This window comes from Heloderma suspectum, chromosome 4, assembly GCF_057233095.1.
Source record: "Heloderma suspectum isolate Gila_16-S chromosome 4, 16-S_ref, whole genome shotgun sequence".
In the NCBI taxonomy this organism is placed as follows: Eukaryota; Metazoa; Chordata; class Lepidosauria; order Squamata; family Helodermatidae; genus Heloderma; species Heloderma suspectum.
The window spans coordinates 131,318,054-131,462,232 of record NC_139461.1 but is presented as its reverse complement, the minus strand read 5'-3'; the positions used below and the strand labels follow the sequence as shown (position 1 = coordinate 131,462,232).

Here is a 144,179-nt window from a genome sequence, read left to right as displayed (position 1 = left end):
TTTTGATTGTCAGCTCTAGGTGCCCTCTGTCTGGAAGCATATCTCTCCCTCTCACCTCCATCCTTTTATTACAGAAACTGGCTCCTGTCGGGCGGATTCTGCCGACTTGCAGACCATTTTTCTAACTTTCCCAGTTTTGTGAAAATTTTGTCGTCAAAAAATATGCATTTTTAAAAAATAAATACACAAGCAACCACCGGCCAAAAAATGTGCATTTCCTCATAGGCTAAAGCATGAAAATGCACATTTTGGAGGATGTCATGTGTTTTGTTTTGGGGGAATTTACACATCTTTCTCATGGGCGGATTTGTGCAAATGTGCATTTGTGCAAATTCAGGAATAAAAAAAAAATCCAATTTTGTTGATGGGCAGACTGCAGAAGGAAAGGTATTTGACAATCTGCAAAACACAGATGGAATGGACTATACACAATCTGTACATCCCTACATGTGAAGGGGCATCATTCATAGAACAGATCTGTGGGGCTATACCTCTGGCTCCTCTCATGAAGTCGCACAGTACTGCTGTCGCAGCCTCCAAAGTCCACACCTTAGTGTGGATGTGCAAAGATTCTGGAACCCTGCATGGTCAGTGTTCCAGAACACATGGAAAGCTTATGTAGCAACAACAACAACAACAACAACAACAACATTATTTATATCCCGCTTTTCCCCCTCTTGCAAGGAACTCAAGGCAGTTTACATGGTCTTCCTCCTCTACATTTTTATCTTCACAACAACGTTGTGAGGTAGGTTAAGCTTAGAGTCACCCAGTGACCCAAAGTCACCCAGTGAGTTTCATGGATGAATGGGACTAGAACCTGGATTCTGAACTCCCAGTCCAACACTCTAACCACTATACCACACTGGCTATCAAAAAGAGAGCTACATGCATAGGTTTTCCTTTGTTGAAGTGCCAGTGATGGCACACAACCTTGGGGGCAGGCCCAGAAGTGCAGCCCCATTCTAGATGTGCTGTCCCTTCACATGACAGGGGTCTAGTTGCTGTCATATGCAAGAGCCTGCTATTTTTGTCAAACTTGTGATTCACCTAGTGGAATGCAGCATGCCAGCTCTTCAGGTGCTTGACACCCACCCTGCTTTGTAGACCCATGGAGGAAGCAAAATAGGAGGTTTATTGAACCACTGGTGGGCTACTGAGCATAACTGATGAGTGTGTTTGGCTCGATTGGTCACACGTTGTGCAGGCCAAAAGTAGGCAGTTGCTTATAAAGTTCATGGAAGGGGTGTTCGTGGAGTGGGCAAGGGAGGCTCCTTTTCTCTTGCATTTCTCTTGCTCTTTCCGCTTCCCTTCCCTACCCCATCACCTCCCCTCTCTCACCCATTGCATCCCCTTGCCTGTTCTAGCTCATTCCATTTTCCCTCTCCCACAGTGCTCTGGGATGAACAGGAGTCACCATGGAGGTGCCCCTGCAACAACCCATTAGCAGGTGGGGAGGGGGCATTGTCTCCTTCATCCCCTGAAGCCAGTTTTCTGAATTCTAACGCTCTGTCATGCACAAGTACAGCACCTGGTGCCCTCCCGATGTGGCACAACTCCCATAATTCCCAGCTAGCATGGCAAGTCTAGAGCATGACAAAGAGAATGTTGGGAACTGGCTGCGATAGATAGATGTTGTGCCAAAGAGTTAAACAAAAAACTTCAGCAAATGCCATAATGTTTGTAACATTCTACATGCACATTTTAAAAAAATTCTGCCTGTGTATCAGCCAGCATCTTTAAAATGAGACAATGATTTGTCAGGTGCCCATTCAAAACCAAAATCTTAAGGTGCAAAAATAGAAGAAACAAAACAAAACCCATCGTTGGGCCTGAAGAAATGCAAATTACAGATGCAAGTGCATTGCCAAAAAAATAAACAGAAAATAAAATACTTTCTTGATTGTTTCACTTCCTTGAAACTGATCCTTGTCACATATTTATGATGTATCTCTGCTCTCTGGCCTTAGCTACGGTCAGATGACTGAACTTAGCTAGTTATCAGGTGATCGGCTGCTAAACCTCTGAGAGGGCTAAATTTGTTTACAATCTAGGTAAACATTAGTGTGGAAAACATTTACAGTGTCAATTGCAAAACTGTCCCGCACTTGCAAAATACACATTCTTGTGGGCTGCTGGTCAAGTGCATTTTCTGTCACAAAGCCAGCAACTCTCTCCAGAAAATCTGGTCCTTGCAAAAAGGTTAACATGTTCATCTTTTGTAAGAACACATTTATTTGCAATCTCAGATTTGGCAGTTTGAGAATACAATCAATACTGACTTGCGGTTTAGTGAGTGGATGCATGCTGGGGTAGATTGGCAGCCCAGAAAGCCATGCTTAATGGATTCTTCTCAATCCAAAGCAGCCAATAGAGTCTTCTTGTACTACTTGTACCACTTTATTGGCATTCCCCCTCTCCTACATACTTTACATTCACCCCAATGTGATCAGAATTGTGTAAACGAGATGAGAATTCTGTGAATTGCCGGCCCCACAGCCTCCGTCATATCTCCATCACCCCCTATGCATTGCAGGGCAAAGGACTAATGGGTAGCATGTTGTACTGTATGTGGTAGTGCAGGATCCCAAATTGCGCAGGGACCCTACTTGTGTAGAGTGAGCGACTCACCTTAGGCTGTCCCCTTCCAACATGTGGATGGTGGCAGAGCTGAGCAATGGGGATGTGATAGATGGGCTATGGTGGCCACGTAACCATTAAACCAGGTAATACCAATTAAAAAACCTAAAACAGTTTAAAAAGTGTGCAACTTTAGGGAATTCAATTAGCCCTCGAAGGCTTTGGTGAAAAGCCATGTTTCAACTTGGGGACAAGTGAAACCAATGTCTGTGCCAATTGGGCCTCCAAGGGGAGGGCATTCCACAACCAGGCGGGAAGTAAAATAGAAGTGTGTTGTTGTTTTTTTTAACTATGCATTTAAGTGGGGAGTTGCCCCTTTTTGCATGAACATTTGGGAGCTGCTTGTTTTTATTTAATTTATATGTGTCACTTGGAACTCATGTGTTCTGTAGCGATCGTTTACAGTTTAGGCACGCCCTTATGTGGGACACTAATCAACTCTTTCTTAAAAGGTGGTAATTTGTGGACATGCCCTAAGGCCACAGTGGGGCTGATGGAACAGAGGAAGGCCTGAGCATTGTATAAAGTGTTGATTGACTCTACAGATGAGATTTGTGTTTTATGCCATTCCTCATTCTGTGGTGTATATTCATGAACCCCAAACCATTACATGTGTGACAAGAGTGAACAAAGGAAATGTCAGAAGAGAAAAGGACTCCAAGCCCAACTCTCATTCTTCCTCTAGTGTGAGGAGGCGTAGCTATTTAGGTTGAGGCGATAATGTGTTGGCCGTGGGGCACAGCCCAGGTCAGGCCACGGATATTCAATACCTCCTGGGAAAATTATTATAACAAATGAAGTGCATCCAGCAGAATTCTCTCATGAAACATGTATCCCACAGCCCCAACACCTTTCAACTGGTTCTGATCTGCTTTACAGCAACATGCGTAAAATAGCATAACTGAACTTTCCCCTGAATTTGCGACCAAACTAAACTAACATTTTTTAAACAAAAAAACCTTGCAGAATCTAGTGTAAGAACATCTGTATGTAAATATTGAACAATGATGTCCGCCACCACCCCTTGCTCCTCTCCAGTCCTGTGTTTTTATTTCTTTCCATCTCTGTTTATTGGAAAAAAGCAGAAATCAAGAACTGGCAACTGCTGCTTGTCTGCAAATATACACCAGCTAGTTTTACTTCTGCTTTTGAGCTTTATTTGTAGGGTTTTTAAAAAAAATTCTGCTGCATTGAAGGAACTTGCATTTAAGAACTTTGGAAGCATGTTTTGCTCAGTTATCTGGGCAGTTCCTCTTGGTATGTGGATGAAGGTTTTTTGTTTTGTTTTTTAGAAGGTCCCCACACACCCTAAAAAAGTGAAAAGTTCATTCTATTTTTGACTCAATGAAAAGTAGTCTCTTCCTTCTGTAATTTTGAACCTTCAGCAATGCTTTTAATTTTAGAGACCAAGGAGCAAGTAGTGATTATATTCTTGCATTATTATACGTGCTGTGGTTGAATGGGAAAAGTTGCCTCCAAATATGGAGATTAATATCATAAAGTTGCTGCCAATGGAATGTGTGGTGATGGCACAATACAGCTGTCAGCAAGAATCAGCCTGCTTCACTTGAATATGTTCCTAAAGCCTGAAATAACAAGGCTCCCCTGCAAAGGAAACCATCTTGCTCGCATGTCAATTTTTAGATCAAGGGTGGGACACCTGTGGCCCTCGGCCTAGTTCCATGCGGCCCTCAGCCTAATTTCAAAAACCCGCTGCAAGTGATTAGTTCGGGCCTCTGGCAAGAATGTCCTTCCTCCAGCAGCCCACTGAGTGAGGAGGATGAAGAAGGGGGAGTAGAGAGGGTGGCAGAAAGGGAGTGAAAGGGGGTGGGCCTGTTCACTCTTTGCTCTGGTCCTGCCCACCATCAGAATGTGTCCCCCTCCCAGCAGATTACTCCCCAGGCGATATGGCACTTGACGAAAAGGTTTAGAGAAATGAATAAAAAGGTTTAGAGAAATGAACTTATGTGAGCATTACTGTACAGAATGCTTGGAATGAACCTCCTTGTGGTCCAATCTATATTACAAACTTGTATAGGTTTTACATCACTTTAGCTTTTTATGGCTTCCCTCAAAGAATCCTAGGAATAGTAGCTTGGCAGAAGGTCTGATAATTCGTCTGGAGATCTTTAGTCCCCCTCACAGAATTATGATTCCCAGGACCCCCTTTAAACCAGTTTAGGTCTTGATATGCCCTTTGAGTAGCTTTATATTGAGAAAAAGGGTTACTAGCCAAGCAGAAAAAAATGGCCTGGTTGATCCCCCCCAATCCCCCCCCCATGCCTCTGATGGTGGTGGGACTGAAAGAAAGGCCTGCCCAGAAGATCTTAAAACCTGAGCAGTCTCATATTGGAGAATGCAGTCTTTCTGGTAGCCTGGTCCCAAGTCCTATGGGCTTTATAGTTGATGAATTTTGTCCTGGGCTCCAACCGGTACCCATCAAACTATGCCGGGCTCCACTCTTGCTGCTGTGCTTAGACTCTACCTCGAGGCTCTGGTATCAGAATGGTAGATTTCTAGAACCAACAACATCATTGAATGCTGGTTCTGATATACTCGGTGGTTGACGTGCATGGAATTGTTTGTGTGAGTGGTTTATTCAGATGGAGAGAGTCATGTCAGAACCACAAACTCACACAGGATCATCACCCCACTTCCATGAAAAAGAAAAAGGAAGTCAACTGGCATCTTTGGATACCTGTGAGCTGGATGTTGTAAGAGAGAGTCCTGTGAGCTGCTCCCTGACTGGCAGTACAGACCAACAGTGTAGAGTATTAACTTTCTTTGAAAATACTGTAATGTCTTGAAAAGTATTGTAATTGTTATTTACCATTTCCTTGGTAAATACATCTGTAAGTTTAAATCTATGAGTTTAAATAAATCTCTTGAGTTTAAATTGACGTACGCCTAGGCTAGAAATTCTTTTACGTCTCATAAATGTTACCTACATTTATGTCCTATTCATACTGTGCTTTGATTAAGAATCTTGTACAGTTTTGCTGTGGGGATTCAGAAGTTCTGGCCTTGGTACCTACAAAACCCAACTAATTTCTTTCTTTCTTTTTTTCTACTTGGACAGTATCTGTCAGAGGGTGTGTGGTGGGCTTCAAAAGTACTTTATATTAATGAGGAAAGGTGTGCATAGACGTCATGATAGTCTGGCCATGTGAGTTTTAAGTATTGCTGTGCACAAATGGCCTCTTCAAATTCTCTCCACTATATGCGGGCAAAGAAAAGGGGTGGGAACTTTATACTTTGGCAATGTCACCAAAATTCTCCAGGGGCAGGAGAAATTCTCCAACAGTTTCTCACAGGTAGGGCTCAGCATTGGCAGGGGTTGTAGCACAGCTTCTTTTTTTTCCCTAAGGGCTTTGTTTTTATGTACTACCACTGCAAGTGGCAACAGCAGCAGCTACGTTGGCAGCCTGGCTCCCATTTTGCATCCTCCACAGTACCCTGTACTTAGTAGTGTTCCAGGATATTGAGAGGACAGCAGGAAGGGAAGGCTTTGTTGTTGTTCAGTCGTTCAGTCGTGTCCGACTCTTCGTGACCCCATGGACCATAGCACGCCAGGCCTTCCTGTCCTGCGCTCTCTCCCAGAGTCCATATTCATTGCATCAGTGATGCTATCTAGCCATCTCACCTTCTGCCGTCCCCTTCTCCTTTTGCCTTCAGTCTTTCCCAGCATCAGGGTCTTTTCCAGAAAATAATGGCAAAGAAAAACGCGAGAAAATTCTACGAAGTGGCCTTTTATTTCTAGGAGGATGAGAAAAGAAAAATCTCAGACGTTTTCTGAGAAAAAAATGTCTTCCGAGAAATGTTGGCTTAGCTCTAGTTGTCCTTCAGGGTTCAGCACCTTCCCCAGGGTCTTCCAGATGTTAAATAGTTGAGGGGTATCTGTGAATACATCTTATCACTAATGTAGATGCTTAGAATATTGCTACTTCCCTGAAAGCTCCTGTAGCAGGTGTGAGGGGGGCAGTGCTGTGTCCAGCTCCAGGAAAGAGGTGGATCAAATGCTGTGCTAGAATCTGTCTTCCAGTTTCCTGAAAATTTTCTTCCTTCATGAAGGAGGTTTCCATTTTTCTGCCTCATTCTCAGGGCATTTTATAATTTATTTATTTTTTTAAATGGTGGTATTTCTGAGTTCACCTAATCACTGCAAAGTGACCAAGGGTGCTGTTTTTTTAAACATTATTTATTTCAACTATGCATCTTTCTATTGCTGTGTAGCCTCCCAGGCTGCCTGTGCTTCCTGATCTGAAAAATCCCCACAGGAAGAATTACCTCATGATGTAGCTGAGGAAGCTACAGGCTGCCAGAGAGATGATCTTACAAAGAAATACATGACACTCTAGCATTAGGGATGCTGGAGAAATCCTCAATAGATTTAAATAAGGTCATAAGAATCTGACCTCCAAAATCTACAGCGGACTGGCTCTCCCGGCCAGTGTTAACACCGACAGGAAGAGTGGAAGGGCTGTGCACTGCTTGGGGATTTTATCTAAACATTTCCCTTTAAAAATGGCAACTTAGGAGACTTCCAGTTGGAACCAATGTCGCTCTGGTAGCATCCCACGGGCTCTCCATGGGAGCTTTCTCAAACAATTGAAAAACCTTTTCATTCCCCCTGGAATTAAAAGGGGGGGCAAGGCAACATCTGGAAAACATCTTGGAGAAAAGTACCCCCCTCAAGATAGTGGGGGGGGGGGCTGGATTCCAGGATTATCCCTCCAGAGCTTTACCAATGCAAAAAGCTGTTCTCCTATTTCATAGGAGAAAACAGGGCTGATGTGTTCCATAATAATATATGCTTTAAGAAATAACAACAACTCCTGAGGGATGATTTAAGAAATATTAACAATATTTGAGAACATCTGAGGACCTGCAAGATCTGTTTGAGAGAAACATGACTGCACTGAGAAGAAAGGAGCTGGCATCAACTCCCCCCGCATCCCCCATGTCAAAAGTTTTGAAAACATAAGATATAGGGGAATTAACTACTCTGATACATACTTTATCTTCACAATTTATGGAGCAAGCCAAAAGGTTGGATTTAATCCAAAATTCCATCACCGCCTTGCAAGGAGCCGTCGATTAATGCGTCATGGCAAAAATGGAGACGAGAATTAACGAGCTAGAAGGTCGAGTGGCAGGAAATTAAACTATGACACAAATTTGTTTTAAAAATGCCTCTGATAGAATTTCTGAACTGGAGGCCTTCACGAGAAGATCCAATGTACGTATTATTGGGATTAAAAATCTGTCTAATGATGTAAAATTGCCTATTTTTGTGGATAAACTTTTGCATGAAATACTCCCTATCCCATCTGATTATTTACTTAATATTGAGCAGGCATTTCGTGTGCCAAATGCTAAAGGGACTGACTATACCATCAGTCCAATTTGCAAAAGTCTCCACAAAGAATTATGTCCTGCATTTGGTAAGAGAGGGTGGCAGCCTTTCCAGGAAACAAGATAAAGTTATGTTATTTCCAGATTACATCAAAGAGGTGGCAAATAAATGAAGGCAATTTATCAAAGCAAAAAATATGGCAAAACAAATTAACTTACAATATTACTTAAAATATCCTGCTACACTTTGTATTGTGTCTGAAGATCAGATGAAGAAGTTTCTAAATCATTAAATGGCGAAGGCATGGCAGAACGTGAAAATGCATGAGATTTCTGTTACAACCCCATGAGCTGGAATCATTAAACAAGCTCTGTTAACTATTTGTGTTTAGTCTACATGATCCAGGCTAGGTCAGAAGATAAATGATTATACATATATTCATTTATTCTCTTTCATCTTTTGTTTTTTCTTGCTTTTCTTTATATTTTTTATTTCAAAATAGATATGGTATGCTGTATTTAAATTTATTGTTTGAGGGTATATTGTGTACTTATATATCTAGTATAAAATATATTACTGACTGTTGAAGGTTTGTTTTAAGTTTTATTATTATATAACACTATTTTAGTATTAATAATAATAATAATAATATTGGCTTCTGGGAATGAATTGTAGACCTGTTTCTTTGGTATAAGTTTGATCATATGATATTGAAATGTAAGGTTGTTTATTAAACTGTAAGATTGTTAAGGTTATAGATATAGTTTTTAAAATAGAATGGCATTGGAGGCCGGGGGGTATTGGAGTTTAAACTTAATTCTTTAAAGGGGAGGGAGAGGGAGAGGGGGAGGGAAGGGGAAAGAATCTTCTTCTTTCTTCACTTCATTTCCTCCTCCCTTTTCCTTTCCCCCCCCCCTCTTTTTGTTACTGTGGTGTCCTCATCAGAATATTGTATTGTTGGGAAATTGTAGTATTGATCAGGTTGCTGGTATTTTTGGTATTGTTTATTTCATTTATAAAGATAAAATAAGTAAAATATATATTCAAAAAATGGCAACTTATGTAAATTGCATAACAATTTGTGTATCTTGGGCAAATTGCAGCTGTAATTGCTATATTTTACCTAAATTATGGTCGTAAAGTGCTGAGTTATGTACAAATTGCTGCTACAATTTATGCATGACTGAGCACTTTATGGCCACGAGGGAAAAATTTACAAGAAATTTACAAGAATTTAGAAGAAACCTGCAAGCCGGGCCCTGGGGCTCCGGGAAGATCTGTCGAGCCCCAGGAGGGACGGATTTCCCCGTGACGGACATCCTCTGGACCAGACCCATGCAAATTCATATATCCTTGCTCTTTCACACTTCTAAGCCACCTCATAAATAAGGAAAGCACAAGAACTGTGAACACAACCCATTAGAATTTCTCTGAAATTTTCTTTTCCTTTGAGTTTCTTTTTGAAAGCAATTTGACCATGAGAATAATTGGAAAAAAATGTGAAAGAAATTTTTGGCACAGCACTAGTTTTAAGCAGACACTTTTACTTACTGGGGAGGGATGGGGGATATTGTAATGTAGCCCCAGCTTTCCTCAGTGAGGTGTCAGTATAAAATCTTGGTGAACCTACCCCCTGTTCTTGTGTGTTTAAAATCACCATAGGGGACTGGTTCTAAGTGGGAAAAACATGGTCGTTCAACTAGATCAGCCCCTAGATTCATGACAGTGTTCCTCAGCAATTCAATAAATCATTTTCTGTCCCCTTTAGACATTTCTTTCCAAGGTAGTGTTATCATGAAAGGTTATTGGCAAAGGGCAAGTTATCCCAAAGGGAGTGTGTATTGCTCCTTAATCAAATCACTCATATGTTTCCTGTGTCAACCTGACCTAAGACAGCAATTGGCAAATTGTGATATAATAAATAGCTCTTAAATTATTGCAACATTAACAAGCACTTAAAAAAACCCTGATCTTCAGAACTCATTCAGATTTAATACATTTGGGCTAGTTCTACACTAGCACTTTTTCTCAGTATTGAAGTGCACTGATAACTGTTGGGGCACATTACGTATTTTGTATATTTCTTTTCTAGTGTTATTTCCTGATTTTTATTCTGTATTATCCAAAATACCACAACAGATGTCACCGTGTATGCTATGAGGTATAAATGCACAAGAGGGATATAGTGTTACTGTGATGGGGTCGTGAGGTGTAGATCAGGCTTTGGTTTGACAAAGAGCTACTTCACTAATGACATGATTTCTTCTGCTGTTTTACACAAAGGGTGCTTGACAAGATTTTATATTTGGATTTCACAATGCATCTACACAAAAGGAAAGTCTAGCGCAGAAAATAGGTTACCTTAGAGTTGTGCTCACATCTTCTTTTCAAGCCAGATAACTGTTTCCCTTGATCATACCTCATGTAAACACTAATTATCATGTTAGTGGCAACAGCTGCTAGGCATTGAGACACAACATGCCCTTGTCCCTATGAGTTTATTCTAAAACAAACTGGAGAAGCAAGCAGGACATTAAAAAAGGCTCAGGAAAAAGGTAGTTTTTCTTGTTTGGTTATAAAACCAAAGTATAAGGTTACTCCAGAACTGGATAGGAAGGAACATCCTTTCTGTGAATTCAGAAAGGCCCAAAGTAGATTTTGAAACTTGAGCTGTAATACTGCTGCATTTCAGAAGAGGCAGTAAAATGAGATATGACATAGGAAATCTCTCCCAAAACTTGATGGGGGAGCAGCAAGAACTAAGGCAGGGAAGAGTTTGGCATTCTGTTGCCTTAGCAGCCCTTTTTACAGTGAAGAAGAAAGAAGCTCTTATGCAGCTGTGTCATCTCAGAGGTGAAACAAGGATATCCCTTGAGCAGCTCCCCAAACACTAACATTTCTTGTGATTATAATGTTCTAGGATTTTGCCCACATCTTAATGAACCCACATTTTTCTCTTGGAATTTAATCTTGCTAGATGAGTTTCCAAGTAGCCATAGAATGGAATTCCATGTTCTGCCTCAACCACGTCTTGTCAATACCCAGTGCTGCTTCTCCTCTGTTAAATAAGGATCTGGTGTTAAAGGTGCTTAACCCTTCCTTGCCTGTTGACTTTTCCCACCATTCTCACCACCAGCTACTTTTCCCCCAGGCTAGTTCTCCCTAGCACAGCTCCAGACCCATGTTTACAGTGGTGGTCGTGGTCTGGAAAGTAGCTGGATTTGTATGTGTTTTAAGCACTTTCCTCCCAAGAGCTGCTTCTGTGGTGGAACTAATTGTATGTTTGGTATAAGCAACAGCTGGGCTTTGAAGATTAAGGATGGCTGAACACTACCCTGCTCACCTCAAAAACTGATCTGGGTTTTGTGAGCATTCCTTATGATAAATATGTAATAAATAGAACAAATGTAAAACAAACAAACACCATACACCTATTTCAGAAAAACACATCAATGTTTGCAAATCTCAGCTAGAAACCTCAAAGGCCATCTATACAGAATCACAGAGTTGTAAAGGACCTCAAAGCCCATCTATTCCAAAGCCCTGATGCAGGGAATCAGTGATTATGTACACAGTACTGATTATATACATATGTATATAAACTTATCTCATTTAATGCCAAACTTATACTTTGGAATGACCATCTCAGAACAGTGCCGCTAATTTTTTTAATGCTGTAATGCTGTAATCCCAGAGATACAGGGAATTATTAAATCTTGAAAAATTAACGAATCATCTGGTCCTGATGCTTTTCTGGTTAAATTCTCAAAAAGTTTGTCACAGCCTCTACTATTGCTAAGATCTGTAAAGAATCAACGAGAATAAATAATGGAATCAAGGAATGAAGGTAATTTGATTTAAAAGACCATGTAAACACACAGGGGAAAATCTCTATTGAACTGTGATGGTTTGAGGCCTGCAAAGGAAAGGGGGAAAGGTCAGACTTAGAGGCCTGGGTTTTTTTTGTTGGGAGGGGATATCCCTAAGAGGAGTAGTTTCATTTCCCCAGTTAAGTTGCATTTTCATTCCCCCAGTTAAGTTTTATTTCTTCAGGTTTGAAATCGTACTTTCAGTTTTGGGGGAGGAGAGTATAAAAAGAGCGAGTCAGAAAGACTAGAGCAATGAGAGCAGACCCAGAAGACCAGAGCAGGAAGAAGCAGCCTAGAGGAGTCTAAGGACAGCTAGGGTAAAGGAACTTGAGTTTTGCAACTTTTATCTTCTCTTAATGCCTTTTGTATCACTCAGCTCTATTGTGTAAATACCTTTAGTTGTGATTTGCTTGTTTTAAATTTACCAGTAAACTGTTGTGCTAAACCCCAGGTGTCTGAAGTGTCAATCACTCTACGTCTACAGCCTAAACCCCATGTTATTAGGAAGAGGAACTTCAAAAGAAGGAAGGTGGGACTCTTAGGGAGGAAAGAGATCCTTAAGGAGTTGCTCAGGGGGTCCAGGTCATAAGGGGAACCCTGACATGAACATACTGAGACTTATTTCTGAATTGTGTGTGTGTACACACATACAATAAAACTCTACTTTTGTTAGATCTGGAAGTATTAGATTTCTTAATGTTAAATGGGTATTTTGCTATACACATGCATCACAAAAAAAAAAAATGACTGTTATACACATGTGGCAAAATCCAGCCAAAGTTAAGCATTGGTACCTTAGTCTACTTACTCATCTTTAGTTGGGTCATACCCATGATATATACTTATTTTAAAATAAATTGTGTCAGATTTTTGTGTCCTTTCTGTTGGTCAGATTAACAGTGCCTGGAAATTTGCTTATATGTATATATGATTTTGATAAGATTTTATTTATTTATTTATTCATTCATTTCATTTCTATATGGCCCAATAGCCAAAGTTCTCTGGGCGGTTCACAAATAATGTGGTACATCTTTTAAAATCTTTGCACTGTAGTTATGCGGTTTTATACCATCTTCCACCAGCTTGTCCCTAGTTAGTGTTGTGGTTTTCCAAAGCAGAATTATTTTTTAGTTTTTTTTAATATTTTATCTATTACGATTGGACCAAGGACATCCAGTGAGTTCCATAGCTGAGTGAGGATTGGAATCTGCGTCTGACACTCCAAGAGTGATTAGTGATGAGATGCAAACAGAGCTGCTATGCAGAAAAATAAATCTTGCTTCAAGGAAAGATTCAGTGTACTCCCACTAGACTTAATTTATCATGATATTTCCTGCATGTTGGTATTTTACGTGCATTATATCAGAGCTCACCTAACAAAGGTGAAACTACATATTACATGTGATATAGGCCTGGTACAAAAACTGCAACCCCACATGAAGGACTTCCCAGTAACATGTAGGACACTTAATCCTGTGCTGTGATATTATCCCTTGTGTGTTTCCCAGCTCCTGTTCCACATCACTGGTAAGAAACTGCACAATGCAATGTTGTCACAGCTAGGGATGTCAGAAGAATCTAGTTGGGGGGATGGAGCTCAATGAGCATTCATTGGCTCGTCCCCCTGGACTTCAGTTTGTCTTCTGCTAGCTGGCCTGACTTGCTCTGCAGCAAGCCGGGCCAGCTCTCATATTTTTGGGGGGGTTGAATTTGTGCAAATTACAACTGTAATTTGCACAAACTGTGCAAAGTATGGCTGCAACTTGCTGAAATTACACAAAGTATGGTTCTAATTTGTGCAAATTATGCAAATTAGCATACATTTTAGCCATAATTTGCACAAATCTCTATCTGTACAAATTATGGCCAACACACAAAAACATACGTAAAAAATCCCTGGAGTCTGGGGAAAACCCATGGCTCAGCTCATAAATGCTGAGTCAGGCACACCGCAGAACTCCGGTGAGTCCAAAAAGGGGCAGACATCCCTAGTCACAACACAGGGTAACAAAGCAATCCTAAGTGGGGTGGGCAGAAGAGTTACGTGGTGGACAATCTGCCACTTTCAAAGCTCTGTTTGGTCACAGTAGCTGGGGCAGGAAGTGGGGGTGGCTTTTTAAAAATAATAATAATTCCCACCCATTGTAACCGATGAGAGGAAGATTGCTATGCTAGCCTCAGGCTGACACAGTTTGTGGGCCTGATCTGAGGCTGTGATGAGGGCGAGAGGGGGCTTTATGTCTGGCAGATCCAAGACTCCCCCTACCCTGGAATGTTCCCAGAATGCCCTGTTTGGGCCCCTTCTGCCAGAAGGAACACTGCTGGTGATAGAACTATTCCTGTGGAGCTTTCCATGGGCGTACTGGGGACTTCCAGGCTGCATGTGGCATCCCACTGCCGGAGCTCTGATCTGCTGGCAGAGGGGCACTTCTGCCCCATCCTAAACCCCCTCAGCCAACTTCCATTAGGAGTTAAGATTGCTCCACCCATGATCCACATTACAGAAGAGAGGGGGAGAATTTAAAACAGGATGTCATTTCCAGTGTTATCCCCATGTCACCCATCAAGTGTGGCTTTGCTCTACGTTGGGACTATTTAGTGACTGCAACATTAGCAGTTCTTCCTGGAAAATCTAAAGTAGATCTTTGGATCTCAGTCTTTGTATGATGTGCCTGCACTGCTATTGGATGATAAGAATGTGTATAGGTATGAGATAAAAATGTGAAAATGAGTTTTACGGCTTGTAGGGGAAATGTGTATTTTGAAGTGACTGTTTCTGTTATACGCTAGTATATGGCTCCAGGCATCATGAAAACAGATTGGTCAGAAGGCTTTTCTTTATTTTACAGGTAATGTTTATCAAAGCTGTATACATAAAATAAATATACTGGACTGATTGCTCAGTAAAGGCCACATTTTACATCAACAGACTTCGACATATAAACATGTTGCTTCAGTTATAAAGGGCAGCTGAGTGTATAAATCTGGGCTGCAACTTTAGTTAGTGGGCAGAGCTATACTATTGTGGCAGATGTGAGGTATCCTATGGCAGAGTGACTGCCATATCAAAAGCCCTGCCCACTTGCTGCAGCTAGGGCAGGAGACAGAGGGCCAATTTTTCTATTTCCTTTTCTTCTGTGTCTTCTCCCAACCCCACAGTTGACTACTTTAATTTAAGGAAGTTATGTCCCTTGGAGCTGACATAGTTTGTGGCCTGCTTGGGGCATGTTAGGGGAACAAAGGGGGCTTCGGGTACTGTGGATTCACAGCCTCCCCATTTTGCCCCCGATCCTCCCCCCCCCAGAATGCCCAATTTCAGTCTCCAGTGCCAGTAGAACACAGCATGTGGGACTGTAACAGCAGAAGAACTTTGCCCCACTGTATCAGGTTGACTTCTGGTGGTGGATATCCTGTTCTGCTGGCGAGCTTCCCTCCTTCAGGGGAGTGGAACATCCATCGCAACCAATGGCCTCTCAGCTGCCCTCTCATAGAGCATAGGATTGCTCCCCCTAGCTAGAACTAATTTGATTAAAAATCTTTTCATGGAAAAAAGGGTGCCACCAATTAACTGGGCAACTTTTTACAAAATTTAAATTATTTTAATACAACAATGTAGAAGAACATTGTGTGGTGGGTACCATCTTAAAAGAGGCATTCCCCTTCTCTCTTAAGCATGAGGGAATACCTCTTCTCAGACATTGCCTCCTGCAACATCTGTGTGTGTAGTCTAAAAACAAGTAAATAATGCTTTGTTTCTTTAGAAACATGGTTTTGTTTATATGCAAATATATGCAGGTTTAATCGATGAACTAAATCCCCATCCCTGCCAGATGATCCAGAAAGGACATGAAAACCTTATAGACTCTTTGGCTCACTTACAATGGATCAAGGTCAGGTCTGAGTCAGTGCTCAGACAAAGGAGAGAGGTACTTATGTTACTATTGCTATGGATGAATAAAGGATTTCCATTTCCTGTGCTGTCAGACTGGTTGATCTCATCAGCAATGCCTTAATTTAACAGAAGGGGCAAAGACGAAGAAGAAGAAATTAAAGGTAAATTGTATGTTCAAACTCAGTTCTGAACAAATGACATATTATCCTCATCAAAATTGCGCTTTCTGGTAGGTATTTTTTTGCATTTGGGTTTTGTTTTGGTATTTTAGATATTTTGAAAAAAAAAGACAAGTCTCTGAATTGTAAGAGAAAGAGAGAGAATTGGTGTTTTATTTCCCTTATAATAAAATATAAGATATTTCTTATTTGTAATATAGGCTAAGGAAATTTTTAATTGTGGCTGTGATCTGGAAAAGCCACACATACATTTGCCAAACACTTCATATCCTTACCCAGATTTTTGCACTGAATTTGGTCAATCTATTATTTGAAAGCAGAAGTGGGCAGAAGGTAGATCTGGATCAATGGTAGATCTCTGGGTGATTTGCAGTAGACTTGCAAGGATTTCTGTCTCCCAATTGTCTAACAATAGCAACAACAAAGTCCCCCACCCCTCGGAAAAAAACAATTATCCTGCTAGAATAGGGATGCACAAATCTGTCAGTTTTGATTTCTCTCACATTTAAATTTTTAAAATCTCATGTTCTTTCGATCCCAGATATGAACTTTGCGAATTTTGACAAATTCTTATTAAAAAATGAACTGAAACTAAATTCTCACCCATCTGCTCCAGCCAAATTCAATAGGTAAAGTTCTTCCCAGCATAGAGAGGTCCATGTTGTGCCTGCCTGCCAAGCAGATTTTAAAGATGAGGAGCCTGTTAGAAAAAAAGAGGTGGCGGCCCTAATTAAGCACTAACATGGTTGAATTCACGGAGATTCAAACCCAAGCTTTTAAGAGCAAAGCAGTCAAAGTCCTGGGCTTGGATGCACAAATCTGTCGGTTTCAGTTTCACCCACATTTGAATGTTTTTAGTCTCAAGTTCTTTTTGTCTTGAATATGGGGTACTTTGTGAATTTGGGTAAATTCTTATTAAGACCAAAGTGAAACAAAATTCTCACCCATCCGTAGCTGGAATGAAGAAAGCTTGGGGTAATCATCAGGAGTGGATTTGTGTGTGGAAGGACAGTGAACTCCACTCAGTTCTGTTACTTAGAACTAATTCCTGGGCTCAGAATTTTTTTTTTAACTCTAAGGTTATGTATTCTAGACCAGGCTCTGGTTAGTGGGGCTTGGCGTTTGAGTAAAAAAAGAAAGGTAGATCCCGCAAGCCTGAAGTCTGCCGACCCCCTGCTTTAAAGAACAGTGCGTGGTTGCATAGTAGGTGCTGAACCTTGGGGCTTAACTAGATGTTATGAGAGACCCGAAGCTGCTCCCACTGAATGTCTCTGTCCTACTCTGTGAGGCTGTTTTTATTCTTAATTTTCTTGTATGCTGACCTTTTCATTTGTTTTACACTGTGCTTCTTATTATGTGATTTTTAAAAATGTGGATGTTTGTTTTATTGCTGTATAAGATAGCCATGTGTCCTCTTTTTCCAGAGGACAGTCCTCTATTCGAAGAGCTGCCTGCTGGTTAGACTTTAAAGTGCCACAATACTCTTAATTGTTTTTACACAGCTCGTTTCTTTTTTTTTAAGGCTCTCAATAACCCATCCGGGATGTGTTGGACAAGTGGGCCAGTAAGCAATGTTGTGTGTTAGTAACATTTTTGCACTCATCTGCAAGGTTGGTTTAAAATAGTTCTGGGATGAAGTCCAGGTTTTGGAGGGGCTTTGGGCAAGGCACCCTTTAGAATGTGGTGACTGATGGTTTTTCTTTTCTTTTCTTTAACAAACAAAAACCCCTTTGCTGCTGCTCCTAGTGGCAACAAGGCTGCCTTCAGCACCCTGGTGGCTTTCCTGGGACAGAATGCTCCTGGCAATGCCGCTATGTCATAATGAAACATAGTTCCCAGGGACACACTGTCCCAAGAGCATCACTGGGAGAACTCACCCCCATCTGTGCCACTCGTCAACCTCCACCAGCCTGCTCTCCGGGTGCATTGAGCCGCTGGGCAGTCTGCGGGCAATCAGTGAGCAGCGTGTGGTATCCCACCCCTCCGCTGAGCTGCCATTCTGCACAAAATGGCAGCTTGGCCTTTTCCATGAAGCCCGATTTTACATAAATGGATGCCGTAAAGAGGACCATTTACACAACTTCACAGACCATTTATGCCTGTAGTGTTGGGTAAATGGGCCTCCTTATGACTGCCATTTACGTAAAAATAAATTAGCTTTTATGAAAAAGGCTGAGCTGACATTTTGTGCAGAATGGTGGCTTGGTGGAGCAGCGGGGCCCGCCACACTTGCCTGACTCAGCGTGCACCAAGTTGGGGAAGCGTGGCAGTCTGGGGGGGCTGAGCTGGCGATGATCTGCTAAGCTCAAGCCCCCACCTGGGCTTCACTGCCATCCCTAACTGTGATGCCACAGAAAGTTTTGCTGTTGCTTGAAATTCAAATGGCAACCTTGTATTAAAACTAAGGTAAGAGCCACTCCCACCCCTGGCAATCCTTAGAATTTCACCTGCTTCCTGAGAGTCCCTGAACATTTCCCTCCCCCCAATATTCTGTGGGGGATGAATGGTCCCATGAAATGGGGGGGGGGATATTTAGCACATCTTAAAGTAGATAATTCTGCCAACCTAGCAGTTTGAAAGCAAGAAATTGCAAGTAGATATGGCTGTGAGAGGACTATAAGGAAGGCTGAGCACCGAAGAATTGATGCTTTCGAACTGTGGTGCTGGAGAAGACTCTTACGAGTCCCCTGGACTGCAAGGAGGTCAAATCAGTCCATCCTAAAGGAAATCAACCCTGAGTGCTCATTGGAAGGACAGATACTGAAGCTGAAGCTCAAATATTTTGGCCACCTAATGCGAAGAGAAAACTCTCTGGAAAAGACCCTGATGCTGGGAAAGACTGAAGGCAAAAGGAGAAGGGGACGGCAGAGGATGAGATGGCTAGATAGCATCACCGATGCAATGAATATGAACTTGAGCACGCTCCAGGAGAGAGCGCAGGACAGGAAGGCCTGGCATGCTATGGTCCATGGGGTCACGAAGAGTCAGACATGACTGAACGACTGAACAACAAATAGGTACTGCCTCGGCGGGAAAGGTAACAGCATTCCGTGCACCTCGGTGTTCAGTCATGCCAGCCACATGACCATGGAAGCGTCTTCGGACAGCGCTGGCTCTTCGGCTTAGAAACGGGGATGAGCACCGCACCCTAGAGTTGGACACGACTGGTTGGGGACACCTTTACCTTTTTAAATTAAAGTAGATAAACGTGAGCATAATTTGTAGTATTATGATTGCAGGAGACTTATGTAAAGGCTTTTAAAAAAGAGAAAGACAATGCCTTTTTGTTGCGTGAGATCTTCTCCAAGTTCCCTCTGAGACACTGGAACAGTTTAGTCTTTCTGACAGGCCAAACTAGTCTCAGTGAGCACGGCTGGATAATGCCCTTGAGAGATGGCAGTGCTTCAGTTCAAATATGGATTCAGATAATAGCTGCAGGATGTGGCAGGGAATCTTAAAAGGTCTCCAAATAGTAGTTAGCAGACGCAGGGGTTCTCCCTTTGGCCGACGGGGAAAGGAAGAGAATTTGCATTGAAGAATGGCTTTCAAAAGTATCCCTCTGCATAGAAGCAGCTGCATGTGTTGTATGCTAAAAAACACAGTTTAAAAGGCTGGATGAAACATTTTGAAACTCAAGACAAACATTCTGCATCGGTCTCAAATTTAATGGCAAGGGAAGAGATTTACATTACCGAATTAAATGTTGATTTCTCTCTGTTTTTCATTTTTTCCCATCTTAAGTTTGTTCTGTCCCATTTCCTCATCGGTTTGCAACTTCCTTTTTAAAGCCTGCACAACACTGTTATGCATGTTTGTGCATATTCTTCATAATATACATATTTTTGTATGCAACTTTGCCTAATGTATGCATTTTTTGCTAGTGGTTTCCTTAATATAATGCTGTTTTGTGCATGTTTTCACTAGTATATGCATTTTTGTGTGCACTTATGTATACATTTTTATACACTCCTTTTCCTAATATATACATTTTTTGTTTGCAGAACTGCATCACAAAATTCTGAGAACTGAGAATACCAAAGGATAATTCCATTCTGGTTTAGGCAGGGCGAGCTTGGTAGAATCTTATTGAAATGCAAGCAGAACAAAATTATCTCCCATTCCAAGACATGTACAAAAGAAAAGAATGGCAAGAGGAAAGACATGTGAACCTAAACGAGCACTTGCTATCTGTTCAAAGTCACCTTGCCACCACAGCAAGATGCCTACAGATTACAGGTATTTATTCTACACCACTTCTCACACATTTCTCTAGGAAGCTAATGTGAAATGTTCTTGTGCCATTGGAGTCCCATTGATCCAGTGCTCAGGGGATACAGCTGAGCACAATGAGACCCTAGTTGTTCCTCCTTCTCCATCATATTAATGATCCCAGTCTAATGGATGAATCTTTCTCATCTGGTTTGAGTTTCTATTAGCTCTTACTGGCATGACTCAATGTAATATTTATTTATTTAAAAGAAACAAAAATCCATACAGCTAATAATAGCAATAAAACCATTAAAGAGATACAGACAGCAACAGCAAGTGTTACAAGCAACTTTGAAATGCAAAGACAAATCAAAAGATCTGCACTGTTACTGAGGAGCTCAGCCTCGCTGCCATTTTAAGTATGGCTTTCAACACCACGACGCTGAAACCTGCATTTTGCCTAGAAAGTCATATATTAAGTAGAGGCTTGGGAAACCAGGGCAAGGAAGTCTAGTATTTAGCTGCTTTCCTCTGTTAGCATTTGTATACTAGAGTGGCTGTCACTCATTATACAGAGCTATTCCACATGAGGCATTTATTGTGCACTTGTCATTCCCTACTCATGGTTGTTTTCAGGTTCTTTAGATGATATCGTGACCCTCCATTTTGCTTCTGTTTTTAAACCACGCTTTTGGTGAGTTTTTTAGAGCAGGGAAAATGTGGTATTATTTGTGAAAGCAAAAGAAAATGCTTTTTCCACTTGTGTAACTGCACTGTTCCATTATACCACAGTGCCACCTAGAGGTTCTGTAGCAGAAAAGCAAGAAAGGAAATGGTCTTTGTGTAGTGCTCAGATCTCAATTCTGTAATGAAACTGAAAGTAGATAAAGCAGATTAAGAACCTCATGTAGAAAAGCTTGCAGAGGCAGAGATCACAGATAAAACAACCTTTAAGCAAAACAAAAACTTGTCAGGTAAAAGCATGCTGGAACAGAAATTTCTTCACCAACTGCCAGAGAGGGGGCCTCCTGCATTTCATGGGGCAAGGTGTTCTACAGTGTTGGTGCAGCCACTGTGAAGACCCTATCTCTCATCACTATCAATCACGTCACCACTCTAGGGGAGACACAGAGATGACACTCTCCTTCTGATGTTAGGGCATGAGCAGCTTAGTACGGGAGGAGGCATCCAGGACCCAAGCCATTTAGGGTTTTAAAGGTAATCACCAACACTTTGAATTGTGCCTGGAAGCAAATGAACAACATGTGCATGCATTTCCACATCAGTTTGTGACTTAAAAAAAAGTCTGCACAGGTGTTCATCTCTATTATTTATTCAAAATATTTCTCTACCACCTGTATATAACCTATTAGGTGTATGGAGACATGCGGTAACTGCACTTCATGCCTACATTCTAATGGGGAAGTTGCCCAGCACTAGCCCAGAGCTGTAGTGCCACCACAGAGCATACCTTGCCTAGAGCCCAACGAGATTTTACTTTATGCAGAGAAGGGACCCAGAGCAAGGTCTCTCTCATGCAGATCTTAAAGAACAGGGAGATTCATATGGAAGAGGAGCCATCACTCAGCAGTGGAACACATGCTTAGCACGCAGAACGTCCTAGAGTCACTTTCCAACATGTCCAGTTAGGAAGATCTCAACATGGACAACTACGATATGTCACAGTAGACAATACTGATTTGATGGACAATACTAATTTGATGGACCAATGATCTGACTCGCTTTCAGGCAGCTTCATATATTCATATGAGTTGTCCCCACAGATATTCCTATTGGGTCGTTCCATTTATTGTTGCCATTTTCACTGCTGATTTCACCATGTGACATTGAACTCCCCCAGCCCAAGAAACAGTCACATTAGCAAAAGGGAGGTGTATTTGTGGCTCTTTGTCACTTCCATATTTAAAGGTATGGAAATGTATAAAATGATTTCATATGAGTTTGATTTCAAAGGTGCTCCATAAATCCCAGAGCCATAGGATTATTTTAACAGACCAGACAATTAAAGTGCCGTTTGCCAGTATAATTGTCTGGTGTTTTCTCTTTTCTCTCTGTAGGACTAGGCATTCTGATCTTGGACCTAGTGAAAGTAGCCTGTGCACTGAGCCTTTGAGAAGAAAGGGCCAATGGATACTTCTGTGTGAAGTGTGGAAGGGCCTCAAGTTCACACTGCATGCCTGGCTGCAGGTCCTTGGAAAGGAGATGGATCGTGCCCTCTGTTAATGATGGGCAGCATTCATTTTTCTCAAAGAAAACTATCTGGGTCCTAGGCTGAAGATATCAACATTGATGTCAAAGTATATAATTACTGATTACAACACAGATACATAGGCCACATGAAATGCACAAAGGCACAATAAACATTGTAAACTGAGCTGCAGAATGTGCTCCAAACTGGCAATGTTCCCCAGAAAAACGCTTGTTCCCTTCTGGTGAGACAGATATTCTAAGTCAGACTCTCATAGGAATAATTAATATCTCTGCTGCAATTTTACTTAAGACAAGCAGCTTGTTGGTTTTTTTAAATTCAAGGATTTGGCCTCCAAGGTTTTTGGGAAATCACTTAAGTTCATCCTGTACTTCACAAAAATGTTGTTTTGAAAGAATAGAAAGAGGCGTAGGAGTCATTTTCTGCAAAGCACTTGCACCAGTAGCAAATCAGGAGAGCTGAAAAAGAAACAAAAAAGAAAAGAAAATAGCACATCCCATTTGTATTTGTTTATAACAGGCTGTTGCTTATAATGGAGAAAAGCAGGTTGCTACCAGATATTGAGATCAAGGTTATTCCAACACACTACCCATTTCCTAAACAAGGCTAGATGGATGTTTCCCTAAGGAATACACCAAAGCACTACTTGGCAAGCTTTTTTTTATTTCTGTATTTATTTTATTTATTCAGTTTATATTCTGCCTTTCTGCTAACAATGGTAGTCAAGGTGGTTAACAATAGTAAAATTCAAATAAAAACAAATACAATAAAAACATAAAAGCACATCACAAACACAAGTGAAGCACGCTAATAAAAAGCAATAACAGCATCCAACCAGTTAAAGCCCCCTTCAGTAACAACCCAGCTTAAATGCCAAATGCCTGTCTGAATAAACATGTCAATGCCTCCTGGCAGAAGGACAACCAAGAAAGAGGCCAACCTAGCCTCCTTTGACAAGGAGTTCTAGAGTTGAGAGCAGCCACCAAGCAGGCTCTTCCTCGTGGCCCGCCGCACGTGCCTCTGATGGTGTTAGGGCTGAGAGAAGGGCCTCCTCTGAAGGTCTCAAAACCTGGGCAAGCTCATATGGGAGAAGGCAGTTTTCAGCTAGCCTGGTCTGAAGCTGTATAGGGCTTTATAGTTCGTAACAGCACTTTGGACTGTGCCCTGAGACAGACTGGTAGCCAGAGAAGTTGTTTTACCAAGGGTGCACTCCAGTGTGTGCTACAGTGCACAGGTATTATGCTTTGGTGTGTGCTTTGTATTGAGTCTCTGCAGCTGGGGAACAGCAGGGAGCAGTGCAGGGCAAAAGAGGCAGGCAAGAGTGCAGATATGATTTCCTGCCATAGCCAGGGCCACACAAATCCTTCATCTACCACTCAAGAGATGTTAAACTCCCCACCTCTCATGCCACTGATGATATCCATGCCACAGGTAGGGATGTACGGATTCCCCACCATCCGTTCCGATGGGGAATCTGCGGGGGGGGGGGGAGATGATCCGTTCCATCCCTGGAATCCTCATGGAGCGGCTCTGCTCTGTGAGGATTCTGCAGAGCCGAGGGCTTCCCCATTCCACTGTCCGCATGCCCCAGATTCCCCCGTTTTTTTCAGCTCCCTGAACTTACGTAAATAATTTCATAAGTACTGCTGAAAAATCCTTTTTGCGTGCCTGCCATCGGTCTCCGTAAGCCCATTTATTTTCGTAAAAAGGGTAACGCCCTTCACAGGGATTCCCCAAGTAACTTCTGGTCACCTGACCTCACCGGACCGGACCTGACCTGACCTCACCTCACCTCCACAGACAATAAAGAGAAAAGATGGAGGATTTCCATGGACTTCAAGACTCAGCCCCAGCGAAAGAAAGCCTCTAGTCACGGGGAAAATGCCTCGTAAAAAGGGTAAAGCCATTCGCGTTCTTCCCCCATTTCCGATTTACAGATTTCTTTTCATAATTATTTTTGTAAAATCCACCATTCGGTGGACAAGAAAAAAAGGGTCCGTGTGAGCTCCGGTCCAGGTCGACTGGGCCACCCCATTCTGAGGGGGATTCCGCAGACCAGATTTGTCAGAATTCAATCCCATTTGAAATTTGGGCCGAATTCGCTGACATCCCTAGCCACAGGTAGGTCACCCATGTACTATAGACACACTTGTATCGGAGGTTTAATTGTTTTTAATGGCTGCCAATTTTTAAAGTTTGCATTACTGATTATTTCTCATAGTTGTATTCCACCATTCCACCAAGGAGCACAGGGGACAAAAATGGGTTTATCTAGTTTTATCATCACAACAGTTAGGCTGAGAGACTGAGAGAGAGCGAGCCTCAAGGTCATTCAGTGGCCATTCATGAATCGCCAAAAAAGAGGATGAAAGGTGATATAAATTTGCATAAAATTTGCACATGCTATCTATAGATGCAAATTTAGCAATTATTATTATAATTTAAATAGAAATTCAGTACATTTCACCATAGTGTGGAAGACTGTGACCTGGTGAGCTGCGTGCCTGCCTGTTCCATCTGCTGTCCAGATACTAACTATTGATGGGTAAATTCAAGGCCCAGCTCTTCCTTCTGATGGTTCCATTATCTTTAAACCAGACTTGGCTGGATACCCATTCAAACACAGGACACTTTCAAAATAGAGGGCAGTCTTCCGACAGCCCTTAGCGAGCGCCCTACTCATTGGGTTTCATGGCTGAGCAGGGTTTTGGTTTTTTTTAGAACAAACAAACTTGGGGACATTCCTACTAATTCAGCATGCTGACCACTGCATTGCATTGACTCTCACCATTTTTCAAAGAGCTGATTCAAGTTTTCAAGGCTGAGTGTCAGGGGAACACGGCCGAGTGTGTGGGCAGCTGCACCAGCATATAGGCCTGAAGGGGCTAAGGAAGCCGGTGACTGAAATAGCACAAACAGCAGGTATTATTGCTCTGTTGACCCCTCACAGGCAGAAGGCCCCGCTCCTAGTATTTTACCAGCCTGGCTAATTCAAAATATGCATACTGCCTGCCAGTTGCTAGGCCCAGCATTGCATACCCCTTGGTCACCTAAAGAGCCTAAAGAGGGTTTCAAGACTTGAGCACATGCAGTCCAGAACTGCTCACGAAAGGAGGTACCTGAGACTGCGAGGTTCACAGCTTTAATCCATGGAGTATTGATATGAAAATAGTTGAGCCAATGTCAGCATCTGGCGAATTTTAGTACTGGCTGGGGCCCTGGCATTTCAGCAAGGCCTACCGCTTCCACCTGCTGCGGACCAAGGCAAGCCACTTAGGAATCGCTCCCAAAGAGGAAATGCATCACCAAAAAAGGGGACAAAAGATGGTAGCATTTTGCATAAAATTTGCTTAAGCTAATGGAAGAGGATCATGTATGCCACCTTGGGATCCTTGGAGGAAAGGCAGGATATAAATGTAATGTTAAAAATGCACATTTGCAAATGTAGAAATAATTATAATTTAAATAGAAATACAGTACATAGTCTTCCAGTACAGCCTGGATGACTGGGTGACCTCTGTGTCTGTCTGCTCAGTGTGCTATCCAGGTGCTAACCACTGATGGGTCACTTCAAGACCCAGCTTTTCCCTTTGATGGCTCTTTATCTTTAAACTGTACTTGGACAGGGCAGTCCTTCAAATATAGGACATTTTCAAAATAGAGGACAGTCCTCTGACATCCTTTCAAGTAGAGGATAGTCCTCTGCAAAAGAAAACACATGTCCACCCCTCCAGGACCTAAACAATGCCCCCAACTTAGTATTGCCTAGTATCTTAATTCTGGGAAGTTTAAAATGGCAGCTCCTGTTCCTCCAGTCCATGGAGGCTGGTGGCTCCGATTTTGGTGGGGCTGTGAATCCATTATGGATTTAGTTCAGAACCAGCCAGAACTCGAAAAGAGCTATCCAAGGTGCTGAACCATAACCCCAAAATGGGTTCAGCACCTTGGATAGCTCCTCCAGACTTCTGGCTGGTTCTGACTGAAACCCAGAATGGAGCCCCACCGAAACTGGAGCCACCAATTGGACTCTACTGCTTCCAATGGGCCCTGACTTGTGCTCATCAGAACGGGCAAGCCCATTAGGGCAGGGCACCAGCTTAGGAAGGGATCCACCAGCAACCACTTTGCTGGGGCTTCCCTCAAACCTCGAGCCAGCCTCAGAAATCATGTACAAATTATGCTACTTACCGGAGACCAAATAAGGGAAGGGGAAAGTACTCCCTCCTTCACCCTGCTAGGACTATGTTACTGGTCTTACACTCATAGGGTTGCTCGAAGGCCCCCCAGATGTGTTGGACTTCAGCTCCCATCATTCCAAGCCAGGGGACTACGTTGGGAAAGGCTGCTTTAAGGAGTTGCTAGTGCAGTAAACCAGGGCTACAATACATTGTACTGTTCTTGCTGTAAGAGTGAATAACTGTCTGCTAAAGATGGTGACTTTATGATGTGATGATCTCTTAAACTGGGAATGGGACAAATTCCCTTTGCAAGCGTCCTTCTCATGCTGGGAAGTGCCAGTCCTTGCAGGAAGGGTTTAGTCGTTATCGGCACGGCATTTTGAAAGCATCCCGGAATAATTCTAGCTCCCACAGAATTAATTTGTTTGTTATGACTTCTGAATTCTGGTAACAGCAAAAGGAGAGAGAAAATGTTATAGGTTGTCTAGACTCAGAAATAATTGGGTGATTTTAATAACCAAGGAAGTCTCTTTCTGCACATCGTTAAATCTGTCCAAAAACATGCACATCCTTCTGCAGAGACCTTTCTTGTTTTCATAAATCTCCAGCATCCACAATGCCTAGTGGAGCATGAGTATCAAAAAACATGTGGTGCCACAGCAGGAATATAAATTACTTTTTGAAATATTGAGATAATTAAGTGAAAGTTGTTCTCAAGAGATGGGGGGGAGGGGTTGTTGAGAAGTAGGACTTCCGTGCATGTGAATTTCCCCATGAATTGGAACTCATTACCACATCTGACTGTATTTTTCAGAGTTTGAACAGGATGAGTCTCTCCCTGTAAGTAATTTTCCAGTTCCACTTGGTTATGCACCACCTTCCTGTTTGGTGTTCTAGCAATTGTTCAGAGTTCATGCTTGATGCTTTTAGAATTTATATTACGTGCACTGGACTTCTCCAAATGGTGAGAGGTTCTAGGGCAGGCATGGGCAACTTTTGGGAGCCAAGGGGGCACCCCCCTTCCATGGGCTGCACTCCTACTGCGGTAAAAGAAGTCAAAATCAGTTTGCCACCGAATTTTGGCAGCAAACCACAATGGAAGCTTAAAAGAGACACATTTTTAAGGCTCTGTCACGGTTTGACACCACCAAATGCTGGCAGTGCTGGGGGGCAGGGCATGCTGTACTAGAGACGAGGAGGGCAGCATGCAGCCCATGAACCATGTATTGCCCACCCCTGTTTTAGGGGTATAGTGCTTACTCAGGTTTGGTTTCCTTTGGAAGAAAATCACAGGAGGCTTATTATGGCATTTTGGGATATTTGCATTTATTTACAAATACAAGGTTGCACAAAGAGGGAGGCACAGAAACACTCCAAGAGATGTCCAAAGTCAACTGCTCCAATCTCAAATCTCCAAGGAGACAGACAGTGCCCTAAGATTCTCACAGAACCCAAACTCAGCTCTTTGACTCTCAGCCTTTCACTAACCCCCTCACCACTGCAAGTCTCCCTTCACACACAGATAACTGAATCACCTAATTTGACAACACTAAATTACTGGTTATTTGCTCAGTGAGAAGACATTGCTTCCACTTCTGAAAAACACACAACTCAACCATGGAAAGCTGCTTTGAATAACACTTTTGTAAGCTGCTTTTAGTTTTTTAGGAGGGGAAAAGTGAGGTATAATTTAAATAAACAAGAGATCACCATCTCTATTGGCTCTTCTGGTATCCTTTTCATTCACAGATAGAGTAAGCAGTCCCTCTTTTCGCCTTTATTGTTGTTCAGAGAACTTTATTATTATTTTATGGCTGTACAACAATTTTTAAAGCTAACTTCTTGATTCTCTATTATTTCCAAGTATCTGCCCTTCTCTGTATTGTGCAAGCCTTTCTAAGTAGGTGTACACCATAATCTTATCTTTGCATTGCATGGTTGCATCCTGTTGCACTTCTTTCCATTAGTCTCTCATTGCTTAGAATGAGCCTGTAAGACTTAATTTCCTTTTTGTACTGTGGGTGCTTCCAGATGAGGCATTTATTGTGCAGTTGCTTTGCTTCATTCACAGAATTGTACAGGGGGTCCAGACACTATCGACTTCCATTTGTAACCCTCCCATGTTTTCCCACCTTCCATCCTTTTTCTTACCATGGAAATGGTAAAAAATGGAATAGCTAGCTGCACAACACCTTTTGATGTGGTGTTAGGAATCCTCCATCTGAAAGCACTTTGTCTCGCCCCATATCCCTCTCCAATCCTATCCAATATTCCTCTATTGATATTTCTTTTAAATCAACGTACTTTACAAACCTCTCTCCAACACCACATTCCTTTTTTCCATTTTCCCTTTTGCTTGTGCTTCACATCCATATGGAGCCTTATGTGTGAGTATACAAAGGTTTGAGGCCTACAGAGTCACAGTAAAAAGATCAGGCCTTGAGGCCTGTTTTTTTTTGTTGGGAGGGGGTAACCCTGAGAAGCGTAGTTTCATTTCCCCGGTTAAGTTTCATTTGTCTGAGTTAGGTTTCCTTTCTCCAGGTTTGAACAGTACTTTTGGTTTTGGGGGAGGAGTGTATAAAAATGGGGAGAGAGCCAGTGAGAGGGAGAGGAAGACCAGAGGGAGAGAGAGACAGAGACAGCAGGAAGACTAGAGCCCGAAGAAACATCCTGGAGAAGTCCAAGTGCAGCTAGGGTAGAGGAACTTGCTTTTTTGCAACCTTTCTCTTAATGCCTTTTGTATCACTCAGCTCTTTTGTATATACCTTTAGTTGTAATTTGCTTGCTTTAATTTACTAGTAAACTATTGTGGTTAAAACCCCAAGTGTCTGGAGTGTCAATCACCCTATACCTCCAGCCTAAACCCCACATTATTGGAAAAGGGAAGGTAAGAGAAGGAAGGTGGGACTCTTAAGGAGGCAAGAGATCCTTAAGGAGTTGCTCAGGGGGTCCAGGTCATTAGGGGAATAAAGGGCTCAGGGTGTCCAGGTCATAAGGTGAACCCTGACAGTGTGTATATGTGTATATATAACATATAAACAACCATCTAACTTTATGTATGTAATTTTCCGTGATAGCGTTCAGGGAAAGGCTGTATATTAATTAATGAAGAAAAGAACTATCAATTTTTAACATGTTATTGCTTCCACTTGGATACTATTAATGAAATTGTGACCAGTTTTTGGATTGTGAACCTTTTACTTTTATGTGATGCCCTTCTTAGGTAATGTTTTTAGGGCATGATTCACCTACAATTGGAAACAGTCAGGAGATGGAGCTTGTGGATTTTATTAATGGCCCTCTATCTCCCCCCCCCCCGCCCAATTCAATCACGGATAGTGTTATTATTTAACACGGATAGTGTTAAAAAACACACCATACACATGAGAAGATTTATTTTATTTATTTGGAATAAATAAAACAGCCCTCTCAAGGAGGTTTGCAACATAAAATCATCTTAAAAACAGATTAAAAATCAAATACAAAATTGATAACAATAATAAACTAATTCATTCCAAAATCAGCAGTAAAATAACAGCAGTGGTTAAAATCACAACTTAAGAGTACAGACCAGCCTCATTAGCAATTAAACAGGTATTTAGAGCATATTTAAAACCAGACAATGGGGGAGTGACACCAACTTCCTATGGGAGAGAATTTCAGAATAATGGGGCTACCACTGAGAAAGCCACATCTGATGGACCTTAGCAGTGAGCCTGACAGCAGGGTCTCTATTTGTTGTTCAGTCGTGTCCGACTCTTTATGACCCCATGGACCATAGCACGCCAGGCCTTCCTGTCCTCCGCTCTCTCCCGGAGTGTGCTCAAGTTCATAGGGTCTCTATAGCTGATCTGAATTGCTGTGCAGGCTCATATAGGTGCAGGACATTCATTCCTGCACCTATATGACTTTTAGACATTCATTCAGTAGTGTCCTCCTGTGCAGAGATGCTTACATTTTTCCACATCCGCGTTGAGGTTGCCTAACCCACGTATACATTGTATACTTTCTTCACCATGAAAGGCAGTTTGTTCAGATGACTGACGTCAGAAACCCAGCTTGCATTTTAGATAACTGTTCGTTAGCGTTCCCCTCCATCAGCCTCTCTCTGAGAGTAGCCAAAGCATCTCTTACCCACTGGAAAATCATCCAGGCTGTCAACAGATGATAGCTTTACAAAGACTTTGAAGTGATATTGTAGAGCTATCATTGGCCACTATATGAACATTCATTTTTCTGCCTTGCCATGGAGTCTTGGGTCAAAACTGTTTTTTTTAATAGTGCAAAGCTATCCACTTCCACATGACATTTGTCCTGCCATTTCAAGAATATTTTTTAAAATAAATAGGTTTTTTTTTTGGAACAGAGTGTACTCCTTCACCCTCTCCAGTATATTTAAGGACTTCTTTCTTAAGGTTCTTTTTATGAGTGAGATTGACCAGCTCGAGGCTCCTTCACCAGTGCTGCGCAATTACCTGTTCAGTAGACGAGAGGCAAATGCACTGTAAAGCAAGAGGGTTGGCATAAGTAGTGTGACTGTATCTGGACCATACCACTGCAGGCTGAAAGGGGGGGGGGGTCATGAGATTGAATGCTCCTCCATACAAAAATGTGGCCTCCATACAAAATGTGTACTCCTCCCTGTACCCATACAGAAATAGCAGATTAGAACCTGTCTTACTGACACTGCAGTATATAATACTGCAGAAAGTGTGTATACACACTCACCTGGAAGTAAGTCCAATTGAAAGTGGGGCCTACTTCTGAGTTGCCATGTATAGAATTATACTGATAATTTTCAATGTGTAGGGAATCTTTGTGTAGGGGAGGAACACACAGCCAATTGACAGCCAGGCTGGCTCTGCAGAGCTGACCCAAGAGTTTGGCTGCCTGAGGCAAGGACAAGTTGGCACACCCTTCCCATTCCACATACGGAAGCTGGCTTGGTGGTTGAATCTGACTCTGACACCTGTGATTGGATAGTATCCTCCACCAAAAGTGAGACAGCACACTCAATAAGGGGACCCAGGACAGGTTTTTGTGGCTCCATACTTCAAAGAGGGGAACAGCCAGGGAGTTTAGGAGGAACAGCTAGGAGGCTGCTACCACTGTTTCTCTTGACATCTGCCACCTGAGGTGATTGCCTCACTCTGCCTAATGGTAGGGCCAGCCCTGTGCCTATGAATGTTTCCTCTGAAAGTCTAAACAGCAACGCTCTCTACAAACTGAGGTGGGCATGAAATCCCTGAAATTTTGTTACCCCAGGTGCTTGCCTAGATTGCATCTATCTTGGGCTGCCATTGCTTGCTGGTAAGGCAGAGAAGAAAAGATCACCCTGTGTAACTCTAAAATTATTATATTTCACATAGATTTCCGTCAGCCTTTGATCATAAAAAGATGGGAGCCTGTGGTTTTTCTTTGTTCAGCAGTGTCTTTCCCTTTTGTATACAAGAGACTGACTCACTGTTGAGTAATCCCAAGGGTTGTGCTGTCTAACAATGGAAAGAATCAGACACAACAAAGCTGCCCCCACCTCCCATTAAAGGGCATTGCATACATATTCAGGAGCGCCCTGGCCTCAAAATTCAGTGTGCTTACATGGTTGATTGTATGTGCCACATGGCAAAAGGGACCTGACCTTGAATTGATGACACACACTAGTGGTGCTCTTTAATATGCATTTTGATGTCTGTGCCATAACTTGGCAGCCAGTTATTAGACTGGGGAGGGGGATTAAGGGGGCAGGCCCTGCTGCAGGGTAATGTAGCCACAGCTTTGTCAAGTATGTGAGTACAGGCAGATTTCAGTGAGCTGCGAAGATGGATTCATTGTAGCAGAAGAGCATGCAGTCTGTTAATAAAGGAACTTTGTTTTTATACCAGCAATGAACAAACTCTGCCTCCTTCATTCCAACCACTGCTAAGGAAGACAAGTACATCTCTTTGATTAGGGATAGCCCATTTCTGGATTCTCAGGGGCCAGCTTGTTGTCCAGGCAGCCGTCTAGGGGTGGGAGCCAGTGTGGTGTAGTGGTTAAACCCCCCCTTTTGGACCAGTGTATCACTGCTTTGGCATCTACCTGTCATGTTTATGGATCTTAGTCTGTGTCTTATTCAGCAAAAACTTTTGTGTCTATTGGACACTGCAATGTCCCTCTAATAAGGGATTGTCTAATTCCGCGAATTGCTGGTAGTGCAATATAGCAAATGCTTCTTTTAAACATATGTTTTGGCGATGTCCAGTAGTTGCTTCTTTGGGGGAAGAGGTTATTACACAGAAAATTTTTCTACTGGATCAGTCTTTAATATTCACTGATGTATGCACTCTTAAATTATTTACCTACTTCATGGAAATGAACAAATGCTCAGTGTAAATAGATTCTCCGTGCCCTTTTGACAGCTAAATGACTGATATTACAACACTGGAAGGATACACACTCACCTTCTATAATGCAATAGATTGAGGAACTTATAACATTTTCAATATTTGAAGAGGCGGCATATAGACGCCATCTTCAAATGGATACTTATTTGGATATTTGGTTCAGTTTTGTTGAAGCCTATGCATAATTGGTAGAGAGTTGTATGTGTTTCATATGTATTCATTGCTATGGATACATAAAAATCCATGTTTGTATATTATAAAAGTGGCAAAAAAAGTTTTGTGGGTGTCCGTGGGTGCTGCATTGGGGACCCCTGGGTTAGATGGTTGGAATGGGACTTGGGAGATCCGGGTTCTAGTCCGCACTCAGCCATGAAACTCACTGAGTAACTTTGGGCCAGTCATTGACTCTCAGCCTAACCCACCTCATAGGGTTGTTGTGAGGATAAAATGGAGAGGAGGAGGAGCATGTAAGCCACGTTGAGTTCCCCTTCCAGAGGAAAAAAGATGGGATATAAATGCAATAATAAATATAAAATAAATTTTAAAAATGTATTTAGCTGCACAAAATACAGCTTCTTTGCCCAGAAGCAAAGAGACATGGGGAGCTGGAAAGAAGGGGAGGAGAAAGTAGAGATAAAAAGACCAAATACAAAAGAAAACGTGTCAATACAGAGGAGGAGGTGAGTGGCCATTTATGAATTGCCAAAAAGAGGACAAAACAGGAATAGTGATTTGCATAAAATTTGTGTGTGTGTATATAATTTAATAGATTTATATAATGCTTCCCATATCTAAAATGGGAACCATACATCTCACCATAGTGTGGAAGACTGTGACCAGGTGACCTCTGCACCTGCCTGTTCAGCCTGCTGTCCAGGTGATAACATCTGACAGTACTTTATCTTTAAACCAGACTTGGACAGGACAGCCCTTCAAAACAGAGGAGAGTCCTCTGGCAGCCCTTCAAATAGAAGTCAGTCCTCTGTAAAAGTGGACACCTGGCAAATACTGAGGGGAACTTTGGACAAGATGGAGAGAAAGGGGCTGGCAGATGGGAGGCTGCAGGTTGGACTGAAAGGCCCCATGGGCTGGAGGTTTCTTATCCCTGTTCTAGTGTGTCAAACACGTAGTTTGGCCTTGCATTTTATTCTTTTCATTTTAAATAGCAGCTGCTGAGGCTTGGAGCAGGGGCAGAACCAGGATCGGGCCTGTAGCATGGAGTTCTTTTAACTGTTAACCGCTGTTTAAAGGCATGTGAGCCCCCCTGCCCCGGGGCCCCCAGGCTGTTACTTGTGTCAGGAAAAAAGCTGCCATTAGCATCAATGGATCCTGGTAATGAAAATAATTAACAGGCAAGTGATGTGTTTAACACAATATGATGTTTGGCTCACAGACAATGTGACTGTATGGATGCAATCCTAGAAAAATCAGTTGCAAAATTCCCATTGATATCTCTGCAGCAGGATTTAAAAGCGGGTTATACAAATTCATGGAGGATATGGCTATCGGTGGTTATTAGTCTTGATGGTTGTATTCTGCCTTCAGGCTCCAAGGCGGTAGGTCTCTCAATCCCAGCTGCTAGGGCACATGAACAGCTGGTATTGTGGGCTTCCCATGGGCATCTGGTTGGCCACTGTGGGAACAGAATGCTGGACTAGGTAGGCCTTGAGGCTGATTCAGCAGGGCTCTTCTTATGTCCTTATTTCAGTTAAAATGTTAAGTATCCACACACAGAGGCAATATGTAAGATCCAAACTACACAGTCAGGCCCTTGTCTTCATGCTGTACTTGCAAACATGCTGAGGCATGGGGCTGGCTGCTGCTTGAAACAATGTGGATCTGACAGATGTTGGACTGATCTAACAAGGCAATTCCTATTTCCCAATCTTATCAATGAATAGTTCCTCTTTGCTTTATGTATACATGTACACAAAAGCAGTCTCGAAGTTACTCCCTTCCACCCAGGCCTGGCCTTTTGTCAATATTAGTCTTACGTTGTCTTGTGCTCCAATACCATTTACATCCGGGAAATAATCTTCCAACACACAGTTTCATATTCTGTGTTAGAGGAAAAAACACACAAATCCTACCATATTATGTGACACAATGAAAACAGAACTGCTGCTAATATTTTTATTCTGAAATAAACTGGAACAGCCTCAGGAGCCCTTTAAATGTTGCCTGTGCCTCAAGGAAGCTGCTTTGCTATGAGTGGTTTGCACAGGGCTAAGGTAACATTTAAGTGACCCAACTGCACCTCTGCACTACAACTGCTATGGCTGCCGCCATTAGCGTCCCTGCTAGCCAGCAGCCGGATGTCCGGCTGCTGGCGGAGCCGGCCGGCAGCTCCGCAGAATCCCTGTGGAGCACAGCCAGCTGGCCAGGATTCTGGGGGGGGGGGGGAGGAACGGAGCGCCTCCCCCCCCCATCCAGGATTCTGGGGGGAGGGACGGAGCGCCTCCCCCCCATCAACATAATCTGCGAAAGGTAAGTGACTTTTGTACATCCCTAGCCTGGAGGCAAGGAAGAGAAAGAGTGTGTTTACTTGTCAGCACGCCCTTCTTCTGAGTCATTGAGAAAATGGCTCGGGATCCCTTGACATGAGGTCTCAGGATGCCCTGCTTCCTACTTTACAGAGGATAGTCCTCTGTTTGAAGAGCTGTCAGAGAACAGTCCTCTATTTGAAGGGCTATCTGGTCCAAGTCTGGTTTAAAGATAAAGAACCATCGGAAAGGAGAGCAGCAGGGGCCTTGAAGTTGCTCATCCACAGTCAGCACCTGGAGAGCAGAGGCATAGGTCAACTGGTCTCAATCTTCCCCATTATGGTGATATGTACTATATTGCTATCAAAATTTTAGTAATTATTTCCAAATTTAGAACTGTACATATAAATCAGCATCTACAAATGTTATGCAGATCTTTGTCTTTTTTGGTCCCCTTTTTTGGTGATATATTTCCTCTTTTCTGGTGATATTTAAGTATATATATTTAAGTATTTGATATTTAAGCCACCCTATCCCCTTCATGGATCACTGCCTTGTTGTGGCGAAGGGGCTTGCATAACTCAGTGAAGCCATAAGCTATGCCGTGCAGGGCCACTCAAGATGGACAGGTCATGGTGGAGAGTTCTGACAAAATGTGGTCCACTGGAGAAGGAAATGGGCAACCCACTCCAGTATTCTTGCCAAGAAAACCCCATGGAACGTATCACAAGGCTAAAAGATATGATACCGGAAGATGAGCCCCTCAGCTCGGAAGGTGTCCAGTACTACTGGGGAAGAGCAGAGGGAATTTCCAAGTAGCGCCAGAAAGAGTGAAGTGGCTGGGCCAAAGCCGAAAGGACACTCAGCTGCGGATGTGTCTGGTGGTGAAAAGAAAATCCGATGCTGTAAAGAACAATATTGTTTAGGAACCTGGAATGTCAGATCAATGAATCAAGGTAAGCTGGAGGTGGTCAAACATGAGATGGCAAGATTGAACGTCGACATCATGGGAATCAGCGAACTAAAATGGACAGGCATGGGCGAATTTAATTCAGGTGACCATCATATCTACTACTGTGGGCAAGAATCCCTTAGAAGAAATGGAGTAGCACTCATAGTCAACAAAAGGGTGGGAAAAGCAGTACTGGGGTACAATCTCAAAAACGACAGAATGATCTCAGAACGAATCCAAGGCAAACCATTCAACATCACAGTAATTCAAGTCTATGCCCCAACCACTGAGGCCAAAGAAGCTGAGGTTGATCGGTTCTATGAAGACCTACAACACCTTCTAGAACTAACACCAAAAAAATATGTCCTCTTTATCATAGGGTTTGGAATGCTAAAGTAGGAAGTCAAGAAATCACTGGGATAACAGGCAAGCATGGCCTTGGTGTACAAAATGAAGCAGGACAAAGGCTAATAGAGTAGGGATGTACGAAAGTCCCTTACCTGATCCTGAAGCTTGATTCGCGGTGGGGGGGAGGCGCTTTGTCCCTCCCCCCGAAATTCTGGCCGGGGGGGAAGGCGCCCCGTCCCTCCCATCCGAAATTCTGGCTGCGGGGGAGGCGCCCCGTCCCTCCCCGCCGAAATTCTGGCCGGGGGGGAGGCGCCCCGTCCCTCCGGCCGTGAATCCTCCTGTCCTGCCGGGACGCAAATGGCGGCGGCCGTAGCCGCCGCCATTTGCGTCCCTGCAGTCAGCCGTGATAGGCTACGTAAATGTTTACGTAGCCTATCATGGCTGAGTGAAAAAACAAAACAAAAACCGCGCGGATGCAAATGGCGGCGCCCATGGGTGCCGCCATTTGCGTTCCTTATTTTGGCAAGTGTAGTCTACGTAAATGTTTACGTAGACTACGGTGAAAATAAGGGGAACGCCATTTGCGTACGCGCGGGTTTTTTTTTTTCACTCAGCCATGAGAGGATATGTAAACATTTACGTAGCCTATCACAGTCTTTTTTAAAAATCTAGCCGTGATAGGCTACGTAAATCTTTACGTAGCCTATCACATTTGCTGTTTGTTTGTTTGTTTAACTTGGAAATGGCGGCGGTGGCAGCCGGTCGGAAGACCGGCTGCCGCAGCTGCCGCCGCACCACCGCCGGAGCCGCCGCCAGGGACATTCGCACAAGGTAAGTTCCGTCCCGGAGGGGGGGCGGGGGGGCAGACCGTTTCTCCATCAATTTCGGGGGGCCGAATGCACTGGCATTCGGCCTCCCTGAGATTTGTGGAGAGAGTTTTGCCAAGAGAACATACTGATCATAGCAAACACTCTTTTCTAACAGCACAAGAGGCGACTCTACACATGGACATCACCAGATGGTCAATATCGAAATCAGATTGATTACGTCCTTTGCAGCCAAAGATGGAGAAGCTCTATACAGTCAGTAAAAACAAGACCTGGAGCTAGGGATGTATGAAAAGTCTGCCACGGATCTCGGGGAGGCCGAATGTCAGCGCATTCGGCCTCCCGAAATCGGTGGCAGAACGGCTTGCCCCCCCCCCCCCCCGGACGAGACTTACCTTGGACGGATCTTCCTGGCGGCGATGGTGGTTCGGAGAGATCAAATCGCCAACGTTCGCTGGATCATGGAGAAACAAGAGAATTCCAGAAAAACATCTATTTCTGCTTCATTGACTATGCTAAAGCCTTTGAATGTGTGGATCACAACAAACTGTGGCAAATTCTTAAAGAGATGAGAGTGCCAGACCCCCTTACCTGTCTCCTGAGAAACCTGTACGAGGGACAAGAAGCAACAGTAAGAACCGGACATGGAATAACCGATTCATTCAAAATTGGGAAAGGAGTACGACAAGGCTGTTATTGAGTACTGTCGCCCTGCTTATTGAATTTATATGCAGAGTACATCATGAGAAACGCCAGGTTGGATGAATCACAGGTAGGAATTAAGATTGCCGGGAGAATTATCAACAACCTCAGATATGCAGATGATACCACCCTAAGGGCAGAAAGCAAAGAGGATCTAAAGAGCCTCTTGTTGAGGGTGAAAGTGGAGAGTGCAAAAGCTGGTTTGAAACTCAACATTAAAAAAACGAAGATCATGGCATCTGGCCCCATCACTTCCTGGCATATAGAAGGGGAAGAAATGGAAGCAGTGACAGATTTTATTTTCTTGGGCTCCAAGATCACCGCAGACGGTGACTGTAGTCATGAAATTAAAAGACGCTTGCTCCTTGGGAGGAAAGCTATGGCAAACTTAGACAGCATAGTAAGAAGCAGAGACATCACCTTGCCGACAAAGATTCGTATAATCAAAGCTATGGTTCTCCCAGTAGCAACGTATGGCTGTGAGAGCTGTACTATAAGGAAGGCTGAGCGCCGAAGAATTGATGCCTTTGAACTGTGGTGCTGGAGAAGACCCTTACGAGTCCCCTGGACTGCAAGGAGGTCAAATCAGTCAATCCTAAAGGAAATCAACCCTGACTGCTCATTGGAAGGACAGATACTGAAGCTGCAGCACAAATATTTTGGCCACCTAATGCAAAGAAAAAACTCTCTGGAAAAGACCCTGATGCTAGGAAAGATTAAAGGCAAAAGGAGAAGGGGATGGCAGAGGATGAGATGGCTAGATAGCATCACCGATGCAGTGAATATGAACTTGAGCACTCTCCGGGAGAGAGCGGAGGACAGGAAAGCCTGGCGTGCAATGGTCCATGGGGTCACAAAGAGTCGGACACGACTTAACGACTTAACGACTGAACAACAACAACAACAAGCCACCCTATACCAGAGATGTGTGAGTTGTGCCACCCCATATACTAAAGTGTCATTGTATTACAGGCCTTAGCTATATGACTGTGTTTAAAGAACCTCAGTAAAAACTGTTTCCTTGCTAATCATGGGCGTAGGGAAGGATTCGATTTGTTTGCAATTTAGAACATGATCTTTTCGAGGTATATGTGGCCAATCTGTGGATCAAGCAATTGGATGATCTCAACTCCTCCACTCTTTTCATGATGTCTGTCTGCATATTCTCAATGTTCTGGTAGCCATTAGAGTATATGAATGAAAATGCTATCCATCAGCTGCAGCTATAACAGCAAGAACGCCCTTCTTAAGGATATTGATTTCTCCATTTGTGATGTACTTACCAACCTCTTCATCCAAGGGGGTGGGGGGGGGGTTGTATCTCTCACAGGCTGAAATATGTTCTTTATCTCATACATGCGGCTAAACATCTTCTGCTACAGCCAACCTGAATTTAAAGGAAGAATTTAATGTTGACTTTTTCTCTGCGGATTTACTGAAAATAAATGCTTAAGATGAAGTTAAGTTACCGACAGAAGAACATTCTAAGCAGGCTATTGTAGCTGTGGTAGATGAGAGTATCCCAGCCCTCAGTGCAGTGCATGCAGCTTATGTTATGCCATGATTTCTATAGGATTGGGTGTGCTGATCAATGCATTAGTTACAATGCTATGCACACTTATGTGGGTGGGAGTAAGTCTCACTGAACAAAGTGGGACTTGTGTGTTTACTCAAATGACAGGGATGAAAGTGAACCACTTTTACTGTGATGGGCTATGTCCATTGTTTTGTGTCCCAAAATAGCACTCTTCACATGCCCAGGTGTTCTCCCCATGAGCATTTAGGAGAAGCAAAATCTTCCAAGTACATTTAGGCTGCAATCCCAAACCCACTTATCTGGGAGTAAGCTCCATAAACTCAATAGGGCTTACTTCTGATTAGACATTTAACAAAATTTCATACTGCAAAGGATCATTGGAGCTAACTTCAACATCCTTCCAAGGTAGGACAGGCCAAACCTGGCCTCAAGCCCCCAAAGACACCCAGTAACTGCCCTCTCCGGCCAAGAGGCACTGAATTTAACACTGAGGTTGAACAGAAAGGACCACACCAACTTGGAGTGGGATAACTGTTGATTATAGGGGAAGGGGTAGAGGGAAGGGGAGAGTTAGAGGTGGTAGGCTGTACAGAGGATTACAAAGCTGAAAACTTGCAAGGAAAACCAAACCATACACAGACAGCCTTTATACTGTATCCCCAAGCAAAATAACCAAACTAGCTAGCCTATCCTTTCACATACCTAGGTATGGGCTCCCCAGGATAGCATCCAGTCAACAGCAGGTTTAAAACCACCACGATGAAGGGAGATGTCATGCCTCTCCCTCCTTTTAAGGCCCAGCCCTGGCAACCCAGGACAGATTTCCCTTAGCCAACCACTAGCTCAGCCCCCAAAGGAACAGCTTTCCTCCAGATGAGGTAGGATCTTCTCACCAGACTCAGCTGTTATCTATTTCCCAATTAATAGTAACTGAGCATGGCCTTGAGCAACAGGGCTAAGGAGCTGGCAGACTATCACACTATTCCAGGTGGATGCCTGGGATGTGATGCCCAGGCCTGGTCTCATGGCGGGAAACAGGCTGTCCTTCTTGACACATCAAATAATCATAGCAACACCCACTAGAAAAATGAAGGCAAAAAGAGAGAGTCTGAAGACATGCTGGACTGCAGTCTCTATGGCAGGGGTGTTGAAACTCTTTTCAGCAGAAGGGCAAAATTCAGAGAAGCTCTCAGGGGCCATGTCCCAGTGGTGGGTGGGGCTGAAGTTAAAAAGGCTAGGGCCAAAGGCAAAAAGGGGCAGGGCTAAAATACTACTACTAATTATTATTAATAATAATTAATTATAATTTAGCGTCAACCTCTTACTGCCAGTAATTAAGCCTTGGATAACTAAGGCCAGTAACTAAGCATTTCAACTAGAGCTGTGCACAAACAGCCTCTCAAAATTCTCCAGCCTATTTGTGGGCAGAGAAATTGCAGGGGACAATTTCACTGAATTTCTCCCAGGGGAGGAGAAATTCTCCAACAGTTTCTCACATGTAGGGCTCACTATTGGCAGGGGTTGCAGCACAGGTCCTTTCTCTTTTCCTAAGGGTTCTTGGTTTATTGCACTGCTTCTGTAAGTGGCAACAGCATCAAATGTGTTGAGGCTTCCAGTCTTCTGAGGCAGAATTTTACATTTCTTTTGGTGGCATTTTTGAGTTTCCCTAATCACTGTGAGGTGGCAGAGGGTGCAGTGTGTGTTTCGCTTTCTATCGCACAACTGTCTATTGCTCTGCAGCCTCGCAAGCCACCTGCACTTCCTGAACTGAAAAGGCCCCATGGGAGGAATCACCTCATGATGTCTTCCTCACGATGGCTTTAACTGAAGAGTGGGAAGCTGAGGAGGCTACAGGCTGCCACAGAGGTGACTGTACAATGACAGACAGGACACTCATGCACACTCCTCAGCCACCTCACAAGTAAGGTAAGCCCAAGAACCCCAAGCCCAACCCATGAGAATTTTTCCGAAATTTCTCCTCCTTTGAATTTCTTTTTGAAAGCAAGTTCTCTTCTATCAGACTGAATGAGAATGGTTGAAAAAAATGTGGGAGAAATTTTTGGTACAGCACTAATTTCAGCCCTTTAGAATGGGAAGAAATCATGCAAAAGCCGTAAAACTACCAAATGGCTGGAATATATTTAACACCCCTGTGCTACAGGATGACAGAATAATATCACAGATCATGTAATTCCATAGTCAAACAGTAAGTAAAACACGGAAAGAGGCAGATCATGGTCTAAAAATTGGAACTCATACCTCCACAGTCACCACATACAGACGTGGGAGCCCTGTCATTAATGACACATTGAATATAACACATTTATATGTGTTTACGTTTAGCCATGTCTTGCCCTTTTTCTTGATAACAGCTGTATCAGCCAGAGATCAGAATGGCATGAAAGCCTATTCCCACTTCTCTTCTGTTTCTTATAAACAAAACTCCCAGAGAAAGCAGCAGACTCTATTCTACTGTAAGGTTAACCATTCTCCAGAGAGCCTAGTCTGGAGACTATAAATAGCTGCTACTCTTTGCCTGGAGAAGTACAGCAAAATGATTTTGTTGTTGGTTGACGAACTGGATATGGATAGTGACAAACAGGATGCCAGATGGTGACTTCTTTATTTGATTTCACGGAGGGGCTTGCAGGACTGATGCTCTGTGGTGAGCGATCTTGCTGAAGAAGGTATCGGGCAGTATGTCAGGTACAATATCTTTTCATTTCTGGCACTGCCCCACTCCTGCAAGGGAGATCTGTGTAAGGAAGCCAGGTTCTGTGTGTGCAACTGATTCTGATGCACATCTCTTGTCAGGGTTCCCCTTATGACCTGGACCCCCTGAGGAACTCCTTAAGGATACCTTGTCTCCTTAAAAGAGCCCCACCTTCCTTCTTTTACCTTTCCCATTCCAACAGTGTAGGGTTTAGGCTGTAGATGTGGGGTGGTTGACACTCTAGACCAGGGGTCCCCAACCCCTGGGCCACGGATTGGTATGGGCCGTGGCCTGTTAGGGACCGGGCCACAGCAGGGGTGTGGGAATCCCCCTTACCTTGGGTCTGCGGGGGGGGGGAGGCAATCCCCCCCGGAATCCTCGCCGGCCCTGGCTGGCTCCGCTCCAAGTCCGTGGAGCTGCCGGCCAGCTCTGGCCGCTGTCAGACTTCTGGCTGCTGGGATGGAAATGGCATCTGCGCGGATGCCATTTGCGTCCCTGTTCTTCAAGTAATCAGCTACATACTTGAAGAACAGGGATGCAAGTGGCATCCGCGTGGACGCCATTTCCGTCCCAGCGGCCGGAAGTCCGCCAGCGGCCGGAGCTGGCTGGTAGGTCCATGGACTCGGAGCAGAGCCGGCCAGGATTCGGGGGGGGGGGCAGATCACCTCCCCCCCCCGCAGACCCAAGGTAAGGGGGGCTCCCACACCCCTGCTGCGGCCTGGTCCCAATCCCTCCTGGTCCGTGGAAAAATTGTTTTCCATGGGACTGGTCCCTGGGCCCCAAAAGGTTGGGGACCGCTGCTCTAGACACAGGGTTTAACCACAACAGTGTACTGGTTAGTTAAAGTAAGCAAATCATAACTAAAGGTATTTACACAATAGAGCTGAGTGATACAAAAGGACTTAAGAAAAATAAAAGTTGCAAAATGCTAGTTCCTTTACCCTAGCTATACTTAAGACTTTTCTAGGCTGCTTCTTCCTGCTCCATCTTCATGATTCTGCTCTTACTGCTCACTCTCGCTCTCTCTTTTTATATCCTCCTCCCCCAAAACTGAAAGTACTATTTCAAACCTGAAGAAATGAAACTTTACTGGGGAAATGAATCTGAGGCTGAATCTACACATAGCATTTATACCGTTATCATAACTATTGGTACACATGACACCAATGGGCACCAATAGTTATGATAATGGTATGATAACGGTATAACTGCTATCTGTAGATTCAGCCTAACCCGGGGAAATGAAACTACTCCTCTCAGGGATACCCTTCCCCCCCCAAAAAGCCAGGCCTCTATGCCTGACCTTTTCCCTTTCCTTGCCTCTGTAGGCCTCAAATCTTCACATCTGCATTTGGGTCACAGTGCTTTCTTGGGCCTTCTGGGTGTGCCTTTTCATATGGATGAAAATGCACATTCCTCCCTCCCCACCACTGGAGTACCTAGCAGTTGCACGCTTCTAGCTGCATGCAATTGGAGCTGGATCAAGGGCCTCAAATCCGGTAAATTAGTAACTCCCGGGGACAAGTTATTGTTATTAGGGAGCAAATATCCTTTTATACAAAGTTTTTTTTTTAATTGCTAGCCACAATGTGTTATGTACATCTTTTGTAAAGTCACCTATTTAAGGAGCGCCGTCCACTAGGGCCAAACTGGAGAATATGGTAAGTGCCACAGAGGTCCTCCTGCTAGGTATGAGGATCATGCTGTGTGGGGAGGTATGTTTAAACTTTTCCTCTTACACCATTGTCCTGATAAAAATACTCCCTGAAGTCTGCTGTTTGCCGTAGTGTGGGAGCTGCTCCGGGTGTAAATAGCAGCTTCCCTTCCCGAGCAAATAGCAAGCTTTAGGGTTGGGGGGGATTTTAATTGGGCTCCCCCCCCCCCAATCTCACACTGTAGTTCTGATCAGGATCTGTTGGTCTCTTCCAACTCAGCAATTCTGTTTATGTTGACAGAAGCCCAGGCTGAATTCCTCTTCTCTCTCTTTTCTGAAGCCATTTTCTAAAGCAGGGGTGGGCAACGTCTCGGAGTTGGGGGCTGCATTGCCCACTTGGGCCACATTCCCAGCAGAAATGGCCACCACCACTGAAATTGCTGCTGAATTTGCCATGGTGGGAGCAAAAACAGCATAGATTTTGCAAGCAAACAAGGTGAGCAGGGACCTTGCACCTCATCTGCTTGCAAAATTACTGCTTTTTTTTGCTGCTGCTGCGGCAAATTTAGCGGGGGGAGGGGATAAAAATGGCCACGGGGGTGCATGTGCCACCCATGTTCTCGAGAATAATGAGAAGCCCCTGCACCATAGATATAAGGATCTTAGGGCCAAGATACGCCCACATGCTATGTGAGAGAACTATTACTGAATTACTGAATTTTCCAATATATATTAAACCTGTTCTGGAGGGGGTTGCACTGCCCCTAAAGGATCAGGTTCGTAGTTTGGGATTGCTCTTGGACCCAGAACTATCACTTGAGGCACAGGTGAACTCAGTGGCATGGAACACTTTTTATCAGCTTAGGTTGGTATACCAACTATGCCCTCATCTGGACAGAGATAGCCTAGCTACAGTTATCCATGCTCTGATAACTTCTTGTCTGGATTACTGCAATGCGTTATACGTGGGACTACCTTTGAAAATTGTCCGGAAACTTCAGCTAGTCCAAAATAGGGCAGCAAGATTGTTAACAGGGACTGGCCAATGAGATCACATTATGCCAGTACTTTTCCAGCTGCACTGGAATTCAGAGTGCTGGCATTAACATTCAAAGCACTTAAAGATTTGGAGCCAGGTTATCTGAAGGATCACCTCCTCCTATATTTGCCTGCCTGGACTCTAAGATCATCCTCAGCGGTCCTTCTCCATGAGCCCCTCCCAAAGGAAGTGAGGCAGGTGGCTACCAGGAAGAGGGCCTTTTCTGTTGTGGCACCCCAGATGTGGAATGAGCTCCCTAGAGAGGTTCTCCTGGCACTTACAATGTATTCCCTCTGGCGCCAGGTGAAGCCCTTTTTATTATCCCAGGCATTTTAGCATTTTAGCCTCCTAGTCTTTTAGCTTTGGTGTTTTAAATTTGTGTTTTAAATCTCTTTATTGCTGCTAGGTTTTATTCTGGTTGTATTGTTATATTGTGGTTTTAATGCTTTTATATTGTTTTATCCTGTGCTTTTTGGTTTTAATTTTTGTGAACCGCCCAGAGAGCTTTGGTTATTTGGCGGTATAGAAATGAAATGAATGAATAAATAAATATATATATATCTTCCCCTAAAAACAGTCGCAGGGTGGTGTTGGAATTGGATCTGGGCCTATTTGGATTTGGGTCAGTATCCCTCCCAATGCAAATCCTTTCCCCCACCCCCAGCTGCTATTATCCGTGGAAGGGAAAATATACAGGCACAGTAGGTACCTCTATGGGTAATAGTGTTTGTGTGTGTACATGTTTTGCACTGGGGAATTCACAGAAAATTGGTGTGTTAGGTTACCCTCACACACACATACCCCAAAGCCCTGATCCGAATAATCCCTCCCATCATTGCTTTTAGGAAAAGAAAAATGCATTATGAAATCCAATCATGGCTCTCCTACATAATGTGTAGTTTGTCCCTAAATTGGAGAGGAGGAGAAAATAAATGACAGGGAAGTTGATAACAAGGGATGAATATGCACAAATACAGGTACTTGCTTTAAAGTGGACCTCAGCTTTAAGGAGTAGCATTGCTGCTGTTTGTTTGGTTTTTTTTTTTACATTTTCTTTCATCTTATTTGACTTAAATGCTGTCCATTCTTGGAGGTGTATATATTAATGGGTTCCAAGAGCACAGAATCTTCATTTAAAACAGACATTAAATATGTTGCTGAAAAATAGTAAGCTTCCTTTTATTCCCAGAGGCCAAGGATCATGCCATTCAGCTAAAACAGCTCTTAGCTTCACTAAAAGAAATTTCCATTTATATGAGCCCTAAGTGTTGTGCTGTAATGGGGGGTGTTATTTACTAGCTTGTTCAGATAAGAGTACTGCCGAAATTAAATTCTCAGAGCAGATCTCTGCCAAGTGAAATACCATCAGTGGCCATTCCATAAACATAATGAAACAGGCAAATCAAAGTCATGTCTTTATTGTAATATTCAGCATGAATATCAGTAGAATAACATGTGTTCCTTTATAATATAAGTAGAGCTACAGCTATAAATTTAGGGTCCATAGGGGCGGGATTACTGTATCCCAAGCTATTGAATTGGCAGGTGAGGAGTCTGAACTGACCAAACCATCATTTGCTAAGGGCGCAATCCTATGCATGTTTAGATGGAAAAAGTCCTACGGCTTTGTAGGACTTTTTGTAGGACTTTTTTTTCTGTCTAAACATGCGTAGGATTGCGCCCTAAAGTGATTTACTCTTGCAGAAGACTAAAGGTGTTATCTGAAGGTTCAATCTAGTATACACACTTACCTGGGAGTAAGCCCTATTCAGCTTAGTGGGGATTACATATGAGTAGTCATGCACAGGATTCCACCGTTAGTCATTCAATGATGCCTTGGTGCACAGCTCTAAACCAGAGCAACGCTGCCTCCCCCTTTTTAAATTCTCTACCCTTCAGGATCAGTGGGGCTCTGGCAGCTATAATTGAGAAACAGGATCTTTGAGGTTACTAAGTATAAAGGGGTTCAAGTGTTACTCCCACTGATGGACGATAGTTGATAAAATGCCAGTTATATGGAGGGCTGCGTAGCTCAGTGGTAGAGCACATGCTTTGTATACAGAAAGTCCCAGGTTCAATCTAGGGATGTTGGAGAAATCCGCCGCGGACTCCAATGAGGCCGGATTCCAAAGAATCTGGCCTCATTGGAGTCTGTGGCGGATTTCTCCAACATTTCTCCGGAATCCGCGGTGGAATGGCCCCACTTACCTCTGAGTCTGGAGGATTCCCTCGGAATGGCACTCCAGCTCCATGGCGTTTTTGCGATATGGTAATGGCGTTCACCATTACCGTATTCCTTGGGTTAATAGAACTGCAAATGGCGTAGTGGACGCCACTTGCGGCTGTAAAGCGCTGGTTTTTACGTAAATAGAGCCGTAAACGGCTGCAATTAGGGTAAACTCAGGGTTTTACCTCCATTGAGGAGGTTTGGACCATGTTGGATAAATGTGTGCATTCTCTTGGAGCTTTGTAGAACCAGAATCTGCTGTTGAAAGTCCTTTCCAGGCCTTGCTTGGTACCCCAAGGCTTTGAATCTGGCTAGAACAGGGCAACTGTTAGGCTTTAGGGAGCTTGAGTGAGAAATGGGTTTCAGATTAATTTTAGTGACTTGTCCTCCCATCAGTGGGAGGAACACTAGAAAGGAATGTTTTATATTTAGTGAGCCCAATGATCCTATTTGTCAATTATTCCTTATCTTGAGGAGCAAGGTGCAGTTCTTTAAAAAGCTGTTTTACCTTCTCTTATTGGGCCAAGTCCTTCTTGCTTATCAAAGTGTATATTGGCTCTTGGAATTCTCCTACTTAGATTCTAAAAGGTCAGTGATCTATATTTTGGAGTCAGGATGTTAAGGGTTATACCAGGGGTAGGCCAGCTGGTGCCCTCCAGATGTTTTGGACAACAACTCCCATAAGCCCTAGCCAGCATAACCAAAGGTCAGGAATGGGAATAGTAGGCCAAAACATCTGGAGGGCACCTGGTTGCCTACTGCTGGATCATACAGTACACAGCACCTAAACTCAGAATCATCATTTATCATTAGATGTATTACATGAACATAAAATGTCTCAGGTTTAAGCAGTCACACACAGAAGAATTCTATGAGTCATCAGAATTTTCCTTACAGCTGCAGAACAGGGCCTCCAAGTGGTTCTAAGGTCCCAAGTGTTACTGAAGCCCTGGAACCATGCTCAACAGCAGTAAATGTATCCTCAAAGTATCATGTCTGACCTTACTTAGGACATCTCTGGATAATAAGCAGCATAGTGGAGGCTGGTGGCTCTGATGTCAGTGGGGTGGTGAATCCGCTCCGGGTTTGAGTCAGAACCAGTCAGAACTCTAAAGGAGCTATCCATGGTGCTTCATCAGCCTCCACTGCCTTAGTCATAAAAGAGCCACTTCCCTGTGGCCACTGCAGTGACATTTAGAAGCCTAGAACCATGTGGATGAAGCCAATTGCATGAGCCCTTCACACCCAACCAACACCAAACGGGGAGTGAAGGCAAGGACTGGGTAGAAAGGACCTGATCTCATTGTGCCAGAATTCCAAGTGTTACTGTGGCAGCATGGGAAGAAGCCATAGGCAAGCAGCCCCTGTGATCATTCAAGATGGGCCTCTATTTTGCATCATAAGAATATAAGAAGAGCCCTGCTGGATCAAACCAAGGGTCCATCTAGTCCAGCATTCTGTTCACACAGTGGCCAACCAGCTGTCAACCAGGAACCCACAAGCAGGGCATGAGCGCAACAGCCCCCTCCCACTCATGTTCCCCAGCAACTGGTGTACATAGGCTCACTGCTTCCGGTACCAGAGGTAGCACATAGCCATCAGGACTAGTAGCCATTCATAGCCTTTTCCTCCAGGAATTTGTCTAACCCCCTTTTAAAGCCATCTCCATTGGTGGCCATCACTATATCCTGTGGTAGTGAATTCCATAGTTTAACTATGCGATGTGTGAATAAGTATTTCCTTTTATCCGTCCTGAATCTCCCACCAATCAGCTTCATAGGATGGCCTTGGGTTCCAGTATTTTGAGAGAGGGAGAAACATGTCTCCCTATCCATATTCTCCATCTCATGCATAATTTTGTGGACTGCTATCATGTCTCCCCTTGCCCTCCTTTTTTCTAAGCCAAACAATTCCAGCTGTTGTAACCTTCTCTCATAGATGGCATGTCAGGAAACAGAATGGGTGTATCTGTTGATGTACTAAACAAGGTGATTGTCAGAGCATCTATGACTTTTTGCTTTCCATGTGTTTTTTTCATTTTGTGTAAAAGGCAAATATACAGGTGAACAGCACACTACCTAGAGATTAATTACAATTACAAGAGAAAACATGGAAGGTGTGGGGGGTGGGGGAGAGAATGCTGTCTGAAACAATGTGAACTATTTCTTGGTAGAGTGACAATCCTATAACCACTTACCTGGGAGAAAGCACCATTGAACTCAATGAGACTTACTTCTGAGGATACATGTGTAGTTTTATATATGTAGAGGTAAGGCTAACAATTTGGACAACTAGTCTTTATTGGCGTTACATCTGTTTAATTCTACACAACTTTGGCCAGGGTTTGTTAAATATCAGGCTGGGAGGTGGCGAGTTGATAAGATTTATTTATTATATTTATATGCTGATCTTCCTTTTAGAAAGCTCTGGGAAACTTCCAGTGGTGTCCCCCGCATCAAAGGGATCTACACCCACTTACCTCTAGTACTACGGTACTGGATGCTCCCAAACCATACCGTGAACAGAATGCTGGGATAGATAGAGCCTAGGTCTGATTCAGCATGGCTCTTTTTATGGTCTTATACCTTGGGCTGCCTAACGATTCAGTATTACTTTTGCATAATGAAAGCAGCACAGAAATGAACAGCACTGGTTGTGGTCATTCAGTGCCAGAGTGGTGGAGTGAACAGAATGTTGGGCATAATCTGAGAAGACATGGGCTCAAACCCCTGTGGTAGATGACTATTTCTCAACCTACCCTACCTAGCAGACCTGCTGTAGGATTCAGTGGGATAGCTACATCTACATATGGCCTGAACAACTTGGATGAAGTACAGTATACAAATGTGATAAACAAAGGAACATGGAAGTATTCGCAGCAGCGATTTTCTGAGGTTGCCTTTGGAATGAACTTTTCTCCATCATCATCATCATCATCAATAATTAATTTTATTAGTGCCTTTCTCTCAAAAAAGAATCAAAGCGTCTTACAGAAAGGGTTAAAACATACAAAGAGATAAAACAACTGAAAACGGCTAAAACCAATTTCAAATGCCAAGATCCATTAAAACAACGGGGAGAGCAATCCTATGCCCCTAGAGAGAGTCGGCGGGGGTATAGGATAGTTTGCATTCCTGGATCTGAGGTTGGAGAAAGTGCTCCAACCTCAGATCCAGGAGTCCGAGCTCCCCTCCCCTCCCCTCCCCCGCCCCCTTGCAGCCAGCATGGAGAGAACTGTGCCGGCTGCCTCTCTGAGGGCACAAAGGTGACCCGGAGGGAAGGGAAAGAGGATATGCTGCTGGGTAGGGAGGGGAGGGCTTACACGATATCCCCAGGCCTCCCCAGCCTCCTTCTCTCTCCCTCCCCGACCCTTCAGCTAGATGGGCGAAAATGCCCATCTAGCTAAACTGCAGAGCAGGAGGTGTGGCAGAGGTGAGGATTACCTCCTCCGTGCCTTCTGCTCTGCAGTGGGTAGTCGTAAGCCTCGGAATTCAGAAACCTATGAGTATCAAGGGCGGATCCGATAGGGTTGCGCCTTAAATGAAGAAGTCCCACCATAAAAATGCCTGGGAGTAGATATGGGCAAGATCATGTTTGCAAATCTGAAATAGCAGTGATATTTCTACCTTTTGCATTTGACAAAATTTCTCCAGTGACTGTGATAATCAGCACCTCTTGGATTGCTTGAGTAATATGAACAAAAGGAGAATGGTGTCGACCCCTTTGTGCTGCTTTTTGCGTTAACTGAAAGCCTTATGCCTTTTTCTCAATAGCATTTTGAAACATCAGGAAGAACTAAGCATGTGTGCGTGTGTGTGTGCGTGTGTGCGCGTGTGTGTGTGTGTGTGTGTGTGTGAGAGAGAGCGCGAAATTTCTATCCCTAAAATATCCAATTTTGCCTTCTTCCTCTAATGGCATAATTGAAGTGTTCTATAGAAGTGTAATCACTGGAGCCATTCACAGCAGTCAGTAGTTTTTAAATAATCTGATAGGAAATGGAAAATGGACTCCTTCTATGCAGCTACAAGACTTAGTTCATTTACTAGCAAATCTGCAAATGAGCAATAAACAGCATTTTATAAGCTGGAAAGCAGGAATGTATCATTCAAAATCTTATTAAGGACTGCATGCTAGAAGAATGGGCTTGCCATAAAGGTGGCTTGGGTGCTGTTAGTGGCGCTTTTTCTAGTCTACTATGACATCCATCTATAATTTCCCTTGATATGTTCTAAACCAGGGGTGGGCGGAAGGTAGAACTCCAGATGTTTTGGACTTTAACTCCCAGGAGCCCCTGCTGGCATGGCCAGTGGTCAGGAATGCTGGGAGTTGAAGCCCAAAACATCTGGAGATCTACTTTCTGCCCACCCCTGTTCTTAATTTTTGGACATATCAAGAGAAGTTATAGATTGTTGACATAGCAGGCTGGTAAAAAAAGTACTTTAGATTGAAGAAGTGGAATATGCATTGTATTTAATTATATATTTTTTTAAAGAATCAGCCTATTGCTCTTTCAAAATCTACTAAGTTAGAATGAGGCTTTGCAGAAGATTTTAAAAGAGCAATAGTTTGATTCTGGTTTTACTATAATTAAAAATGATGTAGGTCACACTTCTCCAGTCTAAACTACTTCCTTCTTTTTTGCTTGATATCTCAGCTGTACAGGGCTGGCCCAAGCCATTTTGCACCTGAATCAAAGAACAAGATGGTGCCCCTCCCATTCCATGTACAAAAAGCCAACTGGACTGGCAGATGAATCTGCCTTGAACACTGCTGATGGGACAGTGTCATCCATTGCACCTGAAGTCAGCAGGCTTACTTAGGGGTTGCAGAGCAGGCTGCATGGTCTGCTCTCCTCCAACACCTTGCATCTGCTGCCTGAGGTGACTGCCTCACTTTGCCCAATGCCAGGGCTGGCCCTGCAGCTCTATTAAACATTCAGTGGCAGAGCTCGGTCTGGAAACCGAGGTTGCCACCAAACAGCTGAAAAGCAATGTGTGGGGCAAGCTGGAGAGGAGAATAGCAGATCAGGGAGGGGATGTCTAACCCCTTTCCTCAACATGTTGCTTCTCCCATAATCCCCCTCCCCCAGCTATGGCCAACCTTCATCTGGGAACCCCAGCTGGGGAGAAAGCACAGAGAAGAAGTGGCAGAGGGAGGAATGGTTAAGTATCCCCTCCCCTGCTTGCCACTTCAGCCCTCCAAATTGTGCTCTCCCCTTACCCTTTTTAGTTGTTTGATGGCCACCAGGGTTCCCAGGCTTGGATCTAAAGACAAACATTTATTTAGTTCATCCCTCCATTTGACATAACCCTCATCCTTTTAGTACCTCTTTAGTTCTTCATTCACAATAAATTACTCTCTCTCCCCTGCTGGCCTCAGGAACATAGGAAGCTGCCTTACACAGAGTCAGGCCATTGGTCCATCTAGCACAGTACTGTTGACACTGACCAACAGCGCCTCTTTCAGGCAGGAGTTTTTCTTGCCCTATCTAGAGATGCTGGGGATTGAACCTGGAAGCTTCTGCATGCAGAGCACCTGCTCTACCACTGAGCTATGGCCCCTCCCACCTGGCCATTCTTGAACAAAGGAATTTCAGAGACATATATCAGATGAGCTTGAATAGCAAAGCCATCAAACATTTGTTTGAAGGGAGGTGTGAGTAGGAATGTACGAATCCCCCACTCTTCCGTCTGAGGGGAGGGGTCTGTGGAGGGGCAATTCGGGCTGCTCAGGGCCCCGTGGAATCCTCTGGAGCCCAGCTGCATCCACCGCAGTTGGCAGAGCAGCTCTCCAGGTCCCTCTAAGACGCGATACGCTAATGGCAGCTGCCATTAGCCTATCGCAGGAAAATACAGCCATAAATGGCGAATTTTACACCATTTGTGACTGTAAAGCACTAACTTTGACCTAAATTGCTGCTGTTTCCGGCTGTATTTAGGTCAAAGCAAGTGCTTTACGGTTGCAAATGGTGAATAATATGCCATTTACAGCTGTAACTTTCCTCCGATAAGCTATTGACACCCGCCATTAGCATATCGCGTCTTATAGGGCGCCGGAGAGCCACCCTGCAGGAACTCCTCTGGACCTGGAAGTAAGTGGAGCCACTCCACCATGGACTCCGGAGGTCGGATTCTTTGGAATCTGGCATCATTTGAGTCTGTGGAGGAATTCTCCAGCATCCTTAGGTGTGAGGACCAAATATAACCTCTGCTCATATCTCCCTCCCCTTAAAGCACGGGCGTTGAACCTCTTTCAGGCCAAGGGCTTCAGAGAAGCTCTCGGGGGCCACATTCCAGTGGTGGATGGGGCCAAAGGCAAAAGGGGTAGGGTCAAAAATAACTTCGCTTAAAGCTCTTACTGTCACTAAGCCTTGGGAGAGGCATTTCAACCTTTTAGAATGGGGAAAAACATAGAAAGGCTGAGAAGCCATCAAACAATTGGCAGTTGGAGGAAAGGGAGTGGGCCTTTTGTGGAACCCCTAAGTGCTGGATGCAGCCCTCGAGCCTGAGGTTCTGCACCCTTACCTTAAAGAAATAATTTGCGGTTATTCAAGACAATCTGATTGCTGCTAATCATGTGTGCCTCCAGCTTCAAGGCTGAAAGTTTGGTCCTCGGCTAATGCATACATAGCACCCATTCACGCTTGCGTTTCCCCTTGCTGAAACAGGGCTAGTTATCAAATGTAAGTTATCAAAAATCTCTGTCATTATCTATGTGCTTCTTAACATTTCTGTGTTAGGTTAATTTTTAAAAAGTGAGCAAAATGCGAGAATAACAACTTGCTAGAAGACACTCCTATGGATGTGTTTACAAATTGGTAGGATTTTTTTTTCTTTTTGCCTTGGCACCTCTAGAATAAACACAATGGGTTTCTTTACAGTGGGCAGATAGCTTCAGGGTTTAGTGTCATATATCTGAAATAAATCTAATGGCCAAAGGAGTGAGTATTTACAGTCCAGGCTGGGACACTGTCAGGTATCTTTAGCTCATACTCATGGAATCTTACAGATACTATGCAAGACTACAACCGTGATTTTTGTGCAAAATGGATGTGAGCATGCAAAGATGCATCTCTTGCTGAATATATTTGCTTCATGGGGTATAAAATATTGATACTGGGTTCTGTGTTTCTCCCCATGGGGCAAAAAGCAAGTACCAGGAAAGGAGGGGGATTTAGATCTGGGAAAATGCACAGGAGAAAGCATTACGCCCTCAGCTGCAAGGCTGCAGCACGAATCCATTCTCTGCAAGTCCTTTTAAGCTCGCCTAGTTGCACCCTAAATCTATAGACACAAGTGAACCATGCTCCCATCTGTTTAGCTTAAACATGTCCTTCTACAAAACATTACTTTTCATAAAAGATCTCTCCCAACTTTTGTTTGCTTGGAACCTTAAGTGCTGCCCGAACTTGAGTGCAAGTTGCATATAAATAAATGAACAAGTAAATAAATAAGGAAGCGGTGCCAGGCCTTTCAAACCTTTCAAAGGCCAAACCAATCTTGCTTTGTGCAGCTACAGAAGAAAACACTTCACATTGCTGGCATGGCTAACGACGCCAAAAAGAAAGCATTAATTTTGTTGAGCAGTATTAGAATACAGGACCTCCTGCAGTGCCCACCAGTTACTTGCTCTGCACAGCTGCTTTCTCAGCTGGGAGTTCTAAATCAGCACTGTGAGAACAGACAGAAATGACCATCATGCACTTACTTGTGATGGCAATTTGCCTTGTGGTGATGGAAAGGTCCTGTTCAATTAATACTCTACCCTTCTCTTTTCCTGCTGAGTAGCTCCTTTCCTTTTTCCCAGGATAAAGTCACTCTACTGAGCCCGTGCCTTTGTGATGATGTTGTTAGAGTGAATCTCCTTATCATCCTTTTGTAGTCCTTTAATTCCATTGTCATCCAACAGTCTTTTTCAGCAGCAGGGCTGGCCCTCCCATGAAGCACAGCGAAGTGTCTGCATCAGGCGGTGGAGTGGGAGGAGTGGTGAACTCTGCCGCTCCCCTTTGCCAGGAAGGCTTGCTGCCACTGGCCTGGATGAGCTCCCGCGAAAGCACCGCAGTCACTTCTTCTGGCCGCGCAGCTTTTCACAGAGCTGATGCGGTGGCGGCGGCAGCGGCAAACATAAGGGGAAGGGAGTGCGATGCGGCGGCAGCAAGGGATGTGATGCAGTGGTGGGGGAAGGAGCAAGACTTGGTGGGGTGCTGCATATTTGCTCCCACTCCAGGCAGCTGGGACAGGGCTTGTCCTTCTAAATGCTTACTAATTTTATCTTTAATCATGCTTTCTACCAATTTCCCCAGAACAGACGTTAAGCTAACCGGCCTATAATTTCCCAGATCTTCCCTTCTGCAACATGCTTGGGTTCCATGCCAAGTATGCTAGAGATCCTTGGCAAATGAATCAATGTAGAAACAGTTCCCTGAAAGTAGAAAGTTTGGAAGCCACCAGTCTGTTTCAACACTCAACTTTTCCATCTCACTCTCACAGATGCATGCACACAAATATGCACACATCCTGCTTGGATGATATTCAGCTGGATTGTCTCCTAATGCAACTTTGTCCTCCTTAGAAGCACGTTTTGAATGAGGAATCTAATATGTTGCTCATGGATCTTTCCTAAAAAATCTTCCAGAGTATAACCCACCTATAAGGACACCTTTTATGATGAGCATCAGTGGTCTCGCTCTGTGGTCCACTGTTAGCAAAAATCCAGCTGGTGAATACCAAGAACATGGCAGTTTCTGTGGTGGCACCACAGTTGTGGTATTCTCTCTCCAGGGAGGTCTGGCAAGCTCCCTCCTTTCCAGTTTTTAGGCAGTGTTTGAAAACATTGTTATTCTGAATTTTATTTCTGAATCTGCATTTTATGATAGATTCTTCTGGTTTTACTGTGTTCTACTGTTTTTCAGTGCTGCTGGGTGTTTTTAGTGCTTTATTTGATGTTAATATTGCGTTTTATTGTGGTAATATTTTTCTTTTAATAGAAGCCATTTTGGAAAATTTATTTGAAATGCAGGATATAAATAACTTGAATGAATGAAAGAAATCATAATTAATTTTATTTTATTTCTAAGCTCTTCACAGCCAGGTTAGAGCCATGCATACTCTCTCCTGGGAATAATTCCAGAATAATTCCTGTATAGTAAAACATCCTGTCTTAATCAGCCCTTGGTAGTTCTTTGTGTATTTGGATAGCAGATATGGGTAGTCACATTCTATCTATAGACTACCAGTCTGTGACTACCAAGCTAACTGCAGCCCACTTGACAACCCCTGTAATTTTTGCATTATCTGGAACAATTAGGAGGCTTATCAAGGCCTGGATGGGTCGTTATACATACCTATTGGGCTGCATTTGTCTGGGTGCATCAGAAGTGTAGGAACGGTCAAGAATTTTCTTTGGTTTGCATTTGGAAGTGAATGGACCGGATCCCAAACTAATATGTAGATTGGAACACAGTTCTTATTCTGTGCTTCTCCACATTTTGTGATGCAGTTTTCAGCTTTAAAAGCATACAAAAAAGCTTCTAAAAATAGTATATATTCTATGATAAAACATGTACAAAGTTTCCTTTTAAATATACATAGAAAATGTATCTTTTTTGCCATAAAATGTGTATGAATTTTCATATGGATTTTTTTTTTTTAAAGCAGACTAATGTGGAAACGAAATGGAATGGAGTTATGAATGAATACATGTGAAACTGACAAAGACCAAAAATACTCTGATCTGTCCAGTGCTACACAATGCAGGCCTGTAGTAGCCACTTAAATGCTTATTCATGCAGGGCTGCCGAAAGGAATCTGGGGCCCGGGTCAATGGAATTTTCAATGGGGGGGGGGCTTTCACACAAAAAACGTACAATTAAAAAACCCTAAGTTTTTCATTTTTTAAAAAATGCTCTCCTTGCCTCGGCTCATGTGAATGGCTTGCAGTTTATTAAAAACACTCACAAAAAGCTTGTCAGCCCCCCCGCCCCACTGTGTGGGACCTTGGGGCAAACTGCCCCCCCCCAGCCTGTATTTACATATAGGGCCAGCCCAACTACACAAGCCATTCAAACGGTTACTCTGGGCAACATTATTTTTAAGGTCACCAATAAAGGAGTGTGCAACAGAGGGGCTGTGCTACACATTTCAAGAGGTTTAGCTCAGGATCATGTCACAAGGACACTGTGATACAACTCCACACTATCTGTGCCCACTTGTCTGCAAGTGATCCTGTGGTGTTCCCCTTGGATTGTATATAGCATGGTCATTTGGAACAACAAAATACCTTGAGCCAGTTCTGAACACATTCCTTTGCTCAGGGGGAATAAGCACAGCATTACCACTGCTCCACATCCCAGAATTTCTGAGCAGCTGCAGATAAGTGGTTTGATGGGCTTAAAAACTTTCAGCAGGGTGCCAGTAGCCACACTGGGTGGAGATTGTCTGTAGCTGCTAACCATGTGGCTATGTGGTTACGGTATGGTTCGTGGCCCTTTGAATTCCCCCTGTTCATAAGTCTTTACTTCTCCTCCATCTATCTTTGGATTACAGCAGCACTTGTACAATATTTCCTCCTTGGCCTGTATGTTGGCATATATAGGAAAGACAAAATCAAGTGGTATGCAATCCCTTTAAACCATTGCAAGGAGGTGGCTGATACATAGAGCTAATGCTCAGTATCCAAGTCATTGCTTGCTTTTAAAAAATATTTTCCTTGCATATGAATATGGAGATTATCATGCTGAGTCAGACATACTGGCTAGTTTAAGAGCTTGCTTCTGACAGTGGTGAGCACTGAATACCTCAGTCTTCAAAGAAGATGAAAGAAATTAAGCGGTAGGTGGGACAATTTATTCCAAGTGAAGGTTTCATTCTAACCCCTTGGATGTAGGAATATTGACTCACTGCTTGAAGTGGTAGTTTGGTTTAATTTTCTAAAACCTTTCAAAATTATTTTGAAGAGTATGTTGCCCACTTTCAATATCCTTTGAACCTGCCCGAGCTTGTGTCCTTGCTGACAGTCTCAGGCAATAGCCATGGGCTCTACGGTGATAGGTTATGTCTTTTCCAGCTGTTTAGAATCATAGAATCATAGAATAGTAGGGTTGGAAGGGCCCTATAAGGCCATCGAGTCCAACCCCCTGCTCAATGCAGGAATCCATGTCAGAGCATCCCTGACAGATGGCTGTCTAGCCTCATCTTGAATGCCTCCAGTGTAGGAGAGCCCACCACCTCCCTAGGGCATTGGTTCCATTGTCGTATTGCTCTAACAGTCAGGACGTTTTTCCTGATGATCAGCCGGAATCTGGCTTCCTGTAACTTGAGCCCATTATTCCGTGTCCTGCACTCTGGGATGATTGAGAAGAGATCTTGGCCTTCCTCTCTGTGACAACCTTTCAAGTACTTGAAGAGTGCTATGCTATCTCCCCTCAGTCTTCTCTTCTCAAGGCTAAACATGCCCAGTTCTTTCAGTCTCTCTTCATAGGGCTTTGTTTCCAGTCCCCTGATCATCTTTGTTGCCCTCCTCTGAACCCTCTCCAGTTTGTCTGCATCCTTCTTAAAATGTGGTGCCTAGAACTGGACGCAGTATTCCAGATGAGGCCTAGCCAGTGCTGTAGAGGGGAACTAGTACTTTCCGGGATTTGGAAGCTATGCTTCTATGAATGCAGCCCAAAATAGCATTTGCCTTTTTTTGCAGCCATATCACATCATTGGCTCATATTCAGCCTCTGATCTACAACAATTCCAAGATCCTTCTCGCTTGTAGTATTGTTGAGCCAAGTATTCCCCATCTTGTAACTGTGCATTCGGTTTCTTTTTCCTAGGTGCAGAACTTGGCATTTATCCCTATTAAATGTCATTCTGTTGTTTTCTGCCCAGCACTCCAGTCTATCAAGATCATTTTGAAATTTGTTTCTGTCTTCCAAAGTATTAGCTACCCGCCCAATTTTGTGTCATCTGCAAATTTGATCAGCATTCCCTGCATCTCCTCCTCCAAGTCATTAATACAAATGTTGAAGAGCACTGGGCCCAGGACTGAGCCCTGCAGTACCCTGCTCGTTACCTCTCCCCAGTTCGAGAAGATCCCATTGATAAGCACTCTTTGAGTCCGATTCTGTAGCCAACTGTGGATCCACTGGATCATTGTTTCATCTAGCCCACTTTGAGCTAGTTTGCTCATCAGGATATCATGGGGCACTTTGTCGAAAGCTTTGCTGAAGTCGAGGTATATTATGTCTACAGCATTCCCACAGTCCACACGGGAGGTTACTTGATCAAAAAATGAGATCAGATTCGTCTGGCAGGATTTGTTCTTGACAAATCCGTGTTGGCTTCGAGTAATCACTGCATTGTGTTCAAGGTGCTTACAGATGGATTGCTTTATAATCTGCTCCAGAATTTCCCCAGGGATTGATGTCAGACTGACTGGTCTGTAGTTCCCAGGTTCCTCCTTTTTACCCTTTTGAAGATAGGGTATATTTTCGCAGGATATACCAGAAACATACGATGCAATCCATACCTGTGCCTGGCTGGTGTCCTTGATTAGGGCTCTGCTTCCACATTTTGAACTGAAATAGTTACCACTTCATTAAAGAAGAACTAACTTTCACAAGGAAAGCCCCCCCTCCATGACAGGGGTGGGGGTTTAAAAAAAAGGAAAAAACAGTCTCCATTGGCATCAACAGGTAAATCTTTAGAGCAAAAATAGTAGACTGCACCAGTAGTGTATTATGAGAATCAGAGGCTCTAGCCCAGGGTCTTGTTAGCCTGTTCAATAATCCATTCAAAATCCAGCCTGACCTGGTCAAAATGGTCTTGATATCCATCATCAGATTTTTTAAATTTTATTTTAAGGGCAGGGCCAAGTTCAGGTATTCCCACAACCTTTCTGCAGACAATCTGAATGGAGCTTATGGATCACTGGTGGTCTGTAGACCACAGTTTGAGAACCTCTAATTTAAAACATTTGGAAGGAAATTTCTCTGTCATCATACCAGGAACTCCTTCCTATCATTAGGAGTGGCCTAGACAGCTGGTCCAAATTGACAACTGTTTATTATAAATCAAAGATGCAGATTTCTGTCAAGAGTAGGAGTTATCAGCAAGAGGAGACTGAGGTAAGACTTTTCCATGGATTGCACCTGCTCAAACTAGAGATCGGGTATTGCATGTTTGAATGCTCCCATGTATGCACATGCATTCAGACACACACACACACACAAACACACACCGAGATCCTTTAACACAGAAAATGAGTATATCATTCTAGTTATGCCACAACCTTTTCCCTTGATATCTACTTTTTTTTACATGGGGGAGCATTTAATCATGTGATACCCCCCTACCTGCTGTCCAGAGTGGTACAGTCTAGCACCATCTTTACCACTGGATGAGTTGGTTGTGAAGGCCAGTCCCTGAACTGGGGAATCTTATGGGTCTCTCCATCCCCTTGACATATCTTCCTTTTCCTTACATTCTTGAGTGACTACTATAGTGCCCAGGCTTTAAACAGGTGATATCATTTTATGTAATGATGTTTTTGTCTGCTGTGGCATAGTTTTGTTTTGAAATTTTTTATGCTGTCACTCTGCTATTTGTTATTACATGAGTTTATATTTTGTACTGATGTTTTATCATTCTTTTTGTATACCGCTCTGTTAGCTTTGCTTGAAGGCACTTAGAAGTCTTTTTAGGGCACAACTCTATGCACATTTAGACAGAAAAATGCCCTACAACTCCCAGCACAGCTGGCTGGGGAATGCTGGGATTTGTAGGACTTTTTCCTGTCTAAAAGTGCATCGGATTGCACTCTTCATCATTCAGTTTCTGATGTTCAGGCATGAGTGCTGTTGGTTACCACCAAATTGCACCACCTGCACACTAACGGGAAGTATCAGCAGGTTTGGGGGAATCCTGTGGTTTGCAGATGTACCAAATGTCTTAAGGTAAAAAAAATCCTAAGTAAACAATCCCTAATTGTAAATAAATATTGCAAGTAGTACTTAACATTCTGAACTTGATGCCCAGGCGGCAGGTGAAAAAATAATCTCCCTTGTGGCTGAAGCATCCCCCTTTAGCACAGCAAAGAGGACAGGAGAGTGATTTGTTCTAGAGAAAGGGGTCTTGATAAAAGAAGGGGCCTCTAAGCAACATCCCTGTTGGGAAAAGACTGCACACAAATGAAATCAGAGCAGCGTTTTCTCCGCTGCTTTTGCTACTGTGTAGTACAAAAAAAACCAGGGCTCTCACAGCTTTGACGTATTTACTGTGGTCATGTTTCCCAGCTATTATTTCTCAAGCCATAGCCCTGGAAATGTATTAAAGGCAACACGCTATTAAAAAAAAAAGTGGCGAAGGTAACTATTAGAAAGCCCCTGGTACACATGTACCATATTTCTCAGCTGTCTGGCACACACTAATTTAGCCACCTGTTCTAGCCTCTGTCGGCTGCGCAAATTAGATTGTCTCTGGAGAGATTGTGCAGCTGATTGGTTCAGCCTTGCTACCAAGGCAACCATTTCTCTCTGCTATATGATTTAGACACTGCTTTATAATTCAGGTTCAGCTGGCAAACAAAAAGGAGGAGGAGGAGGAGGAGGAGGGTGGGGGAAATACATCTTTTCCATGTTTGAATACAAAAGCGATTGGTATATTTAATGGATATTCACAGCAGAGTTTCATTGAGTAATATTTTTTTTTAAATGTATTTCCTAAAGGTTAGAGAGGGAAAAGAAGCACTAGGAAGTCTTTGAACTATTAGCAGTTATACATAGTAAAGCTAATGAAGGTCGAATTAAAGATATGGAATAACTTTGGTTTCCTCCTCTGCTAATGGGGAATCTTAAGGAGAAGCAAATAATTGCTCACCTTGCCTTATTATTTATGTGAAACTAAGATTAAATGCACAACTGTCCCCTGTCAATGTCATTCAAGAGCAGTTCGATAAGAAACTTGTATCCAAGAAAAAGGCACATGTTATAAGCAGAATCCTTTGTCAGATTTGTCCTGTGTACATGAGTACAGGCATGGTGTTTTGGCCTCAAAACGAGATCCTTGCAGCCACCTATTTGGTTGTTTATTTCAGATGAATATGTAAAGTTCAGGCCTCTTGAAGAGTTGCAGCTGCTGGCTTTGTGCCCCCCTCCTCTCTGCCCCCCCATCTCCCATTTTACCTTCTGCTCTCAGCTTTTTCTCTTGCCCTCATTCCTCTGGACGATACTCTGTTCTGATTTACAAGCCTCCATCCTTGAGTCCCTCTGATTGCCAAGGTTTGCTGCCTGCTACTTTCATAGGCCTTCCTGCCTGCCCTGCTGCTCTCTGAGATCAGAGCAGCTTAGCCAATGGCAACTGGAGATCCATTGCCTGTCTCAGGGTCAATTACAGTGCAGTCTTATGTTTGTTTACTCAGACATAAGTCCCACTATATTCAATGGGGCTTACTCCTATGTCAGTGTGAATAGGATTGCACTGTCAGCCAGTCACCATCAGGGTCTTCACCCTCAGAATATCCCTTAACATAGTATAATCAACATAATGATGGCACTTGTTTTCAGATGATATGTGTTGTCTCAAACCAGTTGCCAAAATACAGAGAACTAAAGATGTAGTGCAAGGGTACATTCACACTTTTGCTAAGGAGGCCACTCACACATCCCCCCCAAGAGAGAATATGCATCGCCAAAAAAGAGGGACAAAAGAGGATGCAGTTTTGTATAAAATGTGCATAATGACTAATTTATTGGTATAGATGCAAAATTAGAAATAATTACTATAGTTGAAATGGAAATACAATACGTTTCAACATAGTGGGGAAGACTGTGATCCGGGACTTGTGGGGCTGCCCAGTTTGCTGTCTGAGCGCTAACTGTTGATAGACAACATCAAGACCTGCTCTCCCTTCTCATGGTTCTTTATCTTTCAACTGGACTTGACCAGATACCCTTTCAAGCAGAGGATGTATTCAGATAGAGGACTGTTCTCTGTAAAGTAGGACACATGGCCACTTTATGTTCTGCCCACATAGATGCACATTGTCTGTGGTATACAAGCATGTGCAAAGGCTTCCACATGGGGATGCATGTAGGGTATGATGGACCAACTAATACATACTTACAGTGTGGAAAACAAGAGTAATCTGCGACCTGAGTCACATCCACAGTGGCCTCCATGCAATTGCTTGCAGCAGAGGTGGGCAACCTCAGGCCCAGGGGCCAAATGTGGCCCTCCAAAGATTCCAGTCTGTCCCTCCAAGGTTTCCCAAATGGCCATACCTGCTTCCATTGGCCCCCATCCCCTTCCCGCATTCATGGATAGTTTGGTTTTCCAGCTTTTGTGCAGTCCCCCCCCCCCGTTCTAAAAGGTTTAAATGCCTCTCTCAGGGCTTAGTTACTGGCAGTCAGTGCTTTAAGCTAAAATATGCTGATATTTTTGGTAATTGGATCCTTTCCCTTTTGCCTTTGGCCTCACCCACCACTGGAATGCAGCCAAGAGCTTCTTCAAAATTGACCCCCCCCCCAGCTGAAATAGGTTTCTACCCCTGGCTTACAGACTGTGCAGGGATATAAGCAGGCCCATGGGCAGGATCCACCCAGGGATGGCCCATTTTAAGAGCTACTTGCTGTTGCTAGAGTGAACAGGTACTATCTGGAGGGCCAGATAGCTACTAGGCTTGATGGCTATGTGCTACCTCTGGTACCAGAGGCAGTGAGCCTATGTGCACCAGTTGCTGGGGAACGTGTTGGGGGGGGGAGCTGTTGCTGTCATGCCCTGCTTGTGGGTTCCTGGTCGACAGCTGGTTGGTCACTGTGTGAACAGAATGCTGGACTAGATGGACTCTTGGTGAGATCCGCACAGCTCTTCTTATATTCTTATCACTCTTGCCACTGCTGCCACCACACTGCCAAATTTTAGTGGCACACTGATGGCAAATAATCAGCAACTTACTGCCGATTTCAGTGGAGAACAGCAACAGAAGCTTATAAAATAGATTTTATTTTGCCAGCAGGAGGGTGGGGCCAGCAAGGGACACACTAGAGGCTGGGGGGGGGGAGGTGCACGTAGCCCATTGGCCATGTGCTGCTCACCCCTGGTCTAGATAATCAGTGTCACCTAAGAGTGTCTGGAGATGAATAAGAAGCATCCACCCAAACACCTTGCCGAGAATTGGAAGGTTTGTGAACAGCCAAAAGTTGGCATAATCAGTGGGATCCAAGGAGAGCATCTTTAACAGTGCTCATGCAGCCACCTCCTTCCAAGTGGAAAGGACCATCATTATTCATAATTCCCAGTGATGCCCAGAAGACTTTGCATGCTGAGCTGGCCACTACTGATTGGCATTATTGTGGCTAAGCTGACAAGCTTTGCATGGCAATTTGTTTTGCATCTTCACTCATGTCTTCAGCTTTTTAGCTTAATGTTGGATTTATATGTGGTGCGGTGTGGAATAATTTGTTTCCCCCATTTTTACAGCACTTGAGCATAGTAAATATTTAGTTAGCAAACAGAATATCCGCTGCTGTAGACTGCTTGTCTGCATCTTACTGCAGCTACCCCCCTATGGGTCTATTGAGTGAACATGCACAACACCATGAATAGAACAATCTCTCTTGATGTATCGTCTGGCAACCAGAGAAAATCGGGATGAGTAGGTATGGGCCTCTTCAGTTGCCATTACAGAGAGCTGGGAGGTAGGAACAGGGGAGTCTAGTATCTATGTAAAAGACAGCCTTGCACAGACTTTATGCAATGTATAAGTGGAGAAGTGGAAGTGAATAAGGTGTGGTTCAAACTCTAAGCAGAACCAAGTGTTAAAGCTTTTCCCAGATTGAACTATTTCAGGCTGCAGATGGCAGTTGTGTGCTTGTAGGCTTTATCATGGAAAAAATCCTGGTAGACGGAATAGTGACATGTCACACTAAATCAGGAGTGTTGAAACTCTTCCACTCGAGGGCCAAATTAAATTTGGAAGAAGCTCTCTGTGGCTGCATTCCAGCGGTGGGCGGTAACTAAACTTCAGGAGAGGCATTTCAACCTTTTTGAATGGGGGAAAAAGGCTGTGCAAAAACCAGGAAACCAGCAGCACCTGGGGGTAGGGGTCTGGCCTTTGGGGGAACCCCAGAGTGCCAGATGGGCATCACAGGTGGCCCAGATTTGGCCCACGGGCATGAGGTTCAACAAATGTTAAATGCTTTGGCTTAGCTTTCTATTTGGCATATTATTTTTCTATCTGCAAGGAGTAGGTTATTGTTTTGGGTCTCTTTATAGAGTACCAGACCCATACCTGCAGCCTGAGGCACAGTTTGGGAAAAGCATTAACACTTGATTCTGCGGAATGCAGGAACTGAGGAAATTAGAGAGTCCTTCTGAGGAGCATAGGACTAGGAGATACTGGTCATTTCAGATTTGCATAGGAGACACGATGCTGGACCTCTGTGCTTACTTAATGGAAAGGGACATTTCCCTATACCAATTACAACTGAATCATAAATTGGAAATTAAAGCAAGGCTGCAGTATTAAGCATGCTCACATTCAGTAGGATTTAAGTTCAGAGAAAATATATTTAGGATAGGAGTGTGATAAATCTAGATTTCTTTCAGAAATCTAACATGAGATAAAGCTCCCACCACCACATGCAGTTTCTCCTGTCTGTGCCTCGCACATTTTTTTTTTCTGGTGCTGCCACTGCAGAGTTTACGTGGTTGCTAACATCCCCCTCCTGGGCAGGGTGCTCAAGCAAGTGATTGCTGATCAATTCCAGGCTCTCTTGGCTGGAACCGACTTTCTCAGTCCATTTAAATCTGGCTTCAGGCCTGAATTTGGAATGGAAACTGCCTTGGTCATCCGGTGGGATGACCTGTGCTGGGAGAGGAACAGAGGGAATGTGACCCTGCTGGTTCACTTGGACCACTCAGCAGCTTTAGTTAATATTGATCATGGCATCCTTCTGGATAGGCTGTCTGAGCTGGAATGCGGTGGCAATGATTTGCAGTAGTTCCACTCTTACATGGATGGCCAAATCCAGATGGTGGTACTGGGGGATCTTTGCTCTGCCCCATGGTAATTGTGCTATGGGGATCATAAGGGCCCTATTTTATCCCCCATAGTTTTCAACATCTACATGAAACCACTGGGAGAGGTTAGTGGGGATATGGACTGTGGTGTCACCAGTAGGCTGATGACACCTGGCTCTATCTCTCCTTTTCATTTAATACAGGTGAGGCAGTTGATGCCTAATCCTGCCTGAAGGGTTTCACCATCCAGCCTGCAGAGCCTCTTTGGATTGCGCCCAGGGGGCAGGGCTTAGCTTCCAAGCCTCAGTCCCTGGAGAAATCCCCACTGTTATTCAGATCCACGCTCAGCTATGAAGATTACTGGGTGATCTGGGATCAATCACTTCCTTTCATCATCACTTACCTTCATACGTTCATTGTGAGGCTAAAATAGGGCTAGGCTATGTATTTATATTTATTTATAGCAATTCAGCATAGATGGTTTTCCCCTTCCCCGATATAATCCTCACAACAGCCTTATGAGCACGTTAGGCAGGGAGAGATTGACTGGTCCAAGCTTACTCAGTAAATGTCATGCCCAAATAGGGACTTGAACCTGGGCCTCCCGAACCCAGGTTCAAACCTATTAGAAATGTTTTAACTGTTTTAAGCTGGTGTTTTATTATTTTATCTTTGTTGTTCACTGCTCCGAAATCTTCTGGTGTGGAGCAGTATATAAATATTGTAAATAAATACATAATAAATAAACCCAAGTTTGGCCTTCAACCCACAACCCTCTAACACAGGAATGGGGAACCTACAGCCCTCCAGATATGATTGATTCCCATACCCATTAGGGCTGATGGGAATTGGCGTCCAGTAATACCTGGATGACCATTGGTTCTCCACCCCTGTTGTAACATATAGAGGTGAGGCATTTGTCTCCAAAGTATGGGTAAACAAATTTCCCAAAGGAGGACATGCATCACCAAAAAAGAGGGCAAAAGAGGACAGTGATTTGCATAACATTTTCGTATGCTAGTTTATATGTACAGATGCAGATTTAGATATCTTCATCATCATCATCATCAAAATACAGTCCATCTCACCATTCTGTGGCAGACTGTGACCAGGTGACTTGGGTTTGTCGGCTGACCAGGTGGTCACTGTTGAGGGATATCAGTTTTTATGGTTTGCTACAACTAGAGGACACCTTCAAATAGAGGACAGTACTCTGGCAGCCCTTCAAATAGAGGAATTTCCACTGTAAAAGAGGACATGTGCCATCCTGGGAGACGTGGGACATTGTAGTTCCTGGGTGGATTCAGGTTTACTGTGTATTTACAGCCACAAGTCCTTCCTTCACACATTACAGTGCATGTTGTAGTGACTTGTGGTGGAAGCTGGGGACCTTATCTTTCCCATAATATTAAACAGAGCCTGGGTTTGCTCTAAATTAGAAGGATGGAATGCTTGAATTCAAGTGGATTTCTTCTTATTGGGAAGGGGCTCAGAGGAACCATGATGGTAAGCCTGACAGGAGGGTATCCTTCCTCACTGGGTTATTCTTGAGAAGCTCTTGTGAATGAATGGATCTGTGACACTGATCTGGCTATTTAATATCCACCACTATGCAAGTGGTAGTCAACAGGAGAAGCATATACAGGACGTAAAATAGATACAGTGAATCATGTTCATGCCGACCCTGGTTTCATTTCTGCAGAGAAAAGAAGTCACTCCACGGGTCCAAGGTTTCCTGCTTGTAAGACATTGTGATCGCATTTGGGGCTATGTGAAAAGCTGCTCTCTTGAGTTCTTTGGAAGCAATATGTATGCTAACCTGGCAACCACACTTTTCTTTCATTGAATATGGTTGCTAGGGAAACCACCTCCTTTCTATGAGCTCAAGGTAGCAGCAGTAGTCTTATCCAACTCTGTCCCTGGGAATTGTAGCCAGATACTCACAGCCCCCAAATTCAAGATAATACTTCAGCTTGCTTAAAACTTATATTGACTAGAGATACAGTACTGAGCCAGGCATGTGGGATTTATGTTGTGCCTGCAGCCAAGAGGAGTGTGTTGACACTAGGGATGTTTGGGAATTTTGTTCCTATTTGCAAATCATGCAGACATTTTCCATTTGCAATCCTGCACATGAATGTGAGCAGGAGTGCAATTTGCAGGAATTTTTTAAAGCAATTTTCTGCCTTCTAAAGTGCAGAAAATGCACACTTCTGAAAATGCGTGCTGGTGCAAGTGTGAACTTGTGCAAATGTACATTGCCCCCCAAAACTGCATTTTCACACTTTGGCCTACGGGGAAAGTGTGCATTGCACACGTATGCACTTTTAAAAATGTGGATTTTTCAGGATCGAAAAAATATGCTTGTGTTTGGGAGTGCAAACAAGGTGCAATGAGCTCTGAGAAGGAATTTGGATAACCTCAGTGAGCTAGAACATTGCATTTTCACCCATCCCTCGTTTTTGAGGTTGCAGCCCATTTCCTTTGCCCCATGGAACTCAATGGGAACCATTCAAAACCAAGTCAGACCCTCACTGCACAGCGTCGCCCTGGGTTCCATTTCTTGGACACCTTAGAGTAGGGGTGCACACCATTTTCAGCCCTGGGGGCCATATATGATGCTGGCTTGGAGACTGTATGCCACACACACACAGGCGCACACACTGAGAGACGGTGTAGTATAGTGGTTAGAGTGTTGGACTGGGACTCAGGAGATCCAGGTTCTAGTCCCCATTCAGCCATGAAGCTGACTGGATGACTTTAAACCAGCCACTGACTGTTAGCCTAACTTTCCTCACAGGGTTGTTGTGAGGATAAAATGGAGAGGAGGAGGAGCATGTAAGTCGCCTTGGGTTCCTTGCAATAGGAAAAAGGCAGAATATAAATGTAATTAGATATAGATGCACACACATACACACAGCAGTGGGGAAAGAATGATCTATATGAGGAAAGTGGGGGAAGGGGGGCTGCAGTTAAGGCCTTGGGGGGCTGCATGTGGCATGCAAGTCACTGGTTGTGCAGCTCTGCCCTAGAACCAAGGAAATATCTAGTGTGCTAATTTTCTAGGGTGCCACACTTTCCTACCTTCTTCTTCTAACAGTGAATCTGAGCAGAATAACTGTCAAACAGCAAACTCTTGACCAGAATGAAACTATGCTTCTATTTGCTGTTTAGCAGGGGGATGATTGGCAGGCGTGCATTGCCCTCTCACCATGGCATCCGTAAAGAAGAAGCTTTGCCTGCTGAATCTCTGCCTGACACACAAGCTGTTAAAGACATCGGAGATGGCAACCTTTTGTCTTTCTCCTGTTGCTTTGGAGGCTTGACAGGTGACCTGTAGGATCTTGTATGAACTATAAGACAGCTATATGTATATAAATGAAGAAAGAGGAAGCCCACTGAAGCTCCTGGTCTGGGCATGAGGAATGATGTGCAGGTGCATCCTGACAACCCATCTTCTTTCTGCACATCTAGGAGTAGATGAGGGAGACTGCTCTACTGCTGACGGAAGAAGCCACACAGAGCAGGCAAGAATTGCTCTTTGTGTGTCTGTGTGTGTGTGTGTGTGTGTGTGAGAGAGAGAGAGAGAGAGAGAGAGAGCAACCGTATGCAAGAAAAAGGGGAGGGAAAGAAGAGGGGCAGAGAAAAGGCTGCTGTGTCCTAGTGTTAATTTTTCATGTCACGAAGAAGGATCCTCATCAGTTTAATCCAATACAGTCACTTCTGGCTAATCTTTAGGTCCCAGAGCCATCTGTTAAGTTGTGCTGGATTCCATCTTCTGAGAAGAGAGGGTGTCCCTGGAGATGGTTCCTTTCACATGAGCTCGCATATCAGGCCACAATGATATCATCTTTGGCAAAGCTCATCTTGGGGATGGGGATGGGGGTGGGGTGGGGTGGGGGAAGCATCTGTCTTACCCTTTGCCTTGGCTTCTCTGCATCACAGTGGGATTTCATTAGCCCAAAGCAAGCATCTCTTCCCTGCATTGAGAAATCATGATCCTCCCCCATTACCAAAAGTAGTCTTGAAAGAATGCAGAGGACCACATAATGCAACACTTCAGAGTTATTTATTTAAATACTGATAACATTTGGGCCCTGCATTTCTCCTTGAAATGGAGGTGCCCAAAGCAGCTGATACACACACACACACACACACACACACACACACACACGAAAGATAGAAAGACTAACAACAGAGTATTCTCTGTTGTTCATCTTTCTGTCTTTCTTATACATTTTATCTCAAGACTGACTGCATCCACAGAGTCTCCTTGCTGCTTTGCTGTTGTGCCGCTTTACACCAACGTATGGACACAGAAATATAAAAACATGATAACAACAATAAACAATGGTTAAAATATCACTTGGAATATCAACCCTAGCACCCACCCCAAACACCTTTTTTTTAAGGAGCCTAAATGGAACCCCCCCCCCCCAAAAAAAACCTTGTAGGAAAAGAAAATCCCAGCTTGGAAGACAGTGGAACAAGGAAAAGGGACCCATCAGATGACCTCAGAGAGAGGGCAAATGCTGAAGCTCTTTCTGCTCCCGGGCAAATTCCATTTTGGAGAAGTTCTTGGATTCTGCATGTCAGCGGTAGCAGTGGTGAGGCCAAAGGCAAAAGGGGTGGAATTAAAGGAAAGAGGGGTGGGGCTGAAATCCAAAAAATACCAGGATATTTTATCTTAAAGCTCTTACTGCCAGTTAAGGAAGCCTTAGGAGAGGCATTTCCACCTTTTAGAAGGCGGCGGGGGGGACTGCAGAAAAGCCGGGAAATCACCAAATGATTGTTGGTTGGGGGAAGAGCCAGGGGAAGGGGGTATGGCTTTCTGGGGAACCCCAGAGGGCCAAATTAGGACTCAAGCAGGCCTGAGGTTCTGCACCCCTGCTGTATGTAACTTGGTCTCATGCTGTTTAGGGCTTTAAAGGTGATAATCAGTATCGTGAATTGCGCTCAGAAACAAACTAGAATTTGTTCTCCTTAGTCTGAAGGGACTAAGTGGGCCACAGAAAACATGCTTCCCTTTGATATGGGCAGTTATCTTATTGATACTGAGCAGCCTGCCCAACCTGTGACTCAAGCTTGAAGGTAACCCAGCAGCCATGTCTGGCATCCCAGCAGGAGTTCAACAAATGCCTGGCTATTCCTGCCACATGGGACTGCAAAACATGGGAAGGAGGGTTGCCAAGCACTTGGTAGGCTGCAGTGCAAGTAGGGATGTACGAAAGTCACTTACCTTTTCGAAGGGTGACATACGTGGTGTGGGGGAGGCGCTCCGTCCCTCCCCCTGAAATTCTCTCATATTTCTCTCATATAATTCTCTCGCGGACATTCCACGGAGCCGCCGGCCGGGGCTGCCCCCAGCCAGACATCTGGCCGCTGGGCAGCCTGCAGGGATGCAAATGGCGGCTGCCATAGCCGCTGCCATTTGCGTCCCTGTATTTTGCCGTGATAGGCTACGTAAATATATACGTAGCCTATCACGGCAAAACCCCCCCAAAACAGCGGACGCAAATGGCAGCGACTATGGCGGCCGCCATTTGCGTTCCCTTTTTTTTTGCCGTTTTAGCCTACGTAAATAGTTACTTAGGCTAAAACGTAGGGATGTATGAAATTGGCCTTACCTGGCTCCGCCGGGTTCCACTGGGGGGGGGGGGGAGGCACTCTGCCCCTCCCCCCCGGAATCCTGGCTGGCCGGCTCCGCTCCGCAAGGATTCCGCGGAGCTGCCGGCCAGCTCTGCCAGCAGCCGGACATCCGGCCGCTGGCTAACAGGGACGCAAATGGTGGCGGCCATAGCCGCCGCCGTTTGAGTCCCTGTAGTCAGCCATGATAGGCTACGTAAATCTTTAAGTAGCCTATCACGTCTGACTTAAAAAAAACAACACACAAGTGTACACCATTTGCATAAAAACAACAACACCCGAGCCGCCGCCATTTGCATTCCTTATTTTGGCCCATCTTAGTCTATGTAAATATTTACGTAGACTAACACGGCGAAAATAAGGGGAACGCAAATAGCGTAGCGGACGGGTGTAGCGGACGCTATTTGGGTTCCCCCTTATTTTCGCCATCTTAGTCTACATAAATATTTACGTAGACTAAGACGGGCCAAAATAAGGAACGCAAATGGCGGCGGCCATAGCCGCCGCCATTTGCATATGCGCGTTTTTTCTTTTTTTAAAGTCAGACGTGATTGGCTACATAAAGATTTACGTAGCCTATCACATCGTTTTTTGTTTTTAAACCTAGCCATGATAGGCTAGGTAAATCTTTACGTAGCCTATCATGTTTTTTTTTTTTTTTTCAAGACTGGAAATGGCGGCGGCAGCCGGTCAGAAGACCAGCTGCCTCTGCCGCCGGCAGAGCCGCCGCCGCCCGGAAGATCCGCCCCAGGTAAGTCTCGTCCTGGGGGGGATCTGCGGGGGGGCGGGGGGGTGGCAGGCCGTTCCGCCACAGAGTTCGGGGGGCTGAATGCATTGGCATTCGGCCTCACCGAGATCCGTGGCGGAATTCTCTGCCATCCCTAAAACGGCAAAAAAAAAAAGGGAATGTGAATGGTGGCCACTACACCATTTGCGTTCTTTTTTTTCTCGCCATAATAGCCTACGTAAATATTTACGTAGGCTAAAAAGGCAGAAAAAAAGGGAATGCAAATGGCGGCTGCAGTAGCCGCCGCCATTTGCATCCGCTGTTTTTTTTTTCCCCCCCGTGATAGGCTACGTAAATATTTACGTAGGCTATTACGGTGAAAAAAAAGGGAACGCCAATGGCGTCCCTGCGTTAGCTATGATAGGCTACGTAATTATTTACATAGCCTATCATGGCTATAATGAGGAAGCGAATGGATGGCAGACGCGGCCGCCATTCGCAAGTCAGCGCGGACGGCAGCAGGTAAGTGCTCCATTTCGCGCGCCTTTTGTGGGGTGGCGGGGCGGGGGGCTTCGTTCCACCACGGATTTCGGGAGGCCAAATGCACTGGCATTCGGCCTCACTGAGATCCGTGGCGGAATTCTCTGACATCCCTAAGTGCAAGCCTGAGAGGTTTGGCTTGGATTTAGTGGGTCATCAAATGTCGAGGCCTGATATGTGCTGTTATGGTACTAGTGAGGCAGCTGGCATTCATATAGGGAAATGGAAAGCTGCCTTATATTGAGTCAGTCCATTGGTCCACATCTGCCCATTTCGGGCAGAAGTTTTCCTGCCCTCCCTGGAGCTTCTGGGATCGAACCTGGGACTTTCTGCATGCAAAGCATGCGCTCTACCACTACGCTGTGGCCCCTCATGAAATATGCAATGTCCTTCCCATTGAAAGTCCTGCAGTTGCTTGGTTTGCCCTTCCTGGACATGAAGAACTTTATTTGGCACTCTTGCCTGATTCTTATGCAGAGGTGACTGAGGCAATCTCTGTAGCCAGATGGTCACTGTTTATTTACAAACTCTCTTTCTCCATTCCCTCTGGCTGGCAGATATGGAGCATTTCTACACCAGCCTAAAATCTTGCATTTAAAATGGGGCTTTCTGCTTCCGTTTTAAATTCAGGATCATCACGGACTGACTTTACACATGCTTCCTCCCCGCCCCCTTATCTGAGTCTTCCATATGTTTCATTATACAGCCACTAGATGGTGCTGTGGTCTAGCTCCTCTTATTGCAGCTTTTCCTTTTTCACAGGGGAACCCAAGCACCGTAATTCAATAGCTCATTATCTCCAATCTCTTAAAATATGGAATAAAGGTCATTTAGTGCAGGAGACGCCCTGGAGGTTAACGGCATCATCTAAAGGGCCCGCAAACTTCCATGAGTGAGCAATCTCAATAGCAGGATAAAAGCTCCGTGTCAAGTAGCCCATTGAGTCACAAGCAACCAAAGTGGGACTTCTTCAGGTCTGCTACTAAACAGCATTTGCATGTGTTTTCACTCTTCTGTGCCTTCCTAACATGGGCTAGCTGCAACTGGTTTTTCTTCCTGTTTAGTCATCCCCACCTTTCCTTCATACTTTAATGCAGAGAGAAAACACAGCAAAATGTGCTATTTTGAGGTAAATTTGCAGAAGCGCTGGAGGTGGGGGTAGTTCAAGGGTTAAATAAGGTGAAAACCCAAAGGAGCAGCAAGTGCCCATGCTGATCTGTTTCTGCGAAAAAGAAACTATATCCACACATATAATTTAGAGTAGCAATTAGATTTTATTTTTAAATGGCAGTGCTATTTTTTTAAAATGCACCTACTCAGAGACCCCTTGTTTGTAGCCTCATTTCAGGGCACTGGGGGTGGCAGAGATGCCTTTGGGATTCACCATATTGTGCCTATAATTAGATATTCCAGTTTTTTTTCCGTTTTGTTTTTGCCAGCAGCAGTCCAAGGCAGCAGGCAAATGCTAATTTTAGTTTGGGCGTGAGAAGACAGAGGAAAACATGGAGAAGTGGAAAGCCAACAGTCCTGAAGATGCATGGAAGTCTTTACACCCTGACGGTTCTTCCCACTTCGGCTTCAAACATGCGAATATGAAAGTCACTTACCTATTCACGGATTATGTTGATGGTGGGGGGGAGGCATTCCGTCCCTCCCCCTGGAATCCTCGCTGGGGGGGGAGGCGCTCCGTTCCTCCCCCTCGGAATCCTCCGTGGCCAGCTGTGCTCCACGGCAGCTACGCGGAGCAGCCGGCCAGGCCCGGCCAGGCCAGAGCCGTCCACAGCCGGATTTCTGGCCGTGGAGGGCTCTGGGTAAAAAAAAACAAAACACCCACGTACGCAAATAGCGGCGGCTACAGTAAAATACGTAAATAGGTATTTATTTAAATACGTAAATATTTACGTAGGCTAAAACGGGGAATCAAAAAGGGACGCAAATAGCACCCGCTATGCTATTTGCATTCCCCTTGATTTTCGCCGTCATAGTCTACGTAAATATTTACGTAGATTAAGAGGGCAAAAATAAGGAATGCAAATGGCGGCGGCTATAGCTGCCGCCATTTGCGTACGCGGTTGTTGTTGTTTTTTTGTAACCCACCCAGCCATGATAGGCTATGTAAAGATTTACGTAGCCTATCACGTCTCTTTCTTTCTTTCTTTCTTTCTTTCTTTCTTTCTTTCTTTCTTTCTTTCTTTCTTTCTTTCTTTCTTTTACCAGAGTGGAAATGGCAGCAGCGGCAGCCAGTCAGAAGACCGGCTACCACCACTGGAGCTGCCGCCGGAGCCGCTGCCAGAGCCGCTGCCACCCGGAAGATCCGCCCCAGGTGAGTCTCGTCCCAGGGGGGATCCGTGGGGGGGGGGGGGCGGGCGGGGCAGGCCGTTCTGCCACGGAGTTCGGGGGGCCGAATGCACTGGCATTCGGCCTCACCATGATCCGTGGCGGAATTCTCTGCCATCCCTAGAATACATCCACCGATTACTCAGCAGATGAGGACTTGCAGCTGAAAGTTTGGATAGTCTTCACTGAAAAATAAAGTTCTGTTTGGGGTTGTGCTCCCCCTGAAAGATCCGGTTCATAGCTTGGGAGTGCTCCTGGATCCTACACTGTCCCTGGATCTTCAGGTGGCAGTGGTGGTGAGGAAGGCATTTGCACAACTACATTTAACATGCAATCCTATGCATGTTTGGACAGAAAGAAGTCCTACAACTCGCAGCATGCCCCAGCCAGCATGCCTAGCTGGGGCATGCTAGGAGTTGTAGGATTTTTTTTTCTATCTAAATATGCATAGGATTGTGCCCCTAGTGCATCAGCTGCAACAGTTCCTGAGTCAGCCTGATCTGGAAAATTATCTATGCCTTGGTTACATCATGGTTAGACTACTGCAATGCACTCTGTGTGGGGCTACCCTTGGAGACTGTCTGGAAGCTTCAACTGATGCAAAATGCAGCAGCTAGGCTGGTAACTGGTGCACAGTATCAGGACCATATGGGGAACACTGAAGGGCCAGATTGGCTGGATTTGGCCCCTGGGTCTAAAGTTCTGCACCACTGGTTTAGGGTCTGGCTGTCTGAGGGACCATCTGTCTCAGTATGTGCCTGTTCAGTTATTAAGATAAGCAGGAGAGGCCTTAACAACCATACTTATAGAGGTCTGCTCGTTGAGCATGTGGGAAAGGACTTTATTTATTTATTTATTTATTTCATTTCTATACTGCCCAATAGCTGACGCTCTCTGGGTGGTTCACAAAAATTAAAACCAAACAGTACACAATAAAACAATATAAAACATATAGAACGTTAAAACCACAGTATAACAATACAACCAGAATAAAACCTAGCAGCAGACCAGCAGTGCAGGGATTTAAAATACAGATTTAAAACAGCAAAGCTAAAAGTCTAGAAAGCTAAAATGCCTGGGAAAATAAAAAGGTCTTCACCTGGCGCTGGAAAGAATACAGTGTAGGTGCCAGGCGAACCTCACTAGGGAGCTGTTTCCACAGCCGGGGTGCCACAGCAGAAAAAGCCCTCCTTCCAGTAGCCACCCGCCTCACTTCCTTTGGCAGGGGCTCACGGAGAAGGGCCGCTGAGGATGATCTTAAGGTCCAGGCAGGCACATATGGGAGGAGGCGATCCTTCAGGTAACCTGGTCCCAAGCCGTTAAGGGCTTTGAATGTTAATACCAGTACTTTGAATCGGGCCTGGAAATGGACTGGCAGCCAGTGCAGCTGAAAAAGTACTGGCATAATATGAGCTCGCTGGCCAGTCCCTGTTAGCAATCTTGCTGCCCTATTTTGGACCACCTGAAGTTTCCAGACTGTTTTCAAAGGCAGCCCCACATATAACGCATTGCAGTAATCCAGGCGGGAAGTTATCACAGCATGGATCACTGTAGCTAGGCTATCTCTGTCCAGATAAGGGCGTAGTTGGTATACCAGCCTAAGCTGATAAAAAGTGCTCCGTGCCACTGAGTTCACCTGTGCCTCAAGTGACAGTTCTGGATCCAAGAGCACCCCCAAACTACGAATGTGATGCTTTAGGGGGAGTGCAACCCCCTCCAGAACAGGTTGAATATCACCTAGCCGGGCAGACGAACCACCCACTAATAGTACCTCCATCTTGTCTGGATTGAGTTTCAGTTTATTGGCCCTCATCCAGTCCATTACCGTGCCCAGGCCCTGATTCAGAACAGTCACTGCCTCATCTGGGTTAGAAAGAGAGGTAGAGCTGACTGTTATCCACATATAGATGGCACCTCAGCCCACACCTCCGGATAACCTCCCCCAGCGGTTTCATGTAGATGTTAAACAGCATGGGGGATAAAATAGAGCCCTGTGGAACCCCACGGTACAATTGCCATGGCACAGAGCAATAATCCCCCAGCACCACCTTCTGGAATCAGCCATCCAAGTAGGAGCAGAACCACTGCAGTGCAGTGCCTCCAACTCCCAACCCAGACAACCTATCCAGAACGATACCATGGTTGATGGTATCGAAAGCCGCTGAGAGGTCCAGGAGAATCAACAGGGCCACATTCCCCCTGTCCCTCTCCGGGCAGAGGTCATCCCACAGAGTGACCAAGGCAGTTTCCGTTCCAAAACCATGCCTGAAGCCTGATTGAAATGGATCTAGATAATCCATTTCATTCAAGAGTGCCTGGAGCTGTCCTGCAACCACCCGCTCAAGCACCTTGCCCAGGAAGGGGATGTTGGCCACTGGCCTATAATTGTTAACATCCTCTTTACATCCTCTTTACATAATGATCTTTACATAATGATGTAAAATTACTTATTTTTGTGGATAAACTTTTGCATGAGATACTCCCTATCCCATCTGATTATTTACTTGATATTGAGCAGGCATTTCGTGTGCCAAATGCTAAAGGGACTGATTACACGATCATAGTCCAATTTGCAAAAGTCTCCACAAAGAATTATATCCTGCATTTGGCAAGAGAGGGTGGAAGCCTTTCCTGGAAACAAGATAAAGTTATGTTATTTCCAGACTATATCAAAGAGGTGGCAAATAAAAAGGCAATTTATCAAAGCAAAAAATATGGCAAAACAAATGAACTTACAATATTACTTAAAATATCCTGCTACACTTTGTATTGTGTCTGAAGGTCAGATGAAGAAGTTTCTAAATCATGAAATGGCGGAGGCATGGTTGAACGTGAAAATGCGTGAGAATTCTGTTGCAACCCCATGAACTGGAATCTTTAAACAAGCTTTGTTAACTGTTTGTGTTTAGTCTACATGATCCAGGCTAGGTCAGAAGATAACTGATTATACATATATTCATTTATTCTCTTTCATCTTTTGTTTTTTCTTGCTTTTCTTAATATTTTTTATTTCAAAATAGATAATATATCTAGTATAAAATATATTACTGACTGTTGAAGGTTTATATTAAGTTTTATTATTATATAACACTACATATTTTAATTTTTATTATTATTAATATTAATAATAATAATAATATAGGCTTCTGGGAATGAATTGTAGACCCATTTCTTTGGTATAAGATTGATATAAGATTGATGATATGATATTGAAATGTAAGGTTGTTTATTAAACTGTAAGATTGTTAAGGTTATAGATATAGTTTTTAAAATAGAATGGCATCAGAGGCTGGGGGGTATTGGAGTTTAAACGTAACTCTTTAAAGGGGAGGGAGAGGGAGAGGGGGAGGGAAGGGGAAAGAATCTTCTTCACTTCCTTTCCTCTTCCCTTTTCCTTTTTCCCCCTTTTTTCCTTCTCTTTTTGTTATTGTGGTGTCCTCATCAGAATATTCTCCTTCATGGACCACTGCCTTGTTGTGGCGAAGTGGCTTGCATAACTCAGTGAAGCCACAAGCTATGCCGTGCAGGGCCACCCAAGACGGACAGGTCATGGTGGAGAGTTCTGACAAAATGTGTTCCACTGGAGAAGGAAATGGCAACCCACTCCAGTATTCTTGCCAAGAAAACTCCATGGAACGTATCACAAGGCTAAAAGATATGACGCCAGAAGATGAGCCCCTCACGTTGGAAGGTGTCCAATATATTACTGGGGAAGAGCAGAGGGAATTTCCAAGTAGTGCCAGAAAGAGTGAAGCGGCTGGGCCAAAGCCGAAAGGACACTCAGCTGTGAATGTGTCTGATGGTGAAAAGAAAATCCGATGCTGTAAGGAACAATATTGTTTATGAACCTGGAATGTCAGATCAATGAATCAAGGTAAGCTGGAGGTGGTCAAACATGAGATGGCAAGATTGAACATCGACATCTTGGGAATCAGCGAACTAAAATGGACAAGCATGGGTGAATTTAATTCAGGTGACTATTATATCTACTACTGTGGGCAAGAATCCCTTAGAAGAAATGGAGTAGCACTCATAGTCAACTATGACTGTGGCTCAGATCATGAACTTCTTATCACAAAATTTCAACTTAAATTGAAGAACATAGGGAAAAACACTAAACCATTCAGGTATGACCTAAATCATATCCCTTATGAATATACAGTGGAGGTGAGGAATAGATTTCAGGGATTAGACCTGATAGACGAGTGCCTGAGGAACTATGGACGGAGGTCCGTAACATTGTTCAGGAGGCAGCAACTCAATCCATCCCAAAGAAAAAGAAATGCAAGAAAGCCAAGTGGCTGTCTGATGATGCTTTACAAGTACCTGAGGAAAGAAGGGAAGCGAAAAGCAAGGGAGAAAGGGGAAGATGTATCCAACTGAATGCAGAGTTCCAGAGAATAGCAAGGAGAGACAAGAAGGCCTTCTTAAATGAACAATGCAAAGACATTGAGGAAAACAATAGAATGGGAAAGACTAGAGATCTTTTCAAGAAAATCTGAGATCTCAAGGGAACGTTTTGTGCAAAGATGGGCATGATAAAGGACAAAGAAGGCAGGGACCTAACAGAAGCAGATGAGATTAAGAAGAGGTGGAAAGAATACACAGAAGAACGATACAGGAAAGATCTAAATGTCCCTGACAGCCATGATAGTGCACTCACTGAACTTGAGCCGGACATCCTTGAGAGTGAAGTCAAATGGGCCTTAGGAAGCATTACTAACAACAAAGCTAGCGGAGATGACAGTATTCCAGCTGAGCTATTTAAGATCCTAAAAGATGATGCTGTTAAAATGCTGCACTCAATATGCTGACAAATTTGGAACACTCAACGATGGCCACAAGACTGGAAAAGGTCAGTTTACATTCCAATTCCAAAGAAGGGCAATGCCAAAGAGTGTTCAAACTACCGTACAATTGCGCTCATTTCACATGCCAGCAAGATTATGCTCAAAATCCTACAAGCTAGGCTTCAGCAGTATGTGAACCAAGAACTACTGGAAGTACAAGCTGGGTTTCGAAGAGGCAGAGGAACTAGAGATCAAATCGCCAACATTCGCTGGATCATGGATAAAGCAAGAGAATTCCAAAAAAAATCTATTTCTGCTTCATTGACTACGCTAAAGCCTTTGATTGTGTGGATCACAACAAACTGTGGCAAATTCTTCAAGTGATGGGAGTACCAGACCACCTTACCTGTCTCCTGAGAAACCTGTATGAGTGTCAAGAAGCAACAGTAAGAACCGGACATGGAACAACCGATTGGTTCAAAATTGGGAAAGGAGTACGACAAAGCTGTATATTGTTGCCCTGCTTATTTAATTTATATGCAGAGTACATCATGAGAAACGCCGGGTTGGATGAATCACAGGTCGGAATTAAGATTGCCGGGAGAATTATCAACAACCTCAGCAACGCAGATGATACCATCCTAATGGCAGAAAGTGAAGAGGATCTAAAGAGCCTCTTGTTGAGGGTGAAAGTGGAGAGTGCAAAAGCTGGTCTGGAACTCAACATTAAAAAAACGAAGATCATGGCATCTGGCCCCATCACTTCCTGGCATATAGAAGGGGAAGAAATGGAAGCAGTGACAGATTTTATTTTCTTGGACTCCAAGATCACCGCAGACGGTGACTGTAGCCATGAAATTAAAAGACGCTTGCTCCTTGCGAGGAAAGCTATGGCAAGCCTAGACAGCATAGTAAGAAGCAGAGACATCACCTTGCCAACAAAGGTCCATCTAATCAAAGCTATGGTTTTCCCAGTAGTAATGTATGGCTGTGAGAGCTGGACTATAAGGAAGGCTGAGCGCCGAAGATTCGATGCTTTCGAACTGTGGTGCTGGAGAAGACTCTTACGAGTCCCCTGGACTGCAAGGAGTGAATCCTAAAGGAAATCAACCCTGACTGCTCTTTGGAAGGACAGATACTGAAGCTGCAGCTCAAATATTTTGGCCACCTAATGCAAAGAGAAAACTCCCTGGAAAAGACTCTGATGCTGGGAAAGATTGAAGGCAAAGGGAGAAGGGGACGGCAGAGGATGAGATGGCTAGATAGTATCACCGATGCAATGAATATGGACTTGAGCACACTCCGGGAGAGAGTGCAGGACAGGAAGGCCATGGGGTCACGAAGTGTTGGACACGACTGAACGACTGAACAACATCAGAATATTGTATTGTTGGGAAATTGTATTGATCAGGTTGTTGGTAATTTTGGTATTGTTTATTTCATTTATAAAGATAAAATAAATAAAAATATATTAAAAAAATTGTTAACATCCTCCGGGTCCAGGTTAGGCTTTTTCAGAGTGGTCTGATCACCGCCTCTTTTAAAGCGGCTGGCACCTCTCCCTCTCTCAAGGAGGAATTAACAACCTCCTGGACCCAGCTGGACTTCCCCTCCTTGTAGGGATGTACAAAAGTGACTTACCTTTCGCGGATTATGTTGATGGTGGTGGGGGGGAGGCGTTCCGTCCCTCCCTCCGGAATCCTGGCTGGGGGGGAGGTGCTCCGTTCCTCCCCCCGGAATCCTCGAGTGGCCAGCTGTACTCCACGGCAGCTCCGCAGAGCAGCCGGCCAGGCCCGGCCCGGCCCGGCCCGGCCAGAGCCGTCCGCAGCCGGATTTCTGGCCGAGGAGGGCTCTGGGTAAAAAACAAAAAACAAACTGCGTATGCAAATGGCGGTGGCTACGGCTGCCGCCATTTGCGTTCCTTCTTTTTGGCTGTCTTAATCTACGTAAATATTTACGTAGACTATGATGGCGAAAATAAAGGGGATGCAAATAGCGCCTGCTACGCTATTTGCCTTCCCCTTTATTTTCATCATCATAGTCTATGTAAATATTTACGTAGATTAAGATGGTAAAAACAAGGAACGCAAATGGCGTTCCTGTAGCTGCCACCATTTATGTACGCGTTTTTTTTTTAAACCCACCCAACCATGATAGGCTACGTAAAGATTTACGTAGCCTATCACATCTTTTTTTTTTTTTAACCTAGCCATGATAGGCTACGTAAATCTTTACATAGCCTATCATGTCTTTTTTTTTTTTTTTTACACGAGCCTGGAAATGGCGGCGGCGGCAGCCGGTCAGAGGACCATCTGCCGCCACAGCCGCCGCTGGAGCTGCCGCCGCCCAGAAGATCTGCCCCAGGTGAGTCTCGTCCCAGGGGGGATCCGCGGGGGGGTGGGGGGGTGGCAGGCCGTTCCACCACGGAGTTCAGGGGGCCGAATCCACTGGCATTCAGCCTCACCGAGATCCTTGGTGGAATTCTCTGACATCCCTACCTCCTTGTTTGATTTAATAAGCCATGAAGGGCAAGTGTCAAGCACACAAGTGGTCGATCAGACTTGGCCAAGCACCTTGTCTGCATCCTCAGGCCTCAATAACTGAAACTCATCCAATAAAACTGGACCAGACAGGGCTCTGAACACCTCTACCAGTGGAACTGCATTAATCATGGTGTCCAATTCATGACAAATCTGAGCGACGTTATCTTCAAAGTGCCGTGCAAACTCGTCACAGCGTGCAACTGAGGGTTCCACGGTCTCTCTCCCTGGCCCAGAATGTAACAGGCTGCGAACCACTAGGAGAAGCTCCGCTGGAGGACACTGAGAACATGCAATGCTGGTGGAAAAGAACTTTGCCACCCTCTTTGCCACCCTCACCACCACAGGGTAGGCTTGATAGTGAGCTCTTACCTGCTTCTCCTGTGTCACTCCCAAACTCTGGAACACCCCCTTTGATGCTTCGACTTGTCTCCACTCTCTCTGCTTTCAGGGAAAGGGTGAAGATACATTTTTTAAATTTTGCTTTTTAAATTGTTGTTATGGTTTTTAATGTTGTTTGTAGTGTTTTACTCCATTTTCATCTGATTACTATTTTGTTTTTTGAATGTTTTTGTACACCATCTTGGTTGGTTTCAGAAAGACAGAATAGAAATATCTCAAATTACATAAGCATTGTTTCCAAGGAGATATGAAACTTCTCTGTGTGATGTTGAAACTCTGATGGTCCATTCACACATGCAAGTTTGCATGAATGCTATGTTGGACATTGTTGAAACCCAAACCAAATGGAGCACATTTTATTACCACCCTAGTATTGTCCTTTGTTCCATAGTTACTGAATGTGCATGATACACAATTGATCTGATGAGATCCGTTTTGCTATAACAACTGCAAGGCATTTTGCACTCCAGTTTTTCCCTTGTGATTAGGTGTGTCCCTCTTCTGTAGTGAAATTGAGGAGTGGCCACATGGAAAAGTAGTGTTATTGTTTAACAGTAAAATCCATGTGGTTGTTCGCTCACTTTCAGCACTGGGTGCATATCATTTATACAAATGAAAATGCCATTTAAATACAGAAGAGTCAACCAGGTTATGCCATCTCATGATGTCACTCTGTAAAACTTGATCACATAGATTCACCAGGCAAAGACAGATAACCAATTACTGTGGTTGTACAGTCCCACCTGGGTAGCAGATCACCCATAAGACCTGCTCACATGGTCAGGAGGATTTTACCAGGCCCCATCTTCCCTGAATAGGGCTTGGACGTGTGGCAAAATTTTCCACAACCATGCAGGTGGAGACTAGCTTTTCATACATTCCCATCATGAGAGGTTACCATGGGGTTGAATGGTCATCTATAGTCACCTAGGCTAATCCATCAGTGCGTAACTTGGAACCAAGAGCCATTTATTTTATTTACTCACTCACTTACTTACAGTATTTATTTTAGTGGGATAATTAAATGTACTTAAGTCTGACATTTAAGAATGAGTCTATACTGATGATTAAACTACCAGGGGGTGAACTCTTACTCTGGGGCAACTTGTTCATCTGTATCACCCTACCAAGTTAACGTGTATGAGATACAGATGTGTGGTAATGTGTAGTCAAATCATCCTTGGTATCTACCCACTGAGATCTTGAAACCAGTAATTCTAGAACAGGGGTGGGCAACCCTCCAGATTTTGCTGGACTCTAGATCCCATCATCCCTGACCATGGACAATGCTGACTCAGTGTAAGACTTATTTTCAGGGAACATCCTCTGTCTGGATGCCTTTATCGCCAGTCCTAGTGGTATGGAAGCTGGTTATGGTTATTCAGCAGTGAGGGAGAGGTAGTCTATATATACTTAAAGGCAATAGCCAGGTTTGCATGATTAGTTTGAGCCATGGTGGCTTAAATAAGCCACTGTGGCTTACAGCAAGTGCCAGCTGCCTGTGGGTGCCCATTCCATAACCCAAGCCCTGCTCATAGGTTCTCATGTTGTCCACACCCAGCAAGGGTGGATTGCTGGTGTGGTTAACAAACCTACAACCCTAAAACAGCCCATGGGTTCTGGGTGGTTTGTTAACCATGCCAACAACCCATCCTTGCCAGGTTTGGACGGCATGAGAACCTACAAGCGGGGGTTCAAGTTATGGAACGGGTGCCCATGCCACAAGCCACAGTGGTGTGTTTAAGCCACTGTGGCTCAAATTGATCATGCGAACCGGGTTAACATCTTCTTAGTTATTGCTCACATGCTCATAAATTCATTTGGGGGATGAGCCCTGGTTCAAATGGAAGCTTATCAGCCATAACAAAGAGCTCTCACTCCAGTGTTATATTTAACACTTTATAGTGAATGCTTGACAAGCAAAATGCTTTACAAAGATCAATTCACATCCAAAGCAGCCCTGTAGAATTTGACAAGCTTGCTGTAGCAACTGTTAGGAGATGCTAACCGTTAATTGTATTCTCTGTGGGGAATAGTTCTGCTTGTTTATAAAGAACCATTAAGAGCAACCTGCTGCTAATACATGGAAAGCAGGGATGTTTTTAATCTCCTACTCCAGTGGAACTGGCAGCTGGTTCATTATACTGAATGGTTGTGCACTGTCTTTAACTTACAAATCAAATGAGGTTGGATGGATCAGAAAAGGGGAAGGCCTTCAAATACATTAATCTTTAATACATTAATACATTACAAATACATTAATCTTTATCCACAAACCATTTAAGCAATAATATTGCCGTTTAAGAGCTTGGCCCTAAACATGTATACTCAGAAGTAGGTCCCACTGAGTTCAGTGTGACTCACTTACAGGTAAGAATGCTTAGGATTGTGTCTGCAGCACATGATGTAAACAACATCTCCCAGAGACCAGTGTGGCCATAACATGTAGCAGTGGCCATTGCATTATTCAGCTGCATGGCCCAGAGAGTTTTCATGCCATTATGAGCTGTCTGCCAGAAGTGGTAATGCTGCCATGAAAACTCTATAAGTAGAATCAAAACAAAAAACAAAGATAGCCATGCTGATCTATGAAGAAAAGGACCAACCAAAATTCCACAAAACATGTGCAAGCTTTCAAGTTCCCCAGAACTCTTTATCAGTTTTGTAGCACCTAGCCTGATGAAGAGTTCTGGAGAATTCAAAAGCTTGCACGTCTTTGTGGAATTCTGTGTGTCAAGAGAGTTGTGACAGAATTAAGTGATGGCTAGTGCTACACGCTAAAGCCATGGAGGAAGTAAATCACCACACAGATGCCAATTCCACGTTGTCTAGCACTCGTATTGTGTTGAGCTGAGTCACATGTCATTGTGGTAATATGTAGTGGTGACTTGTCCCTCCTCATGCAGGTGAGCACATCAGTGTATGGACATCTAGGAGGCATGGCCAGTGCCATGCAGTGTAGCAGGAATGAGGCCACCAGTGCGGTCCTGCTTTACCCTTCTCCGTGCATAGGTTTTATACAAGGAGAATGCATGAATAACATCTTTGCCTCACATCATTTCACTGCAGCCTGTGTAAGTAGGCAAAAATTCAGGAAAATTCAGAAGAATCATAGAGCTGGAAGCAATGGAGGCTGGTGACTCTGATGTCAGTGGGGCTGAAAATCCACTCTGGGTTTCAGTCAGAACTCTAAAGGTGTAGTGAAAAGAATTTGGGACATGAATCTCCTGAATAAAAAATCAATCAAGCACTGCATGATGGTGTTATTAAAGTATAGTAGCACAGGATAGTCCTTTAACAAAAAGGTCCAAAACATCTAAATTTGGATCAACCATCTGGAATTCTCAAAGGATCAAGGTTGCTTTCAGTCTAAAATGACTGTGTAGAGCCTAATAAAAGGATTTAGAGAGAATATGTGTTCAAAAATATGTATTTATATATATATATATATATATATATATATTTAAATACAATTGTTCATTTGGATTTTAAAAAATTAATGCAGAAATGGGACGGAACCAGCATTGATAAAAATCAATGTTTTTATTTTTTTTTTTTTTAAAAATCAGATTAAAAAATTAAATTGGAATTTTTAAAAAATCAGATTTTGAAATTTTCTGAAATCAATTAGGTCAAAGATATCATAATGAGTACTAATTATACAACTTCTACTTATGAATATATTAACAGGAGTTTATGGAGATGGGAGATAACCTGGTCAGTCCTATTCTGCACTTCAGCTGGTGTACAGAAGTGCGTGTTCTCTCTCTCTCTCTCTCTCTCCCTCCCTCCCTCCCTCCCTCCCTCCCTCCCTCCCTCTCAAGGCCATGCCTCTCTCTAAGTGCAAAGACAGAGAAGGTCAATGAATAGAGAATTTGGGGAGATGGAGTAGATCTGAGTGAGGAGGAGGAATCTGGATATAAATGCGAGGGGTAGGGTAGGGTAATAGAAAGTGAAACCAAAAGTGAACATACCATATTCATGCAGTCCTGACTCCTGAGGAAACGTCTGCTGCATGAATCCTCCACGGTGCACCTACCTTCTAATGAAACCTACATATCTGAATACGTATTAAGGTTATATTAAACCATAATGTACTTCTACTAAAAATCATGATGACATAGAATCTTCCTCACTAGTGATTTCAACTAGGATTTAAATAATTAAAAGCGCAGTGATTTAAATCATGATTTAAATGAATTTGAGTTAAATCAACCCTGGACAGAACAGACCTATGAATGAAGACATGGAAAACATGAATGAACACATGGACTCCCAAAAGAGAGTGATGCACCCATCCCTGTTGGGGAGCACAGCATCTCTCTCTCCCCCCCCCCACACACACCACAAATGAACACCTGAAAAAGGCTGGAGTCCTTTTCTCTTTGCATCTCAGCTGCTTCTTCGCATGAACACCCCTTTTGCCTGGCCCCACCCCCTTTCCCCTAACTGCCAATGGTTTGTCAGTTTCCCGCCGTCCTTTTCCCATTCTAAAAGGTCGAAGTGCCTCTCCTAAGGCTTACTTGACTGGCAGGAAGAGCTTTCAGCTAAAGTATGCTGATATTTTTGGCCCTGCCTCTTTTGCCATAGGCCCCACCCACCACTGGAATGTGGCCCTTGAGAGCTTCTCTGAAATGGAATTTGGCGCTTGGGCTGAAAAAGATTTGACACCCCTGCATAGAACATCTGGAGGGCTCTCCTCCACATTTACAGCTGTATGTGCCAAGGACTCCCAACATACCTTCTAATCTAATGAATGTGCAGATTGGGGGGTGGAGCCTGCTGCTGCAATGCCTCCCCCCCCCCAGCATGCAGTCTTTTTGCATGAATGAACATATGAAAAGGGGATTAATCAGGAGAGGAAGGCATTATTGTTTTATTTATTTTGGGCACAATCCTATGTATGTTTAGACAGAAGAAAGTCCTACAACTCCCAGCATTCCCCAGCCAGCTATGCTTTCTTCTGTCTAAACATGCATAGGATTGTGCCATTTATTTATTTAAGAAATTTCCTGCCTGCTTTTCATTATAAAATAATCCCAAAGCAGGGTACAAGCCATAGAACACAGCTAATTAATACAACAGCGACCAAAAAACCAGAATCAAACAGGAGAGAACAGTAACGGATAAATAAAAGTTTATATGAGGCAGCAAAAGAAAAGAGATGTAAATTTAATCAAAAGCCTAGGTAAAGAAATAGGTCTTTAGCTGGCGCTGAAAGCTTGTAAGACTTGGTGTCACCCATTTATGAGCTGGGAGGGAGTTCCACAGTCTGGGCGGCTGTATGGGAAATGTCCTCTCTTGGGTTGCTTCATATCGGACGCCAGGCAAGTGTGGCACTGTCAAGAGGACATGCCTACCATCCTATATTAAAGAGCCTTTGCCTGTGTGTCACCTCAGGTGGCAATGTGTCAGTGGGTGGAGTGGATATTGCTAGCCTTCCCACTGTCATGCAAACCCAAATACATCCCCTGTTAAAAATGGGTAGAGCATTACATTGACATTCTCAATACACCAGTCTGAGGCCACAGAGCCAATTCAGACACGAGGTGGTAGACTGATGTAGTAGAATTCTTGACAGTACCACTTCAGACTGCTGGGGTGTGTGTGTGTGTGTGTATGTGTGTGTGATCTTTTAAGCACTTCCTCAAGTAAAAACAAAACCCCATAACTCTTCATGTAAGACAGGGGTGGGCAACTTGTGTCCCTCCAGATGATTTGGTCTACAGTTCCCATCAGCCTGAGCCAGCATAGCCAAAGGTAAGGGATGATGGGAGTTGTAGGCCAAAACATCTGGAGAGTTAAAAGTTGCCCACCCCTGATGTAGCATATCAGAGCGAGTTTCAGTACAACCTTCACCATGATGTGCTAGTTTACTCCTTGCAGGGATTTTTTTTTCTTTTTTACAGGGACAGGGGCCTAACTTTATTTATTTATTTCATTTATATCCCACCTTTTTTCCTCCTTAAGGAACCCAAGGCGGTGTACGTATCCTCCTCCTCTCCATTTTAGCCTCACAACAACAACCTTGTGAGGTGGGTTGGGCTGAGAGTCTGTGACTGGCCCAAAGTCACCCAGTCGGCTTCCATGGCTGAGTGGGGACTAGAACCTGGATCTCCCGATTCCCAGTCCAGTACTCCAGCCACTACACCACACTGGCTCTCTAACCTTAAAAAAAATGATCTGCTGTCTGTAGTTCTATAGTTCAGAATTCTACCATCTTATTTGTTATCTGTAGAATGGGTCTGAGAAGACCGAACACCTAATTCCTGAATACCTGATAGGATCATGAACAAATATCAATACTGAACAATATTTTTTGTATGATCACTGATTAAAAAACAACAACAAGCCTCATTAATAATTCTCTATGCTATAGAGGACAATTAAACCTTTTATTTTCTCATCTTGCTTTCACTCTAGAGGAAACCTTTATTGGTATACCATCTAATGAAATGTTTAATTACCTTGGGAAAAAATATTAGTCAAGTAAAAAGCACACTCTGATTCTTGTAATAGAAGAATACCTAAATCTAAAACATGAATTGGCAACAAAACCCCCAATTTCCCTTATGTTTTAATATAAAAATAAGCAGTTGAATATAGAGTCTTTGATCTCAAGCAAAATAGAAGTAACATAAAAAATAAGATTAAAAATATAGCAGGATATTTAAATTTAATAAAATATTTGTGTAGAGTAGATTTTTTTGTAGAGTACATTTAAATTACTGTTGCTGATGTATATTCATCTTGCTAATTAAAAATTGCAGCATACTTTTTTTTCTCTTTACAGCCAGAAGTAATTGGGTTCTATTGGGTTCTAATTGGGTATTATTGTGAAGTCTGATGAACAAAATAGACACTTTCTTTTAACAAAATTCAACAATCAGCCTAGTTTCCATTAGGGATGCTACCTGCTGCTCCAGGGGGAATCCGCCTGCCGGGGGAGGGGAGGTGATCCATTCCTCCCCCTGGAATCCTGGCCAGCTGGCTCCGCTCCGCGGCAATTCCATGGAGCTGCCGGCCACCTCCAAAGTGCCAGCGATACGGCCGTCATGCCGTATTGCTGGCTGAGGGGTATTGACTGCGGATGCAAATGGCATCCAGTAAAAGCCATGGCTGCATTTAGCTTAAACTAAGACCTTTACGGCCGCAAATGGCATACTGGACGCCATTTGCATCCCTGCTTTTTTTTCACGTGGTAGGCTATGCAAATATTTGCTATTTGCGGCCATAAATGTCTTACTTTAAGCTAAATACAGCCATTTATGGCTGCATTTACCTTAAACTAAGATCTTTACAGCCACAAATGGCGTACTGGATGCCATTTGCATCTGCAGTCAGTCCCCTTCAGCCAGAGATATGGCATGGCGGCTGTATTACTGGCTCTCTGGAGCTGGAGGATCCGTCCGAAGAGGATTCCACAGGGAGGCGGAGGTAAGTCTAAGTTCCATAGAATCCGGCCTCACTGGGGTCTGTGGCAGAATTCTCTGCCATCCCTACCTGGGAGTAAGTCCTATTGAGCTTAATGGGCTGTACTTCTGAGCAGAGATGTGTAGGATTGCACTGTCAGTCTTGGTGTGGCAGGAGTTGGCTTGAGCAAGAGACTGTGGATAGTGAGGGCAGGAAAAGGGGTCTCATTAGAAGGGGTGCATGGCATGCTATGGTCCATGGGGTCATGAAGAGTCGGACACGACTGAACGACTGAACAACAACAACAACAACAATGATGAACCAGAAGGAAGGTTGGGTGGGGCACTCTTGGATTGTTCTAGAAGTTGGAGGGTTTCTCCCAGGACCCTTGGCATAATGTTTTCACTCAGGGCTGGTTTGGTCCACCGTAGATTCCATACAAGACCAGCTCCAGCTGATTGCACAGACTCCATAGGCAACTACATGAATTGGCCTAAAAATGCTGCCCTTCTCATAGTGTGGAGTGTGTTTATGTCAGGGGCGGGTAACCTGTGTCCCTGCAGACGTTTTGGCCTACAATTCCCATCAGCCCTAGCCAGCATAGCCAATAGTGAGGGATGATGGGAGTTGTAGGCCAAAAACATCTGGACAGTCACAAGTTGTCCACCCCTGGTTATGTGAACACTATTAAGGATTTCACAAATGTCAGGACGAACTGAGTCTTGAACCATGAACCTTCTAATCTGCATGCTGGCTAGGGATGTCAGAGAATTTCTCCACAAATCTCCGGGAGGCCGAATGCCAACGCATTCAGCCCCCTGAAATTGGTGCAGAAACGGTCCGCCCCCCCACCCCCCCAGAATGGGACTTACCTTTGTCGAATGTCCCTGGCGCTGGCAGTTCCCGGTGGCGGTTTGGCGGCGGTTCGGCGGCGGTTCGGCGGCAGTTCGGCGGCAGCGGCCGGTCTTCTGACCGGCTGCCGCCGCCGCCATTTCCAAGGTGAAAAAAAACAACAACAACAAACGTGATAGGCTACATAAAGATTTACGTAGCCTATCACGGCTAGATTTTCAAAAAACACCGTGATAGGCTACGTAAATCCTTACGTAGCCTATCATGGCTAACTCTGGAAAAAAAAAAAACGTGTACGCAAATGGCGGCGCCCATGGGCGCTGCCATTTGCATTCCTTATTTGGGCACGTGTAGTCTACGTAGACATTTATGTAGACTACAGCGAAAATAAGGGCAACGCAAATAGCAACGCAATAAGGGCAACGCAAATACCCTTTACATAGACTTACATTATATTAGCACCCTGTTTGCCACCAGATGCGAGGGACTAGCAAGGTGTTCCAAATGCTAGACAAAGGAATGCAGAAGCACAATTCTGTGTTTAACTCCCTCAGCTCAGTATTAATTGATAGAGGGAGCCAAGGCCACCAGTCAGGAGCTGACAAGGCCACCAATCAGGAACCACCAAAGCTGGAGTTGTGTATCTCTTCCTCAGGGTTGTTGCTGCTGTGTGCTTAACAGTTGCCAGTCACAGGAGACGAGGGAAAAGAGACATCTGGATTTCGAAAGATTTGCTGTTCTGCTGTCACTACACAAAGCTAACATGGAAAAAAGAATCTTCCTGTGCTTTAGCAAGCAAGGCAAAAAATAGGCGCCCTGTCAGCCTCTCTGTAATGAAGGAGGGAATCCTTTGGACAGACATGGGGATTTTAAAAAGATACCTGCAGTGTCTGCTTAGCTGAGCATGACACCTGGGCGTTCAAATTTCGGCATGGATTGCCAGTCACTAGGGATGTACAAAAGGCACTTACCTTCCACGGATTATGTTGATGGTGGGGGGGGAGGTGCTCCGTCCCTCCCCCCGGAATCCTGGACGGTGGGGGAGGTGCTCCGTTCCTCCCTCCCGGAATCCTGGCCGGCCGGCTGTGCTCCACAGGGATTCTGCGGAGCTGCCAGCTGGCTAGCAGGGACACAAATGGCGGCACCCGTAGCCGCCGCCGTTTGCGTCCCTGCAGTCAGCCGTGATAGGCTACGTAAATGTTTACGTAGCCTATCACGGCTGACTTAAAAACAACAACAACAACGTGCATACACAAATGGCGGCGGCCACATCCGCCGCCATCTGCGTTCCTTATTTTGGCACGTCTTAGTCTACATCAAGATTTACGTAGACTAAGACGGCAAAAATAAGGGGAATGCAAATAGCTATTTGCGTTCCCCTTATTTTTGCCGTCTTAGGCTACATAGTCTTGACATAGACTAAGACGTGCCAAAATAAGGAACGCAAATGGCGGCGTTGTTGTTGTTGTTGTTGTTTTTTAAAGTCAGCTGTGATAGGCTACGTAAACATTTACGTAGCCTATCACATTTTTTTTTTAACTTAGCCGTGATAGGCTACGTAAATCTTTACGTAGCCTATCACTTTTTTTTTTTTTTTTTTAACTGGAAATGGCGGTGGCGGCGGCCGGTGTTCCGACTGGCCGCCGCTGAACCGCCGCCATGAAGATCTGCCCCAGGTAAGTCTCATCCCGGGGGGGGGGCAGGGGGGCAGACTGTTCCGCCACTGATTTCGGGGGGCCGAATGCGCTGGCATTCGGCCTCCCTGAGATCCGTGGCGGAATTCTCTGACATCCCTACCAGTCACCCTCTGAAAGAGCCATCGTTCTGGGTGAACACAGACACTCATTTACCAAGTAAGTACCAAGTCAATTACAAGCGGCAATTTACAACTATGTACGCGTATCCACTTTGTAAGCTGATCATTTGTAATGTCCTGCCAACTGGTTAGGAGAATCTTACCACTGCAACCTTTCTCCATATTTCTGATCAGATGCAGGAATGTGGTCACATTCTTCTTAGCCCTTGGTTTGACTTTATGGTCTAAAACAAACTAACTTGGTAGCAGTGGAAAGTAAAGTAACTTTGCAGATGAGTTTATTTTGCAGAATTTTCACCTTGTAAGCAGTTGGAAATTATGGACGTTCCTTGCTTTATTTCTTTTGCTTGTTCTTTTCAATTTGCTGCCTATTTAACATGCACTACAGCATTGTTGGTTTTCCAAATGTTGTGTGTCTTTGACAATAAATGTGTCATGGAAATATGTAGCCTAGGCTTATTTCCTAACAAAAAGACTTCTAGAAAAGGAAGTCACAAGAGGGCTGGATAGTTAAATTGGAAAAACCTGTGTTGTGTCTGTTGCTGCTTTATCTCATTTCAAAGATGCCAGAAATCATTGCTTTACAATTCCGTGGGGAAATATTGCAATATTACATTTTCCAGTATGCCGAGGAGTTTTGCAATGCAATCATATACCTCAGTGTTAAACAGACTTATTGGAAGAAGGTCCTCTCGGACCTTCTTTGAATCTGCCTCCTAGATAGGGATGGGGGAGAATTTCTCCCCGAAACTTCGGGGGGCCGAGTGCCAACGCATTCGGTCCTCCGAAGGTTGTTCGGGGAGAAATTCTCCGCCCCCCCGCCCCCCCCCAGGATGGGACTTACCTTTCACGAATGTCGCTCCCGGCGGCGGGTCCCGGCGGCGGTTCGGCAGGTCTTCGTCAGGGGCAATAGCGTTGCCCTTATTTTCGCCGTAGTCGACGTAAATCTTTACGTAGACTACAGGGACCAAATAAGGAACGCGAATGGCAGCTCCCTATGGGGGCCGCCATTTGCGTACGTGCTTTTTTTTTTTTTTAAAGTCACCCGTGATAGGCTACGTGATGATTAACGTAGCCTATTACAGGTGACTTTGCAGATCTAGCCGTGATAGGCTACGTAAATCATTACGTAGCCTATCACTGGGCTTTTTTTTTTACTTTTCTTTTGAAGTTCACGGCGGGGAGACGGGGCGCTTCTCCCCGGCCTGAATTTCGGCCGGGCGAGGCGGGAAGCCTTCCCCCCAGCCTGAATTTCGGCCGGGTGAGGCAGGAAGCCTCCCCCCCCGGCCTGAACTTCGGGGGGAGAAGCGAATTGCCTCCCCCCCACCGCGAAGTAAGCTGCAAGACCAGGTAAGTGACTTTCTTACATCCCTACTCCTAGAGAGGCAAAGACCTCAGCTTCTGAGTAGGGATGTACGAAAGTCACGTACCTTGAACAAAAGTTGATTCGCGGTGGGGGGGAGGTGCTCCGTCCCTCCCCCCTAAATTCTGGCTGGAGGGGAGGCGCTCCATCCCTCCCCCCGAAATTCTGGCCGGGGGGGAGGCGCCCCGTCCCTCCCCCCTGAAATTCTGGACAGGGGGAGGTGCCCCATCCCTCCCGCCGCGAATCCTGGCCGGCCGGGAACGCAAATGGTGGCGGCCGTAGCCGCCGCCGTTTGCGTCCCTGCAGTCAGCCATGATAGGCTACGTAAATGTTTATGTAGCCTATCATGGCTGAGTTAAAAAAAAAAACTGCGCGTATGCAAATGGCGGCGCCCATGGGCACTGCCATTTGCGTTCCTTATTTTGGCACGTCTAGTCTACGTAAACATTTATGTAGACTACGGCGAAAATAAGGGGAACGCAAATAGTGTAGTGTCTACGCTATTTGCGCTCCCCTTATTTTCGCCATAGTCTACGTAAATGTTTATGTAGACTAGATGTGCCAAAATAAGGAACGCAAATGGCGGCGCTCATGGGCGCCACCATTTGTGTATGCGTGGTTTTTTTTTTAAAAAACTCAGCCATGATAGGCTACATAAACATTTACGTAGCCTATCATGGTGTTTTTTAAAAATCTAGCGTAAATATTTATGTAGCCTATCACTTTTTTTTTATAACTTGGAAATGGCGGCGGCGGCAGCCGGTTTGAAGACCAGCCGCCGCTGCCGGAGCCACCGCCACCAGGGAGATTCGCCCAAGGTAAGTCCCGTCCTGGGGGGGGCGCGGGGGGGCGGCAGACCGTTTCGCCACCGATTTCGGGGGGCCGAATGCACTGGCATTTGGCCTCCCTGAGAGTCGTGGCGAAATTCTCTGACATCCCTACTTCTGAGGCAGAGGGAGATACTGAGCCACCACCTAGTCCCCAAGAACGTCAGCGCCTTAAGATCCACAAAAGGATGGTGGCAAGGCAAGGGACTGTTTGCTTACTGAAGAGGACTACTTGTAAATTGAACTCTCCTTGTGAGGAGGACATCTGACAAGCTTCTAATGGGTTGCAGCTGAGCACTGGGTGGGGCTCTAGTAGCTCTGGCTATATTGTTCTCACTGGTAACTTGAGAGCTGTTGGAAACAATGCCTCTACCAGCTCCAGTGTTTGCTGCTTTGCCTGTGGTTATTGCTCCGTGCTACTGAACCTTGGACTGTGTTTTTGACCCTGCTTCTGGACTGTGTAATGTATCTGGCGCTTAACTATGTTTTGATCTCTGCCTGCTATCTCAACCACTCCTGCCTTATCCTGACCCCTGTTTGCCTGTGCTCTAATCTTTGACTGCTACCTTGATCACTCCTGCCTTACCCTGAATGCCATTGGACTGAAACCTGTGTGCTTGACTCTCTATTGTATATCTCCTTGTATTTGCTTTTAAAAGAGCCAGAACCCAGTCTAGAGCAGGACACTGGCATTGTATAAGTTATTGTCTAGATATATGGAGAGAGCAGCCAGTTTCCAACCTTTCAACTTGCTATCCCAACATTCTGTCATGCTCTGGGATACCAGGAAATGTAACCTATCATGGGGCATTACAGATGAAGAGGTGGGGCTGTGTAGAAAGGAGCAGGAGTCACAAGGGGGAAAGAAGCAGGTTTAGCCCCACCTTTAGTGGTGTCTCTGCACTCTTTTACTTTCTCCTGTTGAAAGGAATGGTTGCTGTTCATTCCTATGGAGTAGAGGAAATTGCTATATTTGAGGACACCATTAAAGTGACAACAGTACCACTGATGGCCATCCCCCAGTGGGTGGAGTATGCATATGTGGGGATGTACTGCACCCCCCTCTCCCTGAGTGACAGAGCAACATCTTGGGTACTTCAGCCCCCAACCGCTGACTTGGGTCTAGAGAACAGCACACTATCTCAGCCTGGATTGACAGGGCTGTCTGCAGCACTAGCCTGGCCCAGACATGTGTAAAATCAGAAATGAATCCACTTCTAAAGGATAATTTTACAAATGGCCACAATCCTCAGGGAAAACATCATTCCCACTCCTCTGTTCAAAAATGGCACCAGAAGACTTTATAAACCAATTTGTGCATCTTAAGAATCATAGAGCTGGCAGCAATGGAGGCTGGTGACACTGATGTCAGTGGGGCTATGAATCCACTTTGGGTTTCAGTCAGAACCAATCAGATCTCTAAAGGAGCTAGCTGAGGTACTGAACCTATTTTGGGGGTAGGGTTCAGCACTTCAGATAGCGCCTTTATAGTTCTGACTGAAACCCAGATTGGATTCACTGCCCACTGACATCAGAGCCACCAGCCTCCACTGGTTGGAAGGCACTTCACAGTTCATCATCCCGCTGCCGGTGAAGGAAATCTGTTATTACAGCACCCTCTGCTTGATGATCTCTAATGAAGGGGAATCCACCACAGTCTGAGGCAGCTTGTTCCACTATCAAGCTGTTTAGACTATCAGGATGTTCTTCCTAATGTATAGTAGTAATCCTCCTTCTTGTTGGTTTGGATCCTGCCCTCTGGAGCAGCAGAGAACACATCTGGAGTGTCTCTACACCACCCTAAAATCCTGTATTTAAAATGGGGCTTTCTGCGTCCATTTTAAAGACAGGATCACGACAGACTCCCTTTACACACACTTCCTAAAGGTCATTTAGTGCGGGAGATGCCCTGGAGGTTGGCGATGTCATCTAAAGGGCCTGCAAACTTCTGTGAGTAACCAATCTCAATAGCAGGATAAAAGCTCTGTGCGAAGAAGCCCTTGCTCTGTCATCTGAGTGTTATACGGTACCATATTATCTCTTAATTGTCTCTTTTCTAGGCTAAGCATAGCCAGCTTCTTCAACCTGTCCTCACAGAACGTGGTCTCCAAGCTTATCATATCTTTGTTACCCTTCATGGAGGGAGATGGCTTCTAGCTTCTTTCACTCAGGCTAAGATTACAGGTGTTAATAACGTTCAGTGTCTATATGCTGAAGTTTACATTATATCATTTCCCCAAACAGTGTGGTGCTCATGTTCCCCTGCCCCCCCTTTTAACTTGAAGAAATGTTTCTCGACTGCTATACATTTATATCAAGACGTAAGTACTCAGGGGAATGTATTTATTTTCCACCTTTCTTCCATCATGAAACTCAAGGCACACTCTCCACTTAGTGACCAAACCAACTACAACAAGGTTGCTACATCATCATGTGCGTGAATGGCCACAGTTTACACAGAAGGAAGTGTTTTACAGCCGCAAATGCTATAAACTACACAATGTGCAGCCATATTTTTCCTGCGATTGGCTAATGGCGGCTGCCATTAGCTGATTGTGCCGTTTAGAACGGAGGAGAGCTGTTCTGGGGAAATCCACAGGGCCCCAAATGGCCTGAATTTCTGTGCTGCAGACCTCCCCTGGAGCAGAAGTCGTGGGGTTTGTACATCCTTAGGCCAGAGTAAAGTAGCATGTTTTCAGAGCCTTCTTAAAAGCTTGTAAAGATAGGGCCTGGCTGACAATTCTCTCCCCCTGTTGTCAGTCCCACCCCTACCCCCTCAATATTCTGGCCTGCTTCACACGATGGCCACAACCCACTGTGGCTTATTTAAGCCATGGTGTGTTGCAGCATGTGCCAACGGCCATTGTGAATATTTAAGATGTGATGGGCAGTCACTGTGGCTTGTGACATGCAAACCCAGTGCTGAGTGGGTTGTTGCCATGGTTAACAAACCACCCACAACCCCCAACAGCCCATGGGTTCACACATCATGATAAGACAGGTATGCACAGCAACACACCATGGCTTAAAGAAGCCATGGTAGGTTGTGGTGATCATGCAAGCCAGGCCCCTCTGTGAATAAGCTATCATGGGGCTGTTTGCAGAATTCCTCCACTTGGTTTTTTCTGCAGATATTTTGTACTTATGTGAATCTTGGGGTTTCCTTGAATCTCCTGATACTGCCTGCATGTGAATGGGCACTGGCGATTTTGGCTAAATAAGCATGGGTAGAATCTGTATGAGAAGGGATGATGATAATAAAATATTGACTACAGATGCTGTTTTCAGTATCTTAATGGACTGAATAAATCATTATGCCCTCTCTTGTCCTTGTGCAACCTACATCACAATAGAAATCATGTTTACTCTGGTCAGTTTGATTTGATATTGACAGATAAGGAAGTTTTTCTCTGTATTTAATACTTTAGTATTTCTGGATACCTTTGGTTTTACCAGCATAAAGGCACCTAAAAATGTAGATGCTGTACAAAAGTCACCATGTTCACAATAAGTCCCTTTGTTGTTCAGTGCAATGAACGGCTGGATTCTCCATAATTTGCTGGGTTAATAGGTAGCAACCTTATGCAACTGTAATCAGTCAATGATTAGGAGAGTTCTTGCCTCATGCCTTCTGCTTTTTAAATACTCTAGCAAGGATTGTTGTTTTTCCTTTTCTAAGCATTCTTTGGATGGATGCCTTGATGCTGTTTCTGGGAACTTCCATACTATGGCATGAGTACCTCTGGGAATAATGTTCATGCTTCAGTAGCCCTGTGTACTCACTACTTGCAAGATCTAAAATTAGAATACCATTTCTGAGCATATGTGAACATCAGAAGAGCATGTTCCTCTGAAGTGCTTGCACCAAATCACATGCACTTTCTACAGCACATTGAGTTTATCAGGTTTCCCTACCACATCATGCATCATACTCCCAGCCACTTTCCAAGCAGCAGAATCTATTTGTACTCATTTTAAAGATGTCATCCCCTGCATGTTGTTCTTAAGTAGTGGCTGGCCTCATTGTACCTCTTTCTGTATATTTGAAATCACCAGCTACATGCACCAGCGCGTAGTGGTGAAATCAGTGCCAGCCTTACCTTGAAGCCATAAGAAGTACTGGATTCCGCAGGGGACACTTTCCCACCTCCACTATCTGTCCCCATTTTAGAAACCCAACACCCTCCAGTCTGGAGCATGGAGTTCACATTTCAAAAATTCAGTTCAGATGCAAAAATGTGTAAGGCTGGCACTGGGTGAAGCAACTCCCATAATTTCTCATCATTGGCTATGAAGTCCAGGGCTGATGGAATCTGTAGGGCAAAACATCTGGGGGGGGCACAAGTTGCCTGCCCTGGTCTTACAAGGTCTATATGAAAAGTCGTAGAGCACATGCCAGATGTTCATGATAACTCCCAGGATTCTTGCTCATGCTGGCTGGGACTGATGGGAGTTGAAATCCAAAACATCTGGGAGGCACCGGGAAGGCTGGGATAGACAGTACCAAAGTAGATGGACCAATCTAGGACCATCTCAGTAGAAGGTAGCTTCTTATGCTTTGCATAAGATTTCTTTAGAGGAAATGTCAGTGATTCATGTGTGCTGACCTACCATCCCCACATCCCCCCCCCCTTTGTGGCTCTCAGCATAAACAGGATGAAAGCAAAAGAAGTATGTCTTCACACAGCACATAGTTAAACTATGGAATTTGCTACCACAGGATGCAGTGATGGCCACCAATTTGGATGGCTTTAAAAGGGGGTTGGACAAATTCCTGGAGGAAAAGGCTACCATTGGCTACTGGTCTTGATGGCTATGTGCTACCTCCAGTACTAGAAGTGGTGAGCCTGTGTGCACCAGTTGCTGGGGAACTTCGGCAGGAGCGTGCTGTTACGCTCGTGTCCTGCTCATGGGTTCCTGGTTGGTAGCTGGTCAGCCACTGGACAGAATGCTGGACTAGATGGACCCTTGGTCTGATCCAGCAGGGCTCTTCTGATGTTCTTAAACCTTTTATTTTGCTACATTAGCCAGCTGGTGCGCTGGGGAGCTGCTGCTGCTTGTTCCCTGAATAGCAGAGAGAATACATATGGTTCCATAAGTAATATGCATTATTATGAAAGAACTGGAAAGCCCTGCTTTTTATCAAGTTTTAAAAATGTAAATTACACTTGACATTTCTGGGTCTAGCAGTCCAAAAGTGCTGAAAAGTGTTATTGTATCCCAGCAGAAAGTCCTGTGTTTTGTTTCAAAACATGTTGTCTTGCTTACAAGAATATACAGAAGAGCACCTAGAGGTTGTTACCCATTGTAAGGAAAAGTTTTGCTTGTAAAAGGTATGGAATAAAACACATGTGTAGTATGTTGTTGTTCAGTCGTTAAGTCGTGTCTGACTCTTTGTGACCCCATGGACCATAGCACGCCAGGCCTTCCTGTCAGAACTAGAAAGTGCATCTTTACACCAGGCTAAACTCCTGCTTTTAAAATGGGGCTTTCTGCTTCCGTTTTAAATGCAGAATCACAGCTAACTCCCTTTATATGCGCTTCCTTTCCCCCCTCCCCTTCCTCCTTCCTTTCCCCTGTATCTGAGTCTTCCATTATCTTTCATGGATCTCGCTCCTCTTCTTGCCGCTTTAACTCTTTTCATGGAGGAACCTGAAGTGGAACACAACGGGGTAATTTGATAGCTCATTAACTGCGATCTATTTAAAAATGGAACAAAGGGCATTTAGTGCAGGAGAGGCCCTGGAGGGTCACAGCAGGGTCATGGCATCATGTAAAGAGCCCACAAACATCTGTGAAGGAGCCATCTCAATCGCAGGATAAAAGCTCCGTGTGAAGGAGTCCTTTATCTCCCCTTTGAGTAGGGCATAGGTTTTGTGCGCTCTCTCTCTCTCTGTGTGTGTGTGTGTGTGTGTGTGTGTGTGAGAGAGAGAGGGAGAGGGAGAGGGAGAGGGAGAGAGAGAGAGAGAGAGAGAGGGAGAGAGAGAGAGAGAGAGAGATCTGTATTTTCAAATCTGATCTCCCAATTTTGTCTTTGTTTTGGTCAGTTTTCACTGTTGTAGGGGTTTCCTAAACAAAGTTATAACAGTTAAAACTGTGAAATAGCGAAGGTTGCTAGAGCAAAGAAAACTCATTGCGAAATGATAGGCACACACACAAAAAGTAAAATAAGCCTGGTCAAAACCCCCAAAACCTACCCTGAGCTGTTAGATCAAAACAAAGCTGCTCCTTTTGATACTAAGACTTTTTTTTTTTTTTTTTTTTACTAAACCTGACTTGCAAGCAGGCACTGCAAGAACTTTAGCTTAAGGCACAATACTATGTGTGTTTTGAGCAAGGCCTACAGGTGACCAGCATGCCCCAGCCAGCAGGTACATAGCTCACACCTTAGCTTTTAAATGCATATTCTGCAAAAGTACGAAATATAAATAGTTTTGCTTTGAGTATGCGTGGAAGAAGAAGATGCAAACATCCAAATATTAAAATATCTACACTGAATTTCTTAGTTTTATCAAATATATGGATCATACAGAGGGAGATTTTGGGGAAGGATTATCAAATTATGTTGTCAAACTATCTTGGCCCATATTGTTTGTTTTCTGGAAATATTCTGAGATAATGGATGAATTATATATCATGTTTCTCCTCCAGATATACAGGAAGCAGTTTAACTAGGGCTGAGCCAAAAGGAGTGTGTGTGTGTCTGTGTGTTGGGAGGGGGCGCTTTTCGCAAACATTTCAGCAACTGTAAAACTCCCTTGGCAATTTTAGGTGTTTCCTCCAAAATGGAGTAAGTGCTCACCCATACAGGGCCATGCAGTGCCCACAATCTTAGTTGGCTTTGTTTCCCCCTCCCCAGAGATGTCACCATGCAGCCAAATATGATTGCTTACATAGAGTTGTGATACCGTCACATTCGCTACATGTTCTCTGATTGCTGGGATCACTTGAAGAAGGAGAAAGCAAGAGGAAATTAGTGCTGAAGCAGCAGGCAATGAAACAATGGGCGTTTCTACACCAGCCTAAAATCCTGCATTTAAAACGGGGTTTTCTGCTTCCGTTTTAAACGCAGGATCACAACTGACTCCCTTTACACGCACTTCCTTCCTCACTCCTTCTCCCCATATCTGAGTCTTCCATTATCTTTCACTGATCTCGCTCTTCTTCTTGCTGCTATAACTCTTCACGGAGGAAACTCAAGCGGAACACAACGGGGTAATTTGATAGCTCATTATCTGCGATCAGTTTAAAAATGGAACAAAGGGCAATTAGTGCAGGAGACGCCCTGGAGGGTCACGGCAGGGTCTTGGCATCATGTAAAAAGAGCCCACAAACTTCAGTGAAGGAGCAATCTCAGTCGCAGGATAGAAGCCTGGTGTGAAGGAACAGCACCAATGAACAGCACCAAAAATGACTGATGAGCATGGGGAACGTTCCACCCCCCCCCCCCAATGAAAGTAGGTGAACATGCAGCATAGCCTTTAGTATAATGCTGGTCTCAATCACAATTTATTTTCAATTGGCCTTTTAAGATGCTACTCCTTAAGTGGCAATGTGAGATTTCATGGCTTCTGTATTAAATTTATAAACTTGATTATAAGAACTTTGCATTGTTCTTAGATTGAATTTATTGCTTAGCCATCTTGAATATCTATTAGAGAAAGTTTGGGAATAAATGCTAGTAATAAACAAATTACATGCACTATGGGCTTAATCTGCAACAGCTTCTGCAGCCAATCCCCACCTTTTCAGAGTTCTGCTTATAACATTCTTAAATCTACTGCCTGTGTGGGGACTAATCTGCCACACTGCAAATTTTGCATCTGGAGCAGAAAATCAGATATTTGCAGCATCCCTAATTATTACTGAAGTGACTCTATTACATTAATCGACAATGGCAGTATACCAGGCTTGAGTATTCCAGGTGGTCAAAGTTTGCCCACCCTGTGTTCCAAATTCCAATCCCTTCCTGCCATAGCGTCTATCTCCTTCTACCATAGCAAAATAGTCAGCACAGTACTATGTCAGCTGTGGCTCTTATCCTCCCTTGATCCAGATGTTATCTCAGTGTCACTGGGATCGTAGATTGCATAGTTCCACTCAGCAGTTAGGCGCTTGTGTGAAGAGATGCCTTGTTCAGGCAATTTAAACTATGCTAGGGAATACATGCATATGCATGTACCACAGATAATAAGGGATTTTCCTGGCATGCTCGAAAAGAGCCACATGGACTCCTTTTGCACAAGTAGCTGACAGTGCAGTTATGCACCCATGTTGTTTGGGAACCCAGTGGTAACTGGGCCATCAAGGTATGACAGTGAAGGAAATAGGGAGGGAGAGGGAAGAGGAAAAAAAAGCAAGCTCAGGCACCAGTTTTTAAAGTTACAGTTCTTATCATAACCAGCTGGGATGGAAGCAGTTTACGCAGCCTGATGGAATGGCTGCCACTCAGTGACACTGCTGGTTTCTGGCTGCTAGGGGTAGGCAGTCTCTAGCTTCTAGGCCAGGGACGCTTCACTGTTTTGCCCACGCTGCATCCTCCCTAGTGGGGGAATGTGCGGTATGCACAAGTCACTGGCTTCGTGCATTGCATGTCATCCCCATGGGGATGATGCACAGTGTATGAACAGACATGGCCAGTGATGGAAAGAGCAGCTACCCCCAGTGCTGGCTGTCCCCACTACTGCCTGCATCCCTGCTGTTTTCTCCAACCGCAGACTGGAGATAATGCTGGGGATTCCTCCAGAGGCTGGGCTTGGAGGACTGCTGGCCAGAAGCTCCCCATCCCTGCTCTAGCATTTCTCTGCCTTCCAGCCTTGATGTTTATTGGCTTTTTTAACTGCTGAGAGGTAGACAAGCTTTCACAAGGCACTGTGCTCCCTGGTTGTCTTCCACTGATGATTTAGGTAGGAAATATTATGCCTCAGGATAGGCGATTTATTATTGACTTGATCAGGGAAACACAGCAAAACTCCACAGCACCTGGTTTTGAAGAGCAGATAGAACAGCAGTAGTGGTCGAATAGGTGGCAGAGGGTGGGCAGGTGTGTGAACCCTGCCCCTTGGCCACTTACCTGTGGCAATTGTTATGTGCTCCAGATGAGCAGAGAAGCTGCAAATTGCATGGCTGGTGCATTCATTAGCTTAACAACACCATCATTACTCATTTTGTTGCTATGCAAAAGTAATAGACCCGCTGGTGGGTTTCGAAAGAAGGATGAGATCTTTTCTCATTGGTTTCAGAAAGGAGCTGCTTAGACTCTTACCGTTTCCCCCTTTGTCAGCTCTGCCCTTTTGCTGTAATTTAAACCGATAATTAAGACAAGAGGGTTGTCGTCACGCTCTCTGCGTGCAGTCGGCTAATAGATCCATTTGACCTTATTAGCTTGTTGTGTTTGCGCATTTGGCTCTGAGGCTTAGCATTAAACACGAGAAAATATATTTTATCAGGGTTCAAAGAGGGACTAGATCAATTCAGAAGAGAGTGGGAACTTCAGTGGTTCTGCTGCAGTTCTTGTTGACTCAAACTTGGAAGTTATCAGCTGGCCTTCATTGCCAGCTCAGCTAGAGCTGTGCACAAGTGACCTCCCAAAATTCTCCAGTCTATTTGTAGGCAGAGAAATTGAGGAGATAATTTCATTGAATTTCTCCTTGGGGAGGAGAAATTCTCCAACAGTTTCTCACAGATAGGGTTCACTATTGGCAGGGGTTGTAGCACAGCTTCTTTCTTTTTTCCCTAAGGGTTTTTGGTTTGTTGCACTGCTTCTGTAGGTGGCAACAGCATCAGCTGTGTTGAGGCTTCCACTTTTCTGAGGCAGAATTTTGAATTCCTCTTGATGGTATTTTTGAGCTTCCCTAATCACTGCAAGGTGGCTGAGGGTGCTGTGTGTTTTTGCTCTCTATTACACATCTTTCCCTTGCTTTGCAGCCTCCTGGGCCACCTGGACTTCCTGAACAGAAAAGCCCCATGGGAGGAATTGCCTTGTGATGTCTTCCTCATGATGACTTTACTGAAGTGCAGGAAGCCAAAGAGACTACAGGCTGCCACAGAGGTGACTGTACAATGACAGACTGGACACTCATGCACACTCCTCAGCCACCTCCTAAGTAAATTAAGTAAATTAAACTCAATGGCCACCTCATAAGTAAGGTAAGCCCAAGAACCGCAAACCCAACCCATGAGAATTTCTCCTCCTTTGAATTTCTTTTCAGAAGCAATTTCTCTTCTATCAAATTGAATGAGAATGGTCGAAAAAAATGTGGGAGAAATTTTTGGCACAGCACTAAAGTTAACCAATCATCTTTCTCCTATGGCAGGCTACTGTAAATCTAAATCATCCCTGGCAGACAAGTGTCCAATTGATTTGTCACCTTCTTAATGAGGGACCATGTCTATTCAATAGGGATCAGAAATCCCCCCCCCCCGCCACACACATCTTGTTCTTGAAACACAACCATGCCAAAAAGCAATCTTTAAATTAGGGGTTGGGAAACCTTTATATGTTGAGGGCCTCATTCCTTCATGGGCCTCTGAAGCCAGCAAGGCGTGAGCAGGGCCAGAGCCTTTTAAGGCTTCATGGCTGCTATACAGCCCTGAAAGGGTTAAATTTAACTTGCCAACAAGCTACGTTTCACCTTTTGGGCACTAAGTGTTGCTGCCAATGACATTTCCACCCTAAATTAAAAACAAAACAAAAACATTTTTTATTTTTTTCAGGGTGTCAGGGGCAGTTGGGGGAGGGCATATACTGCTTGGGGGCCATGGGTTGTCCACGCTTGTGCTAGGTGCAGATTTCAAGGAATGTTTCTTTTGGTCCCTAAGCGGCTCCACTGAAAAAACGAGACCAGATGATTCAGAGCTGCAAACCGCCCAGATTGCTTTGGCTTTGTGGCAGTATAGAAATGAAACAAACAAACTGATGCCAACATCTGGGGAAAAAATTGGAGGAGGAAAACATTGGAAATGACTGGTAATATTCAAGCCCCTCTCAGGCCTAAACCTTACATTACGTTCATCATGCAGGGTTTTTCTTTCACAAATAGCCGGTGCTGGGGGCTACTTGATATCCTGTAATGGTGGACTCTGGCCGAGTTAGTCCCTCTTGAACCACCATGTACCCCACATGGGCCCTTGAATGTGGACAAGGCAGGACAGCTCCAGGCAAAAAGACAGCCTGCCATCACTGCTCTTCAAGCACCCCAAGCAGCAGCAACAACATTAAGCTGTTTATGGCAGCAAACTCTCACCGCTCTGGTTGTGTTTGCTGTATTTCCCTCGGAGCAGAGCAGTGGGCAGACCCCCCATCTTCTGACTGCTCTGGAGAAGGCGAGATGTGCTGCTGGAAGATGGATGAGAAGAAATAGTAATGGGAATGCTACTTATTGTGTCATGTTGGTCTAGGCCAGGGATGAAGAGCCTCAGATCTGGGGGCCAAATTTGGCCCTCCTGGGGTCCCAGTCCGGCCCTCTGAGGTTTCCTAGATGGTTATGCTTCTTTTCCTTGGCCCCACCCCCTTTCACCTATCATTTCCTGGCTTTTGTGTAGCTTTTTCCACTCCTCTGAAAGGTTCAAATACCTCTCCTAAATCTTAGTTACCGGCAGTAAGAGTTTTAAACTAAAATAGGCGAGTATTTTTGGCCCTATCCCTCTTGTCTTTGCCTTCCACCTCCAAGAGCTTCTCTGAAATTCAGTTCAGCCCTTGGGTTCCCCACTCCTGGTCTAGGCTTTTGTAATAGAGCTAAACAGCAGAAGAGCTTTGTTTAATCAGCTTTGAGGACTGAAGGCTACTAGCTGCCAAAAGTCCTCCATCCATTTAGGTGGGAGCTCAGAGAAACAGTTTGGGCGTTCTTGGAACAAAGCCAGGAACGTGGAAAGAAGGCTGCTTTTTTTGCAGCTGGGAGGAGCTTTGGCAGGCAAAGATACTGTTGCTTTTGGCCAAAGGATGCCTCTAGACAGAACCCTGGTGCTGTCTGCCTTGGGATTTGCCTGCTTTCTCTTGTTCAGTGTGTACACTTGTAAATAAGCAGACATTATTGAAAATCACACATAGACACTGTGTGACTCCACTTTAGTCTCATAATAAGGGATCTGGATTCGGATGTGTGCCTTCCACAGGGAAGTGGGGAGTAAGAAACAATATTTGTGCAAGATGAGATGAAGAGGCTTAAGCACATCTGTGCCAAGATAGAAAAGGGGGTGAGGGAACTCTGAACATCTGAATCATCTACTGCCTTGCAAACGTTCTAAACGCCTCATTCTCTCCCGATGGATGGTCATTTTGGTTCCTCCCCAATTAAGCATCCTTGGCAACACTACAGATGTCTGCACTGCAGCAGCTTTAATTCTTGCAGAGTATCGCACTTCACGTGGGGAACTCCTGAGAGCAGCACTTGGCTGCTTTACGATGACAGGCTGGTGGATGTGATACAGGCCTCCTTTAGGAAGGAAACCTTTATGGATACAAGTTAATGGGTCTTGCTGAAGCAAGCATTCTTTGAGAGCGCTTTGGAAGGGGGGAAAATAACGAACACTTATGATTGTCGAAACTGACTGCTAAGCACAAGCTGCATTGCATTAGGAGAATTGCAAAGGAAAACTTTTGGAAAGGTGTAACAAAGACTCTTACATTAATTAGGCTATCTTGTGTAAGAAATAATTATGATTCTTCAATCATTGTCCTGATAATACTGAGCAGCCTTCCCCAACCTGGTGTCCTCCAGATGTTTTGACCATTGGCCGTGCTGCTTGGCGCTGATGGCAGTTGAAGTCCAAAACATCTGGAGGGCACCAGATTGGGGAAAGCTGATACAGAGCATTGCATTTGCATCTGTGTGTTTTAGAATAAAAACCCTCTTTTTGAACTGCACAGGTTCAGATCAAATCTAATTTCATTCTGTCAATTTAGGACCAAATAAATTAGACATGATGTTATTAGACCACCTTACCTGTCTCCTGAGAAACCTGTATGAGGGTCAAGAAGCAACAGTAAGAACCGGACATGGAACAACCGATTGGTTCAAAATTGGGAAAGGAGTACGACAAGGCTGTATATTGTCGCCTTGCTTATGTAACTTATATGCAGAGTACATCATGAGAAATGCAGGGTTGGATGAATCACAGGTCAGAATTAAGATTGCCGGGAGAATTATCAACAACCTCAGATACGCAGATGATACCACCCTAATGGCAGAAAGCGAAGAGGATCTAAAGAGCCTCTTGTTGAGGGTGAAAGTGGAGAGCGCAAAACCTGGTTTGAAACTCAATGTTAAAAAAACTAAGATCATGGGATCTGGCCCCATCACTTCCTGGCATATAGAAGGGGAAGAAATGGAAGCAGTGACAGATTTTATTTTCTTGGGCTCCAAGATCACCGCAGATGGTGACTGCAGCCATGAAATTCAAAGACGCTTGCTCCTTGGGAGGAAAGCTATGGCAAACCTAGACAGCATAGTAAGAAGCAGAGACATCACCTTGCCAACAAAGGTTTGTATAATCAAAGCTATGGTTTTCCCAGTAGTAACATATGGCTGTGAGAACTGGACTATAAGGAAGGCTGAGCGCTGAAGAATCGATGCTTTCGAACTGTGGTGCTGGAGAAACTCTTACGAGTCCCCTGGACTGCAAGGAGGTCAGATCAGTCAGTCCTAAAGGAAATCAACCCTGAGTGCTCATTGGAAGGACAGATACTGAAGCTGAAGCTCAAATATTTTGGCCACCTAATGCAAAGAGAAAAGTAACTGGAAATGACCCTGATTCTGGGAAAGATTGAAGGCAAAAGGAGAAGGGGACGGCAGAGGATGAGATGGCTAGATAGCATCACCGATGCAATGAATATGAACCTGAGCACACTCCAGTTCATATTCATTGGAATATGAAGGCCTGGCATGCTATGGTCCATGGGGTCACGAAGAGTCAGACACGACTTCAACGACTGAACAACAACAATGGTTGTGTGGATCGTTTAAAAATAAATAAATAGCTGTGGAGTTGGGGGGGGGGCTTGATCCAAATTAGAACTGTGGCATGGAGGAAGGGAAGGGGGGAGGCTTTGTCTTGATTTGGATCAGTCCCCCACTCTGTGGCTGTTGTTTACATCTGGAGGAAATAATGGCAATAATGGCATCTTCCCCTCTAGCCTAGGGCAAATAACAGCAGGTATATGTCTAGGAAGGCACAGTTCGGGTGCCACCACAGAAAAGGTCCTCTTTCTAGTGACCATCTATCTCTTTTCTGAAGGAAGGAGCAGCAGGAGAAGGGCATCTGAACAAAATCTTAACTGATGGACAGGCTCACATGGGAGAAAATGGTCTTTCAGATATCCCAGTCCCAGGCCATTTAGTGCCTTAAATTCCAGAACCAGCACCTTGAATTGAGCATGTAAACCAGGGTGCAGAGGACCAAATCTGACCCACCTGGGGGCCCAATCTGGCCCTCTGGAGTTCCCCAGATGGTCCTGCCCACTGCCCTGCCCCCTTTCCCCTGACCGCCTGTAGTTTGGAGATTTCCCAGTTTTAATACATTTTCTTTCCCTTTCTAAAAGGTTGAATTGCCTCTCCTAAAGCTTAGTTACTGACAGTAAGAGCATTAAACTAAAATATGTTGGTATTAGGGGTATTTGACCTTACCCCCTTTCCCTTTCACCCCAGCCACCACTAGAATGAGAAGCAAACCCATAGAGGAATGGTGTCACCAACTCCCACCCCAGGCAGGTGATGAAGAAGGATACTGTGGCTGATAGTACTGAAGGCTGTGGAGAGCCTTCAATACCACCAGTGGCTATTAGTCCTGATGGCTATGCACTACCTCCAGTACCAGAGGCAGTGAGCCTATGTACACCAGTTGCTGGGGAACATGGGCAAGAGGGTACTGTTGCATTCATGTCCTCTTTGTGGGTTTCCCGTGGGCAGCTAGTTGGCCACTGTGTGAACAGAAAGCTGGACTAGATGGACCCTTGGTCTGATCCAGCAGGGCTCTTCTTATGTTCTTATGAGAGGTCCAGGAAAAGTGTGGGTGCATGGAGGGAAAGTTGTAAGCAAGCACAATTTGTGACATTGTACATCATGACTGATCACATCTCTTAAGGCATCAGCTTTAGCTTCCGAATTCCTGGATGTGGAGCTTGAGCCAACAGGAGATAGCTTTAACTCTGGTCTTAAACTGGCAGGTTTTTTGATAACTGAATATATATACTGTATTCTTTTAAAAATGAAAGTGGTGTTAGCTGCCTTGGGTGGTATGCATATCTTTTTTTTTTTTTAGCAGAAAGCTGGAATATCAATTACCTGAAATACTTGATAGCTCTGGCTATAGCCTGGAACCTCACTGCTGATTTCAGCATCTACTTTCACCCCTCCCCCATCCAATGTGAAAATGTGTAACTTAAAAGCTTTTCTATGTGAATATATTAAGGCTCCTGATTTATGGAAACAATATGGCTACAAAAATGTCTTTCCATTATTCATTCTGCCCCCCCATTCTTTTCATTCTTCTATTTTGAAATATTAAGGACACAATCCTATGCATGTTTAGACAGAAAAAAGTCCTACAGCTCCTAGCTGGGGCATGCTGGGGAATCGTAGGACTTTTTTCTGTCTAAACATGCATAGGATTGTGCCCTAATTCTATGTATTTTCAGAAGGTGATTATGGAAAAGATTAATGGGTGCCATTAATGGAAAGCTTTAATGTCGCTACAGTGCCATATTCGTAATATGCAGCATTTTTAGGTTTACCTCAGCAAAAGAGAATCTGCTCAGCAAATTTTACTTAAAATGCTAGGGGCAAAAATATACCAACTGAATCATTTGAATACACGTTTGTGGGGAAGGGTGTGTGTTAGGGTGGGCATAGGAGGTTGGCCGAGGTATTCAGAAGGTGGAGTGTGTCTGTGTGTTTAGTTTCAGAAAAATCACTTCACAAAGTGATCCCCCTTAAGCGCGTCCTCGCACACACAGACAGCTTTCTATACTCTACTAGGATGTGTTTGGTCTCATATCATTGAATCTGAAAAGACCAGGCCCAGGGAGGAAATCTTTGTTATTGGCTAATCTCTTCAGAGCTTTGTAGGATGTCACTTTGAAAATGCAACTTGATGGAAATTTTTCTGCTGTGTTCTCTCAAGCAAAGTAGTTTACATTAACACTGCTGTGTTGCCTCTACGCAATCTGGTTTCCATTGCCTATCTCTTTATTTAATTACAACAGGGCAAAAAGCCTTCATTCTCAATGCACATGAAGAAAGTTAAGAAAATGATGACAAAAGAACTCTTAGTCATTCACTAAAATTGTGAACAAGTCTACATGTACTGACCAGCTAAAACTGAAATGTAATTTGACAAATGCAAATGTTTTGTAAGATAAAGATGTTGGCCATGTTCAGACATAATGCTAAGCCGCAGCTTGTTTTCAATGTGATTTGCTGAAAAAGGCAGGATCCGGCTTGCAGACGAGTAAAAACCAAAACCAAACCCTGCACCTTGTTTCACCTAATGTTGGTTTGTTTGCCTGCCACCTTCTGCAAACTCAACTGCTACCATTTAGCAGTTGAACACCTTTGTGGTGGTAAAAATGGAACTGTCCTCATAGTATCACCAGTTCCCTTACCAATGGCTGGCTACAGAAATAATAGAAGGGGGGATGTGAATGCTCTTCTTTGAGATCTTGACCCACTCTTGGCGCATGCTGAGCCAAGTGTAGTTATAAACCCTCCCACCCACATTCCTAGAGATGCCCCATGGCAGCTTGCCTCCCCAAGCCCCCCTGAACAAAAGGATCTCTCACTTCAAGACTTCTGTCTGCAGTCCCATGGGCTTTTAATGAAATTTGCTAGCAACAGGCCCCAAAGGTGACTGATAGGTGGTGGAAGGATTTGTGAAACTTCTCAGTTGGACCCTCGACCACCCAGAACTGGCTCCGAGGGAAATCCCCACACCCCTGGATTTAGTGATTGCAGCCTCCCAACCATGCATGCAAGGGGAGGGCTGGTTTTTTTTTGCTATGGGGCAGCCATCTTTTTTTTCTTTTTTTCTCCATACAGCCCCTGGAAGCCATGTTATATGATCATGTAGGGCCATTTCCAGGGGCAATGCTGGCTCTGTTTTGAAAGTGTGCAACAGGAGCTGTGCTTCCTAGCTTCTTGAAGAAGATGATGGCTCTAAAGAAAAATAAAATAAAGAAGAAAATGGCTTAAAAGCCCTTGGACCATCTCATATTACTGTAAAAGTACTAAGATACTCCCGCCCCCAACTATGTGAGGATAAGGCTTTCCAACGGCTACTCGTCATGATGGCTATATTATATATATTACCTCCAGTATGTGTATACCAGATGATGGGGAACACGAGCAGGAGGTTGCTATTGGACTCATGCCTTCCTTGTAGGCTTCCCACAGCCATCTGGTTGGTCACGGTGGGAACAGAATGCTGGACTAGATAGGGCTTTGGTCTGATCCAGCGAAGTTCTTTTAAAATTCTTATTGTCATTCAGGTTGCACTCTGAATTATGATAAATCGTAAAGTTTGTTGGATCTAAGTCAGAGTTCATTATACTGGAGAAGGAAATGGCAACCCACTCCAGTATTCTTGCCAAGAAAACCCCATGGAAAGTATCACAAGGCTAAAAGATACGACGCCGGAAGATGAGCCCCTCAGGTCGGAAGGTGTCCAATATACTACTGGGGAAGAGCAGAGGGTATTTCCAAGTAGCGCCAGAAAGAGGGAAGCGGCTGGGCCAAAGCCGAAAGGACACTCAGCTGTGGATGTGTCTGGTGGTGAAAAGAAAATCCGATGCTGTAAAGAACAATATTGTTTAGGAACCTGGAATGTCAGATCAATGAATCAAGGTAAGCTGGAGGTGGTCAAACATGAGATGGATTGAACATCGACATCTTGGGAATCAGCGAACTAAAATGGACAGGCATGGGCGAATTTAATTCAGGTGACCATCATATCTACTATTGTGGGCAAGAATCCCTTAGAAGAAATGGAGTAGCACTCATAGTCAACAAAAGGGTGGGAAAAGCAGTACTGGGGTACAATCTTAAAAATGATAGAATGATCTCAGTACGAATCCAAGGCAAACCATTCAACATCACAGTAATTCAAGTCTATGCCCCAACCACTGATGCCGAAGAAGCTGAGGTTGATCGGTTCTATGAAGACCTACAACACCTTCTAGAACTAACACCAAAAAAAGATGTCCTCTTCATCATAGGGGATTGGAATGCTACAGTAGGAAGTCAAGAAATCACTGGGATAACAGGCAGGCATGGCCTTGGTGTGCAAAATGAAGCAGGACAAAAGCTAATAGAGTTTTGCCAAGAGAACACGCTGATCATAGCAAACACTCTTTTCCAACAGCACAAGAGACGACTCTACACATGGACATCACCAGATGGTCAATATTGAAATCAGATTGATTATGTCCTTTGCAGCCAAAGATGGAGAAGCTCCATACAGTCAGTCAAAACAAGACCTGGAGCTGACTGTGGCTCAGATCATGAGCTGCTTCTTGCAAAATTTCAGCTTAAATTGAAGAACGTAGGGAACACCACTAAACCATTCAGGTATGACCTCAATCATATCCCTTATGAATATACAGTGGAGGTGAGGAATAGATTTCAGGGATTAGACCTGATAGACAGAGTGCCTGAGGAACTATGGACGGAGGTCTGTAACATTGTTCAGGAGGCAGCAACGAAATCCATCCCAAAGAAAAAGAAATGCAAGAAAGCCAAGTGGCTGTCTGATGAGGCTTTACAAGTAGCTGAGGAAAGAAGGGAAGCGAAAAGCAAGGGAGAAAGGGGAAGATATATCCAACTGAATGCAGAGTTCCAGAGAATAGCAAGGAGAGACAAGAAGGCCTTCTTAAATGAACAATGCAAAGAAATTGAGGAAAACAACAGAATGGGAAAGACTAGAGATCTCTTCAAGAAAATTGGAGATCTCAAGGGAACATTTTGTGCAAAGACGGGCATGATAAAGGGCAAAGAAGGCAGGGACCTAACAGAAGCAGATGAGATTAAGAAGAGGTGGAAAGAGTACACAGAAGAACTATACAGCAAAGATCTGAATGTCCCTGACAGGCATGATAGTGGGGTCACTGAACTTGAGCCAGACATCCTCGAGAGTGAAGTCAAGTGGGCCTTAGGAAGCATTAGTAACAACAAAGCTAGCAGAGATGACAGTATTCCAGCTGAGCTATTTAAAATCCTAAAAGATGATGCTGTTAAAGTGCTGCATTCAATATGCCAACAAATTTGGAACACTCAACAGTGGCCACAAGACTGGAAAAGGTCAGTTTACATTACAAAGAAGGGCAACGCCAAAGAGTGTTCAAACTACCGCACAATTGCGCTCATTTCACATGCCAGCAAGGTGATGCTCAAAATCCTACAAGCTAGGCTTCAGCAGTATGCGAACCGAGAACTACCGGAAGTACAAGCTGGGTTTTGAAGAGGCAGAGGAACTAGAGATCAAATCGCCAACATTCGCTGGATCATGGAGAAAGCAAGAGAATTCCAGAAAAACGTCTATTTCTGCTTCATTGACTATGCTAAAGCCTTTGATTGTGTGGATCACAACAAACTGTGGCAAATTCTTAAAGTGATGGAAGTACCAGACCACCTTACCTGTCTCCTTAGAAACCTGTACGAGGGTCAAGAAGCAACAGTAAGAACCAGACATGGAACAACCGAGTGGTTCCAAATTGGGAAAGGAGTACGACAAGGCTGTATATTGTCACCCTGCTTATTTAACTTATATGCAGAGTACATCATGAGAAATGCCGGGTTGGATGAATCAGAGGTCGGAATTAAGATTGCTGGGAGAATTATCAACAACCTCCGATACGCAGATGATACCACCCTAATAGCAGAAAGCGAAGAGGATCTAAAGAGCCTCTTGTTGAGGGTGAAAGTGGAGAGTGCAAAAGCTGGTTTGAAACTCAACATTAAAAAAACTAAGATCATGGCATCTGGCCCTATCACTTCCTGACATATAGAAGGGGAAGAAATGGAAGCAGTGACAGATTTTACTTTCTTGGACTCCAAGATCACTGCAGACGGTGACTGTAGCCATGAAATTCAAAGACGCTTGCTCCTTGCGAGGAAAGCTATGGCAAGCCTAGACAGCATAGTAAGAAGCAGAGACATCACCTTGCCAACAAAGGTCCATCTAATCAAAGCTATGGTTTTCCCAGTAGTAATGTATGGCTGTGAGAGCTGGACTATAAGGAAGGCTGAGCGCCGAAGAATTGATGCTTTCGAACTGTGGTGCTGGAGAAACTCTTACGAGTCCCCTGGACTGCAAGGAGGTCAAATCAGTCAATCCTAAAGGAAATCAACCCTGACTGCTCATTGGAAGGACAGATACTGAAGCTGAAGCTGAAATATTTTGGCCACCTAATGTGAAGAGAAAACTCTCTGGAAAAGACCCTGATGCTGGGAAAGACTGAAGGCAAAAGGAGGAGGGGACGGCAGAGGATGAGATGGCTAGATAGCATCACCAATGCAATGAATATGAACTTGAGCATGCTCCGGGAGAGAGTGCAGGACAGGAAGGCCTGGCGTGCTATGGTCCATGGGGTCACGAAGAGTCAGACACGACTGAACGACTGAACAACAACAACAACTATCTATTTTGTGTGAGGTTCAATAGTAATCTGATGGTTCAGCCTTACTTCAAAAGTCTTGATGTCTGTTTGTCATGAATTTAATAAATGTATTGGCTAGACAGATGAAGAAAAATATAATCTGATAAGATTATGCAGTATAATACAACTCAGCTAGGTATAGTCATAGGGTAGTATCAATTATGGTAGCTAACAATAAGTTGCTGATCCTATCTGTGATAATTCTGGACAATGTCCCATTTGTTTTGCGTTCTGTGATCAAGCTGATACTGGAACAGTAGCTGTTGGGTTTTATTTACAGTGCAGCATGGTTTTCAGTTGGGCTATTTTTCAATCTCATCTCACCATTAGGAGATGGACAAAAACCTTTAGTTTTGCATTCTCTTGGCATACTTTAATGTGAAAACAACCATTTTCTTCTCTTGGAAATATTTGTTGGTAGAACTCTGAACTGCAAAATCTCTTACACCATTAGCGCTTGTTTATATGACTTGATCCATGAAAGGGTTATATGACTAGAACTCCTGAAATGGTAATCCTTTAACAGGCTTCAGACTCTAATTTTGATTAAACTAGCATGATGATAATCAGAGCTTGAGTTGAAAGCCAGTAGAAAGAGCTCATTAATTAGATCTGCAGGTTCCGTAAAATAATTTATTTACAAGCACAAAACAATGCTCAACAATATTCACTGAACACGATGGAAGGTTTTGAATCACAAAAGTTTCAGGCAAATATGATGTATAATTCGAAAGCCTGCATATTGTGCAATGAACATTGTTTATTCCAAATAAAGGTGCTTTTTTATTTTACTGGTCCTTTGATTTTTGTTATACAGGCTAAAACAGTGTTGCCTGGCTTAATCTACTAATTAGGGATACTCTTTGACTTGCTTCTGTTTAACCTCAGGATAAATGACTGTAAACTTTGTTCTAGATATGAAGCAGTATGCAAATATTGTAAATAAATAAATAAATTACCAACAGAAGTGGAAATGCAGCACTCAATGTGTATATTATAGTATACCGCTGGCCTGATAATCGTCACTTTCTACTATCTTTAATGGGTCCTTGCAACCATGCTAAAAATGTCATGCTAAAATGGAAAAGGCATAACGTTGGACTACAGCTCCCAACATCCCTGACCATTGGCCATGCTGACTGGGGCTGATGGACATCATCTGGAGAACCACCATTTCTCTATCCCTGGTTTAGCTGATGATGCCAATTATTGAATCTCGGTCCTTCTGCTTGCCAAATGTGCATTTTACCAGTAAGCTATGGGCTGTCCCATTGCAAATGAAGATACGGAAGCACCTTCAGGGTCAGTCCAAGTCAACCAAATGTTGTTAGGTTTGATAAGGAAGACAACCATAAGAAAATAAGAACTTTGTTGTATAACTTCTATTTGGTGTAGTTTAGTGGCTATGAGAACAATCCTATAGTTCATAGACAGTGTCCCAGGATCTATAGAATTCTTCAGAAAAACCCCTCTGAGGCTGTAGATAGAGCTAACATATTGGAGTGGGTTTTTTTTAAATAACAGAACCTTCTTTTTGGCTCCTCCCAGTCACAGCGGAAGTGTCTGTGGTGTGTTCCTCTATGAAGTTGGAATTCCAAACTTGTAGTGGGGAGAACTGGGCATTCTGAGGTCATGCCAGTGAGCAGGGAGGGAGTAGCTGAAGATCTGAGGGATCCTAAGTCCTCCCAACCCTTGACTACAGCTCTGACCCAGAAATACATTTACCCTCGTTCAAGAGCGCCTATGAATGTGGGCTTCATCACACGGAGCTTTTATCCTGTGATTGAGATGGCTCCTTCACGGAAGTTGGTGGGCTCTTTACATGATGCCGTGACCCTGCCATGACCCTCTTACACTAATGCCCTTTCTTCCATTTTTAAATCGATTGCAGATAATGAACTGTCAGATTACTTCATTGTGTTCCGCTTCAGTTTCCTCTGTGAAAAGAGTTAAAGTAGCAAGAAGAGGTGAGAGATCAATGACAGATAATGGAAGACTCAGATAAGGGTGGGGGAGGAGGGGGGAGGGGAGGGGGAAAGGAAGCACATGTAAAAGGAGTCAGTGGTGATCCTGCATTTAAAATGGAAGCAGAAAGCCCTGTTTTAAATGCAGGATTTTAGGCTGGTGTAGAAATGCCCTGTATCTCTCCCATTGCTGGTAATGGGAGAGATGGAAGAAAAATGCAATAAACTCTGTCCCCATCCTGCCCCACCCATTTGAGAGGAAGTGGAAGGAGGGGCCCAGAAGTACCTTGTAACTTCCTGAGCATTGTCTTCCTAGCATTTATTTAAGGAAGTGGATGAAGTTTTGCATTTCATCTAATCCCTGTCCTGTGTATAAACTGGCATTTTCCCATGACTGATGGAGTGATCTCAGGATCAGAACAAGCTGTGCTATCCATCCAGCATTCTGCTACAGGTGCCAAGGTGTTCTAGGCAAGGTGTACTTTCTTTTCCCATGGAGACTTTCCATGCTTATGGTTGTGTAATATAATACTTAACAAAGACCATGAGCAACTAACTGCATTATGGGTACATAAAACCTAAAAGCAGGAACAGTGTGGCATAAGATGACTTGGCACCAGCACTGCTCCACACCCTGCACTGATACAAGCAAAGCAATTGTACTTGTTATCCCACCTGTGAGCAATCTGGATGCCAAGGCCTCGTCACTGATCCACAGCTAACACCAGTTGCAACAAACATTGTACAGACTTGTTTTTCAGTGTGCTGTTGACTGTGGATTTGTCTCCATGTGGTTATGGAGTGGAGTGGGATCCAGCTGTTAGAAGGAAATCTGATTACTCAAAACAAAGGTTCATAAATTATATGTTTACATTAAAAAGGTAGTTAGATAATTAAAAAATAAATCAAACATCTTACTACAGTGGTGAGAAAAAGTATGTGAACCCCTTAGGATTGTCACATATTTTCAACCTGGAATGTTATTAGATCTTAATCTAACCCCATAATCCTAGAGAAAGAACAATAGATGACCTGATTAAGCAAATGGCACACAAACGAGATGCTTTTTAAACATTTATTTATCCACAACTAATTCAACGTTCAATATCCATGTGTGAAAAGTATGTGAACTTTTAGATTCAGTACCTGGTGGCACCCCCTTCAGCAGCAGTGACTTCAAGTAAGCTTTTCCTGTAACTGTTGGTCAGTTTCTAGCATCATTTTTGAGGAATTTTGGCCCATTCCGTCTTATAGAACTGCTTCAGCTCAGTGACGTATAAGGGCTTCCTTCCATGAACAGCTCACTTCAGGTCCTGCCACACCATTTCAATGAGGTTGAGGTCCAGGCTTTGACTAGGCCATTCTAAAAAATGGAATTTCTTCTTCCACAGCCAATCTTTTGTAGATCCGCTTGTATGTTTATGATCATGGTCTTGTTGCATGGCCCGCTTTTGGTTCAACTCCAGCTCATGGAGGGATGGCCTGACCATTCTCTACTAGAATCTTCTGATACATTGCAGAATTCATGGTTGTGTCAATGATGGCCAGCTGTCCAGGTCCCGAGGCAGCAAAGCAGGCCCAAGCCATCACAGTCCTGCCACCAGGCTTGACAGTTGGGATGTGGTTCTTCTGTTCGAACTCAGTGTTTGTTTTTCGCCAAACATAACACTGAGGCCAAAAAGTTCTACCTTTGACTCATCCGTCCAGAGAACATTGTTCCAGAAGCCTTGAGGATCATCTATGTGATCTTTAAGGAAGTTCAAACAGGCAGCAATGTTCTTTTTAGAGAGCAGTGGTTTCCTCCTGGCCACCCTTCCATGAACACCATTCTTGCTCAGTCTTTTTCTGATCATTGAATCATGCACGCACTCTCACATTAGTCAAAGCAAGAGTGGCCTACAGATCCTTGGATGTTACTCTGGGGTTCCTTTTTACTTCCTGGCTGATGCGCTGGTTTGCTCTTGGAGAGATTTTGGTAAGATGGCTGCTGCTGGGTAGAGTGACTGTGGTCTTGAACCTTCTCCATTTGTAGATTATCTGTCTGACAGTGGATTGGTGGAGCCCCAAATCCTTAGAAATGGGTTTGTAACCCTTTCTAGATGGATGAGCAGCAATAACTGCTTTTCTGAGGTCCTGAGAGTTGTCTTTTGATTGTGGCATGCCATGTTTCCACACCACTGTATGGTGAAGACAAACTCACAATATTTCTGATCCTTTTATAGGGTAGGGCTTCCCAAACTCACCCTGAAGATCTACCTAATTATGCCTGATTCTAATTATTCCCTTTAATTATGCTGATGCAACCAGGGGTTCACTTACTTTTGCACCTACCCTGACTCTTATGTACTCATTATTTGCCTAATTTATACATCATTTTATTTCCCAGTACATGAAATTGGTTAATATAAACCCTAGTGGATATTTATAAAAGGACTAGTTTTGATTCAAGAAGGCTATCGTGGTACAGTTATGGGATTTCCATAATTATCATTAGGGTTCACACAAACTTTTTCTCACTACTGTATTTGAAGTGACCATGTCATCAAGCGATGAACTGATGGCAGCTTTCTCTGTTACACATGAAAGCAACATCAGCTCACTGAGCAGTTACGTAATTTCTTGAGAAAACAAGAGTCTACATCGAAGTGACAGTAAACTCATCTAGCAAAATGCTGAAGTTGGAGATCTTCTGCCAATTTTTTCTTTATTATATTGCATAATTCTCCTCCTCCTCCTCCTCCTGTGTAGGAATAGAAGACAATAGAAAAGACAATAGCATAGGCAGGCAGGCAGGCAGGCAGGCAACCACTAATTAAATACTAGCACATCTCAACTCATTAATGGAAATCAGGGGTGGGGAATATATGGCCCTCCAGATGTTTTGGCCTATAATTCCCATTAGCCCAAGCCAGCAAAGCCAATGGTGAAAGATGATGGGAGTTATAGGCCAACAACAACATCTGGAGGGCCACAAGTTGCTCACCCCTGTGTAAATCATCTGGCTATCCAACCATCTTTCTGGTTTTGCTGCCTAGTGTTCATAGTAAGTCTATATACAGCTGCTGATCTGTACATTGAAGTAATGGAAGGTTGCTGTGGCTAAGGCCATTTTTTGATTCCAAGTTCCAAGGCTCTGATATATCTCATTGGCATCTGGAGTAATCCTGGGTTGTATCCAGTCCCATTCTTAAGTCCCATTCATTTCAATAGATATGCTCTAAGTAGGAGTGACATTGGATCCAATCCCCTATTTTCACATTTGTTTTTATTTTTTATCAGTAAGGTTTTTCATGTTGTGATAGCACACTGATGTCATCTGTTTTATATTCCACCTGTTTATGCAGCAGAAATTCCCATGGCAGATTGTCCCCAGAAGACAGCCTTCTGTGTATAGAATTAGGGCCCAAACAGACATTACTTTAAATGTGTGTCTGTTTTTCCCCATTTTTATTCTACAATAGGTGCAGGGCCCCTGATCCAGATCGGGACACTTAGGTGGAGGGTAGGGTGGCTTTTAAGATCTGGACCTGGTTTCCCCACTTACTCTGAAGTAAAAATGAAAAGGAAACATACAGTAGCTACTAGACACACTTAAAGTAATGTCTGTTTTGGCCCTTAGAAATAAGAAGTGCAGTCGGCTGTTATGAGACTACCAGTTACCACAGAGTAAAGAGGGCATGTAGTGAGAGATTTCTCAGATTGTTTGCTGTGAGGAAGGGTTGTCCGTCATGGGCAAATCTGGCCCTTTTGGGGGCCCAATGGAGCCCTGCGGTGCCCTCGACTCAGCTTGCTATAGCTATAAGAATAGTTCCTGGAACCCAGGGAATGTATTGGGTGTTTCTTTATTTGCGCAAAATTGCAGGCACAAATGGTCTCATTTGCACAAATTAGACCATCTGTGCCCACAATTTTGCACAAATTACACTATTTACCGCTGCGATTTTGCACAAATTGCAAGTTATGCAAATTAAAAAAAACCCCACCCCCAAATATGCGACCTAGCATGACTCGTCATATGCCGAGTCGGGCCAACTCACGGATGAGTGAACTGGAGTACTGCGGCAAAAACCTGCTGAGTTCCACCCTCCAAATGGATTTCTCTGACATCTCTACTGTGAGGTAAACAGTAATGATGAAACAGTTGTCATAGAATTTTGTTGTTGCCTACACACTGAGGATGAGTCCATGGTCAAGCTTATTGGCTAGATATTGAATGGCCTCAGGTTCAGATATGTCAACGTGCAATTATAGTACTTTCCCTTCTGACATCATGAGGCTGAATGGCCACCTCATTCTGGTGAGTCTTCTGCGTTGTTTCCCCTGTGTTGGATTTTAGCTTGTACGCTGTTTGGGGCAAGGGTGTGTCCTTTTGTACTGTGTAAAACATCATGGATACTAATGGTGCTATATTAATAATAATAAGAATAAGCTGATGATGATGATGGTGACAATGATGACGATGATGACTAATATTCAGAGAAGAGAAAATGTTTTTATTTCCAGCCAGAACTGCCATGGGTCATCTGAAGCCCAGGTACTGTGTATCTAGTAGATACACCTCCTAGATGGATAGAGACTCTAAATGCTGTCAGATCACGCTTGCCAGACTTATAAAAATAGCATGTAATATAATAACCAGACACCAGCAATTACCCCACCAGTGGTGCAATACTGCCAACGATATTGATAAACACAAATTTAATAAAACCCAACAAGGCAAGACAGAAAAATATCAACAGCTAAAAACTGAAATAGGAGCAAGTTTTTCCATGTGGAAAATGGCAAGGGGGTAGAAAAGTTGAATAGAGCTTGTTGGTTTTAGCAGAAGAGAGTTGCATTTACATTCATCCCCTCCTTTACTCTATTCTTGGGTAAAAACACTGTCGTTTTCCTCTTTCCTCGTTCCTTTTCCTGGTGTGTCTTGCATGCCTTTTGTTCAGATTATAAGCCCTGGCCAGTAACTGTCACCTTATTGTTATACAATAAACTTAATAAATAGTAAACTTAATAAACCACATGTGAGGCATACCCAAGTTTGCAGGTGTTCAGACGAACACCTCTCACGTATTGTGGGGGGCAGGGTGGGATCTGGTTTGTGCCCAGTGGCAACCCCCTTGCCAGTTACTTGTTTGGCATTGGCACACATGAGAAAGGAAGCTACGTGAGTACCATCTTAAGTGTGTAGAGCTCCTCCACATGTATAGGGATCCTGAGTCAATCTCGTTCCCACCTTGGGTGGGGAAGCGCTACGTCCATGTGCTCAATATGTGGCCTGCAGGGAGCATGACTACCACAAGGCCCAGCAACCCCCTCATGTGTTCTTAAGGGGGTTGTCTGAACCCTTTTATGTATATCTAGTGAGTTTTTTAAACTGTTTTCTTTTAATAGACCACCCAGGGCCATAACATAAACTATTTTTGAAAATACAAGCCACCCTCTGTTGCTATTTCCCCCCCTTCTCTGGCCCTAAGTTGAATACAGGCTTCACTGGGTGAGTTTCACAAGGATCCCAGTGTGGTGATGGTGGGGAAAGGTTAACCTATCCTCCCAATGGTTCCAATCTTGATTGTCCCCCTGCGGGCCCTGCCCCTGTGGTTGTTAATTCTAAAGTAAAAAATGAGCAGGTTAAATGTGCCCACACATTTATGTACCATATAGTTTGGCCATAAGTGTGCTGATATTAGCAGGCAATGTTTACCTCGGGCAGTTTTTTTTTAAATAGGCAGTGAGGTATAGGGGTGTATGGATTGTGTAAAATCCATTCTGCCTGTGTTTTGTGGATTATCAGATGCCTTTCATTCCATCGTCTGCCCATGGATGGAATCAGATTTTTTAGGTTCTGAATTTTGCATGTGCAAAAATGTGCATATTCCCCCCAGTTGTGCATTTTCACGCTTTAGCCTATGGGGAGGTGCACATTTTTGGCCAGCTTTTAAAATTTTTCTATGGTGCAAAATTTGGGAAAGTTAGAAAATTTGTGGTCCACAGGTCCCTCATGTGTTGTTCCTGAAATCTTCTACAGAAGATTGGAGGACCCTCAAGAGCAGAATAAGGGCATGGACAGGGGGTACAGAGGGGAGGAGAGGAAAGAGAAATCTCGTTGTGCGAGCAGAAGTGCAAACTTCTGAAGTGCAAATGAAAATGAGTAAAATAACATGCACACCAAAAAATTCCAGCTATATAGTTGATCCTATAATAGCTTTTCACCTCCTTTTTGCTTTAAACTGCCCAGTGCGATTATATGGGGATAAAACTCTCCATTCAAGCCCATCCAGTAATTTACACTACAGGTCTATACATTTCTACTCAGACATAAACTTCCATGTAATCCAGTGTTTTAATAGTTTATAAACTTTGACCATTTGCCTGTATATTCCAGTGGAGAGGGCTTTTTTTTTTTTTAACCACCTGGAATTAAAACTGTAATGTCCAAACTGCATTTTGTGGAGTTTGGACAGAAACAGGATTTTCACTGTGGTGAAAATACTATTTTTGCCACAAGATGAAGGTTAGCCTCTTTCGGTCTAACTAAATTCTATGCACACACACAACCAAAGGACTATTCCATGAACTTATGAATAATATCCAGGACTCCATGTTGGCATGTAATCCTCCTATGGATTTGGTCTTTATATCTCAATGAGTTCAACAAATTGCAAAGCTTTTGAGAAAATATTATTTTTTATACACTGTGTGCTTCCATATGATAAAGGAGTTGATTGCTCTGTGGTGTAACACTTCTTCCTGTCTTGTGGTGTGTGTGTGTGTGTGTGTGTGTGTGTAAATTCTGAGAGTTCAATACAAGAACAATGGAAGTGAATGGAGAAATATAAAATAAAACACGGCATGCTTGAGGTATTAATTTTATTTAAATGTTTAAAATTTGTACCATTTTCTGCATAAGGTATTGAAGTAAAAATAAATCCATACATCCAGGAGATTTTGAACTGAAGGAAGAAGAGTACTAGTAAGTTATCGGGGTATGTGACACTCTATAGAATTAACATACGGCTCATTGTAGACCTCAGACACTGTACAGTTGTACCCATGTAGTATAAACAATAATCCTTAATACAATTTCATATTTTTACAATAAATGGTAATACTTTTACATCTCAAAGGGGTTATCATTTTTTAAAAAACCCATAAATTTGTTGATGTCTACTTGACCTCAATATCATACTAACAAAATGCTTTTTTGTGAGATGAAAGCTTAAACATTTTCTTCTGTACATTCCCACAGTCTAGGAAATGTGTATCGTTATGATTGACTTTTCAATATTTACACAAAGACACATAACTGCTAGTCGAACTGTAAAGCTGTTGCACAAACCAAACAATGGATAGATCAATGTTTAAGTACAGTCCACAATTTATTAATAAAGGTACCACACGGCGACTAATTAGAAAACTAAGCACTGTTGAGAGTATCTATGGATTTCCCAGTGTGCCTTAAGTTCGAAAAATTAAAATGCTCCTGATGAGTTTTGATCAAAGACTTCTTTGGCTATACAGTTCAATGTGGAATAGATGTCCATAATTCAAAATATTCAGTGGAAGGGTAAGTGTATAGATTCTCTTGCCTCGGTATGTGACCCTCTGCAAACTAAAAAACTAAAAAAACACACATACAGAATCCACTTTGAAAATTATTGTAGATTTCAGTGGAAATACTCTCACTTTCCACTTAAACAATTGATAAAAATAATCCAGGAGGAAAAGTTACTTCCACATACAAACCAATGGATAGTATCTAGGGATGTATGGATTATGTAAAATCCGTTCCATCTGTGTTTTGCAGATTGTCAGGCACCTTTTGTTTCATCATCTGCCCAGCAACGGAATCAGATTTTATTGTTTCCAAATTTGTGCAAATGTGCAGTTGTGCAGATGTGCTGTTGCGCAAATTTGCACATGCGAAAATGCGCCGATTCTCCCCAAATGTGCATTTTCACGCTTTAGCCATGGGGAAAATGTGCATTCTTGCCTGTTTTTTTTTGTTTTGCATATTTTTCAACCATGAAATTTGTGCAAAATTTGGGAAAGTTAGAAAACTGGTCTGCAAGTCTGACGAATTTGCCCGACAGGGAAAAGCCAGTCAGCTGCGGAATCTGTGGGTCTGATTCATGAGAGTTCAAACTCATTTGGTTCCCTTGCAGATTTCTCTGACATCTCCAATTAATTTCAATGGGTCTACTCCATGCATGACTACGGATGGTGGAGAATTCCGCCACAGACTCCAAAGAGGCCGGATTCTAAGAATCTGGCCCCCCGGAGTCTGCGGCAGAATGAAAGACTCACCTCCGCCACCTGGGGGAATCCGCACTGGCCGGATCCTACCTGCCACCATCCATCTGCTGTTGTCCCCTGCTGTCTGCTGCTTCCTGTCTTCGGACGCCATTTGTGTCCCTGCCTTTTGCCGTGATAGGCTATGTAAAGATTTACATAGCCTATCACGGCTAAGAGCAGGGATGCAAATAGCGTCCGCTATGTTATTTGCGTCCCTGCTCTTTGCCGTGATAGGCTATGTAAAGATTTACGTAGCCTATCACGGCAAAAGGCAGGGACGCAAATGGCGTCCGCTATGTCAGGCCGGCGTGGCCTGGCCAGCGGCTCCGTGTACTTGCCGTGGAGCGGAGCCGGCCGGGGAGGATTCCGGGGGGAGGGACGGATTGCCTCCCCCCCCGCAGACCCCCCCCAGCGGACTGGTGAGTATGTTTCGTACACCCCTATGCATGACTAAAAAACCTGGATATACCGTATGGATAAACTGTTAAAAAAAAAAAACCCTTCTGGGCACTCATTTCATTGTTATCTTTTAAACTGCAGGTGGACTAGTCACCCCAGTAAGGAAGCCCCTTTATGACAATAGGCCAGAGTGGGTAATGTAGTAGTACTCTCTGTAGAGCTGTGCTCAAATGGCCTCTCAAAATGTCCACCCTGTTTGGGGGCAAATTGATCCAGGGATAAATTTATCCAGAGGGAGGAAAAATTCTTCAGTAGTTTCAGGTAGAGCAGGCTCATCATCAGCACTAGGAGTAACACAGCTTCTTTCTGTCTCCCTGTGGTGTGTGTGCACTAGTGCTACAAGTGGCAACAGCAGCAACTGAGTTGCAACCTGGCCACCATTTTGCATCCTGTACATATGGTTCAGAGACATTGGGAGGGAAAATGGCAACTGTCACCTCCAAAATGGTGGAGAATATTTGGGAAAAATTCTGGAAAAGGGCCTTTTCTAGGTACAGGGATGAGAAAAAGGGAAATCTCAGGAATTTTCTCAGAAAAATGTATTCTGAGAAATGTTGGTTCAGCTCTAGTTCTGTGACCTCTAAAAGTTTCACAGTCAGGCTTGCTAGTTGGTCTTAGCAACCAAGAGGCACCTGAAGAATCTGTAAAGAGTTCTGCTGGATCCAACCCAGGGTCCATCTAGTCTAGCATCCTATTTCCAAGAATGGGGAAATCGAACCTACCCGTACACTATGCTCAACATCTAAGGTTCTCCTTCGGGTGCTTACTCCGAGGGAGGATTAGAACACAGCAACCTGGGAGAGGGCTTTCTTGGTGGTGGCCTCCCAATTATGGAACCATCTCCCTGATGAGGCCTGCCTGGAGCCAACTCTGCTATCTTTCCAGTGCCAGGTTAAGACTTTTCTCTTTTCCCAGCCATTTGGCAGCATGTGATGAGATTTAATTGACCCTGGATTCATTTTATGGTTTGGCTGATTGTTCAAAATTGTTTTTAGATATATGTTGTCTCTGTGTATACTGTCTGTTGCATGTTTTTAGGTTTTTAAATTTTGCATATTGTATTTTTTATGTTTTTAATCTTTGTAAACTGCCCAGAGAGCTTCAGCTATGGGGCAGTATAGAAATACTAATGCTAATGCTAATGCTAATAATAATAAGAGCAGGGCTGGTGGAAGTAGTAGCCCAGACTCTCTTGTCATTATCATTATCTTGTCATTATCTGCTGTTCAGTGGTATACTTGAAATATGCCAAGTATATCTGCATACCTGGAGTTTCCACTTAGCCATTATGGCTGATTAGAGCTGTGCGCAAATGGCCTCTTGAAATTCTCCACCTTACTTGTGGGCAGAGAAATCTGGAGACAATTTTGCTGAATTTCTCCAGGGGGAGGAGAAATTCTCAGCAGTTTCTCCCAGGTAGGGCTCCCCATTAGCAGGGCTTGTAGCACAGCTTCTTTCTTTTTTTGGTAAGGGTTTCTGGGATTTTCATGCTGCAACAGCATCAACTCTCTTGGCAGGCTGGCACCCAGTTTGCATCCATGACAATGCAGGTGGGGGCCGTGTTGTGTCTAGCTCCAGGGATGAAGTGGAGCTAGTGCTCTGCCTGTCAGGAGTGCCCTAGCTGCCTCTTACAGTCCCGTCCAATAGCCAACTCAAAACACAGACAAAGAGGATTCTTTCCAAGGCTTTATTCCATTTACAACTTAATGACTCTTTCAGATGCTAATCACCAGCATCTAAGCGAGGAACTGCACTGGGGTAGTTAGCACAGTAGCCTAAGCTCCAGGTAAGGCAGTTGGTCCCCGTTTGAAGGAGAAGGGCAGGAAGATTCTGAACCTATGGGCTATGGAGAGGTCCTCCCTCTTACCCTTGGGTCCTCGGGACGTGACCGTTGTTTTAGTGCCAAGCGAGCAGAGCGCCTCCTCTCTGCGCCTTCCATCTGGCACCGCTCCCTATGTCTGCGCCGAGCATCCAGCAAGCCCCCCTCCAGCGCTCTCTTGCTGCCAGGGTCACTATCTATCCCAGGAATGCTGGCAGGAGGAACCTCTCCCTGCCGCTGTGCCTGTGAGCGATGAGCGAGCTCCTCTCCCACGGGTTGTTGCTCTTCCTCAGAATCAGAACAGCTCTGGGGCTCTATGGGCTCAGTTTCCACCCTGACACTGCCAAAATCTGTCCTCCAATTTCCTGAAAGTTTTCTCTCCCCATTCTCTTTCATTGTTCTGCTTCATTAAGGATGATTCATAGTTTATTTTGTGGTGTTTTTGAGCATACCTAATCACAGCTAGCCTCCCAGGCTGCCTGCATGTCCTGATCTGAAAAAGCCCTATGGGAGGAATTACCTCATGGTGCCTTAAACTGGGTTTCAATTGAAGTGTAGGAAGCTGAGGAGGCTACAGGCTGCCAGAGAGATGATTGTACAATGAAAAACAGGACACTTGTGCTCACTCCTCGGCCACCTCCGAAGTAAGGTAAGTCCAAGAAACCCAAACCCAACTCATGAGAATTTCTCCAAAATTTCTTCACCATTGAATTTCTTTTCGAAAGCAATTGCTCTTCTACCAAATTGAATGAGAATGGTTGAAAAAATGTGGGAGAAATTTTCGGCACAGCACTATGGGTGATACACCATGGATTTGTCTAATCCCCTTTAAAAGCGCACTAAGCCAGTGGGCATCTCCATAGGCCAATCTACACTAGCATTTTATCCAGAAACTGTAACATCTGGCTCATGCATGCAGCATGCAACATTGTTGTCCTGTTGTTATTTTTCTCTCAATATTCCATCCCCCCCACAACCCACATTTATATTGACTTTTTCGCTCATTGCTGTTTTCTTGCACTTCCAGTTAGGGATGTACGAAACACCTACCTGGCTCTGCGCCGGGCAATCCATGGTTGTGGGGAGGCGCTCCGTCCCTCCCCCCGGAATCCTTGACGGGGGTGGAGGCGATCCAGTCCTCCCCCCCAGAATCCTGCCCGGCTGGCTCTGCTCCGTGGCCAAGCCTCAGAGCCGCCGGCCGGCTCCAGCCGCCCGCAGCCGGACATCCGGCCACTGGGCAGCCCTGCAGGGACGCAAATGGCGGCTGTCGTAGCTGCCACTATTTGCGTCCCTGTATTGAGCCATGATAGGCTATGTAAGTATTTACATAGCCTATCACGGCAGGGGGAAAAAAACCCAGTGTACACAAATAGCGGTAGCCACTGCCATTTGCGCACGCTGGGTTTCCCCCGCCCTGCCGTGATAGGCTACGTAAATACTTACGTAGCCTATCACGGCTTCCGCAGGGATGCACATGGCGTAAGTATTTACATAGCCTATCATGGCTATGAAGACGAAGCGAATGGCGGCTGCAGGATGGCTGCCATTCGCAAAGCAGTGTGGACGGGAGCAGGTAAGTGCTCCATTTTATGTGCCTTTTGTGGGTCGGGGGCTGCGGGGACTTCATTCCGCGATGGATTTCGGGGGGCCGAATGCACTGGCATTTGGCCTCACCAAGATCCATCTAGGGGTGAACGAAAGTCACTTACCTTTTCTCGCAGCTTTTTCGCGGTGGGGGGGAGCGCTTCGCTGCTCCCCCCGCGAAGTTCAGGCCGGGGGGGGAGGCTTCCCGCCTCGCCCGGCCGAAATTCAGGCCGGGGGGGGAGGCTTCCCGCCTCGCCCGGCCGAAATTCAGGCCGGGGAGGAGGCTTCCCGCCTCGCCCGGCCGCGAACACGAAAGTTAAAAAAAAAAAAAAAAATGTCCCCTGATAGGCTACATGACGATTCACGTAGCCTATCACGGCTAGATCTGGAAAGTCAGCCGTGATAGGCTACGTGAATCGTCACGTAGCCTATCACGGGTGACTTTAAAAAAAAAAAAAAGCGCGTACGCGAATGGCGGCCCCCATAGGGAGCCGCCATTCGCGTTCCTTATTTAGTTGCTGTAGTCTACGTCAATGTTTACGTAGACTACGGCGAAAATAAGGGCAACGCTATTTGCGTTGCCCTTATTTTCGCCGTAGTCTATATAAACATTGACGTAGACTACAGCGACCAAATAAGGAACGCGAATGGCGGCTCCCTATGGGGGCCGCCATTCGCGTATGCGCTTTTTTTTTTTAAAGTCACCCGTGATAGGCTACGTGACGATTCACGTAGCCTATCACGGCTGACTTTGCAAATCTTGCCGTGATAGGCTACGTGAATCATCACGTAGCCTATCAGGGGACGTTTTTTTTTTTTCTTTCATTGCAATGGCGGGGGCGGCAGCCGGTCGAAAGACCGGCTGCCGCTCCCGCCCCGCTCGAACACCGGACGAACCGCCAGCCGGACCCGCCGCCGGGAGGGACATTCAGGGAAGGTAAGTCCCGTCCCGGGGGGGGCGGGGGGCGGGGGGGCGGAGGATTTCTCCCCGAAACTTGTTCGGGGGGCCGAACACGTTGGCGCTTGGCCCCCCGAAGTTTCGGGGAGAAATTCTCCGCCATCCCTAGATCCATCGCGGAATTCTCTGACATCCCTACTTCCAGTCATTTGTGTTCCAGTCTAGCAGTATTCTTATTGGTGGATGTGGTTCTAAAGCTGTTTTGCAACATTCCTCTTTCTCCTTTCAGCCTTTCACATCTTTCCCTTCCTACCTTTCCCTGGGACTTTCCTCACACAAATTTGATAGGATTTGCAAGCAGGAAATCCCTGATTTCTTGGCGATTTCTTGCTGTGCACCTACAGAGCTGCACAGCTATGAATATTAGAGAAGGTTTTTAAAAACAAAAACAACAACAACAAACACCCCTTCAATCCTTCACAGCTCCAAAGGTGTGTGCATGCAGTTATCAGACATAAAAAAAACACATCCTGGAACACTGCGGCACACGTGCTTGCACTATAAACATAGTGGATGCTGTGCTCCATTTGGTAACATGTGCCCACAGAGCAGTGATTGTGTTTTGAAAAAATGCTGTCACTGGCTGGGGAACCTCTGCGTACCAAATCAGGTCTGCAGGTGAGAGGTTCTCCATTCCTGCTCTAAAGAACTGAGAGATGTGGAGTTTTGGAGATATGCTTTTGATACTGGTTGGATTTTAACTGTAAATGATGTGGAACTGGTAGCTCTCTTTTCCACCTCTCTCTTCCTCTGTACATGGTGCCTGTATAAGGGGCATATGACTTGGCTGGATAAAGTGGGATAGAAGCCGTGTGGTTTCTCCTTTATAATAAGTTGCTATTGTCTAAAACGCAATCTAGTTTTGCGCTCATGTTTTATGAAAGAGATAGATTGGCTACATGTTTTCTTCAAAAGGGCTTATTTTGAGGGCTCTGTGCCTACAGTTGCCTCTTTCCCTGATGGAAGGTGGTTTTCATTGAGAAATAGCCCCTCTTAACAGATTACAGGAGCAATCCTATGGCTGCTAGTCAGTGGCTAGACGGCCATAGGATATGTGGTTTTCCGGGAACCGACCTTGGATCCTGCGTTCCGAGGTCGGTTCCCGGAAAACTGACCTTCCTCCCCTTCCATTCTGCCTCAGAGGCAGCATGCAACAGCCCCATGCCCCACGCTCAGAGCAGGAGTATGGAGCGGCCAAAATGGGGCATGCTGAGGGGTGTTCCGGTGGGCGTTCCGGGGCAGGGAAGGTGGAAATGCCAGTACAACACATCCTATGTGTCGTCCGGCAGCCTCCTCCACTGCTCCGCCTTCTGCGGCTAAATAGCCGAAATCAGCTGTCTAACCGGAAATGCAGGGCAGGAGAAGCGCAGAGGGAATGATCCCCTCCGCGCTTCTCCTGCTCTGTATTGGATAGGCAGTCGCCTCCGAGTTTGGAGGTGGCTGTCTGACCCATAGGATTGTGCCCTTTGGGTGCAATCCTATGCATGTTTTGACATGTATAGGATTTGCATATGTATACCTGTACAGGATTGTGCTCCAAAGCTGCAATCCTAAACCTACTTATCTCGGAATAAGCCCCATTGGACTCAACGGGATTTATGTCTGAGTAGAAATGTATAGACCTGTAGTGTAAATTACTGGATGGGCTTGAATGGAGAGTTTTATCCCCATATAATCGCACTGGGCAGTTTAAAGCAAAAAGGAGGTGAAAAACTATTATAGGATCAACTATATAGCTGGAATTTTTTGGTGTGCATGTTATTTTACTCATTTTCATTTTATTTTATTGTTGAATTGGTGTGCTTTAATTGTTTCTGGATCTTGTTAGCTGCATTCATCTTTGGGAAGGCATTTAAACTAAAATAATAGAAACAAACCTTGAAGCTGCTCACTCTGTTTCAGGCACAGACTTTAACTGCAAAAATAAAAATAGTTGTTTTTATTTATGTATAGACTAAACATATATATATATATATATATATATATATATAACCCCCCCCCCCCCCCCCCAAGAATAGATGTTACAGCCAGGCTATGTGTGACTTAGCCAAATTGGCTATTTGTTGTTTCCCAGTCTTTTCCTTTCTTCTGCCACAGAAACTTGTGAAGTGACAGGCTTTGAACTGCAGTCTTATCTTCCAGCAAAAGGCTATATTAGCCATCAATGTAACTGAAAATTCAGGAAGTGTTTTCCAGAACTTGTAGCAGTGTTAGACAACTGTACTACTTCGTGAAATCTATAACCCCTAACAAAGAAATGGTTTCAGCTTTCAAGGGGTAAACATTTTTCAGTCTGCGGAAATTCATAAACACAATCTTTGTGTAACTATCACTGAACGTGTTGTTGTTAGTCAGATAGGAACTACCCATCCGAATGACTTTATCCAAAAAGAGAGAGCCTGCTTTGATATTATACAAAATGACATTCTCTTAGGTTTGATTATGTGGAAGCTGATGAAAATGAAAAGCAGAGTGCTGTGTCACTGTGTGTCATTTTTTATTTTTGTTATTGGTCTCTAGAATTGCATGCAAATATAGGCTGAAAACCTGCGTGCAGTTACATTGCTTAACATTGACTGATTTTTAACAAGATTTAAACAGCCTATTTGCAGGATCGTTGCCACAATCAAAACTACCACAAATGCTAGTATGCATCCTCAGCTAACAAAAATGTGTTTTCTCCCTGTTTGTTAAATGTGTTCATAATGATGGCATTATACCTAGGCTGAGGAGATGATGATGATGAAAAGAGGTGTGCAAACTGGACAGGAGCACAAAATGGGCCTGAAAGTCATGCAACCACTATGAACTATTTCTAGAAGAAATGTGGCATATAAGCATTTTAATACAAGAAATATATTTATCATTTAAATATTGGTTAGTTCTTTGAGTTTCACAAAATTATTTAAATATTGGTTAGTTTCTTTGAGTTTCACAAAATTAGGCATCCTTTCAGAATAGTTCACTTCCCATCTACTGAGAGACTTCGAATCAAACTACACAGTATTTTAAATATAGAGCTTTTCTACACAAGGCATTTATTGTGCGCTTGTCATTCCCTACCCCTGGTTCTTTAGACGATGGTGTGACCATCCAGTTTTGTGCCTGTGTTTAAACAGCACTTTCCCAGACTTTTTTTAGAACAGGGAAAATGGAGCATTATTTGTGAAAATGGGGGAAAAAGCTTTTTTCACTTGTATAATTGTGTCATTCCCCTATACCATAGTGCCACTTAGAGGTTATGTAGCAGAAAAGCAGGAAAGGAAACGCTCTTAGTGTAGAGCTCAGATCTAAATTCTGTGATGAAACTGAAAGTAGATAAAGTAGATTAAGAGCCTTGTGTAGGAAAGCTCAGTATGCAGCTCATCATCTCTTTCTTACTCTAAAGTAAGCACACAGGGGCCTAATCTGGATCAGAACCACTACATGCAGACAGGGGAGGTTTAAACCTCTGTCTCCCCTGTCACTTGCTTTCCTAAAATTTTCCCAGCCCCCCGCCCCACCACAAAAAAGAAAGACGTCTCAATTGACGCCAGAGGGGAAGGGCAGCCTAATTGCATACCCACAGGCTGCTCTGCATACTCCCCAATTGATCATATATAACAGGATTGTTGCATTTGAGTATGTGTATAACAGAGAAAGTGTGTATACCTTTGTGAACTGCAAAGGAATTTAAGGCTACAGTCCCATCCTGACTTGCCTGGTACTAAGCCCCATTAAACTCAATGTGTTCTGAGATGAATATGGGTCAATGTGCCAAACCGAGCCTTTTAAAAACCCTCGTCTATGCTTTACCTTGACCCTAACAAGTGCAATTTATTGATGTGTCAGGAAAAAAATGGCTTTCTTGCTTAATAAACAAAATGTTTCAGTTCTTAAATGTATATACTAATTTACTACTCCCCGGGGCGTTACATCTTCTGCATTTTCTCACTTCCTCCCATATAAAAGAAATATGATGCTCATTAGACACAGCCTTTAAACTCTCTGTACTTAAAGAAAATACATTACAGGTCTAATTGTGCAAATGCCCATGTGCAGAGCTTTAGCTGAGAAATTAAAACTCAAAAGATTTTTAGCCCTTCTGAAAGTCTTAAGAGCGTTAGAGCATATTTCGGTGCCTATTGTCTTTCCATTGACAATCTTAAAAAAAAAGAGAATATTCCCCAACTCAGTTTCAGTATAGCGCACAAACACGGAACTTTTTGAGTCCCAGGACTCCTTGAACTAGGCAGACACTAGTTACTGGGCCATTTCAACCCTGTCGCCCATCCCCCTTGAAAGTGTGTGTGTTTGTGTGGAATATTTGGCAACATATTTTGTGCAATTGTACTAGCTTGTGTATGTGTGCATGTGTCAGATTGCTTAATGTTAAAGATGAGGCAGCCAGGGGTTTCTCCATTTGTTTATGCCACAAAAAAAGTGTTGCTGCTGCTTCAGCTGGCATTGGAACTGCCTCTGCAGCCTAATGCGGTTCCTTTCTAATCTCAAAGAGGATGCCCTATTAGACATTGCTGGGGGGAAAAAATGGGGCAGCCATATTTTCCCCACTGACAATGCCCCTGAGAATGATCCTATGTTGGCCCAGTATTGGCTTTAAGCTTAAATTCACCCACTCCCTTACACCAGTGAAAATATGAGCATCTCCTCCTTGCCTGCACTGCAAGAAGGGGAAGTCTTTTTGTCTTCTTATATCACTACTTGTTTATAATATCTAGCACATCCCAGGCCGTGAGATTTCAGGGCCCAAACCTGAGAACTAGGGAGATGTCACAGGGGGTCACCAGAGGTGGACCCAAAGACATTTATTTTGCTATACACAAGTCTTTTGCTACACAGTTTAACCTGCCACCCCCCCTCCCAGTCATTTCTCCAGAATAATAACACATAGAAAGCAATTTGTGGCAAAGCCCACTTATTGAAAGCAATGTGGTAGGTGGAAGAAGAAGAAACCCATTTCACACACAGGCAGACTGAGGTAGCAAGCAGTTAAAGTCAATGATGGCAAGACAGAGAGTATGTTTGGGTTACATTTGCAGCATAGGGATGGGTGCCCGCCCCCGGTCTGCATTCTCCAGGTGCCCGCCCAGCCTCTGCCATGCTTGTGCACACCCAGACCAGCGCTTGAGCTCCCTGCCGCTCACCAAGCTGCCCGCATTCACCCAGACAGCCTTGTTGAGCTCTGCAGTCACCATTTCTTGAAAAATAAAATGGTGATTGCAAAAATGCACATATTTGCATATATGCAAAATGAGGCCATGAATAGCCCATATAGGAAAGATTACAGGCAAGCGAACACCTGTAATCTTGCCTATATGGGCAATTCACAGCCCCTTTTTGTGTATATGTAAATATGTGCTTTTTTGTGATCATCATTTCCCCCTGAAAAATGGTGATCATGGAGCTCGACACTGTTGCCCAGGTGAGTGTGGGCATCTTGATGAGTGTGGGCAGGGGGCGAGTGGGGGCAGCGGCTTGGCAAGCGCGGCTCTGGCATGCGGGGGGGGGGGCTTTCTGCCAGATTCCCAGATGGAATTGGGCTCCTGTGCCACCCCTATTGTGCCATGTGTATCACAGAACACAGAGAGCAGGCTTTTCCTTCCTTTTTTAAAGTGGCTTAAAAAAACCCCACCCCAATCTATCCAGAGTATGTCACAACATGGAGAAAGGCATTTGTAGACAAGCCCACTTCTCTAAGATGTAAATTAAAGGGAGATGGGAGACCAGGAAATCCATTTCACACACAGGCAAATTGAGGCAGCAGGCAATTAAGAGTCAATAATAACGTTAAGTGAGAGAGTTTGGGTTGCATAATCACAGGGTTTTTTTTAAGTTTGGCCCAGCAAACATTAGACAGGAGGAATTTAGCTAGGAATATGTGTTAACTTGCATCACCAAAAGGAAAGAAAGGATTTTTAAAACCACATGTTCACAATGTGACTCAGATGCATTATATAGCAAAATAAAATGGATTCTAAGCCCAAATTTACAAACAGTTCAACTCATCAACCTCCCTCTGCCCCGCAAATGTATCCAGAGTAATAACAGAAAAAGCGATTTCTAGCAGAGCTGGCTTCTCCAACATTGAAAGCAAAGTGGGGGAGGGTAGGGGGAGGAAAAAAACTCATTTCTCACATACACATACACATGCTTACATGGGAGTAAGTCCCATTGAATTCAGTGAGACTTCTAAGTAGACCTACATAGGATTGCTGTATATATCTCATCATTTTAAAGCACTTGGCACGGACAAGCAAATAATGCCAATGTGTATTCTATCACAACAACAATAATATGCTCAACTCTGTCTCTGAAAAAACAAGTGCTAGGGATCAGCTGTCTCTCAAAATGATATCTGGGGGGTTGCCTTCCTGGGCTTCCTTCCGGCCATTTCCCCTCTCTCTGTAGTGTCTTCCGCACTTTTCTTCCTCCCACTCTTAACCTTTTTCTCCTTCTTCCCTACTTTCACCCCTTTCCCGCTCTTTTCTTTCCTCTTTCTTTCTTTCTTTCTCCCTTTCCTTCCCATTCTGCCCCAACAATCCTGGGTCGCCTTCCCCACCGCCGAGATTGCACTGGCAAGAGAAGGGTGCATGCTGTGCATACTGTCTGAGTGGACCATACAGGAGAAAGAGGAGGACAGAGAGGAGCCATATAAAAATAAGTAGATTTTGGCCTGGTTTCGATGTAACAACAACCCAGAGTTAACCATGAACAGTCCAGGAAGAGAACCCATGGGTTGTTCTTGGGTTGAGAACTCTGGGTTGTTCATCGTTAACAACCCATAGCTAAGCCATAATGTAGAGTTAACACATAATGACAACCCATGATTCAACAACCACCCATGATTCAATGACAAGGCATACTCAACCCGTACTCTGGGTTATCGTTATGTGTGAACCAGGTTTTAAGGAAATGTTGGATGCAATTCTCAGAATAATTATTTAATTTAATGTGACCTATCCATATTTAAATAACAGAATATTTTGATGGCACATGCTGCACTTTGTTTTCTTTATTTAGCGGAAGCATCATTTAAGGGGATCTTAACCTAAAATGTAAGTTTCAAAATTATAAACTTGGATGACTTCTAAACAATGGGAGACCTAAATACTGTGTAAGTTTTTGAACTGAATAGCGGCAGTGTGACCACAACAATCAGTTTAATTAGAGCTTTGTTTGGTTTTTAGTGTTACTTCAGTTTTTAAGTTCTTTCTTGGGGGTGATATTGGAGGAGAGTTCATATCCATATGGACTGTGAATGCAAATCACTCCTTCTCCAATTGCCAGAACATTTTGTGCAACAAAAGCAGCAAAAAATAAATCTAATTTGTATTTGTATTGCAGTACGCAGTGTGAACATTAGATGGTGTATCTTCTATCCCTTAACTCAGGGGTCCCCAACCCTCAGGCCGTGGTCTGGTACCGGTCCGTGACCTGTTAGGAACCAGGCCGTAGTAGGGGTGTGCGAAACTCCCTTACCTGGGGTCTGCGGGGGGGCAAGGTGATCCATCCCTCCCCCCCAGAATCCTCGCTGGCCCCGGCTGGCTCCGCTCCGCAGCGAGTCTGCAGAGCTGCAGGCCAGCTCTGGCTGCTGGCGGACTTCCAGCCACTGGGATGCAAATGGCGTCCGCATAGCTACGCAGACGCCATTTGCATCCCTGTACTTCAAGTAATAGGCTACATAAATCTTTACATAGCCTATTACTGCAAAGAACAGGGATGCAAACGGTGTCCGCGTAGCAGACGCCATTTGCGTCCCAGTGGCCGGAGGTCTGCCAGCGAAATCATCCCACCCCTGGTCCGTGGAAAAATGGTCTTCCACAAAATTGGGCCCTGGTGCCAAAAAGGTTGGGGACCGCTGCCTTGTTATTTATTATCCTGAAAGAAATAGTGCTAATGACTCCCTCCACAGCTGCTGAGGCCTGGTCATCATGTTGCATAGCAGATCAGATAAAAATGTGAAACATCATAGCAGTATGATGCGATTCCAGATATTTGACAGTAGATGACGTTACTGTGAAGCCTTCCTGAGTAGGGATGTGTGAGAAATACGCTCTGCCAAAGTTCTTTTTTTCAAATGCATTTACCTAGTTCACACCTCCTCGACTGCAGACCCCAACACAGTTTGCATTCAGAAGTCCATACATTTCTGAGCTTGCAATGCATTCTGCAAAACAAAACAAAATACTCTCAACAACGTGCACTTGAAAAACATGCAAAGAAAAATGTGCACCCTCCAAAATGCACAGAAGCACACTTCAGTCCATGGGTGGATGTACCTAAAAACGTGTACGTTTAAAAATGCATACATTACAAAAAATGTGTACAAATTTCCAAACAGATTTTTTTTTTAAAAAAATCTCAAGCTTGTGTGGAAATGGGATGAAATCAGCTTGACCTAAAAGAAAAAACAACATCCCCCCGCCAATCTTGGCAAGACCAAGATAAACAGATCCATCCATCCTTACTTCTGAAGAGAGTCATTTGCCAGTCTGCCCTTTGAGAAACGAAAAATAAAGCTAGATGAGTTTAGTGCAGACAATACCAAATATTTGTTATCACTATGCAATAGATAATCCTTGTATAGTTAAACCCTGTGAGAATGTAAATGGGATTTTGGGAACTGAGGGGAATATATTTATTGTATTTGGTGTAAAGAAGTGAGCATACAATGCATGTGTACAATAAGGAGAGGCGTATATTAGAAATAGATGCTTATTTGAGCAGCTATTTGTGCAAATGAGCCAAAGTCTGAACCAATTCATAGCAAAGATGGGAATGTTAGTTAAGTATAATTCTATATGATAGTTTTGAGCTTGCAAAAACTTTCTTTGATATATTCCTGAAGTACTGTTCAAAAAGATGCTCTTTTAGGTCGCTGTTGGTACTGCATGTTCCGACTGGCAAACATTTGACTAGTAGAATATCTGAAAACATGGGCCATTTCCAGTCAAAGGAAAGCAGTCACTTGGGGACTGGCTGCCAATAATGGAAATATATCTTCATTATGAATTGGGAGTCAATTCTTCCATGACTGTGGAGCCTCAAGGTTAAAGAAAAGAAAAGAAAAGCAAGCATAGAAGACTTCTACATTCAGGAGCACAGCTGGAGTGATGACAGGGTAACATTCTGCAAGACACTTAGGGCTGGTTCACATGGTTGGTGTCACGCCCTACCTGGAGGAGGATTCATTTGAGGAAGAGGAGGATGGGGAGAGCCAGCACAATGGGCCCCAGCCAGAGCTCAGCAAAGAACAGGAGACCTTGGCTGACAGTCCTCCCCTGAAAACATTACAGGAGCAACCTGGCCCCTCTCGAGCAGTTCCTGAATTTCCCCATTTGCTGGAAGCAAAGCCTGAGATGATCCATCCTTCTGAATAGGAATGTACGAAAGTCACTTACCTTTTCGACGGGGTGATTTGTGGTGTGGGGGAGGCTCTCTGCACCTCCCCCTGAAATCCTAATCCGGCCAGCTCCACTCCGCAGAGATTCTGCAGAGCCACTGGCCAGGGCTGCCCACATCAGAGGCCAGGGGGTATTGGAGTTTAAACTTAATTCTTTAAAGGGGAGGGAGAGGGAAGGGGAAAGAACCTTCTTTTTTCTTCACTTCCTTTTCTCCTCCCTTTTCCTTTTCCTTTTCCTTTTTTCTTTTTCCTTCTCTCTTTGTTATTGTGGTGTCCTCATCAGAATATTGTATTGTTGGGAAATTATAGTATTGATCAGGTTGTTGGTAATTTTGGTATTGTTTGTTTCATTTATAAAGATAAAATAAATAAAATATATATTAAAAAAAGAACAATGATAAGTAAGGTCCCATGGCAAGCGACTCTAATGAGAAAGGTGTCCAAGATGGATGGGAATTTTTTAAAAGGAAATTCTCAAGGCACAATTACAAACAATTCCAACAAGAAAAAAATGTGGAAGACAACAGAAGACGCCAATGTGGCTTCACAAAAAGCTTAGAGACGACCTAAAAACAAAGAAGGGCACATATAGGAAGTGGAAGGAAGGCCAAGCTACAAAGGAAGAGTACAGGCAAGTAGCACAGAATTGCAGGGATGGCATCAGGAAGGCTAAAGCTGAGAATGAGCTGAGGTTAGCGAGGGATGCTAAAAGCAACAAAAAGGCTTTCTACAGCTACGTGCATAGTAAAAGACAGGGGAAAGAAATGGTTGTTCAGCTATTAAATAAGGATGGCAAAACAATAACAGATGACAAAGAAAAGGCAGAGTGCTCAATTCCTACTTTGGCTCAGTCTTCTCCTGAAAGAGGGTCTATGACCCCCTTGGCAAAGGCGAAGTACAGGCTGAAGGGGCAGGATTGCAGCTTGAGATCGATAGGCATATGGTCAAGGAACACCTAATTTCTTTGAATGAGTTCAGATCTCTAGGGCCAGATGAACTGCATCCTAGAGTAATAAAGAAACTGGCAGAAGAATTCTCAGAACCACTGTCTTTTATCTTTGAGAAATCATGGAGGACGGGTGAAGTGCCAGATGATTGGAGGAGGGCTAATGTTGTCCCTATCTTCAAAAAGGGCAAAAAGTAGGAACCTGGGATCTACAGACCAATCAGTCTGACATCTAGGGATGGCGGAGAATTTCTCTACGAATCTCCAGGAGGCCGAATGCCAACGCATTCAGCCCCCCAAAATTGGTGGTGAAATTCTCCGCCCCCTGCCCCCCCCGGGATGGGACTTACCTCCTTCGAATGTCCCTCTCGGCGGCGGGGGTGGCGGGTCCCGGCGGCGTTTCGGCGGGGGCGGCGGCCGGTCTTCCGACCGGCTGCCACTGCCGCCATTACAAAATAAATTAAAACAAAAAACAAAAAACACGTGATAGGCTACGTAACGATTTACGTAGCCTATCACGGCTAGATTTCTAAAGTCAGCCGTGATAGGCTATGTAAATCGTTACGTAGCCTATCACGTGTGTGTGTGTTTTTTTTAATTTACTTTTTTATTTCACGGCTGGGGAGACGGGGCGCTCCTCCCTGGCCTGAATTTCGGCGGAGAGGGATGGGGCGCCTCCCCCCCGGCCTGAATTTCGGCCAGGCGGGGTGGGGCGCCTCCTCCCCCGGCCTGAACTTTGGGGGGAGAACCGAAGCGCCTCCCCCCCACCGCGAAGCAAGCTGCGGGACCAGGTAAGGGACTTTCGTCCATCCTTACTGACATCAATCCCTGGGAAAATTCTGGAGCAGATGATAAAGCAATCAATCTGTAAGCACCTTGAAAACCATGCAGTGATTACTTGAAGCCAACATGGTTTGTCAAGAACAAATCCTGCCAGGCTAATCTGATCTCATTTTTTTTTTTGATCAGGTAATCTTCTCTTGTGGACAGTGGGAATGCTGTGGACATCATATATCTCGACTTTAGCAAAGCTTTCAACAGAGTGCCCCATGATATCCTGATCAGCAAACTAGTAGGGATGGATGAAAGGGACTTACCTTGTCCCGCAGCTTGCTTCGCAGTGGGGGGGAGGCGCTTCGCTTCTCCCCGCGAAGTTCAAGTGAGGGGGGAGAGGTGCCCCACCCCGCCTCGCCCGGCTGAAATTCAGGCCGGTGGGGGAGGCGCCCCGCCTCGCCCGGCCAAAATTCAGGCCGGGGAGAAGCACCCCGTCTCCCCGGCTGCGAAAGAAAAAGTGAAAAAAACAACAACAACCCCGTGATAGGCTATGTAACGATTAATGTAGCCTATCATGGCTGACTTTGGAAATCTAGCCGTGATAGGCTACGTAAATCGTCACGTAGCCTATCATGGGTGTGTGTTTTTGTTTTTTTGTTACTTTTTTATTTTGTAATGGCGGTGATGGCAGCCGGTCGGGAGACCGGCCGCCGCCCCTGCCGAACCGCCGCCGGGACCCGCCGCTGAGAGGGACATTCGGCCACGGTAAGTCCCATCCCGGGGGGGGGGGCGGGGGGCCGGCGGAAAATTTCCCCAATACTTTCGGGGGGCCAAATGCATCGGCACTTGGCCTCCTGAAGATTCGTGGAGAAATTCTCCGCCATCCCTACAAACTAGCTAAAAATGAGCTAGATGAAACAACAATCTGGTGTATCCACAGTTGGCTACAGAATCGGACTCAAAGAGTGCTTATCAATGGGATCTTCTCAAACTGGGGAGAGGTAATGAGTGGGATACTGCAGGGCTCGGTCCTGGGCCCAGTGCTCTTCAACATTTTTTATTAATGTCTTGGTTGAGGAGGTGCAGGGAATGCTTATCAAATTTGCAGATGACACAAAATTGGGCAGATAGTTAATACCCTGGAAGACAGAAATAAAATTCAAATTGATCTTGATAGGCTGGAGCACTGGGCAGAAAACAACAGAATGACATTGAATAGGGATAAATGCCAAGTTCTGCACCTAGGAAAATGAAACCAAATGCACAGTTACAAGATGGGGGATACTTGGCTCAACAATAGCACAAGTGGGAAGGATCTTGGATTTGTTGTAGATCACAAGCTGAATATGAGCCAACAATATGATGTGGCTGCAAAAAAGGCAAATGCTCTTTTGGGCTGCATTAATAGAAGCTTCCAAATCCTGGGAAGTACTAGTTCCCCTCTGCACAGCACTGGTTAGGCCTCACCTGGACTACTGTGTCCAGTTCTGGGCACCACACTTTAAGAAGGATGCAGACAAACTGGAGAGGGTTCAGAGGAAAGCAACGAAGATGATCAGGGGACTGGAAACAAAGCCCTATGAGGAGAGACTGAAAGAACTGGGCATGTTTAGCCTTGAGAAGAGAAGACTGAGGGGAGATAGCATAGCTCTGTTCAAGTA

At 44.2% G+C, this 144,179-nt stretch overlaps 1 protein-coding gene across 3 annotated transcripts; it reads left to right on the top strand.

Annotated features, from left to right (window-relative positions):
• The first annotated feature begins 42,331 nt into the window (after positions 1 to 42,331).
• LOC146347396 (uncharacterized) lies at positions 42,332 to 117,292 on the top strand. Of its 3 annotated transcripts, none has more exons than XM_084848145.1 (5): positions 42,332 to 42,491; positions 75,553 to 75,658; positions 105,603 to 105,824; positions 111,877 to 112,352; positions 116,170 to 117,292. In XM_084848145.1, exons 1-3 carry the CDS (start codon positions 42,485 to 42,487, stop codon positions 105,739 to 105,741), a joined length of 252 nt encoding a protein of 83 aa, XP_084704271.1. In that variant the 5' UTR covers positions 42,332 to 42,484; the 3' UTR covers positions 105,742 to 105,824; positions 111,877 to 112,352; positions 116,170 to 117,292. The 3 variants fall into 3 exon arrangements, 2 of the variants coding, with proteins under 2 accessions (XP_084704271.1, XP_084704269.1); XM_084848143.1 differs by having other exon boundaries at positions 105,603 to 105,726; positions 116,170 to 117,113; XR_014789874.1 differs by lacking the exon at positions 75,553 to 75,658 and having other exon boundaries at positions 116,170 to 117,287.
• The last annotated feature ends 26,887 nt before the right edge of the window (positions 117,293 to 144,179 follow it).

What these genes read in the sequence shown, in the direction of transcription:
- LOC146347396 (XM_084848143.1), top strand. An exon ending in ACCCGGAAGATCCGCCCCAG is followed by an intron (nt 75,659 to 105,602) that starts GTGAGTCTCGTC and finishes CTTGCTTTGCAG; the next exon opens with CCTCCTGGGCCACCTGGACT. An exon ending in GACTACAGGCTGCCACAGAG is followed by an intron (nt 105,727 to 111,876) that starts GTGACTGTACAA and finishes TAATTACAACAG; the next exon opens with GGCAAAAAGCCTTCATTCTC.